The 144,179-nt window shown below is 37.9% G+C and overlaps 1 protein-coding gene and 1 non-coding gene across 4 annotated transcripts; one reads left to right on the top strand and one right to left on the bottom strand.

Moving 5' to 3' along the window:
* Nucleotides 1-26,885: 26,885 nt before the first annotated feature.
* On the bottom strand, nucleotides 26,886-140,206 carry Pcdh19 (protocadherin 19). 3 transcript variants are annotated; one of them, XM_048336408.1, is made up of 6 exons: nucleotides 136,973-139,768; nucleotides 134,044-134,184; nucleotides 132,997-133,324; nucleotides 81,592-81,650; nucleotides 73,095-73,267; nucleotides 26,886-31,328 (listed from the first exon to the last, which is right to left on the bottom strand). In XM_048336408.1, the coding sequence occupies exons 1-6, from the start codon at nucleotides 139,117-139,119 to the stop codon at nucleotides 30,730-30,732; spliced, it is 3,447 nt and encodes a 1,148-aa protein (XP_048192365.1). In that variant the 5' UTR covers nucleotides 139,120-139,768; the 3' UTR covers nucleotides 26,886-30,729. The 3 variants fall into 3 exon arrangements, with proteins under 3 accessions (XP_048192365.1, XP_048192364.1, XP_048192363.1); XM_048336407.1 differs by lacking the exon at nucleotides 134,044-134,184 and having other exon boundaries at nucleotides 136,973-140,206; XM_048336406.1 differs by lacking the exon at nucleotides 134,044-134,184 and having other exon boundaries at nucleotides 73,095-73,264.
* On the top strand, nucleotides 57,356-57,459 carry LOC125344440. Its single transcript, XR_007209552.1, has one exon. It is a non-coding gene; the product is annotated as a small nucleolar RNA U13 (small nucleolar RNA).
* Nucleotides 140,207-144,179: the final 3,973 nt, after the last annotated feature.

The following is a 144,179-nucleotide window of genomic DNA, read 5'->3' as shown; positions in this document are numbered from 1 at the left end:
ATTCTAGTGTGAGCTATTTAACAAAGACAGTTCTCCACCAATTTGCACTTTTAATCACATATACTGTGGTAATGATATATACAAAATGTTTTGCTTCCATGTTAACTCCAGAACCACTATCTAAACTATTATTGGCCATGGCTCTTTAAACACCATGTCTCGTATTGTCATCTGTCATGTGGCACCATTGTGACACAGTGACAAAACTATATTTTCCAAATTCACCAAGCTCCTGAGAAATTTAAGTATTCCACCTTTAATTCGTGTGCTTCTTCAAAGTTTGAACACTAATCAAGTCATCTCTACTGTTCTCTGAATACACTATGTGTTTTCCTCACAGTGTATCTTTTATCTTTCACAGTGCTAGGGATCAAACCCAGGGCCTTGCACATGCTAAGCAACTGCTGTACCATGGGTCCCTTTCTCACTCATCTCTTTAAACTACATCATTTCCACCTGCAATACTCATCTTTGAACTCACACATTCTAGGCTTGTGCTCTACCACTTAAGCCATGCCTCCAGCCCTGTGTTTTGCTGGTTATTTTGGCGATGGAATCAAGTAAACTTTTCTCCCTGGGCTGACTTCAATCCATGATCTTCCAGTTCTCCACTTCCTGAGCAGATAATATTTCAGGCAAGACCATCCAGCAAATATAATACTCCAACACTGGATTTGTATTATGTCTTCAGTTGTGCTAGTCCTTTTCTGGTAATACCTTCCTACCAGCCTAGCTTTCTCCATCATTATCTATCAAAACTCTGCTTTTCATGACACAATCAAGCATTATAACCTTTATAAACTTATCTATATTGCCCAGTTCTCAAACATGATGTCTTTCTTCTATGAAGCTACAAGGTCCTCTGTTGATACTGCCATGAAGTGCATGCCACATTCTCCCCTTTATGATTGCCATTTGTCATGATAGATACTGTTGTTCACTCAAAGAAACCTTGGTTAAAAGAGTGATGTGCCCAGCCCCAAGAAATGAATTATAATATACCTAAACTAAATCTTCAACTTTCCTTTGCCCTAAAGTCTCTTGTTTCAACTTTCCTTATAACTACAGGTAACCACAAGAGAATTGTTTTGCCACTGAAACTTGAGTTCTGTCAGGTCTGAAGTTTTAGCCAAACAACAAATTAACCTGTCATTATGTTATAGATGCTGACAGAATAAAGACACATAACTCCTGGCACAGAAACAAAGAGCTTCATTGCTCATCACAGGAGCAATGATCAGAGTATCAGCATTTTCTTGAGCCTGTTCTCCAGTCCCCAGTTCCTATAGATTAGTACAAAGAAAGCCATGAGACACTTACATGTTCAGCTGAATGAAATAGAGAAGAATTCTGACTACAAGAAATCCAAATATTTCATAATGAGTAATAAGCACTGGTGATGTTAGCTTGGAAGTAGACATCATCTCTCTTCTGCAAGTATCTTTATTATATAACCATTCCTGAAAATAATTATCCAAGAACAAGGCATCATTTTCACTTACCATGAGATATGATGAAATGTGAATGATCATTGGAGAAAAATCTCCAATGAGAAAAGTCTCCTATTAGAATTATTTCTAATAGAGACAAGGAAAAATCTATTGTAGAAGTTTTAGTAGAAGATCTTTTGCTACAATAAAAAGAAATGTGCTACAAAGTTAAATTTTCTTAACTTGTAACCTTCTTAGAAAAATTGCATTTTAAAAAAACACAATGCTTATTACACTGGCAGGCATCTTGAAACCTGCAGAAAAGCTGCTGAAATTCCCAAGGTATCACCTGTCAGCTTACTTGGTACTTTCACACAGAAGTGTCTGAAATAGATTTTATAGTCCCTTTCTGAAACAAATAACTATATCAAATGAAATAATTAAGATAGAAATGGATTTGACTTCTCTTGTCTAATGTTGACTAGATATGTATTTGTGATTGTTATTTGATATCTCTAACTCGCAGTTTTCATTTCTGTAAAATGGACTTAACAACACAACCTAACTTAAGGACTTCATGTGAGATTAAATAAAATAATGAATATCAGATACATAGACTGAATCCCAATACATACTAAACACTGAAGAAAGGCTATTTTTTCTTTTCTCCCACACAGGGCTTAGAATAAAGCTGCACAGAGAATTGGAAAAGTCTGTAAAAAGTTACACAAGACCATATCACTTGAGATTCAAATACCATTACTTTACAAATGTCAGTGATAAAGAGAAATATGAATAACATAGTTAAATAAAACCTCTGTTTTTTTTTTCCAATATTTGCGATTTCTTGCCCCATCTTCTAATGATTTTTTGTTGTGCCAGTTCTAGGGCTTGAACTCAAACTCTCTCACTGTCACTCAGCTTTCTCTGTTCATGACTGTCCCTGTACCATTTGAGCCTTGCCTCCAGTTCCAAATTTTTGCAGTTATTTAGAGACAAGAGTATCTTGATTTTCCTGCCCCGGCTGGCTCTGAACCTCAGTCCTCAGATCTCAGCCTCCAGAGGAACTATGGCATGAGCCACTAACACTCAGAATTATCAATGGAAGTTTTCCCAATTACAAGCATAATTCATACTCAGTATAGAAAATTTGGTGAAAAGAAAGAAATTAAGTCAGAAAAACAGTAACCATAGTACCATCACCCAAGTGGTATCATGAAGTTGTATTTTCTTCCATCCTTTCTACTACATATTTATATACATTTTGTGTGTGCCTGTGCCAGTTCTAGGGCTTGAACACAAAGCCTGGCCTTTGTTCCTGAGCTTTTTTGCTCAAGGCTAGCACTCTACTGTTAGCGCCACAGCTTCACTTCTGGTTTTTTGGTGGTTAACTGGAGATAAGTGTTTCATGGACTTTCCTGTCTGGGCTAGCTTCAAACCATGATCTTCAGATCTCACCTTCCTACGTAACTAAGATTACAGGCATGAGCCAACAGTGCCCAGTTATATACGTATTTTAAATACTATTATTTACTCTGTATAAAGGCATACTCTCTTTTTTCCTCTCCAGTTAATATTGCAATGTATTTTCCCATGCTATTAAAAACTCCTCATAACCCAGACAGCAGTGGCTCACGTATATAATACTAGCTACTTAGGAGGCAGAGATCTGAGGATTGCAGAAGAAAGAAAGAAAGAAAGAAAGAAAGAAAGAAAGAAAGAAAGAAAGAAAGAAAGAAAGAAAGAAAGAAAGAGAGAGAGAGAGAGAGAGAGGGAGGGAGGGAGGGAGGGAGGGAGGGAGGGAGGGAGGGAGGGAGGGAGGGAGGGAGGGTAAAAGAGAGAAAGAAAGAAAAGAGAAACAGAAAGAAAGAAAGAAAGAAAGAAAGAAAGAAAGAAAGAAAGAAAGAAAGAAAGAAAGAGAGAGAGAAAGAAAGAAAGTCTTTGAGATTCTAGTCTCCAATTAATCAAGAAAAAGACAGAAATGGTGCTGTGGCTCAAGTAGGAGAATGATAAGCAAAAAGAGATCAGGGATAGCACCCAGGCCCAAAGTTCAAGCCCCAGGACTGGCAAAAAATAAACTCCTCATATGTTTAATATGTTTGGTGACTGCCAAGGAGCACAAAATGGGTAGAGGCTGCAACACAATTAAACATAGGCCCACACTTATATATTTTACTTTTGCATGATGTTTGGCTAAAATGTAAAAGTCACCATGAGAATAACTGTACTTAAAATTTAACTTGGTTATGCATTCATAGGGGCATAGCTATTGGGCTCTTGTGATCCTCTGCTGTGACTTGCCTAAACCTGTGGTAATTATTCCCTATGAGGGAAACCATAGAGTCCATGTTTCTTTGGGTCTGACTCACTTCAGTTAGTATAAATTTTTCCAAGTTCTTCCATTTCCTTACGAATGGGGCAATGTCATTCTTTCTGATAGAGCCATAAAATTCCATTGTGTATATGTACCACATTTTCGTGATCCATTCGTCTACTGAGAGGCATTTGGGTTGGTTCCATATTTTAGCTATGACAAATTGTGCTGCGATGAACATTGTTGTGCTGGTGGCTTTAGTGTGTTCTTGTTTGTGGTCTTTTGGGTAGATGCCCAAAAGTGGGGCTTCTGGGTCACATGGGAGCTCTATATTTAGCCTTGTTATGGAAACAAGTGTTATATCACTGTTGTAATTACTTTCAACATGCCATGTGAAACTGTAGCTTCTTTTGTTGGTGATCCTTTTGTATCCCCTTTCTGTGGTTGTTCCCGTGCTATCACTGTATCTCATTTGAGTACCCTGGATACTGTATATACTGGTATTAGAACTAGGGAAGTGAAAGGGAATATCAAAATCGAGAGAGAAAGGATAAAAAGACAAATGACTCCAAAAGTAATACTGGCAAAACCATTTGGTGTAAAACAACTGAACAACTCATGGGAGGAGAGGGAAAGGGGGAGGGAGAAGGGGGGAATGAGGGAGGAGGTAACAAACAGTACAAGAAATGTACCCAAGGCCTAACGTATGACACTGTAACCTTTTTGTACATCACTTGGACAATAAATAAGCATATAAAAAAAGAAAAAAATTAACTTGGTTATTATGTGTTAATAGTTATTCATCAGAGTGTTTAAATATTGCTAAATATTTTTTAAAAGACCTATCCCAACTTATAACCACTAGCACCAATTAGCCACTACTTATTCATATTTTCTTCATCTCAAAGTATTTTAATTTTCCTTCTTGACTACTCTAATGGGAGGAAAATCTTCAATATTCTAATTTTTATTTGTTTTATATCATCAAAATTAAAGTTTTCTCTGCATTTTCACACTAAACTTTTTGATCAGGGAGTGGTATGTTATAGATTTTATTGACTCACACTTCCATTACTCTTGTTATAGAAGAAATCCTCAGAAGAAGGAAGAAAAACTAGTACTCAGGTAAAGCTTCGGAGATCCAATTTGACTCCTACGTGATTTGATCTGACAACTGGTTGGCTAGAGGTTCTCATTCCCACAAAGCTCCCTGCCTCCAGATACATACCCCATGAACATTGCAGTTGCTAAGTGAGCTACATATAGGGTAAGCAGGAAGTGTGGTATTTTCCCACTGCCTCTGGGTTTTGTAAACATAACCTATAAACAGTTGACTGAAGAACGAGCCAGAAATGCTTGATTTAGAAACCTCAGCTTAGAAGATCTTGCTTAACAGGCACTTAAATCAGTCATCCTGGTTGCTTTTTACTTTCCTTACCACTCACAGGCCTCTTGATTTATAAGCAGTGCAGGACATCCTGTAAGAAAGTCTTGTGCATCAAGACCTAGCATTTCTCACACCTGCCTCTCACCTCACTTTCATCACATCCACACAGTTGTCAAGGCCATGTCCTGAAGTGTGATTTAGGCTGACCTAACTGGCTCACCACTTTAGTCACAAGATTACAGGGAGGGGAAGTTGTGTAGCTTCTCTTCGGGGAGTCTATGTCATGAGAGCCAGGAAAGGGACCTGCACAATCTCTCACCATTTCCCACTTGTGCAGTGTGAGAAATACATTGCCGTTCCCTAAGACATCCACTAGCCAGATTTGTCTCTGTGGCTATCTGTTAGGCCCAACCATAGGGTCTTCTGGAATGAAAATGACAATTTTGCTTCAGATGGCTCTGCATTTCGGGAGGTTTGACGTCTGAAAACCAGCATGAAAGAGGAAAACACCTCAAAGATGTTTGGTATATAGTGTGTAAATTCACTTTGGCTTCATCTAGATTCCTCTTGCTCGTATTCTGAAGTTTAATTAGGTCCCAGAACCAGCCAGCATAATTTCCTGAAGCAAGGCCACTGTTGTGTTAGCCAGGTAACACAATAGATCAACATGACAGGAAAAGCTACCAAAGGTGTTTTAAGATTCCAGTCCCTTTGCACTTACCCAGCTTGACATAAAGTCAGCACAAGCTTGCATCTCTTTTCAAATATAATCAGCATTCTGTTATGCACCTCGCTGAAATCAAGACAGTGAGGCTTATAGTGGAGGCAGCACTCCACTACCATTTTCAGGAATAAATCCCCCTAATAGATGCTTGCTCTGTGACTAGATATACCATTATCTTACCCTCCTAGTCTGAATATCATGTCTCAGCCCACTCCTCCTCTCAGCAGCCCTCTGATCCACTGCTGACATGTCAGAAAAGGTAAATCAAGAAATTATGGACTCACTCTCCAGGGAACATTCTGCCATTTGGCTACAAAAGATGAGTTCCACTCAAAAATCCTTTTCTCATTCTCAGTTGATAATTTTAACTGCCTTTTTTCTTTATTTATTTTTTCAAGGGAAATTAAAAATGTTTATTTTGAATGACATTTTAGTTTCAAAGTTTCATTTATTGTTGTTCACAATGGTGTATTTTCTGTAGCTCATGACAATGGATTTCCAGGTCATAAGGTAGGATTCCCCAGAGATAAGCAAAGTCAAAGAAGGTGGACCCCAAAGCTCATATTTGCAAACAAATTCTATCTCCTACAAACCTCCAACAGTTTGGAGTAGTGTTCAGATAGAAAAGGGCAGTGGTAACCTTTATACTACATTTGAAAGCTGATAGCCATTGCAGAATTCTACTCACTTTATATGCTTCCAACTACTACACAAAATAATGAAACATAATATGATGTAACATAACAATATTTTATAATATCTCAGTTTATGGCTATTATTTATAAGCCAAATAAACAAAACCTCTATATTATGTATATATTCTATATTCTATACTAATCATATATTCTCTGTCTATATATACATGCATATATAATATGTGTTCTATATTACATATATATGTAAGCATGAATTGTATATCTGTTTGGTCTATATTATATATTTTACATATATATTTGTTCTTTATTACATATTATTCTGTTATATTGTCCTATGTAATATATACTATATACATATATGTAACTTCTATTATATATGTAAGCACATACACATATGTATATTCTCATAACATGCGTAATACAATGTAACATCGGTAAAATTTTCAGATAGTCAATAATCTCTTCTAGGTTGCAGATTTCATTTTCAGTATGACACTTGCCTTACTGAAAGATGCACTTTGCTTCATCTAATAGGGTCAAATATGGAAATATTTGACTGTACCTGTCATATGATTAAAATGCAAATTTTCTGTTTTCATTGGGCAACATAAGAGCTTAAAAACCAATATAAGGGATGATAAAATGCAACTTGGTCATTTGGGGAGAAATTTGGATATAGAATACTTAAAGTACCCTGGATACTGTACATACTGGTATTAGAACTAGGAAAGGGAAAGGGAATATCAAAGTCAAGTGATAAAGGATAAAAACACAAACGACTCCAAAAGCAATACTTACAAAACCATTTGGTTTAAACCAACTAAGCAACTCATGGGGGGAGAGGGAAAGGGGGATAGGGGGGAAATGTGGGAGAAAGTAACAAATTTTACAAGAAATGTACCCACTGCCTTACATATGAAACTGTAGCCCCTCTGTACATCACTTTGACAATAAATAATTATTTTTAAAAATTAAATTTAAAAAGTTTTTTTAAAGGATTTTAGAATGGTGGCCAAGAAAATAAAAGATATAATTGTCCCTTCTTTTTCCTTTTTTCTCTCAAAAAACTTAACTGAAATAACAAAGTTTGAAACCATATATTTCCTTACTTCATATATAAGGCAATTGAAGGCACCAACATGTGGAATAAATGAGTAAATAAGCCACATATATACTTTGTCTTTATGTTTTAATATCACTTTCTAATCTGATATAGAGTGACAAGCTTATATGTTACTGTCATGTCACAGAAGTGATTCTATGTACATGTTTAGAACTTGGGCCTGGCATTTGCTTACCATGCAGTAAGTGTTGAATTGAATTGAACTGAACTGAACCACATGGAGTCAGAATTAAACACAATTAAACTGCTTTGGATTTATTAAATGGGGTCTTTCCTTTCATATGAATGGCAGCCTTCTAAGTATCTTATTTCAAACTTCATCAAGCAACCTAAGAATAACTAATCAATAAAACACAGCATGCATGAAAAACAAAGGGTTGATTTTTTTCAAATGTATAACAACCATCTTAAGTAAAAGAGGAGTGAAATTGTATAACTGACACAGAAAGCCAAGATATAAGCAAAGTTTGCTCTAGAAAGTGATAAGAAGACGATAAGCCATGCACCAGTGGCTCACATCTGTAATAATAGCTCCTCAGGAAACTGAGATTTGAGGATCATGGTTCAAAGCCAGCCCAGGCAGGAAAGTCCCCTTGGGACTCTTATCTCCAATACACTACTCAAAAAATCCAGAAGTGACACTGTGGCTCAAGTAGTAGAAAACCAGCCTTGAGCACAAAGAGGCTCAGAGACAGTGCCCAGGCCCCAAGTTCAAGCCCAACGACTGGAAAAAAAAATCTCCATTCTTGGCCTTCTTAGGCTTTCAGTACTGTGTATCTTCATATGCTCTCTTTTCTTCTTGCTCTCCAAATCCAGTTTTAATAAAGGATAAACTACACACTAACAAATGTAAATTATCAAAAGATTTTGAAATATCAGCTGTCTCAGACATTCCTGTGTTAGAAGGACAAAATCTTCTGTGAAAGGAAGAAACTGGAATAGCAGCAGTTAGTAGTTGGGGAGAAATATCAGGGAAAATATTTGCCTTACTGTGTACCTCATATCCTAGCACACCAAAGGAAGTAATTCCTCTTCGGATTTTCATTTGGCTTACTAGGAACTTAAAGGGCTTTTCATTTTCTTCTACTCTGATTTGTGTTTTTGTTGTTTTCTTTTCTTTTTTTTATCTATTGTACAGGTGATCGGTGGGGGGGATACAGTTAAAAAGTAAGGTAATGAGAACATTTCTTTTTAAACATTGTTACCCTCCCTCAGAGCAATGGTTTAACTCTGATGGGTTTTAGCTGCTTCGTAGTAGAATTTACAGAAACAGAGATAAAGATCAGACAACTTTCCTTTGAAGCTTCTGTTTATCAGAAGGCTACCTAAACTGAATATCTGTTTGGTTCCTTAAATTGCTTATGCTTCTACACTGACATGTTTGAGACTATATTGTGGAGCATTAGTAGTCAAGTGAACCAACTGCCTCATAGTATTCCCCTTGGAAAATCTAAGCTGTACACTTGACAATTTGCAATAGTAAATTTGTTCCTTTGTTTAGTCCCAAAAGGAACTTCTTCTCCTATTCAAACTATATAGAATCAACTCTTAGCCATACTCAGTTTGGAAGTGGACTAAGAAGAAAAGGTGAAAAAAGAATATTTTCTTAAAAATTGATGATGAGAAAGACCAAGTGTGGTGGTACATATTTGTAATCCCTACATTCTGGACAAAGAAGCAGGAGAATTGCAAACTGAAGATTAGCCTAGACTATATAGCACGAGTTTCAGGCCAGACTGGTCTACATAGCAAGATCCTCTTTAGCCATACCCATAATCTTAGCTACTCATGAGGCTGAGATTGTAGGATCCTGATTCGAATACAGCCTAGGCAGAAAAGTTTGCTAGACTTCATCTCTGTGCTGAAGGCAAGGCTCACCAGCCTTAATCAAACAAGCCAAATGATTGAGTGAGGCTCTGAGGAAAAGAGGTTTATAGCTTGATTTTATTTTTAAGCAATAAAAATGAAAACAAAGGCATCACCAGTCATATTATGTTCTGTACCTTAAATATATGAGACAGTTCCTGGCCATAGAGAGAGCACTTACTATTATTCAACAGTCACAAAATCATGATTGTCCACCTACTCTGCAGAAAGAACTATGTGCATGGGAAAAACAAAGAGGTAGATCAATATCTCTTTCACATATAAAATCAGAGATCTCAGAGTCCTGTCCAATGCATTTCTCTCTCCCTAGCCCCTTTATGTTGTATATTTTTAAACATTAATCAGCACATGCCAATCTACAGCTCCAAGGCAGACTATAAAGTTTTCTTAATAGCAACAAGATTTCAATCTGAGGAACTGTACACACACACAAAAAAAGACCCTGTCTCAAAAGAAATCATGGGTGGGAAAAATCACTCTTCCTGCTTGGTTATTACATCTGTAGAGTAATCAAGAAAGTGTGGCCATTCACAGTATAAACATGTGAATCTAGAGAGCCCAGAACAAATGTAACAAACATCTCTAACCGATTTTTGACAAAATGCAAAAGGAACTCACTGATAGAAGGATAATCTAGATAACAAATACTGCTGCTGTGATCAGATAGCTTGACAGACATGAGTAAAATAAAAACAAAAGAAAAAATCTTTGGTACAGAGGATTAGACACAGGTCTTGGGATGGATAACAAAATTATAATTTATTTTAAAAATGGATGAACTAATCTTTATCAAAACCTTTTCTGTGTTTTAAAAACTCCACAAAACTAAAAGCCTTGTTCTTGTGAAAAGTCAAATTACAGACATGCAAAAAATGTTTGCAAACACCTATCTGAGCAAAGTTTGCATCTAGGATAAACTCAACAGTAAGAAATCAACAATCTCATTAGAAAATGGGTAAAAAAAAAACACAGACGTTTCAAACCAACACATAAAATTTTTTTTCAGACATAATCACGAGGGAAATTAAAGCCACAATAGAAATACCACTTCACATTTATCTTAATGGAGAAAATAAATCTACTGACCCTTATGTTGACCAGAACACTGATGAGCCAAATTACTTATACATTTCTAATTAGAATGTAAATTGATACAACCAATCTGGAAAATAATTTGTCAGTTTCTTGGAAAATTATATTTTCAACTGCCATATGACCTACAATCTCCTGAACACTAATTTTTATATCAACTTTATTTGTATAGCTCCAAACTGAAAAGACTAGATTTCCTTCAGTGAGAAAGTGGTTAGAGTATGGTATATCCATATTGTAAAATACTGTTCAACAATAAAAAGGAAGGAACTATTGATATATGCAATGCCTTAGTTAGATCTCAAGGGAATTATGTTGAGTAGAAAAGTTTGTGCCTTTTATGGTTTCATGTATAGAACATTCTTGAAACAATGTAACATATAGATGGAAAAGAGAGTACAAATTGTCAGAGATTAGGGCTCTGGAGAGACAGTGGCCATAACCTGGTAGCATGAGATTGATACATGGTAAAACAACTGCTTTGATTGTGGTAATAGTTATGTGAAGCTACATATGTGATAGAATTTCACAGAACTGTAAACACATGTTAACACCACAAATGAGGGCATCTATAGTAAACCTAATGAACTGTGTGGGTTGTATTAATGCACACAAAATATAATATGGGGAGGAGGCTAGAAATGATACATGGGACCTCCATGTATATTATTTCAACTTCTTCTATTATCATTTGAGACTTTAAAAATTCTGGTGACCTATTAGTGGCTCATACCTGTAATCCTAGCTAACCAGGAAGCTGAGATCTGAGGATCTTCATTCAGACCCAGACTAGGCTGAAAACTGTGAGACTTTTATCTCCAAAACTCCAGAAATGAAGGTGTGGCTCAAGTAATAGATCACCAGCCTTGAGCAAAAAAGCCAGGGGAGAGTACAAGGCCCTGAGTTCAAGCCACAGTACCAGCCTTAAAAATATGGTGAAAACACAATAACAACAGTAGCATCCTGCTGACTAGGTTTCAAGAAGAAGAACACTGATTCTGGTGAGCATTTATGCCAAAAAAATCCTTTTGTAGAGACCTAACCTTGAGCTCTCCCTAGGATGGAACACTAACAGCACCAGCTTCCTTGGCCAATCCTGGTAGAGCCAAAAGTAGCCAGTCTCCCAGAATATCATGAAGGCTAAGAAGTGTAATAGAAATGGATCTTGGGGACAGGCATCAGGGGACCTCCATGAAGAAAACTATAGCATTTGACCATTGCCCTTCCCAGAAACCTATCAAAATTAGAAAGGCAAGAGAAGTAGCCCCTCTTACCAGCTTGCTTTTAAATGGCAAAGTGTTATGCCTAGTTGTTCTACTTGCTAGTTTCCTCTCCTGTGAAATGAAGAAGGAATGTGTTTTTGCTTCACTGAAGATTCTACTTCTAACTTGTGTCCTTAAGGTATTACATGTTAACAAAATGTTGACAGATCAGACAGCATTTTTAAATGCTGCTTCTTTTTTATTTTGACTATTTTTTTCTTAAGAAGAAGTACTGCTAGCAGCACCTTCAGTGTTCATTTCATCAAAGGACTCTCTAAACATATTGTATATTTATTGCATCTTGGGAAGTAATAATTTTCTTCCCAGATTTCAAATTACTACATATTTGTTACTGCACCACTGAGGGAGGAGATCATTTGTTATTAGTTCCTTGTCTGATGTGAAACATTTAATTTGAACTGAAACCTCGGCACAGGAAAATAAACAGTGCATTTCATACTCAATGTGTCTGCTTCCCTCACTGGGAGGCAATGGAAATCATTTTGACAATATGGTGGGTGTTTATCATCGAATGGCTCATGACCATCTTTGCCGTCTGCATCCATTTTCCCCTTAGATCTGGGAACTGGCTTTTTTTTCAAAGAAGCCAGGTCAGCCTGCATTTAAACAGAACTTAGAAACTCTAGAAGCTCATAAGAATTCCCAAAGGATTTTTTTTCAATAACAAAGAGCAGTCCACATCACTCTAGGGATGAAATTCTCTAGAGATGAAACAGTTTAGTAAAGTGGTTATTCTGTTGGACTCTGAAGACCATGAGTAAGTGGACTAGCTATTTAACATATCTGGGCCTTAGTTATCTTATGAAAAGAGAGGGTGATTATATTACGTAAAAATGTAGGGCTATCATGAAGACTAAATGACAGAATTCATTTAAACTAAGGAAAGGAAAGCCTGAGTATAATAAATACTTGATAGAGTTAGCTATTACTTTTTCCATTGAGTATACCAATTTTTACCCACTAATAAGAAAGCTAGATCGATTGGTGAGATATTGCCATTCATGGGGCCTTCAGACAACCCAGCAGTCTTCCCCTAATAGTAGGTTTTTAAAAGAAAGATAAAAGAAAGCCAGAAATTAGTCTCTTACAATCTGTTCTTACCACAATTTTTCTTCAGCCATTATTGATTAAATCCCAGGCACTTGGGAAAAATAATTCTACAGAAAAGTTGGCAAGTACTAAGCCAGTTTCAAAGTAGACCCTATTTGTTGTGCTTACAATCAGAAGTATCAAAAGCCAAAAGAAAACCTGATGTTTTCTTTCTAAAAATACTTAATGCATAGGTTACAACTGCAAAACATTTTAGCATGCCAAACTTTATGTCTAAATATTTTGGACCATCAGATTTCTAAAACATCCATGTGCGAAATGAGAGTTGGAAGCCATTACTGAAAGGATCAGAGCATTAAGATAATGTGACAACCAATACCACTGTGTTCCTTTTGATAGTAAAACCTAAATCGGAAGGCCCCACTTATTATGAATCTATAAATGCACACATTGAATTTCTGATGCCTGCTGTCCTGAGCACTATTTCATGTGTTAATTCCTATTGCTTTGAAACATGTCCTTTAGACTTCACAAACATAAGCACAGTTCGTCAGATTGAAATCTTGTTGCTATTAAGAAAATGTTTCAGTCTGCCTTGGAGATGTAGATTGGCATGTACTGATGAATGTTCAAAAATATACAACATAAAGGGTCTAGGGAGAGAGAAATGCATTGGACAGGACTCCGAGATCTCTGATTTTATATGTGAAAGAGATATTGATCTACCTCTTTGTTTTTCCCATGCACATAGTTCTTTCTGCAGAGTAGGTGGACAATCATGATTTTGTGACTGTTGAAATAATAGTAAGTGCTCTCTATCGCCAGGAAATGTCGCATATATTTAAGGTACAGAACATAATATGACTGGTGATGCCTTTGTTTTCATTTTTATTGCTTAAAAATAAAATCAAGCTAAAAACCTCTTTTCCTCAGAGACACAAAAGGAGATTGATGAAGTCTTTTACTTACAGTAATATTTGGATCTCTTCTGGTTATTGCTTACTTTTTCACCACTCATATTCATCTTGTTTTATTGATGCTCAACTAGAAATCATAGCTGTGTATTTATTAGGGCTTGTTCATAACTCTGAATGATACATCATTTGATATGTACACATGAATCACTAGACTCTGTTATCTAAATCTATTTCTGTACATATTTCTAGTGTCCATTAGCCCATCAGCCATAGGTACCAAGTCAGATATATATCAGATATATTATATTTTCCTGTTAAAGGTGAGAATGTCACTTCCGTACAAAGTTTAAGAGCCCCCAAATCACATTTTGACTGCCATTTTCTAGATATGAATACATTGTGCTACATTTGATCCTGACAGTGTACCTACCCGTCTTTAAGTTAAGCTTTTAGAGAAACTAGTTTTATTGTTAAAAAGTCTGTTTTTTTCTCCAATTCTGACCACAATAGCAAAATAGCATAGTGGAAAGTTACAAGTACAGGGAGTTCTTTTAGCCCAGCCTTATAATATGATTTTACTTCTAGGTCTGTGTGCAATTTAACATAGTATGGATTTCATTATCTTAAGAGAACTATTGGCAAAAAAAAATAGAGAGAAGGAGAAAAGGTGTGTTACAATCAGGAGGCTAATAGCCTCATGTGAAAGAGAACTTTGCAAATACTTCCACTTTAAAGGAAAATTGGACAAAATTCAGACTGCCTGTTGAGGGGCAATATTGTTTTGGGATGCTTAAGAGGAAGTGAGTTAATTAACTGATTGGGATTAAGGTTCCTTCCTAATACAATTGTCCCAACATTCTCATTCAGTTCTTCCTAATATTCTACAGACAGATGGATTGTGATATTTCTGTGCACACATTCCAGGGAACTTTCCTGGATCTGTAAAGAAAGATGAACATTGAAGTTGACACATGGGCAGGTCTTTTTTTTGCTCAGAAGACAATGTCTACTCGCTCAGAATTTGCAGGTTTAAAGCTGCTAGACAAGGAACTATGCAGGAGGCAATCTGGTGAGGTGACAAAACTTCAGTTTCCAATGCTCTGTAAATTTCTAGTCCACTCCACTTCCATCTGCTGAAAGTATAGCAGCCCCAACTCTAGCCTGCACTCCACATTGAGAGCAGATGTTCTCTCTGGAATAAGATGAACCATCGAATTCCTTTATAATCTGCCCTCCTGTCATTTGCTTTGTTACAGTTTTCATGCCAACAGATTGTAAGGCACCAAACATTTTAAGTGAAGCATTGTAAAATTGTTAACATGTAGCAGTAAATATTAATGCTCAATTGTTAACTGATAACTAGAGGTGTGTATAAAGTTGGCTAACATTTGAGAATGTATAGCAAATCATTATTTGATTTCCTCTTTACAAGATGTGGTCAAGAGTGAACTTTTATTATTAGGATATTAAATACAGTTTTATGTTTAATGCTGTTATATAGCACTTTCTAAAAAGAAAACTAAAAACAAATGGCAATGATAGTTTTTAATATTGGAGGCAATTGGTATAGCAGGTTTGGTGACAGGGAGGTTGAACATATTTTTTTTACACCCACAGGCTGGCACACAAGAAAACATACAGCCCATATACATATATATGGTCTCACATATGCATATATGTTCTCACAAGCCACTCAATGCAGCAGTGAGTGAAGAGGGCTATGCCAGTGGCTAGAAGCAGGTTGAAGAGAGTGGGAGAGTAACTTATCCCTTTCTTTAGCATCACAGGTCTATTTTCTAAGGGAAATAAAGGCAAAGCTTTAACAGCTGTCCTTGAACTGGAGCCAGCTCTGCAGTACTCAAGTTCAGAACATTGACTGCAGGATACTCAGGTCAGATGCACCTGAAGGGAGTAGGCATGACAGGTGGGGCAGATAAGAAGCTGAACTACGATGGAGAAGAAAAAAAGAAATGGAGCAGCTAACTTATGCTTTTGAAGCCCTCACAGTAAAGCACATAGCTCCTATTGCATGGAGTTAGTATAAAAGATGAGGAGACAGTATCAGTGTCTTGAAAGTAAGTGGAAGGACCAACTGAGCATAGTAAGGTTACAACTTTTTGCCTTACACATGCTACTCAATCACTCTACCACTGAGCTAAATCCTTAGCCCTCTTATTCTAAGGGCAGTAGAATATAGTGCTTAAAAATAATGCCTGGGGGCTGGGGATATAGCCTAGTGGCAAGAGTGCCTGCCTCGGATACACGAGGCCCTAGGTTCGATTCCCCAGCACCACATATACAGAAAACGGCCAGAAGCGGCGCTGTGGCTCAAGTGGCAGAGTGCTAGCCTTGAGCGGGAAGAAGCCAGGGACAGTGCTCAGGCCCTGAGTCCAAGGCCCAGGACTGGCCAAAAAAATAAATAAATAAATAAATAAAATAAATAAAAAAATAATGCCTGGAACCATACCATCTAGCCTCAAGATTGGCTCTACCACTTACTCTTAAAGAAACCTTTATTTCTCTGAGTTCCATTTCCTGATCTGCTCAATGGAACTAATGATGATATCAACCTCTTATATGTATGGTAAGGAGGTGCAGTACAATTTCTATGAAGACATGATTTTTTATCTGCTTGGAGCAATAGTAAATACTAATGCCTAGAACATACCTGACATACAATAAGTGCTCAATACAAGTACATACATAGAGATAGAAATATATGAGATGGTATCTAGCACATACTAAGTGCTCCACATTTAGTGAGTAATGTCCATAATTTGCCATTCTATCATTGTTAACATAGAAATAATACAATCTTAACTACAGAAATCAAGTAGGGCCAACTTGCATGTAAAAACTATTTCTTGGGCTGGGAATATGGCATAGCATTAGAATGCTTGCCTTGCATGCATGAAGCCCTGGGTTCGATTCCTCAGCACAACATAAACAGAAAAAGCCGGAAGTGGTGCTGTGGCTCAGGAGGTAGAGTATTAGCCTTGAGCAAAAAGAAGCCAGGAACAGTGCTCAGGCCCTGAGTCCAAGCCCCAGGACTGACGAGAAAAAAAAAACCAAACTATTTCTCTGAAATGTTTTTTGATTTTATCTCCTCTTAATTATTCCTGATTGGTCAAGCGGAAACAAATGGAAAGCCTTGGCACTTAAAAAGGTTTCTTACCTGTGGCACATCATTAGGAAATATCAGCACTCCCAACTATCACTAAGCAGCAACCGAGGAGGATATGTTTATTTTCTAGAAGATTCCAAGTATGCCGTTCTCATCTTCATGTTGATCCCAAAAGAAAGTCCTTCCTGTGATCACTGCCTTCTGCACTAGGGACCACAGTGTTGATGACATTACTCTCCACCTTGCTTTCTTATAAAGTGCCAGGAGGATTTAAAGTATCTTCAGCTGCCTGTGGAGACCTCCAGAGGGATTAAAAGAGACCAAAATTGTGACCTGACACCTGAAAATAAGTAAGTGAAAAACTACAATTTGCTCAAGTCAAGCTTCCCCAGGTGCAGGTTGTGGAGCTCAGCTTAGTCCTCCACACCACTACGCCAAAGACAAGTCTATGAGAATAACCCACATCAATATAATCTCAAATCAGCTATTTTAAGATATGAAAATTTACACAAGCATTTATCAGGTGAGTGGCTTATAGACACAATTACTCATTAAAATGATAGCAACATTTGTAGATAATCCTTTTCTTAACCATTATTTCCCAGAACCTCGTAAACACTCTTCCTTCTACACACACACACACACACACACACACACACACACACACACACAATCTACATGCATACCCTCATTTACACAAATATACACATTTGTTTTAATCCAACACAGACAAGATCTAGGAGGTTCAGTTAAGCTTGACATTTATTCTCTGGTGAAACGCCACACAAAACTTTGAAGATCTTACATCTTTTAAGCATAGAGCTTGAACTTTAAAAAGTCAATTCATTGCAAGGGGGAAAGGTCAGTGAAAAGCAACTATTGGAAAATATTACTTTTCTTGTGGATTCCAGTGATGAAATATAACACAGAATTAGTATTTTATCATATGGAAAGGAAGAAACATCCTTAGTAGAATGAATAAACTGATCTGAAAATTTTGAGGAAAAACAAGTTAGCCAGAACATGCCAACTGCATTACACCTACAAGATTGTGCTTTAGTAGCAGCTCAGTGTTTTCTAGTTTCCCTGGGTAGAATTCTCTAAATTCTAACATTTGTCTTTTCTGCTTTCTCCTCAAACCTCCAGATGTTCCTTGGTCTACAAAATCTAGAGGTTTCTCCTATTTCAAGGCCAGACTATATATTCTGAGTGTTTTGATTTCAGAAAGATCAGTTGTTCTAACTCCAAAAGACAGTCGTATGAAAGGATCCACTCCTCCTTTATTCTATATGAAGTTCAGTCCTGCATGAAATTAGTATGAAAACTATGTGATAGAGATTAGTATTAAAACTATGTGATAAAGATATCACATTCATTATATTATTCTCCCAAAAGAATTTTGAGAGAATACTGAGACTTGAACTCAGGGCCTTGTACTCTACCACTCAAGCCAGAATCTCAGTCATTTTTGCTTCATTTCTTACATATAGGATTTTGCATTGATGCCTGAACTGGCCTGGACTACAGTCCTCCTATTTACACTCCCCTAATAAATGATATGGCAGATAAATAACACCACATTCCACTTTTATTGATTGAGATGGAGTCTTGTAAACTTTTTTTTTTACCAATATTACCTTTGAACTGTCATCCTCCTGATCTCATGCCCCTGAGTAACTAAAATTACCAGCATGAGCCCCTGCTTCCTGCTTATCTTATTTGTAATTGACAACTAATATATGTGTATATTTATGAGGTATAGGGAAATTTTTCATTATAATGTCTGAAAATTCAAAGCCCAGTTACTACTTAGTGTTATGTACAGCTTTCTAACAATAGGAAGAAGGTCTAAGTTGTCTTTTGCCAACAGATCATCTTGAACCTCACAAGTGCAATCACATACTTGGTAATTGGAGAGCACATAAGAGAAGGGACTTTACCATATTCCACTCGTGCAGGGAACAATACTCCAAAAATAGATGGGGCTGTTCTAACCCATTAATCACTTTTCCCAGGACCAATTAGAATTTTCATTTGCCTCATTTAGCTTTGTATCTCCCTAATCTATACATATAAAAGTATCTCCCTAATCTATACATATAAAAGAGAACAAGTTCATTATTTCAAAATGCTGCAAATCAAGTTTTCTTACAAATACAGATAAAACAAAAAGTAAGGAAAGGATCCAGTCCATATTATCAGAAAGACTTAATTTAAAGCATTCTAATCCCCTGCCTTTACTCTTCATGTTTCTCATGATTATCTTTCCTCCCTTCCACATTTCCTATTCTGCTTTAGATACTGGAACATTGAGTTTCCTCAGCACTGCACATGTTTTCCCTTTTATTGTCTTTCCTTCTTTTTTTCCTTCTTATTTTCTTCCTTTTCCTTTCCTCCCTTCCTTGTTCTTTCCTTCCTTTCTTCTTCATTATCTCTCTCTTTCTTCTCCTCCTCCCCCTTCTCCTCTTTCTCTTCCTCCTCTTCCTCCTCCTCCCCCTCCTCCTCCTTTATTTTTGTCTGTCACTCTCTTCCAAGCTGTCATGAAACTCCTACCCTTGGGCTTAAGAGATTCTCCTACCTCAAAAGAAGATGATACTACAGGCATATGTTATCATTTCTGGCCTCCAAAATTTATTTTCTAGTGTAATTGATAGCAATGTTGGTGGCTACAAAGCAGCAGTGAAAAATTAATGCAGTTTAGGTCACTTATCAGCCCTTTTATAGCCACTCTCATTTGAGTTCCCATCTTTCCTAGCCAATATTACTGTAGTCTACCATTGGTCTTCCTGCCTCTGCTTTCAGTCAGAGTGGTACCATTACAATCTGAGTCACTTTAGTGCTCTGCTCAAAACCTGGAGATACCTCCTATATCTTGGCTGTATATTTACATAGCTACTAGTTCCGTTTCTTTAGTTTCTTACTCAGAAATTATCTTCTCAGTAAGAACATTCCTAGAAATCCTAAAATTTCAATAACCCATAGATATTTTAATATTCTTATTTTCTGTTGATTCTTCTTTTTTAGCATTTATCAAACATGTCATATTATATATTGCATTCATTTATTTTACCTACTACCTATCTTTCTTACTAAAATGTAAACTCTGTGATGGCAAAGAAGTTGATCTACTTTGTCCATTATTATATACTCCCAGCACTTCACACAGTTCCTCTTAGTAAATATCTAATGAATATTTGTTGAAAGAACCAATATATCAGAAAACACATATATGTTAGTATGAGTGTGTGTGGGTGTGTATATGTATGAGTGTCTTAATGCTGGTAGACTGGTATGTGGAAATGCTAGGACAGATATAATATTGTATTATCAGGTTCCTCACCCACTTATGTGTGCATTCTTCAAAGTCTGGTGCATACAAATGCTGCAGTACCCATGTCCTTGAAGCAAGGAGCTATCACATGTGGTGGATATATGGCTGTAGTAGGAGTGTGGAACATGAGGCTCAGAGAAAACCTTGAATTAAAAGAGGCTGAACACAGCTAGATTTCTTGTGGAGGTTAGAAATGGATTCATGCTTAAAAATAAAAGATGAACTCATACAGAAGAGGAAGATAATTGGCCCCAAATCTGAGATAGAATGCTAAACATTGGGATGAGAAGAGCCAAGAAAGAAAGTACATATAATATCAAACACTAAGATGAGAAGAGCCAGGAAAGAAAATGTAGGGGAAAAAAACTAAACAGAAAGATTTGATCTGCAACAATCTCTTGAAATTTGTAAGGTGTGGTAACACAATCTGAAAATGTCAAAGCTAATGTGCTATGTAACAACAGTATCTTTCTCCATTTGAGTTGTGTTCTGAGAAAAGTTAATTTTGAAGTGAGGGTAGAGATTGAGTTTATGTTCAATTTTCTTACTTATATATATATTCATATATACTTATATAGTGCATGCATACATATGTATTAAACATTGAAAAAGGAAAAAGAAAGACATAGAGATTGTTGGTGAGTCAATGATTTTTTTTGCCTTTGCAGTGATTGGAAAAATTGTAGCTCATGGCTTGCTAATCAATATTAAACAGTTTATTTGAACATCAAGGGAAAGAAATGTAGAAGTAATTGGTTTACTATATAAAGGGGATGTTAGTGTGGAACCACTCATTATTTGGGCTGCTGTATTATACATAAAGCATTTACCACCCAGGGTGGAGGGTAGAATATTCTCTACTTTGAAACTAGGAAATCTTTGAAAGATGCACAAGGCCTCTGGAGTTGTAAACAAAAGTATTTATATCTTCTTTCACAGTGATAAAGTTTAGTAGCTGCAACAAAGACCCTTCATGGAAAAGGCTGACACTTGTCATTCAAAGTTGAATAGGAAAATCTCTGAGTGCAGCACAGGAAACATGGATAAATATTGTTGGTGAACTGTTTATTTCAGTTACAAGTAAGTTACAAGTAAGTTACAAGTAAGTGATTCAAAATGCATTCCTTACTATGCAGAGCAGACAAAAAAAATGAAAAACATTCTTGTAGTTCATGTAAATGAAATTAGAATTTGTCTTAAGAGAAACCACTGATGAGTTTTAAGCAGAGGTGTGATATAATCTAGGTGATATAATCTGGTGATATAATCTAGGAAGATATCTCTGGCTTCACTGTGAAGAATGTGATACAGACAAGAAGAGAAGACTATTTCATTCATCAAGATGAGGGATGCTGAAGCCTGAATTATTGAGGCTACACTGGGAGTTATTTTTTAAGCAAAACACATAATTTCTGAAAAGTTCTTCAGTATTGAGTTGGAGGCATGATACTCCTGTCTAGTCTTTGACATTTTATATATTTTTCTACTAAAATTCAAAAAGACAAAGAAGGCTAGAATGGTGTTGGAAAAGAATCTCAATGCTCAGCATTATGTGTAACTCAGCTCTAACAATGCAAGAGCTGAGAACTGCATTCCAGATAAAGTATTGGGGCACTGAGGTATATTGGATACGAATATTTCAACAACAGGAATGTTAAAATAAGTTGCTCTTTAAACTCTTCATACAGAGGTCCCCTTGAGGAAGCTGGATTATTAATTGTTTTATGTGAGTAGACAGAACCATTCCTCTTTTCCCATTTTCCTTTGTCTGACTTCACTTCTTTGTTGAGCTCCATATAAGAACTGGTGTTAACATGGAAGGAACAAAAACCAGGCTCTTGGGGATCCATCAAAACTTCTTCTACTCAACCTGGGGCAGGAATGGAAACCAATGTCTACTTCTCCAGTGACTTGCTGCTCACAATTGAATTAGCCACTTTTTCCACTGTAATTTTTCCTATTTTGTGATTCTGAGACATCTTTCTTTGCAGAATCTGTGGTTTCAATTTCTCTTCTAAACATTCTTTCTCACCCCACCAACACTACAACCCTGCATTAGCCCTCAACCTCCCTCACCCTCAACCAACTTTCCACATCTAAAAATGCAACCCAGGCCTGTTGTGAACATATATTGGGATTGACTCCAGCTGTGCTGACCTGTAACACATGAATACATCTTTGACAGATTTCTTGAAACCCAGAGGGACAGATGAATATAGGGTTACCAGACCTTCATTTCAAGGGCTGTTGACTAGCTAGAGTGCACAGACTCCAAAAGGTGCCACAGTTCTGTCGTGCATGACTAATGCAACTTGAAAGGCAACCACTGAGTAAAGAAGCAATAAGAACATGCCCAGGAGGCTGATCAAAAGCACCTTGGCCTGAAAATCTCACTGTGACAATCACTTCTTTGGACCATGACATAGGGCTCCGAAAGATTCCAGTTAAATTGTTAATATGTTCTCTAAGATGAATAAATGCCTTAACTTATTAGCACCTACTATTAATACTCTCGTCAGAGAAAACTTAGAAATTTGGCTGGTAGCTTCCTTAAAAGTAGTTGAAAAGAGTAATAATTTCTAAATCACACATGAGTTTGAATCTTAACCTTATATTTAATAGTTTTGTAACTTTAGGCAAGTTCTAAGAACTCTGAATCTGTTTGTTTGTGTATAAAATTAAGGATACCTTATCTACTACACAAGGTTGCTGGAAGATTAGATGTTTTATAGATAATGATTGTAAAGTGTCTGGCATATAGTCAGTGTTCAAGAAATTTTCTGCTCCCACCAGGTGCCAGTAGCTCATGCCTATAATCCTAGGTTCTCAGGAGGATGAGATCTGAGGATCATGGTTAGAAGCCAGTCCCGGCAGGAAAATCCATGAGACTCTTATCTCCAATTAAACACAGAAAGAAATGGTACTATGGCTGAAGTAGTAGAGTGCTAGCCTTGAGCAAAAGGAGCTCAGGGACAGTGCCCAGACCCAGAGTACAAGCTCTAGGACTGGCAAAAAAAAAAGTTCTAGTCTCTTAATCCCTGGCAGAGGAAAGGCCTACAAGGGAATTAGTCCAGCTAAAATTTATGTATAGAAGGGAAAAGAAGGTAAGGAAAAGTTTTACAAGACAGGAGAGAGTCCTAGGTAAGGCTTTAGGTCCATACTAGGGAACCTGTACTACTAACTGAAAATTGAGACTTGCAGCACCTAGAAGAAGTCGAGTCAAAAACGCAAAGAGAGGGAAAGTAAGGAAACTTCTCTGTTCCTTATCTAGGGGCAGAAACACGGGCTTTCCAGCAGACGTTTTTTGCATCCCTGCAGTGTACTGATCCCTAAGACAGATGCAGGTAGAGTCACTAAGCCAGGAATTGCAGGTAACTGGGAGAATCCTGTCTCACCACTTCCCACCCATCCTCCTCATATATCAAAAGCAGTACAAGAAGTGTCAAACATGTGTATGTGAGCCATTTGTCAACTTGGAGTATTAAAACTTAAGACTGCAAGGGAATTGTTGTGCTCTCATCCTGGAGAATTTTGTTTTAATGCCCTATCTCCTTATACTTGGCAGCAATGACATCCAGGATCTCGTGAAGTCATGTCTTAATGGTTAATGAAATGGTTAGTATTATCTTTGTCTCTAGTGTTGCTGCCTCTTAGTCATCGATTCTCTCTGTTTTCTTGAGCCCACCCATAGTTTATCAGTGTTGCGTAGAAGGTGTATCTCAAACACTTTCTTACCAAAATGGATAACTTACATAAGTTGCTTTGTTTTGTTTTCTAAGTTTGACTCTGTTTGAATTTATGCATATAATCTTACCAATCTCTCACATTTAGGCAATTAATGGTCATTGTCATGATCCTGGAAATACCCATGATGCATATGTGAATGCCATTTATTGTATGAGAATTCACTTTCTCTTGTTCAGTGTTTGGAGGGTCTTATTTTAAGGAAGTATTGCTTTTCATTTTACCTAACCCCAGCAATAAAAGGTAGGTAGAAGAGAGTCAAATAAACTTACCTTCATTGTGCTTTCAGTATAGGCTAACCCAAAAAAGCACTCACTTGACTTAATTTATAGCTTCCACACCCATGACTGACTTTCTCCCAATATTCTGTGAGATTGTGTGATCATATGCATAACTCAATGTATGTGATTCCACATGTCGCAGCATGTCTGTAATTACATTTTAATGCAACACCTGTTAAACCATCATACCAAGTCCACTGACTATTGCCATAGATTTAAGGGCTAATTCTAGGGAATGAAATGCAATCTCAATTTAATACATGTGATTAGAGATAACAAGAAGGTAGAGAACCACGAAGACAGTGGATTTTTTTGAGATCATTTTTAATTGTCCAGAGAGAATAGAATGCTGAAGCAATTTAGCTTTTGACCACTGAAAGCACTACTTGCAATGTTCTATCATGGTCCCTTTTCCCTCTATTCTGACTCATCCACCCCATCACAGCCAGAAAAAATACAGCCCAAGTGCTGAGTCCCAGAGAATATGGTTTGGAAAAAGAAAGCTTGTCAGGGTTTCTCTGCAGCCTTGTTATGAGCAAAGTCAGAGTCTCTCCTGTTGCTTTGCTTTCAAACCTGAAGGCATCCAAGGGGCAGCCAGGTCATCTTTGTTTTAAACTCAATTTTCCCCTGCTGTCAGCTTCTACTATTTCTTGCCTTTTTAAAATTAATTCTTCAGAGAAATCCCATCGTGAATTTTCCCTGAAATGATTTATTATAAAGAATGGTTTTAGCACTCTTTTTTAAAGTACCACCCAGGAAACACCCAGGAAATTCTTTATCATTCTGGATATGAATGGGTCCCCCTCCTCAGGCAAACTTATTGGCAGGAACAGCAAGAAGGAGAAGTGCTCAGGAAATGACTAGAGCCTGGCAGAAGGAAGATAGACTCCTCAGATAGAATGTTTGGAGTTGTGTGAAATAGAAAAAACAAAAGGAACCCTTTAAGCCTAAACATCAGTAACCCACCACAGCTGGTTGGTAACTTCCAGGTTGTAAAGTTATCCCAAACCCAGTCAACAAACACTCTCTGAGACACATTTCACTGAACACTCAATAATTTTTCCATAATAGCCTTTAATACTAAAATGCATTAAATTTTGAAGCAGAGAAAACACATATAAGGGGGAAACAGAGAACCACCAGATAAAAGGAAACAATATGGCAAGTAACACCATTTAAAACATAACTGTAATAATTTAATAAAGCTGCTTTATCATCTTCATAAAATAGACAGAGTGGTGATTTTTTTGTCTTTTTACAATGATTCAATCACTGTGAAAATGTACATAACATACAGATCAGCATATACAACAATTTCATCTTCATATAATCAGCAACAGAGACTGCTTAATGAGACATACTGTATTTGCATCCCTCTAAATTTCCACCCTGGTTTGACAGGTAAACAGTAATAGTGTCATCAGGCTCATTCCCCTCACTAGAGGAGCGAAGGCATAAGCCTTTTGCAACTAATACCTTAGCATTCAAATAGCACAAGGAGGTATTTGTTGCTGAATTTCTAGCTTGAGATAGTCTGGCTCTTGGTCATTAAAGTCCATATCCTAGCCTTCCTCAGCTGAATGCCAGCCAATACCAGTAAAAGCCTACTTACCCAGTGCTGTAATGGTGTTAGCTGGTTTGTTTACTAAGGTTGACAGCAACTTTGTTAGTAGCAAGGTCACCTTTAATTGCCAACACAGCTGGAGCAACAGTCAGCATCATCAGTTTTCCCTAATGACCTACAATGCTTTCCAATCAAGATCAGGTCTTTGTGTGTTGTTCCGTACCAAGAGCACATTACAATATATATACTTCAGACACGCAATATGATTCCTATTTGAAATTAATTCACTTTTGCACAACAAGTGACCCACAGGCCAATTCCAGCCTCACAAGGAAGGAAGAGAGAGAGAGACAGAGAGAGAGACAGAGACAGAGAGAGAGACAGAGAGAGAGAGCTGCAACTTCATTAGGACAATGCGTTTTGCTCTGGAATATTTCATTATCAATATAAAGCCACCCAGTCCCAGCCCCACCCCCAAACATCCCCTTTGAATATTACTTTGTTACATACTTAAACTAAAGAACATCTCAATACACTGCAGTGTCAGCAGATACAATTTGACTCATGAAATGATATCCTTAAATGTAATTTTACCAAGAAGGCAAACACTAGGACTGTATACAATGGACTTCTTAAGCTCATGTATGCCAGGTTTTTCTAAGTCAGGAAGGGTCTTATTACCCTGGGTAAAAGGCCAAATGGACCAGACATGTCAAAATGCCTTGGGGAAACATTCAACATCAAAATTATCCCCATAAAGTGAAAATCCATCCAGAACTGCTAATATGTACAAGAATAATCCTTTTCCCACCTCGGGTGCTCAATGGAGCTATCCCCTTCACCCCTGCCTCTCTACGAATTGCCCCTTGTTTTTGCTGCTTCAAGTGGACCACTTTTTTTTTTTTTCTCAAATTTTTATTTTCAAACTGACGTACAGAGAGGTTATAGTATCATACGTTGGGCGTTGGATACATTTCTTGAAGTGGACCACTTTTATTTTGCTTTTTAATAATATGCTAGGTAGATAAGAAAAGTTCAACTGAATTCTCATACAATCACTCAGTCATATGTTGAAGTGAAACTATTGGGAAGATACTCTGAGAGGTTGTGATTTTTTTCTGAGTTCTTAAGTGATCATTCTTTTAACACATTTTACTAGTGATCAGTGAGTTACCACATCAACAAATTTGTGTAAATGGCCACCTTAGATGCAGTTAGTCCTATTAGGCAAGTTTCCTCTGGAGCAGCCACACTCATAAGCAATTGTCAATTGCTATATATGAAGAGTCAGATCCTACCACAGACCAACTGAATCAGAAACTCCATGGGTAGGGCCCAATCAATCTGTCCTTTAACAAACTCTTAACCTTCAGTGAGCATCTGATTCTTAATGACTGGTAGAGCAAATCATAAGAGTTTCAGATTCAGTTGTCTTAAGTAGTTCAGAAAATTAGCATTTCTAAGAAGTTCCTATAAATTGTGGTTGTTCTTGCTCAAAGGATTATATTTGGAGAACAACAGCTATGTGGAAACTGCAGGATCCCTTAGCGTCCTACTTATTTCAGTAAAAGATGGACCATAATTTAATATAGTGGCTTTAGAGAATCAAAGGGATGCTAAGGTTCATTCTGCACAGGTTCATAGATTAGTCCACATAAAGAAATGGAAAAAAGAGATTCCACATAGCATCTAGGCTCTTGATTCCCTAATCCTTGTTGTAGAATATATTCCCATATTGTGAAGAAAGTAATCAATCAAAGCTAACAAGACTCTTTACATTGTATGACGTTTACCTGCCCAGGGAATTGCTGAAAACAGTTGGTAGTAAAAGCATGTCACACTTCAAAACCAAGGGATATCAGAATAAATGGAATAGAACTCCCTAGGACTTAGGAATCAACTTGTTCCCTCATTTCTAAGAGTGTAGCATGTTTTCAGAAAGAAAGAGAAGAATATTTGGCCCTCTGGCCCTTGTAGCTTTTCATCAGATATGTTTGAAAGGAGGAGAAAAATGATTAGTCAAAGGGAAATGTAGGACCTTTGCACAAAATTCCTAGTTGAAGGCACACTCTGCCTGTAAAGCCAGCTTACAAAGCCCTCCTAGGATGCACTTACACTTCTCAGAGGACGCATACATCAGACAATTGTAGGGGGGAAAAGGGTATTTTCTTAATGAGAGGAATTCTATGAACATGCTCAATAAAGGGTTTGGAAACCAAATAAAATAATTCTCTGTCTACCCACTGAGAGAAGAGAACAAAGTCATTGGATATGGGAAAAGAATGTGTCTATAGCTTGCAAATGAATTCTGAGGATCCAAAAAATGAAGAATAAAAAGAGAAAAAACTCAATGCTACTTCCACTGTAACCATTTTAAACCTACATGGAAAAGAGGCATGGAAGCCAGCAGTTCTCTCTCAACAGCCACATGACATTTGCTGTTCTCACTTTCCTCAATCTCTTCAGCTCCCTCACTTCTACTCCCTTTGAGCAGAGTAAGAAATATACCTGAATAAAACTCAAATCTGACTTCCAAGTGACCTTTCAGTAGTAGCCAATAACCTAATCTCAGGATGGATTAGGATGATAAGCAGTTTAAATTCTATAGGCAGCCATCATAACTAAAAAGGACTTTTTTTTTTACATTTTAGTGTGTTAATCAAATAGTCACTTACAAAAAGAAATAAATACCTCATTCATAATCTACAACCAAAACAAAATAAACCAGAAGAGGAGAAGGGTAGGAGAGAATGAAATGAGGCACAGTGAAGATATTATGATAACAGAACTCTAATTGTGTCAGTTTCAGAGGGAAATTTGCAGCCACACCAATATTTTGCATGAGGTAGTATTCAGCACTGAATAAGAAATAAGGATGGATTTGCAGGTTCTTTTTCAGAAATGTTCTCCCCTAACTAGCCCTAATTCAACTCCCCCACCTACACCCTTCTTTGAGACCCTTCCCCTCCCCCAAAAGAAAACAGTGCTAGTAATATATAAAGCTAGAACTCAGGGCAAAATACCTCGAAACATTTAAAAGAACTGACCTTATCTACCTAAATTTAAGAAAATAAATTCTCTTTTGCATTCAAGTGCTCTAACCTGTAGGCCTTCTTTCTGTGCATTATTAAATTTTAAAGAGAGAGAACAAAACCATAAAACTTGTTTCCCTAGAAACAACTCATTTAAGACCAAGGCAGAGCAAAGGTGACATATTTTCTTTAGTTTTAAATAATGAACTCTTAGGCTGCAAGAATACTATGTTGGCTAGTGAATATTAATAGACAATAAATGTGGGGAATTAGAACAATGTTAAAACAACAAAAAGAATGTGCAGGTTTTTAATTTAAAAAGTTGTATTCCTAGCCTACACAGCAAAGTTAGCTAAACCTAAAGGAGTTCTGTTTTAATAGTCTCTTGTTCATATTTTTAATAAAAAATAAGTATTAGTCATAAATAGACGAGTTCAAGTGTCCAAGTGTCTCCATTTAGAAGGCACTGTTATTGGATCAGTGATGCTGTTACCTGTTACCTGTCTTTTCCTAAGTGCATACTTTGTACTGCTTACTCTATTCCTATATTTAAGCCTAAGATACAGAGCAACATGGAGTTCTCCATCCCAGCCTATGACGTGCTTTACAATCTAATTCCAATCATGATTGGGAAACACTGAATCAGGAAGTGTGTGTTTAAAGAGATGCTAATTTAGACCTCAAAATAGTTTCAGTCATTTTTGAGTTTTAGATAGAGGGATTTTCTAAGCCTGGAAACTGATAACTCCAAGAACAAGTTTCCTGTTCAGGGACTGAAAATTAGGAAAATGGATCTCATAAAACTTTTAGCACAGGATTTCTGACAACTGCAAATTAGATAGCAGCATATCCAAAAATGACTTTCTGCAATGATCTATCATGGGCCTGGGCAGAAGAATGAAAGGCAGGAAAAACACTTTGCAAATGCTGAGCAATCACTACATGGGTTAAAAAAATGTGAGTATCCTCGAAGTACTCAATCTATATGTGTGGTGTTGCTCATTCATTTACTGTCTCAGTTGTTTCTGCTTTGTTTTTATCTGTATTTTTATTATTTTTTTAAGAAAAAAAAAACCCAACCTTTAAAAGCCTTTTGCCATCACCACACACAGAGCAATTTGCAATATCAAATACAACAATAGCACAGCTAGCAAAAGGGTTTTTAAAACAGGGGTGTCCACAGCAAAGTAGCGGCATTGGAAAGTACTCAAGCTTCAGAAACAACCTTTTGGGGGCTCAATTTCACATCACTGAATCAATGAATAGTACACAATAAATGACTATTAACTTGTCTACACTACAAAAAAACAGTGGCGAGCTTATTAAAGGTGTCCAGAGCTTTTTTTTTTTTTTAATTTTTTTGCTTTTTTTAAATGTAATCTTCCACAAACAATGGTAATTTATATTATAATTTTGACATAGAAAAATATATAAATTCAAACACTTAATACATAATACTTTTCACAACTAAATTTGTCTCTGTTTCCCCAACATCAAGGCCCCGTGAACAACTCAATCCAAAGCTAATTTGCTCCAACTGAACACCCCTGCTGCCTGTTGAAACAAGAGGGATTGTCACAGAATGATAGTCATTTATAAACAATACATTTACGGAAAGCTCTGAAACACAGCCACCCAAGCACCAACCATTGATGAGCAATTAAAATAAGCAGCTCTTGCATCTCCTCTAGCTAGTGTGTTTTCTTTCTCTTCTTCCCAGAGACTGATTTACAAGACAATATCCTTCAGATGCTTCACGTTATTTCTTTCTCTTCTTCCCAGAGACTGGTTTACAGAACGATATCCTTCAGACGTTTTATGCCAGGGGATTCTTTCTCGCGACCCTCCTTCAGAACAGGATTGACCTCATGCATTGGTTTCTCGCTGTCAGCTCCACGGGGCTCAGCTTCAGAAGGACGGGAAGGACCACTGTTGACATTGTTGACATACTGCTCCAGATCACGCGCCGGGGGAGCCAGAGCAACGGTGTAAGACACGGAAGGCTTGGTAGGCAGAGGGCTCTTGAGGTGGAGGGGGGAGGTGACTGGGCTAATAGCCTCACAGCCATTGCCCGCCTCCCGGATAGCGCCGTTGACCTTTGGGCTGCAGATGGTCACATCAACAGTCCTCTTGCCTTTCAGGGTGGGCCTCTCTTCAACCGGGTGGTCGCTGACATCTTTCCCAAAGGTTGCAAAAGTCCGCTTGGTAGGGCCACAGTCGTCATAAGCCTCAGCATCAGCAGCAGTAGCTTCAATGGAGAGAGCGATGATATTCCTCACATGCTCAGGGGACTTAGAGCGAGTGGGCATGGGATTCCGGGGCATCCAACATCTGTCAGAGTGGCCAAGAATCCGGCATTCTTCTCTGCAATGAAAGCCTTCATTCTGATCTGTTAGGAGAAAAGAAAATGTCAATTTCATCAGCTTTTCCCAGCAACCATTGCTACTCCCAAAGGCTCTCGTGGGAAATGGCACTTTTAGATAGCCCTTTATTGCCTTTTGGGACAGGTGTAAAGAATTGGATTTTTTAAGGCTATACATCGCCCCATATGCTCTTTTTTATTGTTGTTACTGTTCCCACTGCTGACAAAACAAAAAACCTAAAGGAAACACTTTATGATGAAAAATATATTTTAAAATAGTTTATCCTGACTGTTAAGATGCTGAGAGTCAGCATTTTCATCAACACCTCCTGTGAAAAATCACCTGCGTTTGAATGGGATTCAACAGGAGTGGAGGCAGGGAAGGGAATCCAATGGTCAGTATGTCTAAGACCAGGGCATATTTTGACCAACAGCACTACCAACTCCCCTGCTACCCTTTCTTTCACTGATACACGATGCTTAATTTCAGTTTAGATTGCTTCTTACACTCTTTGAAAATTCTATCACACCATTTCTTTTTGACCCCCTTGCCCCGGCAAGTTCCTCATTCTGCTGTTTCAATGACTGAATTTCCCATCAGAAAGAACATACTGTGATCCCTTTCTTCCAGCGAATTCACTTGGCCCTATGCAAACATCACTCATATGTTAGGCATCAGCTAATAAGATCCAACAAGCCTTATATTTTTTTGCAGTTTTATAAGGGACATATTTCTCAAAGAAATATACACTGCTGATAAGAATATGTTAACCTCCAAAAATCATACAAGTTCCTCAAAATACTAAAGCACAGATCAAGTGCACAAGCCAGCAATCTCATTTCTGGGCAGATATTCAGATGAAATGGAACCAGCATTCCAAAGGGATACCTATATGATCATGTGTATTGTATTGTAGCACTACTCACATTAACCAAGATATGAAATCAATCAAGGTGGCCATCAACAAGTGAATGGATAAAAAAATATGACACATATGCACAATGGGCTGTTAATAAACAAGAATGAAATTTGAGGGAAGATGGGTGAAATTGGAGAAAATGTGTTAGGTAAAATAATCCAAGCATCACCATACACAGTCTTTCCTATGGAAAGACACATAAATTGATCTCAAAGTAGAATACAATGGAATAGTGGTCACTAGAGGTTAGTTAGGGTAGAAGTAAAGGTTAGAAGAAGTTGTGTTATAAGGTACCAAAACACAGACATATGGAAGGAATGAGGTTTAGTATTGTACGGCATAATAGTAACTGTTATGTAATTGACAAAAGCTAAAATAAAGGGAAGAGAGAAGATTGAAGAAAACAGGAAATGAAATGTAAGTGAAACTTTTATTTATCCTGATTTTATCAGCATATTCTGTATGAAAGTATATAAACATACTTGTAAAACTAGGCGCCCATAGTTCATACCTGTAAATCTAGCAACTTAGGAGTTTGATATTTGAGGATCACGGTTCCAAGCCAGCCCAGGCAGGAAAGCCCGTGAGACTCTTATTTCCAATTAACCACCAGGAAACTGGATATGGTCCTGTGGCTCAGAGTGGTAGGGCAATAGCCATGATCAAAAAAGCTCAGGGACAGCACCTAAGCCCTGAGTTCAAGCCCCACATCTGACAAAAGGAAAAAAAAGTATACTTATAAATACCCTACAAACAAGTAAAATTCATAGCATGCTCATTGAAAACTTTTTAAATGTTTCATTGATTATTAAAACCCTATTTTTTTTCAGATACTTTCTTGAAAACAATGTATATATAAAACATTCTTGGCGTTAGTAGATATATTTCTAGTTTTTGTGTTTTCTACTTTTTTATTGATTGTTTTGAAGGGCTAAATGGAATAGGATAACAAGGTCCTGTTTGCCCCATTCACCAAAGGCTCTTTAGTGAAGGGGCACAAGGGAGAGCACTTGAAGAATAATGACTGAATTGATTACGTATTACAACATGTGAAGAAAAGAGATTAGAAACTGAAATTTCAGGGCTTTAATCCAAACCGAGGCTGGATTTGAAAATAACTTGTGGTATGGCTCTTGACCTCATTTAGGCTCCTTGAAAAGCTATTAAAGTACCCTCTGTGTACCTAAACACAATTTCTCAATTTACATTCAAAACAGGTATTTCTGCCCCACCCCATTTCATGCTGGGGAATAAAACACTCAGAATTTGCAGAGTTGGAACCAAATAAGAAATGAACATTATCACCCAAAAGAAAAGTATCTTCCACATTGATAGTAAAATGCTTCTGCAAATAACCCACAACAAGACTATGAAAATCTCTGCAAAATTAAGCATTTGCCCTCTTTCTGCAAATTCTCAGTGCTGCCTGCTAAAAACCTATGCTCATTAGATACATGTATATTCCTGGGAGGCATAAAATATGAAAGAAAGATAACACATTTACTTTTTATAGAAATGAATATCTGAGTGAAAGTGTGAATTAACCTTCAATCAGTTTCAACCAAATTGAGCTCTATCCCTCATGCCACCATTTTCAAAACAGTTTAAAAGGAGAATCCAACACATATGTCCTCCTAGTGCAAGTACACTGAGCCTTTTCTTACAGCTGCCTCTAATAAACAGAATGAGAAAAACTGGATCTCCACCAAATATGGACAGAAAACACATACCCGATACAGCCATTTCCAAGATTTTATGAATCTAAGATAGTCAGCCGAAGGAACTCATGCTACTCAGAAGATTCTCTGAGAACAGGGATTGCCTTCAGCTTACACATATAGCATCTCAGGAGTGAAGTCAGTAGAAGTCTACCAATCAATCTTGTTAATCCTACCCCAGACTTAAATAAATTAGAAATGATATGCAATTATCTGAGATTGTGTGAACTTATTATATAGATGCACTGTTCTTACCTCATGCAAGTAAAGACCTGAATCTAAGAAATTTATTTACAAAGTCTTGCCCTTATTTTGAGTCAGATACTTTAAGTCCTTTCCAAGGCAAATGAGGTTCTGTTTATCACTTCTGGTTTCAAATAATACTTCTTGGCATCTGTCTCAATATAATTAAAATAACCTAGTTTTTAATTATTCATACCCATTTTATATGAAAGAAAACATCATTAATGTGCTACAAATAAATTACCATTCAAAAATTCTAAAGTAGCTTTGTAAAGAAATTATGTACTGTGTTTAAAGCAAAAAAAAATTCACAAAATTGTGTTAGGAACAGAATTGAAAACAAAACATATGTAAAATCAGAAGCAAAGAGTACTATTACACTTATTTAGTCATAGTAACAATGATGTGCCTTCCATACTGGAGCATAGCAGCTGGGGACAGAGATATGAAATTAGAGAAAAGCCATTTTGCATCACCATAAATAATCAAGATGTTGGCTCTTGCTTAAACAGAGGTAGTCCAAAAATTCTCTAATCCCCTGCTAAGATTCTTCTGATACACATATTTGTGAGTTGATATTCTATTACAGCTTTATCTGAAAGTATCTAAACAAACCAAAATATAGGATTGTAAAATCCATACATGATGTGAAAATTCACATGCATTACCATGTACCATGCAGTCATTTTTAATTTGAACATGCACATGATTAGGGTTGACTGATGAATTTTCCAACATATCATCCCTACTTCTGAAACTGTTCCAATGAATTGTAAAGAGAAAGAGAGAAAAACATAGACATAAAGAATACATACAGAGGAGACTTCCAGGAAGACAGCGGAGGAGCTGCAGAGCACTAGCTGAGCTCCTTCCAACATCTCAGTTTTCTCACCCCATAGAAACTTTTACTCCTAGAAAGACAGCCAGAGTAAGTTCTAACAGTACAGGGATTCTGGCCAGGAAGGAAAAATCGACTTTGCTCATCTGAAAACGCAGATTTGAGCTCCAGGTGGCGTCCCACCGCCACACCAGTGCCAGCGACAGCACAGCGCCTGGCACAGCAATCCACACTCCGTGCAGCTAAAGCACACAGCTTAGACCAGGGAGAAATAATCCAGACGGTGGCTGAGCATGGACGACCTGAAATCGCAGAGAAAGTGTGAGTACCCCATGAAAGATATTCTCACTCGCGCCCACAGAGCAGCTTCTGGAAGGCAGCCCTTCCCGCACTGCCAGAGCAAAGCGCCATCTTTGCCACTGGCATAGGGTCGACCAGATTAGAACTAAATCGGGCCTGGGGAAAGCGAGGTCAAAGTAGCCATCTTTGAAAAGGACAAGAGGGACCAAACAGTGAGAGCCAGCTCCGCCCAGGAGAACACCCCCTGCCCAGGCGGGAGGCGTGTACTGGGCCTTGGCTTAGCCAGAGGTGCCTCGCCCTGCCCACTGGAATTGCTAAATTTAAAGCTAAAGCAGCTAGCAGCTCCCGGCAGCGCGGAAACACCAGACGGGGGAACAAACAGTTCCTGAGAAAGTTAAACAGTCCCGTCACAGAGGAAGCCCAATTCCCAGCCTGAACCGGAGCTGCATTCCATAGCCACCTCCACCAAGGAGGCCGCCCCGCCCAGGAGGGAGGAGCCTCCCCCAGGCAAGCAACTCTCAGCTGGGTGAAACAGGCCAGAGGCGCCCCACCCTGCTAAGTCCACAGCCTATTCAAAGCCAGGCATTAAAGGCAGCAGCCCCACAGCAGACAGAGGAGCCACGGTTCCTGAGACTGCTCAAGTCACCATCTACAGAGGATGCCCAAGGCCTGCCTGCAAGCTGTGCAAACCACAGAGACCCAGGATTGCACCAACAGGGGTGAAGGATCAGAACAGAACCACCCCCTGCAAACTGAAATCAGGTCAAACCCAGATAATCAGGAAAATAGACTGCAGACCACCACAAAGAAACCAGAGTCTGGGGAAAGACCACCCAAACAAGGAAGACTCAATTTTTTTTCTTCTTTTCAAACATTTTTTAAACTTAAAAAAATTTTTTTTTACTTCTGAAATGGCGTCGGTTTTTTTTGTTTGTTTGTTTTGTTTTCCATTTTTACCTGTTTGTTTTATCAAGTTTTTTCTTTTCTGTTTGTTTGGGCAGTTCCTTTTCTGGTTTTTATCTTTATTTTTTTTCTTTTTTAAATAATTTTTCTCTGTTTTGTACATCTGTCCTCCACTATTTTTACTTTATTTCTCTTCTCTTTCTTTAAAAATTACTTTCCTATGAATAACACCTCCACTCTTTTCTGATAACTCTCCATTGTCTATCATTTTAACCTTGTTCTTTTTACTGATTCTACTCTTCTCCACATTTCCACGTCACTGAAACTAAACCAAAATCACGCCCCCCTCCCCAATACATTTTACTCTAATCTCTTTACTACCTCCAACTTACTCTCCAGACTTACTGCCTGGACCTGAAGTTTCCATTGACTCCTGGTCATTGGATAGAGGGTATCCCAGCTTAATCTGAGTGAATCAAAGGGATTCATAGAGAAAGCCTGTCCTAAAAGAATTTAATATAAAAACAAGAATTGCTTATAGGGTTGTAACAGTAAATAAGTAACTACTGAATACAGGGCCCAGGATCGGTTGTTATATTGAAACAGGTATACAGGGTATCTGTATATAATTGTGAACTTGTAAGATTTACACAACAGTGCTTGGTAAGGGCTGCTTTGGGTCTTAAACGGTGCTCACAGGTGCTGGTAGACTGGAATTCCCAATCCAAATGGGCAGAAGGAACACAAGAAAGATGGCAAAAAATGAAGTCTTATCCCCCACTCAAAACAAGCAGGAAGCAGAGCAGTCAATCAAAGACATAGAAGAGAACCCCGAAAATGCTCTACAAAGTCTACTGATAAAGATGATAAATGAAAAGTTTGAATCTCTTCAGTCAATTATTCTAGAGCATGAGGAGGCAAAGGAAAAATTAATGGAGAATTTCATGGCATCCACAAATAGAAAGATAAATGAACTTCAAGAGTCAAATTAAAAGATAGCTAACCAGCTTAAAGATTTGAGAGACAACACTCAAAACCAGAGTAATGAAGTTAATGAAGTAAAGAAGTCCATACAAGACCTAAGAGATGACATGGAAATCATCAGGAAAGACCAGTCAGAAGGAAAAGAGATTCGAAATCAAGTAGCTAGCCTACAGTCCCGACTAACTGAAGCAGAGGATCGAATTTCAGGAGCTGAAGATTCCTTAGAGTCTATGGAGAAAGATCAAAAATCAATAAAAATCCAGTCCAATCAACAAAAGAGATCATTACAGGAGATTCAAGACACGATAAGGAAGCCCAATTTAAGGATGATAGGTATTGAGGAAAACTTGGAGAAAGAGGTTAATGGGATAGGCAACCTATTTAACAAAATATCAGCTGAGAACTTCCCAAATCCAGAAGGAAAGGCCTATACAGATACAAGAAGCATTTAGAACCCGAAACCGACAAGACCAGAATAGGACAACCCAACGACCCATTGTGATCAAAACAGGATCAGTAGAGTACAAGGAAAGAATCCTTAAAGATGCTAGGGAGAAGAAAACAATCACATATAAAGGAAAAGCAATCAGAATTACCCCAGACTTCTCAGCAAAGACCATGAAAGCAAGGCGAGCCTGGAATGAAGTATACCAAACACTAAATAAAAATAACTGCCAACCAAGAATTCTGTACCCAGCCAAACTCTCATTCATAGCCGAAGGTCAAATAAAAGGCTTCCACACGAAGGAAAAACTGAAACAATATATCTCCACCAAACCAGCTTTACAGAAAATGCTCAAAGATGTACTATACAGGGAAAATAATCAAGATCACAAGAAAGACAGAGAAATGAACCCTAAATAGTAAACATCAGATCAAGAAATGGGAAGACACAGCTTTAAACAAGATAGTGATAATGAAAGGAACAAACGATTATCTCTCAATCCTAACTGTCAACATTAATGGACTTAATTCTCCAATCAAACGACATAGGCTCATAAGTTGGATCAAAAATCAAGATCTATCTTTCTGCTGCCTCCAAGAGACACATCTATCCAGCAAAAGTAAACATCTTCTAAAAGTGAAAGGCTGGAATCAAATCTATCAAGCAAATGGCCCCCATAAGCAGGTGGGAGTTGCAATCCTAGTATGAGACAAAATTGACTTCAAATTAAAAAAGGTAAGAAGAGACAAAGAAGGTAACTACATACTAGTAAAGGGATCTCTCCTACAGGAAGATAGAACCATTCTAAATATCCACACACCAAATGCAGGAGCACCCAACTTCATCAAACAAACACTACTGACTATAGAAACACTCATAGACCCAAACACATTGATAGTTGGGGACTTTAACACTCCACTATCACCGCTGGACAGATCAACACGCCAAAAATTGAACAAAGAAACCACAGAACTAAATAATTGCATAGACCAACTAGACTTAACCGACATGTACAGAATATTCCACCCAGCAAGGGCAAAATACATATTCTTTTCGGCAGCACATGGAACATTCTCCAAAATAGATCACATCTTAGGGCACAAAGAAAATCTGTACAAATTCAGAAGTATCAAAACCATTCCCTGCATTCTCTCAGACCACAATGGAATAAAATTAGAGCTCAACTCAAACAGCCACCACAGAAATTGCAACAATTCATGGAGACTAAACAACACACTGCTGAACCATCAGACGGTCATTAAAGAAATAAAAACAGAAATTCAAATGTTTATGGAATTCAACCAAGTTGAAGACACAAAGTACCAGCTCCTTTGGGACACAGCAAAGGCAGTACTCAGAGGAAAATTTACATCTCTGAGTGCATACATCAACAAACTGGAGAAACAGCAACTCAATAATTTAAGGAAACACCTTAATTTCCTTGAGAGAGAACAACAAGCCAAACCCCAAGTCAATAGACGGCAGCAAATAATTAAAATCAAATCAGAATTAAATAAATTAGAGACAAAAAAAATCGAAAGAATCAACAAAACAAAGAGTTGGTTCTTTGAAAAAATCAACTAGACAGACCCCTGGCAAACCTGACCAAAAAACGAAGGCAGCACATTTAAATAAACAAGATAAGACATGAAACAGGTAACATCACCACAGAAATAGCCGAAATTCAGAAAATAATATGGGACTATTTTGCAAACCTTTATGCCGACAAACTCGAGAACTTGGAAGAAATGGATTATTTCCTAGAAAAAATTCATATCCCCAAACTTAACCATGAAGACTTAAGCCTCCTAAACAGACCCATATCCACTATTGAAATAGAAACAGCAATTAATGATCTCCCATCCAAGAAAAGCCCAGGTCCAGACGGATTCACTGCAGAATTCTACAAGGCTTTCAAAACAGAACTCACAACAATATTTCTCGAACTCTTCAATGAAATTGAAAGAGAACGTTCACTTCCAGACTCATTCTATGAAGCCAGTATAACCCTCATCCCAAAACCAGGCAGGGACTCATCACGGAAAGAGGACTATAGACCAATTTCCCTGATGAACATAGACGCAAAAATTCTCAACAAAATTCTGGCCAATCGACTTCAACAGGTCATCAAAAAAATCATACACCACAATCAAACTGGATTCATCCCAGGGATGCAAAGTTGGTTTAATATATGCAAGTCAATTAATGTAATCCACCACATCAACTGGAGCAAGCTAAAGAACCACATGGTTTTATCTCTGGATGTGGAAAAAGCGTTCAATAAAATCCAGCACCCATTTATGCTAAAAGCCCTGGAATAACTGGGATTCCAGGGAACATTCCTGAATATAATCAAGGCAGTTTATGACAAACCAACAGCAAGCATAACTCTAAATGGTGAAAAACTAAAGCCATTCCCTTTAAAACCAGGGAAAAGGCAGGGATGTCCACTCTCTCCCCTGCTCTTCAACATAGTACTAGAATTCCTAGCCAGAGCAATTAGGCAAGAAGAAAATAGAAAGGGGATCCAAATAGGAAAAGATGAAGTTAAACTTTCTCTCTTCGCAGATGACATGATCCTATACCTAAAGAATGCCATAGACTCTACCCCCAAGCTGCTAGAGCTTATCCAAAACTTTGGCAAAGTTGCAGGATATAAAATAAACCCTCAAAAATCAACGGCCTTTCTCTATGCTAATGATCCAAAGACCGAGGCAGAAGTAAGGAAAGCAACTCCCTTTGCAATAGCCCCCAATAACATAAAATACCTAGGAATAACTTTAACTAAAGAAGTGAAAGACCTCTTTGAGGAGAACTTTAAAAGCTTGAAAAATGAAATTATGTCAGAACTAAGGAAATAGAAAAACCTCCCATGCTCCTGGATTGGGAGGTTTAATATAATCAAAATGGCAATGTTGCCAAAGGCTAGCTACAAATTCAACACCATTTTTTAATGAAATAGAAGAAGCAATCCAGAAATTCATATGCAACAATAAAAGACCTAGAATAGCAAAAACACTCCTAAGCAGAAAGAACAGTGCTGGAGGACTTACAATACCCAACTTCAAGCTGTATTATAAAGCTATAGTAATGAAAACAGCTTGGTATTGGCACCGGAACAGGCCTGAAGACCAATGAAACAGAATTGAAGACCGAGAAATGATCCCACAGAACTACGCCTACTTAATCTTTGATAAAGGAGCTAAAACAATAGTTTGGAAGAAAGATAGTCTCTTTAACAAATGGTGCTGGCAAAACTGGCTCAACACATGCAACAAACTAAAACTAGATCCTTATATATCACCCTAAACCAAAATCAATTCCAAGTGGATTAAAGACCTCAAAATCAAAACAGACACCCTAAAAACACTAAAGGAAGGAGTAGGAGAAACACTTGGACTCCTTGGCGCAGGACAGAACTTCCTTAACAAAGACCCAGAAAGGCTACAAATGAAAGAAAGGTTGGACAAATGGGACTGCATTAAACCGCAGAGCTTCTGCACGGCAAAGGACATAGCTCGCAAGATAAACAGAAAGCCCACAGACTGGGAGAAGATCATTGCCAGCCATTAAATGGACAAAGGCCTCATCTCTAAAATATATGCAGAACTAAAAAAATTACCTTCTTCCAAAACAAAACCGCAAAGAACCAATAGCCCCATCATCAAGTGGGCTAAAGACTTTCAAAGAGACTTCTCTAATGACGAAATGAGAATGGCCAAGAGACATATGAAAAAGTGTTCTACATCACTGGCCATAAAAGAAATGCAAATCAAAACATCATTGAGATTCCATCTCACCCCAGTAAGAATGTCATATATCAAGAAAACCAACAATAACAATTGTTGGAGGGGATATGGCCAAAAGGGAACCCTACTTCATTGTTGGTGGGAATGTAAACTGGTTCAGCCACTCTGGCAAGTAGTATGGAGATTCCTCAGAAGGCAAAATATAGAACTCCCCTATGACCCAGCAGCCCCACTTTTGGGTATCTATCCAAAAGACCACAAACAAAGTCACAGTAATGCCACCAGCACAACAATGTTCATTGCAGCGCAATTTGTCCTAGGTAGAATCTGGAACCAACCCAGATGCCCCTCAGTAGACAAATGTATCAGGAAAATGTGGTACATATACACAATGGAATTTTATCCTTCTATCAGATAGAATGACATTGCCCCATTTGTAAGGAAATGAAAGGACTTGGAAAAAATTATACTAAGTGAAGTGAGCCAGACCCAAAGAAACATGGACTCTATGGTCTCCCTTATTGGGAATAATTAGTACAGGTTTAGGCAAGTCATAGCAGAGCATCACAAGAGCCCAATAGCTATACCCTTATGAACACATAAGATGATGTTATGTGAAATGAACTCCATGTTATGGAAACGATTGTTATATCACAGTTGTAACTACTTTCAACGTCCCATGTGTATCTGTAGCTTCTATTATTGATGAGGTTCTTGTATCACCTTCCAGTGGTTGTACCTACACTATCTCTGTAATCTTATCTGAGTATATCGGAAACTGTGTATACTGGTATTAGAAGTAGGAAATTGAAAGGGAATACCAAAATTTAGAGACACAGGGTAAATAAAGTCAAACAACTACAATAGCAATACTTGCAAAACTGTTTGGTGAAAATGAACTGAATACCTCAGGGGGGGAAAGGGAAAGGGGGAGGAGGGAGGGGGTTATTAGGGACAAGGTAACAAACAGTACAAGAAATGTATCCAATGCCTAACATATGAAACTGTAACCTCTCTGTACATAAGTTTGATAATAAAAATTTGAAAAAAAAGAATGCATACATTTTGGATGAGGGACATAAATCTTGGGGCCAGAATACTTCTGGTTTCAAACCAGATCTAGTTATTTCAGACCCGAAGCAAAAATTATATACAGAAACGGTAAACCTTCTTCAGTTTTAATGATAACATTTAATTAGGGATCTTTGTGAAGGACTTCCAAAACCATTTGTCAAACAAAGAAAAAAAAGAACTTAAGTTAAAGCTCAGTCTTGTGATGTATGGGAGGTGTATGAAGCAACAATGACTTAGTTAGGATTGGTAAGGAAGTAGTAATTCAGACAGAAAAAGACAAGAATATATTATTTTGAGTAGATGACAGCAGTATTTGCTACTATCTTTGGACCATCAGACTTCCGTCTCTTCCGATGCAGTTTAATTTAATTGAATGAGGACCATACAGAAAAACAATCATGATGAACTCTTCAGATACTGCACCAGTGCAGCAACTCCTTGTGCTGCAACTCCTAAAGTGGAAATATTCCCTCTAGTAGAAAGAGTAGGAAAACCTATGAAATATACTATTCCACTTTTCCAAAGGTATTAAATAAAGGTAGAACTTTAAAAATGTTTCTACACATCTATGTAGACCTTAAAAGAGATATCAAATATTGCCTCCCAATGTCAAGCAAAATTGTTGTTAATTCCAATAAAATCCCAACCAAAAAGGTTTCGTATTGTGAGCAATTTAAGCCTATTTGTCATGTTAGCTTTTTCTGGTGAAGCTAATTAAAATACTGCTGAAACTAGGAGAAGGTTTCAGTCAAAAGGATTTCATGAAAAGCTAGGGAAATACCAGAGAGGAAAGAATTATCCAGGAAAGAGATTATAAAAAGCATTGTAAAGCTTGCATTCAGAAGAAAGAACATCTATCCAGTTTCTGTAACTTAACCAAGTAATCAGAGCAGGTACAGACTCAATGGAAAAGGGACAGAAAGAGCAGGGGAATACAGAAGAAAGGAGAAGAGCAGGAAGCACTAGGCTTCAGACATTCTATGTTGGCTTTGGTCTGCCTGATATCTTAATAACTCAGCTTTTCTTGGATGTCCAAGTACCATTTGGAAAGTATCTGTTAATCATGTATCAAAAATTCAATAAGGGGGCTGGGGATATAGCCTAGTGGCAAGAGTGCCTGCCTCCGATACACGAGGCCCTAGGTTCCATTCCCCAGCACCACATATACAGAAAACGGCCAGAAGCGGCGCTGTGGCTCAAGTGGCGGAATGCTAGCCTTGAGCGGGAAGAAGCCAGGGACAGTGCTCAGGCCCTGAGTCCAAGGCCCAGGACTGGCCAAAAAAAAAAAAATTCAATAAGGGCTTAATGACAACTTCCCAGATCCCTCCTAGACTGTGGTGCTTGGCAAATTTACAATCACTTTGTAAGATAGAATTTTAGATGGGATTCCATTTGTAAAATATTCAAAGGAATCTTGGCAACGACTAAGACCGTTTTGGAGAACTATAAACCACTGACATCAAGCTATCCTGTAGCCAGTGTAGTTATGATTAAAAGAACATCACAAATTACATTTACAAATGTTTGCCTCTTTCTCACTCTCTTCTTTTTTTTCAGCATTTTTGCCATTTTATGTTCTTCCCAAAAACATTCTTTTTGTTCTCTGGTTCCTTAGCCTCCTATTTCTTAGCAACCCTTCCTGTACCACTGTACTAGGACAGCTGGATAGAAGATTACAGAGCTGTGACAAGCATCCAAAATACCTATGTGTTTTCATATGACAGATACCCCAAGTGCTATTTAAAAACTAGTCCTTGGAAAACTGAGAAAATTTTTCACATTTTCATTTTGGGGGAGGACATGCATGAAGAAATGCCTTTTGTATAATAAGGGGATCTATTACCAAACTGAGGTAGTTTCTTTTCTTTGGTCATTTGACATAGTACTGAATAAAGGGGACCCAAATAGGAAACTTTTGATGGGGTAAGAAAGATTAGATGTTTTTCATGATGCAAATACCTCAGGAAGAACAATGGTGGCAATGGAATATAAATGTGAAGTTACTAAGTTATGCTTATAGGAATGGACTCATAAAATAGAAACAAGTGGTTCTTTATCTTACTTTTTGTGTTTTTATCCTGTTATCCCCCTTTTTTCACTGTTTTGGATTTCTGTACCTATTGTATGTATGTTGTATTGTACGTAAGTTTGTCTGATTTGAGGAGGTGAAAGGGAAGCACAGAAATGGTCAGAGAAAGGGTGGATTAATTCAGCAGTGATACTTACTAGACACTATGTTGAAAATGAACTATATAACTTGTGGTGCAGCTGGGGTTGAGAGGGGGAAAAACTAGGAGAAACTGAGGGAAGAGGTGACACTGCTGTTCAAAAGAAATGTACTCCTTACCTGACTTATGTAACTGCAACCCATCTATACATCATCTTAACAATAAATATTAAAATTAAAAAAAGTGAAGTTACTGAAAATGACAAAGGAATGTTGCCAAAAGACAAGAGATGGGGCAGAAAAATGTCAACCCTAATGCCTAACTAAATAGCAGGAATTTTTTTTAAGTTTAGTTTTACCTTAAAATAAGGAGGATGACTGGAAAGATGAATGAATCCCAACCTTGTCCCAGACCATTTGACAGAGCAGCATCAGTTAGCAAGCGCCACCCAATATTCAGCCAAATGGCACATAGGCCTCTCTTCTCATTCACAGTCTATGCACCTGAAATTCACTTACTCCCAGTGCAACATGAAAGTAGATTAAAAAGATGCCCCTTTCAGAATTCAAAGCAATTGAATTATCTTCAATGGAACCTTTAGTGCTGAGCTGGTCGAGGAGACAAAGTTAAAACATATTGAAGTATAAGTGCTTGAGAATTTAATATTTATGACAGATGATAATGTGGCATGTACAGTCATACAATCTAAGTTGCAATTTGGGCAATCACAATAGTTCCTGGAGTTTTCATTTTTGTACTGGAGCTCAATTCAATTCAGTCCATAAAGAAGAGATTTCAAGATGTGTATAAGTATAAATCATTTGTGCTGATGTGTGGGGAGCAAGGAAATGAAGCAAAAGGCTGCCTGGAAAATTGAGACTGAGAAATAAGAGGTGCTGACAGTGACTGAGATAAACAAAGATTGACTAGACTAGAATCTTTGTATTTTGGATTCCGTGATGGAGAAAATTATGTGACAAAGTGCTGGATTTCATCTAGGTGCTTACAACCCATCTGAAAACTCATCTTTATAAGTAAAATATGAGATGGCACAGTAGACTATTGGCCAATTTGTTAAAAGGAGCACTGAGATACTGAAATCCTGAGCAAGATGATAATGTTTTAAAGAATTTTATCCTAAGATACTCAAAGAATTAAATCTTTGAGCCCATACCAACAATAGCTATAATACCTAGTCAGTTCTCTGAGGAAGTCACACCACTTGTTTGAATTTGGGTAGATTAAAAACAGACAGACCATTTCACAGATTCAATAGGCAGTTACGATGCCAAGAAGACAGTTTTAAGGTCAAAGTCACACTTGCAAGTAGCTCTGAATCTACACTTCTCTGCAATGTGGTTTTATTCTTACCTGACAATAAGGGGAAAACTTTTAGCCTACCATTTGCTTGTGAGAAAGTCATATAGATAATGGTGATAAGCCTCTGGGTGTCTGAGAGAACATAGAGTGATGATGGCCCAAATAATGCCAGTACTGAAGGCCAGATGAGACAGGCATGTTGATCCAGAGGCCTTTACAGGAATGGATACTTTTTTCAGCCAAGCCACTCCATCTTGTAAGACATGCAATGCTACTCACAAGTCAAACAAAAATGTAACTGCAAATTTGAAATTCCTTAAAGCTTCTTGAATCCCAAAATATTCTTGGGACTGAGTGGTGAAGCTAAGAAACTGAATTAACAGCTCTCCAATCACATCCTTCACATTTGTAAAACCAAAATTATCAGTAAACCAATCACTATCTCATGCAATAATTCAAAGGGGTGCTGTACCATGTTATTGTCTGAGTAGTAATCACTAGAAATGATTACTAGAAGCAAATTGGATGGTATGTCCACTACCCGGATGAAGTATTTGTTACTAATAGAAGTCAGGCAGAAAAGTCTAGTATTACTTGATCTTTCAGTGCAACTTCATCAACCATCTGGAATACTGTAGTGCAATGATACAGCTTCTGGGTATACTAAACAGCACAATCATTTTAAAAATTCATTTCAAATATCTTCCTGCAAGATAATAAATTTTACAGCAGTTTCAATCCTTCTTCATTGCTATGAAGAAAAGCTTAGTTCCAGACAAATTAAAAGTAAATTGATTGCCTTAGGGGAACCTATTCAAATATCACTTTTTCATGTTAGGAATCAGAGAGAGAGAGAGAGAGAGAGAGAGAGAGAGAGAGAGAGAGAGATCTTGGATGAGATTGTGGATAGGTGGTGAAGATAAAGAACGTGAAAAGTATAAAGGCCAATATATAAAAAATGACAAGCTATTGCAAGACAGAGTAAGGGACAGACAATTCAACCCATTAAATCCTTGTTTGCAAAACCAGGTGGAAATCAACTTAAAATAAAGTGCAAATGTGTCATTGGGGTGCAGGGCTAACATTTGCGTTGGAATTTATGAATAGTAACTATGAATAATGAATACTAAAATTGAAAGGATCAAAAGCCACCTTCTATGTTTACTTGTCATTATCTATCTTTTATGGAAAATCCTCAGTTTCATTCTTTTGCACTTTCTCTTGAAATGACATAGAAATATTGTTTTTCTTTTTCAGATGCTCACTTAATCATTCAAGTAAAAGAAAGTGTGTTTTTATTCCAGAGTATTGCCTCAAAACCAATTACACAAATATAGAAGAGAGACCTATTAATATATTCTTTAAAGATGTAATAATATGAAAGTGCCCTATATTTGACCAGTGTCTTTATTAGGAAGAAAAGGCCCTTTACAACTTGAGCACATGGATATGCTGTTGTGGACCTCTGGCCTGCAGCTTGCCCAATGCCTCTTTAGTACAGATAATGTCTGTTCATCTGAAGCATCAGTGGAGTTTTGGAATCTATTTGGGCCACATCTTTTGGGGCACAGCTTGTGAGGGTTTTCCTGAGTTGCCTCAGACTTTGCTTGTAGGAATAGTAGAAGGTGCTAGGGTTGAGATAATTTGAGTTTGAATACTCTAACACAGTTATGGAAAAAATCTATGTAGGAACCAATGCATGGTAAGCCTGAATCATGGCCACAAAATAATTACACACACCACACACACACATACACACACACACACTCGCGCGCACGCGCACATTCATCACCACCACTAGTACCACTAAACCTCATCAGCCTTAAAACTCATTTCTATTCACAGACTGAAGTACTGGAACAAATGAAAACATTACTAAAAGCCACAATGATAAACTGAAATGTTCTATCCATCTGTAAATCATGTATCTGTACACCCTTAGAAAAATCTATTTTTCCCAAACATTGCATCTTCAGAAATCCAGTTTTCTTGTATTTGCCTCTTGTTTGATAAAATGCCAATCTTTTATGATGGAGTCTGTGAAACATGAAGCTAATGAATGAATTCCGTGCTGTGGCAGAAGAAACCCTGAGGAATCTAGTTCTGTGCACAGAAAACAAGACAGCACTGGAAGCAGAGAATGTGATGTTTCATTCAAGTCTGCATGATTTCCATCCTCTGAGATTCCAATTTAGCCATTACAAGGAAGGTGTTGATTTGAATAGTATAAGAGGATGAATTCTAGTATAAAAATATTCAAGAAGTAAATTGAAAATATTAATTAAAGAGCTTTCTCTGGACCTAGAGCATTTTATCCTCTTAATTCCACTTCGCAATTTTTTATTTGCTCTTATCAGTTAGTGAACAGCAAATAATCCAGCTCATTATTAAAACTGCAAATACATGATCAGCTTTGGCAAAATGCAAACGGTGCCTAGCTGAGGAGCTCAAGATCATTTGCTCATATATGAAGACATGGCACAATAAGAAAATCCTTTATCCTAATGGCCTTGGGCTGGTGGGTGGAGGGTGAGGATAGAGAGTGTTGAAAATAATGGGGCAGATGTGAAACGATATTTTGAAACCTCTTGTAGTCGCTCATAAAGCTCTCTGCTGTTAATTGCACACACAGGCGCGCGTGCACACACAGACACACACACATCTATACAGAATTGTTGCTGCCTTGGCTTCCCGACTAAGACGTTTATAAGACACTAACAAACCAGGACATTGACAAATAGTTTTCCCCTCTTGGGGAATCTTTGTCCCCCTTCTTCTACAGTTTATGCAAAGTGAAAAGTTTATATTTTAACACCCCGTTGTCCATTCCAATAAAGGAGATCAGTGGTATTTCAACAAAGAAACCACTCATGAGTAATAATTTTAGAGACAAGAGTAAGGAAGTGAACTGTTTGAAATGAGTCTAATTCCTTGTGTGATGGCTAATAAAAAGAAACATCTGAACATAGTGCTTGCGAAGCATTTTTGTACTGTTCAACAGACTGAAAATAATAGCCTTTTTTCTGCTCTGCATTACCATTCAAAACAGCCTTCCCTTCTGGTCATATGTGTTTCCAGAGGGAATAAAGATTGATACAAGAGCTGACCTTTTTTCTATACCACCCAACTATACAGAGACTGACCAGATGATTTCTTTTAGCACCAACCAACTTGAATGTTAAAAAGTAAATCTAACCATGTCTCTAAATGTTTCAGTAATTACCCGCAAACCGTGAAAAAGCTAGAAAAATTTCAAGGTAGTTCCCAGAAAGGTTGTTCAGAAAGTAAAAGTGAATGCTCACATCTCACCTTTGTTTAAGGATGTTCTTTTTTAATACGTTCTACTTATTGTAAAGGTGATGTACAGAGGGGTTCAGTTATATAAGTCAGATAAAGAGTACATTTCTTTTTGAACAATATCACCCCTTCCCTCACTATCTCCAAGGTTTTCCTTCTCATCCCTGCCCAGGAGTTTTAAAGTTCATTTTTTAGCAGTGTCTAGTGAGTATCACTGCTGCATTGGTTCAAACTTTGCCCCACTATTTGTGCCTCACCCCTTTACCCTCTATTGAACTCTGTTCAAAGGATATTTTCTATCTGCTTTGTTTACTTTCTTCTGACCACACCCAACAGATTTTCCAGGGTAGGGGAATAGTGAACTGATTATTCAGTAAAGAGAACAACCCAGATAGTGCATGTTGTCATCTTCCCCAGTGTGTTTAAGATGGAATTATCTTTCTAAAAATTCAATACGTTCACAGACATTATATAAAAGAAGCTTTCTCTCTTCAATGAACCTTTTATTCCAACCTATAAATAATAAGTGCTTTCACAAATTCCCATTTTTCTTCTCATCTCTCTTGTCTCCATTCGGTCGTGTTCAGCTCATCTCTGCCATAGCCAAAATATTCTTTCGTCTTATTGTTCTATACAGACCTCATCTCTCTTCTTTCACCATCTTTCTTCACCATCGAAAACCTTTCTGTTTAGAAACTCATACTACCAAGAAAGCTACAGGGAGGCAATCAGAGACAATAGCAGTGGACAAGTCTTTGCCAGAAAAATCACCAACATAGAAAAAGCCTGCTCTCTAAGGGCATTTCCTGCTTCCCAACAAAAGAGCAAGCTTTACTGTTTCATGGGCCCCACCTATTATTAGAAACAGCTGTGTCTGGAATGTCCTTAGGAAGTAGGATATGGAACCCACAACCCTTACAAGAAAAAAACTTGAGGAAAGGAATATTAACTGTATAATTACATAGTCATTTATGCCCTATAAAAGAGCCCATATTTCCCTATAAGAAAAGTGAATGGTTAACTTTTACAATAAAACTAAAAATTTAAATCTTACAGTTCCTCCAAATTCTAAAACAACTGTCATAAATTTTGTGTCTGCCAAAAATATTCAACTGAGTATTCAGTAATCTACTCAACCAAGTATTTGCTCATTTGAAACTCACAGCCTGATATAACACTGGTTCTCTCTTGTCCTTTATGTCAAGATCATTGGGCCATGAGCCAAAGCTTAAAGAAGTAAGCTTCATTTCGGAAAATTGGAATCCCTAATGTCAGATACAGTCAGCCTGACTAATGGGAACCATAGCTTGCCAAAATCTACAGCTTCACTGTCTGCTCCACCCATCAAATATGCTTAGAAGTCCCATGGCATAGTTCCAGCAGCCTGCAGATTCCAATCAACTATCAATAACTTAAGTGTAAGTGATTGTGGATGAAGTTCAATCCAAGTGTGTTTTTTTTAGTTGCAGGAATTCCAATGCTATTATGGCACCCATAGCACTCACACCTAATTATTCAGGCAAGCATCCACAAGCAAATAGTTATAGGATGTTCTTCACATGCTATAATTACAGCTTTCAGCATAGTACTAACAGGAGTTAGTTTGAGGGTCACTATATAGGCAATATTGCCAGAAATCCAATTTGGATGAATATAATGGATCAAGGAGGAGTTCCTATATGCCATGCTCGTACTCTGGAGTCACTTTTCTGTCTCTGCAGGCTTCTGCAGCTGAACAGAAAAAGCAATGCACATGTAAATATTATAGCATGGAACTCTAGTAAGTTGTATCTCACTGAAATTGCAGTTCTGTGTCAAAGTAATTTATTGAATTTGAACATTTTTTAATACGATTGAAATTCAGTGCTCTATTATCCTAGCTTTTCTCCTAAATCCAGTTTCTCATGCAATAAAAATGTTCTGTTTTAGAGACATTGCTTTGAAGTGATCTATTCAGGAAAGTGGCTTTTCAATAGCCAGTTGTATAAGAAATAAACATCATTTACTGAGCATTCTTAGATGCCGTAGCACCTCAGTGCATACAAAGGCAATGTTTTGTTTTCTTTCTGACTATGACCTTGTCCTGACATTCACATCCAGTGGGAAGTCATCTATCTTTGAGTAACTGTCAATTACTCTCCTCCAACTGTAGCCAAGAAAATCTGAGGCATCAAATAAACCTGCTGCCTCATCACAAAGCTCAGAAATATGTATGTCCATGTATTTTTTCATAATGACAAAACAGTTACTAGAACCCTGGCCAACATTTTCCTTAATTGTGTGTGAGGGTAGGAACACACACAATATTTATATTTATTGTGAAAAATCCCCTTTACTTTCATAACAGTAGTACACATATATTACAAATCCTTAGCACTACTTAGTTCCTTATCAGACGAGATTGGGCGCATTCAGGGTGGTATGGCCGTAGACTTAGTTCCTTATCAGTTAGACAAATCTCAAGAACAAAACTTAGTTGAAGTGTCAGGTAGAACTGAAGTTTTCTCCAGTCAATATTAGTCAATCCTTACTTCCAGTGACAACACAGAGAACCAAATGTAATATAAATGCAGCTCCAATTTTAAAAGTATATGTGTTGGATTTGTTCATGTCGTATTTAATATTTTGTGTTGCTTTTTTGTCTAATTCTTCCATTTCTTTGTTTCCTACTGCCACAACTAAAGATCATGAGGATATGATTTTAGATATCCCTAAACCTTGCCTAGTTCTCATCCCCTACTGATAAGCAGTTATAAAACAGTGTAATTAACTCCAGCTGTCCCATCTTCACTTCTGATTCTAGAAGCTGATCAAGCCGACACCTCAGGGTGTGGACTGCAGTGGGTGGAAGAATGTCTGGCTTCATGCCAGCCACAGTGTGCCTCTCCCAAATTGCAATCCTCCCCCACTAGACAATACCTAAGTTCTGCAATCATGTTTACACAGCTGGAACTATGCAGTCCCTGAAAATCATGCAAAGAAGACTGTGACTTCTCCCTGCTCCATTCTTAATTTAATCCTATTTATTCAATGAAGAATAAATAAATGTATTAAATTCCTAGTGTTGGGGTAAAGGTGTGAAAGAGAATAAAATTTCTCCTTACAAACAATGTTTATTACCATGATTGCAGCATCCCACAAATGTGGAGCTTTCTAACTAATAGTAAATAAGAAGCCAATAAAAATGTAATCCAGAAGGGAAAGCAGTATTGATGGGAAATACAACCATCCCCTTCAAAATGCAGTGTAGTGCACTGTTACTTTCAAAAGTGACATGGTGAAGATACTGACACTGCTTAAGCAAGGCAGGGTTTCTAGTCAGTCTTAACCTTGAGATTATGAGTGAGCCTGCTTTCCAAAGAACCCCTGCCTTGAGTCTATCATATTCCTGCTCACCACCACCAGCAATAAGAAAAAGATCCTCCCTGAAGCCCCATGAACAAATGAAGTACAGAAAAGATAGAGTTCATGCTTGAGCTAAAGTATTTGGCAATCATCTCTACTGAGAGCCTAAAGTCATATGGACTAGTGTAGAACATTTTAGCACTGCTAACTTTTAGGGTGTAAACATTTCTGCTGTAGCACTCTGCTCAAGGCAAACTTATTTCAAGAAAGAATGAGGTATCGATCACATTTACTGGAGCAATTTAAAACTTAATCTGTGCCTCACTCCCTAGCAGCACATCTGGAGTCAGCTCCTCAGTAAAGTATACATGTGCAAGGGTACCATTTCGTTCCTAAGACCATGGACCCTGGAGAGAGAGTGGCTCTCCAGCTCCAACACATAGCAGCCTGGTCCTATGGAAGTTACTTAAAGTAACCAGGCCCTGTTTTGTTCCCCCATCCATAAGACAAGACTAGTAACAGTGAACTCATGATATTGTAGGAATGATGAAAAGAAGAAATGTATGTAAATGGATCTAAAAAATGCCTGATACAAATGAAGAATTCAACACACATTAGGGATTCTTTTTTTTTATCAACAGGATAGGACTGTTTATTGCTAGGGAGGGGCATAGACCTACCCCTTGGTTTGGAGGTTGTTCCAGAGATTCTTATCTATCCAAAGCTCTAACCCTTGCGAATAGATGGAGTCCAAGTTGGCCTTAGCCTTAGACCATGAAGTCAACTACTACTATAAAGATATGAAAGAAAAGAACATAGGAAAAACTTTGTCTTAGAAGAATGCCACCCCATCAGGCTGCTTTGGTAACCTAAATACCAACATTATTCTTTTTTGATTATTTCTACATTAAGATGCAAATGCTACATGGAAAGCAAGAAGAGTTTGTTTAACTGGTCCCTTGAAATAATTGGTACCTTGGAGAAACACAACATGGAACTCATAATTTTTATGCATAAAGTAGGAGAGAGCAAAGAGTGGGAACATAGGACCCTGAGTGGAAGGATTAAGGCTGATTGCTTGGCCTCTGAGTAAGAGAAGGTGCAGGCAGATAGACACAAAAGCACAGTTGTGCTAAGGACTAGTCCTTGTATACACCTTCTGAGAATGTGAGAAATCCCTTCTCACTCTGTGCTTTGATTTCCTCCTAGGCACAAAGCTATTTGTAACTCTGTTACAGATTTCATCACTTAATGGGAAACAAAACCACACATGCAGAATAAATTCAAATTTTTTAAAAATAGGCCTCAGACAGGAAATATTGACAAGATGCCTAATATGCTAAGTATGTGGAATTAAATTGAATGAGGCACTTGGGGTGGGGAAGCAAAAAGAGGCTACACCACACACATTTGGAAAGGCAGTGCTAGCTAAACTGACAGCACAGAATGCTTTTGATTGATAAATAGAGAGAATAATGTGAAAGGAGAGTCGGAGTGGAAAGTAAGGGGAAGATATGATAAGAATTACCAAAGGAAGTAGAATTATAAAATTAGAGACCAGACCAGAGAGGTAGATAAAATCAAAGCACCTAGAGAAAGAAAAACAACAGTTTTTTAAATACAGTTACATACAACTAAATCATAAAGATAGCCAAAAGGGCCATTTAGAAATCAAAGGGGAGAATTTATGACAAATGAGGGCCACTTAATTCAGGGAAAAATATATTTAGGACTTTTTATCCTTTATTTTTCCACCAAAACTGCATCAGGGACATCAGAGTAGATTCTCTTCATAGATAAGCTTCTTAAAAGGCTGAACAATGGAATCACTGGTGATAAGGCAAATGAGGCTCTGAAAGACTGATAAATCCCATACCTCATGTAAATTAAGGCTCCCAACGTGTGAAAGGGTCACAAAAGCAAATTGAAGCTACTCTGGCTAAGGGATTTGATAGTTTTATCACACAGGAAATAGGCTAGTAGTCCTGAACTAATGGCCAGTTTAAAAAAATCAAAGGAAAGAGCTAATTGTTCCATTTGGGGAAAGTCAAAGGCAGCTGCTAAAGCATCAGAGGGGAAACAGCTGTGTTCTTCATTTAGGGGAAAGACCTAATTAAGTTGAAATTGCAAACTATTCAGAAATAGCTGGTTCAGTGAGGGAGAAGGAAAAGGAGAACATGAATTGTGTGTACAAGGAAAAGAGGACCGCTACCACGAAAATACACACTTGAAAACATAGTTGAGGTAAATTTATGCCAGCAAAAGCCAAAAGGAAGGAAGAAGTTCAGAATGTTTAACACAAGCTAGCTTCTCCAGTTTTTCATTCTCATTTCCTTTGCCACCAAGGGAGGAGTTTTACAATTCAAAACCTGTGACTAACAATCAGATTTCCAACACCCCTTGGGCTACATTGGCACATCAGTTGTTTCAGTCCATCTCATACTAATTCTTCTGACTACCTGACCTTTCTGCCTTCACTGCTATTTTCTGCAATACTTTCCCTAAGCAACATTTCTTTCATACTTGAGTCATCCCTTCCATACCATCAGTGAAAACTTGCTGCTAGTCAACCAGCCTTTAGGTTTTATATAATGCACCAGGGAAATACTGTCTTTAGATCCATGCATCATTTCACTCTCAGTATCCATAGAATGGGGTAGATCTGTTGTTTGGTAGTGTTTAGAGACATTCTTTTATCAACACTTGGTCACTACAGATCTTATTCATGCATAGTAGCATGCGAAGAGATAAATGGGAAGAGGGATAAAGTAGTAAAGAAGGCAACTGTATGGAATTTTTTTTAAAGCTGTAAAATATTCAATAAGGGGAAGTGAGCAAGGTGGATCAAGTCTGTTACCCGAGCTGCTTGGGAAGCAGAATCACTATGACTATGAAAGTCAATCTCAATCAATTGCTAGGCAGAGTGTGTGTACCTGTCATCACAGCAAGATGGGAAGTACAAATAAGAAGACCTCAGTCCACACTGTCCCAGGCATAAAAACAAGGCCCCATCTTAAAAATTAATTCAAAAAAGGTAGGTACATTAGTTCAAATGATGAGTGCCTGCCTATCACATGCCAAACTCTGAGTTTAATCCTCAGTACCATCCCAGCAAAAAAAAAAAAAAAAAAAACTTCAACAGAGCAATTCTGAACTAATGACAACCAATCAAAACACTGATAGTGAAATTTTTCATTTTCAATTGAAAACACCTGTTTTCTGTAAAACAACAACAACAACAATAATAATAAATGGGATTTGTCCCTAGAAGGAATGAGGGTGGAATAAAGTTGAGCTGAAAAGGAAAGGTTTGGAGAAAGAAATAAATAAGAAGTATCAGAAAAAGTATGTAGACAGGCAGGAGGAAGAGGAAGGAGAGATGGCATTAAATTATCACTTCACAACTGGCTCCACTGAAGAAACGACATGAGATTTGGCTTAGAGGGTTAAAGAAGTATAACCCATTAAGCCAGGAATGAATCTCCTTGATTTTGTTTAAGGGAAGTGGAGACATATGGACTAGAAATAGCCATCACACTCGGGAAAGGAAGAATAGAGGATTAAGTTCATTCTGTCCATAAGATTTATTTGGTCCCTAATACCAGGGTTAAAAGCCCCTCCCTTGGTAGAATTTCAAGAGAACTTAGTCTAACTGTAATTTTTAGATAGACAAGTGACCTGCAGCTTCAGTTTGATTTTTACCCCAAGCTTTATGACATTGCCATTGAGCAGCTTCCATGGAAGGAAAGCCAAAGGGAGGAAATTATGATGAAAGAGCAATTACCCCTCAAAGTAAGCACACCATACCATCTGTTAATTTGAATATGTCACTCATTACAGATCCATTGGCAAATGGCTATGTGCTTAGGAATTTGAAAAGGTTGTGCCAAGAACCCAACATTAAAATAAAAGAAACTTAGAAGTCAAACTATCAACTCCTCCATGATCCATTTTAAAAATATACAAAAATCGAATTCACATAATATAAGCCATTCATAGAAGTTGTTGAAGAGAGACAAATAAGAAGAGATCAGAACAAATAAAATATTGATCACAAAAGACTATTTATAGAGCTTAAATTTGGTCTATGATTTCAAAGTGAAAAAGAAATGTGATGAGGAAGGATATCATTGTGCAAATTCCATTTTGAAGACCTACATATACACAATACTAAATATTTTATAATTTTTGTTTCATTTAATCCTTACAATGTTCCTGCAAAGAAAATATTACCAATATATCCCATTTGGGAGGAGAAAAGCCCATAGACAGAACAGTCAAGTAACCTGCTGATGGTCCCACAGCTCTTAATGTGTGTAATGCAATGAGAACCTCACTGACCTGAGCTCCAAACACTCAGATTAGTGTTCTTGCTGCCAAATGAGCTCATGCTACCATGACAGTGCTCAGGTCAACCAGCCAAGAAGGAAAAGGTCACAGAGGAAAAAAAGAACTGATTCACAATTATATTGTCCTAAGAAAAGGTGAGATCCACATAGAAATATAATAGAATGCGAATGTAAAAGAGGGATTTGAAGGAAGGGAGACAAGAAAGAGGGGAGAACTGAAGAGTGAAGACAATCGAAGGATGTTACATATACATTATCATTTATGTGTGTGTGTATGTATATCAAAATAAAACCCACCAAATTCTGTTTGACAAGGGGAGCAATTGGAATATCACAATAAAACCCTCCATGTTACAGATATGTATGTTATCTTAAAAATGTTTTTAAACTAAAAAATACAGATTATTTTCCAGTTCATAAGCATGATGATTGAGTCTTTATCCTCTTGCATGACATGTGCCTCCCTCAAGCCTTGTTATCACATGGGCACATTACCTGTCTGATGTGAAAAAAAATTAAAAATACAGAAAGAAGGTAACAAGTTTGACAAGAAATGTACTCATTACCTTATTATATAACTGTAATCCCTCTGTACATCACCTTGACAATAATTTTTTAATGCAGAAAGATTAAAAATGGTGTGTCAGAGTAGGGATAAGAAAGTAATACAGGAGGTAAGTATAGTCAAAGTAATATATATGTATGGAAATGATACAATGAAACCCTTCACACTGACAATGAATACACACTAATAAAAATATGAATAGGGAGGAAGAAATTTCAATCACCCCACCTACAAACATAAGAACAGAGATTTTCAGAGGTTAGTGACTTATCAAGGATGTATGATACTTATATAGAAAATATTACAGTTCTCATATCCCTCTGGGCCACATAGATTAAAATGTTTTAAGGGGGGCTGGGGATATAGCCTAGTGGCAAGAGTGCCTGCCTCGGATACACGAGGCCCTAGGTTCGATTCCCCAGCACCACATATACAGAAAAAAAAAACGGCCAGAAGCGGCGCTGTGACTCAAGTGGCGGAGAGCTAGCCTTGAGCGGGAAGAAGCCAGGGACAGTGCTCAGGCCCTGGGTCCAAGGCCCAGGACTGGCCAAAAAAAAAAAATGTTTTAAGGACTATATTTTCACTATTTTTCATCGGATTTGGATTCTTAGAAGGCAAAAGTTACATACTTCTAATTACATTGATTGTGGAATGCTATCTTCAAACAATGAAAGAAATTGTAATTTCACAATGAATCTGACTTTTTTCTAAAACATTGTGCTTATCTTTGTGCTCTGAATTCCTTTTCATATCTCTAATTGCACATTTTTTATTGGCCTCTGTCTTTCCCTCTCTTCTTTCCATTTGGATGTTTACAAACACAAAGATGTCACAGTTCTTTCCCAAGACCAAATATTTTATGCCACAAAAACATAGCATGTCAGTTCAATTAACTATCCTATAACCAGTGAAGGTGAGCCACCTAATGTGTATTTATACAAGGCACAAAGTTCTAAAGCAAGGCAGGGGTAAAAAAAATCCATTTATCCAATGTGTATTCGAGTGTCTCTCTCCTGGGATTTATATAGAGAACATTTTGCAAGGGGCTGTGGCTGAGATTTTCTTTTTGAGTCATTAATACATTCAGTTTTTTCACCACAAAAGAGACAAAAATCCAAAGGCACACAAATTCCCATCATTTTTTCAGATGGCAGTGTCCCCATGGACCTTCCTTGATCTCATTCATATGGCAAAGAGATGAAACCTTTCAGGTAGGAGCTGGGCATTTTTCAGTCTGTTGTTAGGGAAAAAAAGGAATAGAGGATATCCCTCACAGGGTGACTTTTAACAGAAAAACTAGAACCGAACAGTACCATTTTCTTATTTGTTTTTCATGAAAGCCTAAGCATGAGGTGGGAACAACAACATCAAAAGAATCAAGTGATGTCTTCCACCCATTATCCATTTAAGAGCAATGAGACAAGGCAGGGAGAACAGCCAAGAGCTATACACGCTCTGCGACTTGGGGTGTGCATTTCATGATATGGGGAAAGCAAAATAGAGTCAACATTATCAGAAAAGAACCAGAACTTTTCTGGCCTCGTAAGTGCTTAAGAATATGTGCATTTTACTAGTTAGAGGACTATAATCCACTCATCAAACTCTTGCAGACATCCTATGACTTCTCAAACCAGAATCTCGGCTGATTCAAATAATTGTATTTCATAGTGAAGGCAACTTTCTAAGAAACATCTCACAATGAATAAATCAAATGAAAATTATTCCTATGTTCCTCTAGATATTGATAGCACTGGGAAAACTTACACTGTTGCTTGGCATGCCCTTTCTGTAAATTACTTCCAAATCTCCACCAAATTTCAAACTTGGAAACAATCCGATAGTAACCATCTGCAACTTAGAACTTAGTATTAATCTGCATAAATCCATTGCTTTTCCTCATGAGATGCTGGGAGTATGAACTATGAAATTTCTCATTCACTGTTAATGGGATCAGATGACCACAGCAGATGAGTGGAGTTTGAGTGGTGGGGACACTGAAACCATTCAAATTATATGCATCACTAACTCCATCTACTTTCTGTTTTGAACACTTACTATGTACCAGGAAATTTGCCTGGGTCATCTCACAACCACCTTGACATTTGTAAATGAGAAAATAGAGTTAAAAAAAATAAGCAATTTTACTGAAGTCAATAGTCATGCAATGATAAAAGTGAAGATGGAACTTAAATTTGTCAATTTCCAAGTTTCTATTCTTGGCCACTATGGTGTTCTGCTTGCCTTTGGGTTTACAGGAACACTATCAATGCCAAGTCCTGAATATAATATTTTAATGTAAAAATATTTGTACTGACTCATTAGGATTGGTTCATATTAGTTGGAGCCCACTCCAATGAAAAGCAAAACTCTTTGGTATTACTATGAAGATTAGCAACAAAGTATATATTAAAGCAAGTTTGAATTATACCCCTGGGTTCCTGCCAATCTTAGCTTTAACCATAAATATTTTTATTTTACATCATTCATCTAATTACTTTTTCCTAATTTTGTGAACACTTCTCAATCTGCTAAGATTCTGAAATGAGTCCTCAGTTTAAATAGCGGCCATTCATTTTTGTTCATATTTTTCCAAATTATATACTTGTTTCCAAATTTGTGTTGCTGGAAGGGATAAACACTATATAACATATATTCCCTATCACAATGATTTCAGGTACTTTTCAAGACTTTAAATATTCTATATAGATAAAAGTATAAAGCTAAGATACTGAAGGATTTTTAGTAATGTTACAAGTAGAAAAATAGGTTCTGTGCCTGAATTTCTCACAGTTATTTTAAGCTCTAAAGGATCCTATATGATTAATAATACATCTCTGGAAGATACATCCCTTTCTAAATCAAACACTGTCTAACTTTACAAATCTCATTTAATAGACAGCCAATACTTCATCTAGAGATTCTATCCTCTATGACCATGGAAATAATTTGTTTTAGGTGATTTTTATTTCAAATAAATAAAAAAGAAGTAAGGAACAAGAAGTGCTATAGACAGATTAACAAAAAGGACAGACTGAACACATGGATCCAAGATGCTTCAAACATGTATCATCCTCTTTGTTTAATGACACACCTCGACGTGCTTGAAAGATCAAAGAGGGAGTGGGATGAGAATGAGAAGCAGTCAAGAATGCTGCTCCTCTATCTTCATCATGCAAATGATAGTAGTTTGAATGTTGGGTGGGCCTATTTGATAAGCTATCATTTTTAGCTAAACAGCTCTAGACTTAGGAAACATTTCCTCCTCCCAAGTGTACCATACTCATTCCTCAGCTCATCATCCCATGGAAAGGAAGCAAAACACACCTCTACCCGTCTGAAGCAATCAAGAGGAATTTAGTCCTGAAGGCAAATAAGCAGTTGGCAGGCAGGGCTGCAACTCTAGCTGAGAAATGGATACCATCAAAACATCAATACACAAAGTTGCACCCACTCCAGTACCACCAGAATCTGGAGAACATTCTACATCTTACCAAAAGTGGCTTTAAAGTAACTTTTCTGGCACTTTAATTGCCAGAACATTTCAGATTAATCACCTAAACTTTACTTAAATAACAAGTCAGTTATTTTTCATCAAGAAGGAAAACACTATATTAACAAAAGCCTTAAAATGAACTGTGTTTCTTTGCAAATTATATTTTAAACCAGAGGTACAGAGCAAATATTTTATGGATTTCTAATGAGCATCACAAAGGCAATACCAAAAGGCTTTAATAAGAGATTGATAGTTTGGAATAGTGGTGTCCTGGTGTCAGTTCCAACAGCTCAGTCTGTTTGCACTAATTAGCTACATAGATTATCAGCTGAATTCAGGAGGTGCTAAGGTAGCAGAAGGATGGTATGAGTCCATATATCCTCCCTTCAGCTAACTAGGGACGAACAGTAAGGTAATGTTTTCTACAACGAAAAATGAAGGTTTGGGTTAGTTCCAGGTTTTTCTTTGCAGTTCTTGCTTTTAATGTACTATGTGAAGTTTTTTCTTTCGCTTTTTTCCCCCTATGTTTTATCCCCTGATGTCATTATATTTGCTGCTGGTGCCCTGGATTTTGGTATGTTTCTCTGAATTAGGGGTGGGAAGGGGAACAACAAAATGGTGAGACAAAGGACAAAGGGCAAACCAATGCAACATCGATACTCACAAGACAATATGTCAGAAATGAACTTTACAACTTCAGGGAGAAAGTGGGAGAAAAACGAAGGAGGGAGTAACAAATTTGACAAGAAATTCCTTACTGCCTTACTTATGTAACTGTAACCCCTCTGTACATCACCTTGATAATAAAATTTAAAAAAATGAAAGTTTGTACTAATGTGATGGGAAAATACAAATAGGGTGAGTGAGGGTGAATACACTCAAAATACTTTGTGTATATGTCTGAAAATGGAACTATGAAGCCTGTTAAGAGTGGTTCAGGAACAAAAAGGGAAGAATGATAAAGGGCGATAGAGGGAGTGAGTGTGATCAAGGTATACTGTATGCATATATGAATGCTTCAAAATGAACCCTCCCCACTGTGTAGCTAACTGATGCTAATAAAACATACGTGGAAGGTTTTCTTTGCCTTCCATTTCAGCTGACATCAATCAAGTCTGAAAGTGGTGAAGCTCAGAAAGGCATAACAAACCCTTCTAGACTGACAGTTGGCACAGGAAAAAAAGCCTGCTTTAAATCTTTAAAACTCCCTTTGTGAGCTGGGTGCCACTGGCTCATGTCTGCAATCATAGAAGCCAGCCCAGAAGGAAACTCTGTGAGACTCTTATCTCCACTTGCAAGATAATATGTTGTAAACTAAGTGTACAACTTCTGGGTAGGGGGATTGGGGAAGGTGGGAGAAAAACGAGGGAGGAGGTATCAAGTTTGATAAGAAATGTACTCACTACCTTATGCATGTAAATGTAACCCCTCTGTACATCATCTTGAAAATAAAATTAAAAATTTTTTAAAATCATAAGTGGTGTGGTGGGTCTAGTGGTAGAGCTCATGCCTTGAGCAAAAGAAGCTTAGGGACAGCTCCCAGGCCCAGAGTTCAAGATCGAGGAACAGCACAAAAAAAGAAAACAAAGAAAGCCTCCCTTTGTGCACAGACAGTATATTTCTAAATTTTCATTTCACCACTAAGAAAATTCGCCCAATATGCAAAAACTCATACTTAATAAAGAACTCAACATTTCTAAAATGTACAGTTTGATAGGCATTGAATTGAGCAATAGAATTTGCACTTTGGGCTTTACTCTGGACTTTGCCCTTAATTCATGTCTTGACATTAATAAAATTTTTAAGCTTTATTTGCATCAGTTTCTCTTCCAGAAAAAAAAGAGATAGATGTGTATATGCAGCATTGTCTATTGTATATTGTAAAAGGACTTAATTTCTAGCTAGTGATGGTAATAAAAACCTCCCAACTTTAATAAAATGGTCTATTTTTGCATATGAATAGTTCAGCTTCTGCATCTTTGCTTTAGTTTATCAACAGTTCAACCTGACTTACAAGCTGGAGGCATTTTTGTTTCAATAAGCTGATTTTTAAATTAAATTAAAATCAAAACCATTCTTTTGGTTCATCTCCCAGATTAGAGCAACTGACAGCCTCGTTAATGATTAAAAACAGCAGGTGGCTGTGCCTTGGAACAGTTTGACCAGTCTAAATATCTTGGAACCTACATCATTCCTTGTTTCCCTCTTGTCTATGTGCTAACAGGAAAAGATCCTGTTGTTCCCACAGGTTGGAAAGCCTATATAAAATGAAAGAAGAAAGAAGAATGCAAGTTAACCAACATGTATTAAAAGAAGAGAGTATATGCACTTTAGTATATGGAGTGGTCCCTGAGAAGTTGGAAAATACGTGTATGGAACTGAACTTGAGTTTGCAAAACCATTCCTGCTGCCTTAAATATAATCAATTAGGGCTACCAAATTTTCCCAGGTGATTAGAGAAGTGCATACTTGAAGATTTCTACTTAAAAAGAAACACTAGAAATTATGATTTTGGTCAAACCAGATTAGTTACACTCAAAATCTGGACACAAGACAACAGACCAAAATTTGAAATGAATCTAGATGTTAGCCAACTGTGGTAGGATGATTTTGACTTCTAACTTCATCCAGGTTAAAATTTTTCCTGTTAAATTACAAGATTATTTTTTTTGTTTTTTTTTCTTCTTTCAAATGTTTATTATCAAACTGATGTACAGATAGGTTACATTTTCATACGTTAGGCATTGGATACATTTCTTGTACTGTTTGTTACCTTGTCCCTCATCCCCCCCTCCCTCCTCCCCCTTTCCCTTCCCCCCTCCCGGAGGTGTTCAGTTCACTTACACCAAACAGTTTTGCAAGTATTGCTTTTGTAGTTGTTTCTCTTTTTTACCCTGTGTCTCTCAAATTTGGTATTCCCTTTGAATTTCCTACTTCCAATACCAGTAAACACGGTTTCCAATATACTCAGATAAGATTACAGAGATAGTGTAGGTACAACCACAGGAAGGTGATACAAGAACATCACCAAAAATAGAAGCTACAGATACACATGGGACATTGAAAGTAGTTACAACTGTGATATAACAATTGTTTCCATAACATGGAGTTCATTTCACTTAGCATCATCTTATGTGTTCATAAGTATATAGCTATTGGGCCTTGTGATGCTTTGCTATTACCTGCCTAAACCTAGGTGTACTAATTATTCCCAATAAGGGAGACCATAGAGTCCATGTTTCTTTGGGTCTGGCTCACTTCACTTAGTATAACTTTTTCCAAGTCCTTCCATTTCCTTACAAATGGGACAATGTCATTCTTTCTGATAGAGGCATAAAATTCCATTGTGTATATGTACCACATTTTCTTGATCCATTCGTCTACTGAGGGGCATCTGGGTTGGTTCCAGATTCTCGCTATGACAAATTGTGCTGCGATGAACATTGTTGTGCTGGTGGCATTACTGTGATTTTGTTTGTGGTCTTTTGGATAGATACCCAAAAGTGGGGCTTCTGGCTCATAGGGGAGTTCTATATTTAGCCTTCTGAGGAATCTCCATACTGCTTGCCAGAGTGGCTGAACCAGTTTACATTCCCACCAACAATGAAGTAGGGTTCCCTTTTGGCCACATCCCCTCCAACAATTGTTATTATTAGTTTTCTTGATATATGACATTCTTGCTGGGGTGAGATGGAATCTCAATGTTGTTTTGATTTGCATTTCCTTTATGGCCAGTGATGTAGAGCATTTTTTCATATGTCTCTTGGCCATTCTCATTTCCTCATCAGAGAAGTTTCTTTGTAAGTCTTTAGCCCACTTGATGAGGGGGCTATTGGTTCTTTGCGGTTTTGTTTCGGAAGAAGGTAATTTTTTAGTTCTGCATATATTTTAGAGATGAGGCCTTTGTCTGTTGAATGTCCGGTAAAGATCTTCTCCCAGTCTGTGGGCGAGCTATGTCCTTTGCGGTGCAGAATCTCTGCAGATTGATGCAGTCCCATTTGTCCAATCTTTCTTTGATTTGTAGCCTTTCTGGGTCTTAAAGAAGCTCATTAGCCAAGAATGCGGACATTAAGTTAAAAGAAACCAACCTTACAGTAAAACAATATTGTTTATTATTTCCTCTTAGCAGCTGTGCATGTTTTTGTTGTGTACACCATTGTAAAGGATAACAAAATAGAAACATTATTACCAGGACTCCTAAAAGACTGTTTGCTGAGAGGCCTCCGTAGTATAATAGTCTCAAAGTCACAAACAGTTCATTCTCTGACAAACTTCATTCCTTTCACATCACCTCTGCCACACACCATCTTGCAAATATCTTCAGCCACACCATAGATTTTGTCCTATATAGTTCTAAATAAAGCCCACTGTTCACCACAAAACTTAAAATCCTAGAATGCCCTTTTAGCTTTGTCAACTATTCACACGTGTCTATCACCAAAGAATTTTCTCCAAACAACTCTAGAAACTACCTCATTGATAATCTCTTTACCACTTACTCTGAGGAACTATTCTGCATCTTCTTTACCTGGCAGAATATTTGGTTTATGGGATTCCATTCTGTTTTGCTCAGCTACCTTGACATTTTTTTGTTTTATATTGTATTATTTACTTGTTAGTTTGTGACTTATTTTCTGTGTGTGTGTTTTTTTCTGGTACCAGAGTTTGAACTCAAAATGTCACACTGACTTATTTGCTTGCTCCACTGGTGCTCTACCACTTGATCCATGCCTCAATTACTGCTTTTTTCTTAGTTGTTTTAGAAATAAGGTCTTGAAGACACTTTTGGTTTGGGCTGACCTTGAAACATAACCTTCCATATCTCAGCCTCTTGAGTGCTAGGATTACAATCATGAGCCACCAGCAATGGACCCCTCCTAAGTTTCAAAGGGCTATCTAATATCACTGAGACCTTTTAAAACATTTGCAGAAGAACCTGTGTGTAAGGCCATATAAAACATCTTTCTTAATGACCAAAAATGCCATATCAAACTTCTTTCATCTAGGGTTTGATGGGGTTTTTCCAAGCTGGAATTTTATTGGGGAAAAGTCTTATAGCAAGAGAAAGTGAAAAGATTCCCTGTGAAAAAGCCACATTTCCAAAATAGATGTATCAATTAAGTTTTTCCTGGCCCAAAATGTACTGGCAATGAGCAATCTGATGAAGACAAAGATTAAAAATACCTGAGGCAAAGCCTGACCCTACATGACAGAAAGAATCTATGCTAAAAGAGAAACATCATCTCACAAATATTTTGGCCACACAATTTCAAATGACATATACTTTTAATATTCTTCAAATTGCTTCTTAAAACTGTGACTGGACTTAGTGTCCCATATTTCATAATAAAAAAGAAGGAAAATAATCAGAAAAATACTCTAAATATTTAAATACCATTTTTAAATTAAACTCCATGCTGATGAAGTTTATTTATAGTTCTTAACCATCTAATTGTAGGACAGAAATAATATTTCATAGAAAGAAAACCCCACTGAAGATAATGATTTTGCTTTTTCAATGAAGTTTTTGAATTTGTGAAGCAATCCCTATAAATTGATCCCATGAAACAACTTGATTCCTTGTTTCTTCTATGTTTTATGACATATAAAACAACTGGAAGCTGGGCACTGAGGGCTCATGCCTGTAATCCTAGCTACTCAGGAGGCTGAGATCTGAGGATTGCGGTTCAAATCCAGCCTGGGCAGGAAAGTTCTTGGGACTCATGTCCAATTAACCACCAGAAAACTGGAAGTTGTACTTTGGCTCAAAGTAATAGAGCACTAGCTTTGAGCAAGAGTGTAGAAACAGCAGCTAGTCCCTGAATCCAAGCCCCAGGACTGGAAAAAAAAAACCTGGAAAATACTCACCTAGAAAATCCCAAAAGGAGCATAATTTTATCTATCCATACCATGTTAGGTGCTGGCTTCCACTACTCTTTCAATAGGATGCTATTATACCAAAGTGCCCTTTTAAGAACATTTTTCTGTTCAGCTCAAATAGTCTTAATTAATTTCTTTACTGATTCTATGTAGTCTATTCCATGCTGAACTGTTTTGCTATTGGATAGCAAACTGCTACAGAATGAACTTCTTAATTGTGCAGTGTGTGCTCCCTTTATATAGCCTCCATCCTCCAATGATTTCTAAATGCTTAGTAACATAGAAATTCTTAGTGTAAACTAGTCAAGAAAGCCTGTGGAATTTATTCTCTTAGTGAATAATCAATCTCTTATCACAGTAATGATTAGGAACAGTAAGTTTTGAAATGACCTTAAGAATGACAAAACTTAAAAGTTCTAAGTGGATCAGAAAAATGGGGAGGGGGGTGTGGGTGGAATTTCTATCTGAAAGAAGATAGACAGAAGCTATTATTCCTAATGTCCTGTATAGAGAAAAGGCCCATACCAACATAATGCTAGTGAATAAGTGATAAGAGCATGAACGTTTCCATTAGTTAAGAGCAACTTTTTATTTAAGCAACTATCTTGTCAATAAAATGTGAATAATGCTTTGGGATGAATCTAATTATCTGGTGCAGTAATGTGTATGAAATAAACAAAAGAAAAGCTCCACCTATCACCTCTCTTGCTACCTACTAAGCTATTGTTGGAACAGAAGAAATGATAAAAGTTTCTCAGCATCAGAGAAAAGGAGATTAGGCATTGAGTGCCTCTAAACCAGCCTGCTTACTAGGCACCTCAGAGCACATACATTAGGAAAACACAGTTTATAAATATGCTGTACCAATTAGAACATCATGGAAGAATTTTATGCTATTTTCATTGAAAATAAGATTGTGATAAGAATACTTTCTTTTTTTTCTTTAATGGAATAATATTAACTAGAATTTTATGTGATTTTTTAAAATTAGAAACAATTAGTCATTTTATCACTTAAGTGACCTTATTCATCTCAACAAAACTAGGTTAAACCGAAGTAAAAAGACTGACAACTTTCACAGCCAATAAATAGCCAACACAATAGCCAACACATTCAATTTCTAGAGTAAGACAGATAGTAGGCTCTCAAGAAATATTTTTGCCTGATATTAGAATGATGGAATACCTGAGGCACAATGAAAGATGCTCAAGTCACATAATAGAAGCATTTCATATTGTTTCCTAGGCTCATCTAATTAAACACTTCACTAGATACATTTTCAATAGGATGAAGACATTATAAAAGATTCTATATGAGAAAAACTAAGGAAGAAATAACCATATGAATTACAAAACAGTATATCCAGACTCAAAGATGCTAATTCAGGTCCAAGGGGATCTAATCAACCTCTTTGTTGAAGTAAAGATAAAAGTTTTTGACAGAAAATGTTATTCTGATAAAATGGAATTTTCGATTACTCTATGAACATCTGGCCCATGCTACCATTTCTGGAGCCCAGAAGCACATTGCTTTGTAATGTCACAAAATATTCTCCATCGAGAACTCTCTGTTTTGCCAAGAGATTAATTGAAATGAGTGTTTGAAAATTTAGTGAGGTGAGAGGTGAGTTAGGGGGATAAGTATGAAGATAAAGAAAAGATGTTCAGTCCCTGAATCAGAATTTCATTAAAAGCCAAGAGAAAAATGAAATTACACATTGTGGGTAAAGTGTTGAAAGTGTAAACATCTTAATACACTGTGGGTGACACTCCACTATGTGTAGAGTGCAGACTGTAAAACATTTTCATGGCTAATTTATAAAACAGTTACACTAGTTACAGATAGAGGTCTTCAAATCCCAGGTTTTACACAGAAAATGTATTGAATGAGACTTAGGTAATGAATCTAGTAAGTAAACAAATCTGGTAAAATGCAGAAGCACCTACACTTCCAGAAATAAAGCAGTGATTATATCGTATTTGGATGCATTTGGATTACTGCAGATTTCTGTACATTGCTTCCATTTGGTATCAATTAGCATGGGAGGAAAACCAATTCAGTGTTGTTGTGAACTCCAAATTGGGTGCATATTAGAGTAATCAGAATCATTTTTACAGCATATGAATTTACAATCAATAATTAAAATCACAAGGGAAGAGAGACATGTATCTGAAAAGAGAGAAAGGGATCTGAAAAAACATAGTTGGGCTTGGTAAAGTATATGAGTTCTAGGATAAGATCTTCATAAATAAATCCCAAATTCATGTTAAGATTATATACTTCAGTGAGCATAATGGGATAATTATGTTACCACAAATGGTTATAGAAAGAATTGAGGAAAAGCCATAAGCCTATTAACTCAACCAAGATATCCCACATAGAAAGAACTCCAAACCTAGTAACAACCCCAATTCTGCAACAAACCTATGAGCTTCTGGCAGCTCTCAACAATGTCAATGCCTCTTTTTGGAGATTGTCAGACAAAGCAATAGTCTCAGTCCCAACCAGGAGTGGTAAAATTAGCAAATAGATTCATGAATGGAAGGCATTGGTTAAGAGATTTGATTGTGGATCCAAGCACTTAATCACTAAAGGAACCAAATCAGATGATAAACAGGCCAAAAAATGGCAAAACTCAACTTGTTCCCATGACTCTTTAAGAGCTATTGAGAGATAGCATCATAAACAGTACATGTGTCGGGAAAAAGCACAGGTTCAAGAATTCTCCATTATCTTCTTTTCTGAGATCTCAAGGCAAAAGTCGCAATGCAGGGAACAAACTGAGACTTAATAATTCATGGGCATGACGGATGACAACTAATTTGTAAATCAGTCAGGAGGAAACCAGGAAATTTGGCTCAGCCAGTTCATCTACCTACTGACCTGGTTTTAGCCTCATTAGCAGAGATAGTAAGATTGATAATAATCCAGAAAGTGGAGATTCCTGTAATTCCCTCTCCACCTTGACCCAGCTGAAGGGTAAACAAAACTCAAATTTGCCAGGAATTGAACACATGACTTTTGCCACTTGAGTTCAAAGATTTTTTTAACATATTCTCTGTCCCCTAAATAAGAAAAGGATTCTGGATTTGCATATATAGGGAAGTTCATAGACAAGCAAGCTTGAAAATTAAGATATTTGGGCTCCTACTCAAGTAAGGAAGCATCCTTGTCATGCAAACTAAGAATTATTGTGTTATAGTAAAGTTTAAATACAAACCCTGAAGAAACTGGCAGTGTGTAGAAGCAAACAGGCCCAGGTGTCTATCATAAAGGAAGGAACAAAGACAGTTTGTACCCTTTTCTCAAACATTGGAACATCTGTTTAATCAGATCATTTTTAACAGATAATTAAACAAACTCTTTCCAAGAAAAAAAAGAATGAATATATCTTTATTTTGAAAATCCTATCATTCATTAACAATTGTGTATTCAAACATGTGCAAAGAAAGATACACTACTAAATTCAAACTAGAACATTATAGCGAGAGCCCCAGACAAAAAATCCAGGATGAACTAAACCTCCAGTACAATAGTGTAAGGTACATTCTTTTGCATGTATTTGCCTTCCATTGAAGTTATTCTTACAGAAACAAAAGAAATATCAGAATCAAAGATTAACCTGAGACGTTCAAGATCAGACATCCACGGTGAATTCACCCACTGAAAGCTTTTTAACCACTGTACCTTATGATAAATTGAGATACACTTATTGTGGGAATGCAGGTTTCAGATAGTAAGTGCTATAATATGCTAATTGTCGGAATAGTTGCTATGTTTTTGAGGTAGTGATCATCAACCCAAGTTAACTGATGATACAATCTCTGTGGAAATCTTGGAATTGATTTGGACACATAATTAAGTCTCATTATATAAAGCTTCTGAAGTAATGGGACATTACAACGTAGAGACTAAGATGTAAACAAGACCTGAATTTCCTTTGTACATAAAATTTAGTCACTCACTCAAGTTGAAAAAGACCAACCCAAGGGATGACTCAAGGTATAGCCACTGCTAAAATGGAAAATTAAACACTGCATTCGCCCACCCTTTCTGTCTCCACTTGTCTGACCTATCTTAATCTCTCCCCTCCCCAAAACACATATGAGCTTCTTTATATTCATTTTGTTAAACTAAGAGTTAGTTGTTCAAAGGAGTTACTTATCTCAAACCTCCTCTTTGTATATTATACTTTAGACAATATGTTTATATATTATATGCATATGACCCTATGTATATTTTGTATATTTTCTGTACACATGGGAAAAATAGAACTAGGTAATTTGAGCAGATGAGTGGGATTGGGAGATATGAGGGAGAACAATGGAAGGGGTTAACATTGACATAGATTCATTGTGCTCATAAACTGATAGGTTGAACTGAAATCCCTTTGTACAACTACGCTCCTGGTGTGTGTGTGTGTGTGTGTGTGTGTGTGTGTGTGTGTGTGTGTGTGTGTGTGAGACAGAGAGAGAGAGCGAGGTGAGACATGAGAGAAATATTGTCTTATATGCAAGAGAGTTATGGGATACTGTCACACATTCATTTTAGAATACTCATTATTATCCAATCTACACAGTGAATAATACATCCCATTTGTAAGAAACACTTAGAAAAATCTAGTTTCAGTCCACTGATATTGTTTCCCTAGAGAAATGTGACCAAAAAATGAAAACAGATGTTGTTTTAGCCACATATAAAGTGAGAATCAATTATGACTATTACATTTCCCGAAATCATTTCACTTTAGAAAACATCTAACTAAAACCTCTTCTGATATAAGTAAAAAACTGTTTCTCCGGGACATACTCCACTATTAAATGATACATACCAATCTGCATCCTGTGACACACTGCTAATCCTCTTAGAACTAAATTGCCTCTGTTTCAATTACATAAATGTTTTATTCTTTCATCCTGAGTAAGGTTTTCTAGAAAGTATATTATCTCTGCAGATGTCACCATTCGTCAATTAAGGAAGGCAGCAATACCCAATTGCTAGTGACTTCTCTATATTATAGTCTTTGACACTTTGGTCTGCTGGTAAGGGAATGGATTAGGTGGTTTAATAGAATCTACAGTGACTAATTTCTCTCCATGGAAAACATCTTGTTTTGTAAATCTGCATTTTTGATTCATTTACCAACCCCAAACAAAAGCATTTAATGATGTTTACAGTGACATGAAACAGCTGAAGACCAGCGCATAATCAACAGATTTTGTTTTCTCATCTTTAAGACATTTAGCAGTAGGGTTTCCAGCTGAGCGTGAGGCTAGCTTCTCTCAAGACATAGCCAAGCATTCTGAAGCTTCACTGAGTTTAAACACCAAATTGGATTCATACTTCATAATTGAAAAAGACAGGATGTTTGCATAGCATGTTTGCATCAGTAAAATATTGAAAATGACATTTATGCTCAAGACCATCTGAACATTCTGCTTTCACTGAACTCCACTAACGCTTTTGCCTACCATTTTTAAATCTAGTACTAAAGCATGTATGGCTGCGTTCACAAAGAATAGACTTTTCTTCATACCTGAGAACATCACTAATTTCTCAACATATGTTTTGAGTTGCCTTTCACATTAGAGGAGTGCTTTAAGTAACCCACATTTGCTTACTCTGGTCTCTCCTGTGACCAATGACACAGATTTATATGGTAGTTAGATGATTTTGGAATAGTACTCCTGTAGACAAAAACAGATGCTTACTTTTTGTCCTCAATAAAGCGTAAACAATCTGTGGTCAGAGGACACAGACTCTCTCTAGGTAAAGTTAACCATTTTGATAGGGAAATAAAACCATGCCACTGATCTCATTAGAACTGTGTTCTGTACAACTCAACTGATCATAAGAATTCATGCACTAAAGCAAAAAGAGGTATTTATTCCTGGTGAGGAGGCATCTGCTCATTACCTATGTGCTTGGTGCAGTTATTGTTGAAGAAAATAAATATAATTTGTATATGTAGTCTGCTTGTAAAATGCTCCAACAGTACACCATCCTAGAGGACCTAATCAAGGAAGGAGAGAGGAAGAATTTGGCTAGATGTAATAACATATCAATAACTGTAGCTGCTACTGAAGTGTGAGTTCAGTGGATATCTTGAGAACAGATTCATTCCAGTAAAGTGTGGTGTGCCTACAAACATTCATGGTGCTTTGGAGGCTATTGTTGCAACTTAATGTTAGCTATCCCTTACCATGGTCTGGCATCTGAGATCCCATGGAGGTCACACTGGTGTTCAGCACATCATTGACAGCAGTATCACAGTACAAGCTCCTCTGGACATCATGCTCACTGTCCGTCTGGTCACTCTCCTCATGTCCACTATCCTTCAGGCTGTTGCCTTCTAGGTCCTTGAAGGTAGAGCTGCTGGGTTGAAGAAAGATTGTTAATTTACAATTATGGTAGAACAGATTTTTTTAAACTTTCCTGAGCCAGGATGATGTCAGCTCTGTAATGCAGCCAAGAGTCTAGCTGAACTGTCCAACAGAGTGAAATAGGAAGAGAAATTCCTGTATGAATATAATGAAACTTAACATTGCAAAGAGGGCCCACTATCAGATGCTAATGTGGCTAATATATTCGTTGACTTATTTTCAATGCATTACTATAGATAGGTGGAATAAAATACAAATCTAAAACAGCCACCTATAAAGAATGTCAAAATTTTAGGCAGCATCTGTTTTATACAATCAAAGTAAAATAGTAATAGCTGATGTTTACTAAATACTATTCGTGAGTCACTGTTCTATGTTTATTAAGTCATCACAACTGTATAAGAGAGAAGTGCTACTAGTATTCCTATTATAGATGCAGTAACAGATACATAGAAGATAAACAACTTGCCAAGGGCATACTATATTACTAAGTCAGTGAAGTTATAGCAAAGCCACACTCTAGCAAATGTGCTGTTGTCCAAACAAGGTAGAGTGACATGTCTTGAACTGAGACAAGCCCCAGCTGACCTTCTGTGCCTCTACAAAGGGGAAGTTGGAGAGATGACACTAGTAGTTCTCTTGATCTGTTCAACCTTGAACATTCACTTGTGTGCCTCTCTAAGATTTTAATAAAAATACATTCAGAACATATAATGATGAGTTATGCTGTGGACACAAAGGAGACATTGTCACTCTTCACACCAAGCCAAGAGAAATCACAGCATTTTTTTGTTTGTTTGTTTTTTTGTTTCTTTGTTTTTGTCAGTCACAGGGCTTGATCTCTGGCCTTGGTGCTGTCCCTGAGCTCTTCAGCTCAAGGTTAGCACTCTACTACTTGAGCCACAGTACTATTTCCGCACAGCATATTTTGAACATATGACCTACCTAGATGTTGAAAGCTTGTTGACTTGAATACAAAAAGGAAAAACATCAAAAGGGCAGTAACTGAAAAGTCATAATTACAAGAAAAGAAGAGTAGGATGGAGTGAAGCATTGACCCATTTGCTAATTATTTTCAGAAAGGATAACTGAACATCAGCTCCACTAAAACTAAGGTCGCTCAATAAGCCATCTCTTTGCCTTTTCCAAATTATGTCACAGTGCTAACTAAGCCCTATGAACCTACAAAGATATAGTTCTATTAAAAGTCATCTTATAATTCAATTAGAAACACATGATTTAAAGTATAATAAATACTGCTCTCACAGTTTAAATAGATTCAGAGTTTTATTTTTAGAAAAAAAAAAGTGACCCTGCCTATACTCTGTATCTGTGTGTGTGTGTGTCGCACGTGCGCGTGTGGACGCACATGCATGCGCCAGTCCTGAAGATTTGAACTCAGAGTCTCAGTGCTTTCCTTAAGCCTTTTCACACAAGGCTAGCATTCTACTAGTTGAGACACAGCTCCACTTCTGGCTTTTTTAGTTGTTAATTGGAGATAAGAGTCTCATGAACTTTCCTACCTAAACTGGATTCAATTCGCAATCCTCAGAACTCAGGCTCTGAGTAGCTGGGATTACAGGAATGAGCCTGGAAAGCACTCTTATAACTTAAGAGAAAAGAAATAATTTACCTGGATAATATCATAGCCTGCTCCATTTTTAACAGTTTAATTTTCAACCTGTATTATCGAGTATTTGAGACATAATGAAATATTCATTAATGGCCAACACAAAACTGTCTGTCACTTTAAATCCAAAAATTCAATGCTGAATTAACTGCATTACAGCAGTTCCCAAATCTTATTTGAGATATATGATGGCTAAAAGCAAGGTGATTAACCATCCCTTAGAGTAACTCTTGGTTATATCTGTTCTGTGCATCGAGATATGCTTATAACTTGCCTGTGCTTCCTAAATGCCTGTAATGGCCCTCACCCAAGGGTAACAACCACAAATATCTTCAGCAAAAGATTGCCAGCTCACATCTCTAGTTGAGAAAAACTGTGCTAGAATCTATAAACTCGTTTCTATAACATACTATAGTAAGAAAATAAGTACTAAACTTGAAGTCATTAGAATAAATAATAACTTGTAAGTTGGGGCTTAAAGTCTAATGTTTTTGTACCTCAATTTTCTTGTGTTGTTTGGGGCTGGGAATATGGCCTAGTGGCAAGAGAGCTTGCCTCGTATACATGAAGCCCTGGGTTTGATTCCCAAGAACCATATATATAGAAAACAGCCAGAAGTGGCACTGTGGCTCAAGTGGCAGAGTACTAGCCTTGAGCAAAAAGAAGCCAGGGACAGTGCTCAGGCCCTGAGTCCAAGGCCCAGGACTGGCCAAAAAAATCAAGAAGAAGGAAAGAAAAACAAAAAACAAATAAAATGCATTTGTTAAAGTCTTCAAAAGACACTTTGAGAACTCAATATGACATTGTGCATGAATTATCTGATAAAATTGCATGCTCAATAAATGCTTATTGTTTAATATATTATTATTTCATATGCTAATACCTTCATTGATTTACAATTAAAATAAGATGGCCAAAGAATATTCTACTACACTGTTGGTGGGAATGTAAACTGGTTCAACCACTGTGGAAAGCAGTATGGAGGTTCCTCAAAAGACTAAACATAGAGCTCCCCTATGATCTATCAACTCCATTCCTGGGCATTTTCCCAAATGATCACACACAAGGGCTGGGAATGTAGTTTAGTGGTAGAGTGCTTGCCTAGCATGCATGAAGCCCAAAGTTAGATTCCTCAGTACCACATAAACAGAAAAAAACCAAATGATCAAAAACAAGACCACACTAAAGCTACCAATACAACTATGTTCATTGCAGAATTATTTACCATAACTAAGATATAGAACCAACACAGATGCTGCTCAGTAGATGAATGGTTCAGGAAAATGTGGTACATATACACCATGGAATTCTGTGCTTCATTCAGAAAGAATGCCATTGCCCAATCCACAAGGAAATACAAAGACTTGAAAAAAAAATCATATCAAGTGAAGTGAGCCAGACTCAAAGAAACACAGGCTTCATGGTTTCCCTCATTTGTAATAATTAATATATGTCTAGGATAGTCCTAACAGAGGATCCCAATAGCTCAATAGCTATGTGCACATGACCATATAAACTGATGCTAATTGAAATCAACTCCAAGATATGGAAACAACATGTTCTTGTGGTTTTTAATGTACTGTATGAAGTTATTTGTTTTTTCTTTTGTTTTTATTCCTTTGGTTTATCCCTCGTTGTCACTGTTCTTGGTTTTGGTGCCCTGTGTCTTGTATATACATTTATCTGATTTGGGGAAGGGAAGGGTGAGACAAAGGACAAATAGTGAACCAATACAACAGCAATATTCACAAGACACTATGTTGGAAATGAACTTTACAACTTGGGGGACAGGAGTTGAGGGGAGGGAAAGTAGGAGAAAGTAAGGAAGGGGGTAACAATGTTTGACAAGGAATATACTCATTACCCTACTTATGTAACTGTATACCCTCTGTACATCAGCTTTACAATAAAATAAAATAAAACTTGTAAAGTATTTTGAGAAAATAAATAAATAAAATAAAATGGCCATAGTCTTTTGCAGGATTGGTTTATATAAGAATTTTATACTTAAAAACGTTTCTGTATTTTCTGTACATAAGTCAGACATTGTCTATTATGTTATTTCTCCTAAAATTCAGGAACAGAAAAAATTATATTCCTATCTACTATGTGTTCTTCTATTATTGAGTAATGAAAACTATATGACCTGATGTGCTTCTCACTTGTCTTGGCTTCTCAGAAGCTTTGAGGCAAACATAATATTTCATTGCACAGAATTTCCTCCATGGATGGCTTTAGACCTGCCTTTTAAAAATTTGATCATCTATTTTATATGCATCTGAATGTTATAAACTACCTCAGAGCCTTTTGTGTGGTGACAGAAAGGACAGAAACAAATCATTTAGGATTAGAATCTAACAAAATAACACACTGTTAGTGTGGACACAAGAAGTTAGTATTCTCAGACAAAAAGAAAAGCAAAAGATATAACCACTATCACTGCAAACCTTGGGATAGTTAACTCATTTAGAGATCAGTTTTCCCGTATGACAAACCAAGTACCACTTACTCTGATCTTGAAAGGACATTTAGTAGTTTACTGAATTAATTTGTATAAGACAATTTAAGAAACAGTGAGCAAGATGCCACAAATTGTAAAACAGCCTGGCAAATGGCTACTCACCTCAAACAAATAACAATTTATGCCTGACATAAAAATGCTGATTTCACTTGCTTTATTACCTGTGTACCTCTTGGGATATGAAAAACTTGTAAAACAACTTTTGTGGGGCAATAAATTAAGGGTACCTGTTTGCAATGCTATTGTAACTGCAAATGTTTCTATTACTGCTCTGGTGGCCAACTGTGGAATAGGTTCATTTGAAAGTACCCAGAGGAGGGTACACAAAAGGTATTCAAAAATGTTTCATGAAGAAATATTATACAAAGTTTGACCTGTATTTATTCTTTAAAATATTAGAATTCTTTTACAGAAGACAGAAGAACATAAAAAGAAACAGGGCATTTCTTCCTAATCAGCGAAACCACACACTCAGGAAATGCCATTTGACAGTAAGAGGGTAGTAAAAGTCAAAAGAATATTGAAACTGTGTTTCAGGAACCTAAGAAAGATACTAGAGTATTTTTTGAACTACTTGTACTACAATTTATTTTGAAATCAAGTAAAAACTGGAGGCTCTCTAGTAGTAGAGCTAGAGACTTAAAGTCTCTCAGATTATCCCAGTGCATATTAAACTCAGAAATCTCTCTCTTAAGGGCTAATTTAGTGTTCATTTTATTCCATTCATTCAATAAACAAGTTCCAGGCACTGACTATATACAAGGTACCATACCAGGTGCTACAAGACTCGTAGATAATTTTGGTAGTAAAGGAAAGCACTGTCCGTGGTAAGGAGCTAGTGCTCATTTTTCTTTCCACAATCCTTTAGCACCTTGCTCATTTCCTTTTTCTTTTGAGCTACAGCTCCATGCCTTGCTTGAAACTTAAGGAAAGAATGTTTCAGTGGGAGCAAAGTTCTGCTGGCTTTTTGAGAGCAAGGAAGCAAAGCAGGAAAGAAATATACCCAGAGAAAATTTCATACTGTCTTGGCTTGTCAGTCTGAGACTCCTCTCCTTGAGTGTACCTCCAGATTACAAGTTATGTTCTGGGAAAAAAATAAAACTACAGAGATATAATGCTAGATTCCTCACTGCAGAAAATTATGGATAATGAGCCATTTGTTTTCTTTTTTTCCTTCCAGATATACTATTCACCTATGTCACAATTGATTTATGCCTATGAAAATCCCCTTTCCCTTCAGCCTTCCATTGAGATTAGCCCACAGAGGGCAATAGCAGGAAATCAGACAGTGAGAGAAGACTGATGTTAGACTATTGATTGTCTCCTCTCCTCTCATGCAAGACTCACTTAATAATGATGGCATACTTTGTCTCGCAAGAAGTTCCTAGCACTGCGAAGCCAGTGTTCCCTCCATACCTTCTTCCTTATGTACTTATTTATCATTTCACAACTATTTCCAACACCTCTATTGTTCTAGAACCTGAATAAGCAGTATCCATGCCCAAATCTTTGTAAACAATTCCATTGTAAACAAGCATTCTTTGTGTCATGCTAGCTTGAGTGTCAGATACTTTCCCTGATTAAAACATGGAAGAACTAAAGGCACTAGCAGTTGTTCAACAGAAAAAGTTAGTGAAAGGTAACTGCATAGTATTTTAAAGATCATGGATTTGGTAATAAAATTAAAACTGACAATCAGATTCAGAATGTTCTGTCCGGGAGTTTTTTCCATATATAGAAATGGATCTTTAAGAAACCACATAGAATGAGGGACAAGGCAACAAACAGTACAAGAAATGTATCCAATGCCCAACGTATGATACTGTAACCTCTCTGTACGTCAGTTTGATAATAAAAATTTGAGAAAAAAAATAAAATAAATTAAGTAAAAAAAAAAAAAAAAGAAACCACATAGAGTGAATCCCTCTTTAACAAGGCTGTGAACTGTTTAATCAAAAGTTGCAGTTTTTATCACTCTGGTTTTATTCACCACTTTCTTGTAACATTTTCTTCACATTTTACATGTATAATGATTATTCCTCAGAAAAATATGGCTTACAAGGTACCGCATATCTCTTCAGGTATCATCCTTTGTCTAAACTCAACTTCTTGAACAAATTCCAAGGTCTTCCTGGTTTGTCAAAGCCCTTGAAATTCTATAAATAGAAACTGGCAAAAATGGAGGTGTCTAACTTTCAGATGTTTCCCTTAATCAAGATTGTCCCTGGTTAAAGAAAGACCTGTAATCTTTGATTTCAGGTAACATCAGGAAATATATCCATCAAGGGCCCACTAAACTCAGGCTGTGCCATGAATGTGTGTGTGTGTGTGTGTGTGTGTGTGTGTGTGTGTGTGTGTGTGCGCGCGTGCGTAAACCTGAGTTTCCCAAATACATGCATCCCCAAAATGTTTTAATGTAAGTTTATATCTTATCAGTCTGCCGTATAAATTGACTATTTGGGGTTGACCTAAGAGTGACAGCTTAAAGAGCCTGAAATGATAAGAAAATTCACTGCTTTTAGTATAAGTTTAAAAAGAAGCTTTGAAAATTATAATCCTGAAGTAAAAACCAAAGCCAATTTCGGCTCCAAAGCCACTCTAATCAATGCATGTAAAGACAGTTTTTCTTTCCTCCTAAAACAAGCTGGTCATATAACTTTGAATTATGTGCCCTTTGATTTATTCTTCAGGCCAAGAAAATATTCTAAATAGATTGTCCCCATGGCCTCAGAAAAATTCCAAAGTATTCTATGACTGGTAATACAGGATAGTCATTTTCAGATGACTAATGATCATCACTTAAGGTCATAAGCTTTCCCAGATAAATACAGATAAATCTAAAGTGTTTTTAAGAGTTACTGCCACATCATAGATTAAATTAGATATGAATTCAAGTTTCTTGTACAACAAACTACTTTATCCCTAGAATTCTACTGTTCTAGTGATGTAAACTTATGGGTTTTGAGCCAGAATAATAATTAAATTTTCAGGTCTTCTCCACCACAGCTCTAATGTATTTTATTTCTATTGTTTTAACAAACATATTCAGTGCTCAATTTTAGCTGCAGAATAAATACTGAACCATTCAAGAGGTTATTTACATGAAACAGTAATAAGTGAATCATCTGAATTGTAAAATACTGTTTTGTTTTGTTTGTGGGGGTACACAAAAATTCTCTCCTTGTCTCAATTCTCCCTCTTTAGAGGACTTCCTAAACCATTTGTCTTTTTCCCATTGGATGACTTCAATGCCTGGGGAACTAGGGAGAAGCTTCTTTATTAGTATGTAGCTCAGCTCTATACTTGTATGGATTGTGACTCAATGAATAACTAAATTAAGAGCAACTGATGATACAAATTTCAACTTTAAATGCCTCTTCTGAACATTACAAAATATCTTAAGTATTCAGTTAGGCAAATTCATTTTACTCTCTCATCTAAAAGGACAGTTTATCATTAAAATTATCCTTAAAGTGTTAAAGTAGGAAAAACTAACAGAAATCTCTGAATTCCCTGGAAGTTCCACATGAGAGAGACCTTTTACTTAAATTACGTGAGTACCAACAAAAAACTTTTCTGTAAATATGATTTTGAAAATTTTATGATATATTGCTATTTATATATTGAATTTTTAAATCTTCAACAAAGTCACTCCTTGGTGTATCCTAAGCTAATATTCTTTTGAGAATACTTAAAAAGATATTGTGTTTATGCTGTTACTGGGACTTGTACTAAAAGCTTGGAGCTCTCATTTGGGTTTTTGTTCATGGCTAGTTCTCTACCACTTGAAACACAGCTCCAATAATCTGACCATTTTGATGAAAAGAAATATGCCATAATGATACCTTTCAGTGACATTTACTTTATCTTTGTACTTATGATTTTCTAATATTCTACAATAAGCATATGAGCATATTCTCCTTTAAAATCCAAAAAGACAGTATTAAAAATTGGATTTGTTTTGCTTTATCTATTAGACCAACCTCAGCCATAGAAATACGCAAACAAAATGGCAATATGATAGATAAGGTGCATTTGTTCAAAGTACATAGTATGCATGTATGGAAATATCACAATTAAAGCCTCTCACATAACAAATGTATGTTAACTCAAAAATAAAGTTTTAAAATTAAATAAAAAGAAACAGGCAAGTAAAACAACATACCTTTTGATTAAATGGGCCCGGCTGTTCACATAGTTGGAATCAAAAGAATAGTTTTCAGTCTGTAATAAGGAATAAAAAGATGAAAGAGGTTACACAGATGATTGAAAAGAACTGCAAATATCTTACTTAAAAGAAATATTTAACTGGGTAAAAAGGAACAAATGGATTGGAAATCAGTGGCATAAGAAATATCTTCTTTGGGGCCCTTAGGGGTTCTCTGGAGTCACCACCTCCCTGCTGCAGACAAGGGAGGACTGGATACAAACATTCTCTAGAATATGGCTGGCTCCTGTCCATGCAGCCATTTGTGGAGAAAAGACAATATGACTCAGAGCCCTTAGAGAAACTAATTGCTTTACCATTCCCCAGTGAAGACAATTCTATGCCCATCAAATTGATTTGAGTTCAAAGGTATTTTTATTAGTAATAGATAATTAACATGTTAAAATATTTATTCCAGAGATATGGAAATGCAAGCAGGGAAATCCCCTACTGTGGATTTAGCCTCTGCACTTCCCTTTGTTTTAAGACATTTTCTTAGCACTAGTTATGCAGGAAAGCTTTCGTTTTATCACAGATATAAAGGCAAACAAGTATTATGCCTAAAACAAGGTGAAGGGCAGTCCACAGGGGGTGCCAAAGCCTTTCAAGTGAAACATGAAGTTTGCAAGCAAACCCCTGTCTCAGCTCCTATCATTAAAATGCCACTGTCTAATCTGGTTACAGTAGACTACTGGAGCAATGGCATTACAAAAGCAAATGCAGAATACCTGCCACATAAAAGAGATGGGAAAACCGTTTATGAGCACTAAGAGGCTGGGTGGATTAAAGGATGGAGTGTATGCTAGTCTTAGAAGAAGTGGAAGCCTGGGACGAGTCTACACTGAAGTAAGTTAAAGTCCTAATAATGAGGACCTTACACCCAAGGACAACTCTTCTTACACCATTGTATGAACTGAAAAATTCCCAAACACATCCTTTCCACTCTCCTGCCATTCCACCAACAAGCCTCCACTATACTCATCATTCCTTAGGGGCCTTCTGCAATCATTTCAACTGAAAATTCCTGGAGAAGGAAGTACAATAGCTGTCTTTCGAACAAAAAAGCAGATTCCTTTCAGATGATGACCTGTCAGACAACTGCACTAGGCTCTTAGATGCAATTCCTTATTTTCAAGGAGTTCACAGTTTGATAGAGGAGAAAATGAGACAGGTAACAGCAAATCCAGCTAGTACACAGACACTAAACAGGCAATAGTCAGGTTAAGGACCCTAAATAACTAGGGTAGGTAGAAAGCAGTGGGTGGATAGTTAAAGAAAGGAGAGTGTTAAAAAGAAAACAAAACCCCATCAGTAATTATGCAGGCATGTGTAAATCCCCTATACCCATTCCCCTCATTTGAAGACATTGCTTTTATCTAAAGTTTAGGACTATTTTTGGTATAAACCACAAATAATTTTAATTTGGGCTGTTAGAAGATATGGCTTAAGAGAGTAAAAATCAAAAGGGGACGTTCATTTATAATTTTTCACATAAATAAATGAATACTACCACTGTGGTATAATTGCAGTGGTGACAGGAAATTTGAAGCTGTGGTGGGATTTTTTTAAGCCTGAGAAAGAAGTTTGTTGGGCACTGCCTAACTTACTTTGATGTAAATTCCTTCTTCGGTTTCCTTTCTTTCTTGATCCACATGTGAGCCAGGGAAGAGTATGTCTATCTATACCCTCATGATCAAACTCGAGTTAACTTTATTATTTTTTTCTTCTTCTTTATTGTCAAAGTGAAGTACAGAGTAGTTACAGTTTCATATGTACAGCAAGTACATTTCTTATCCAACTTGTTACCTCCTCCCTCATTTTCCCTTGTCTTCCCCCTCTCCAGTTCCCCCCCCCCATGAGTTGTACGGTTGATTTACACCAATTGGTTTTGTAGGTATCGCTATTGCAATGATTTGTATTTTTATCCTTTGTCTCTAGAGTTTGGTATTTCCTTTCCTTTCCCTAGTTCCAATATACGTATATACAGTATCCAGGGTACTAAGATCAGTTACAGTAATAGCATGAGTAAAACCACAGGAAAGGAATATGAGAGAAAAGAAAAAGGTAAGGTTTCACATGGCATGCTAAAATTAACTGCAACAATGATATACCACTTATTTCCATAACATGGAGTTCATTTCATTTAGAATTATCTTAGGTGTTCATACAGGCATAGCTATTGAGCTATTGTGATCTTCTGCTATGTCTATACTAGAAATGTACTAATTATTCCCTATGAGGGAAACCGTAGAGTTCATGTTTCTTTGGATCTGGCTCACTTGTCTTAGTATGATTTTGTCAAAGTCCTTCCATTTCCTTATGAATGGGGCAGTATAATTATTTCTGATAGAGGCATAGAATTCCATTTTGTATATGTACCACATTTTCTTGATCCACTCATCTACTGAGGGGCATCTGGGTTTGTTCCATATTTTAGGAATGACAAATTTTGCTGTGATGAACATAGTTGTGCTGATTACCTTAGTGTGGTCTTGCTTGTAATCTATTGGGTAGATGCCCAAGAGTGGGACTGCTGGTTTGTAGGGGAGCTCTATGTTTAGCCTTCTGAGGAACCTCCACACTGCTTTCCAAAGTGGTTGAACAAGTTTACATTCCCACCAACAATGTAGTAGGGTTCTGTGGTGAGATTATAACCTAAATATTTGCTGGAATAGGTTATCTACCAGTTAGTCAACAAACACTTGAGCTAATTCATTTTGCCAACCTAATTTAAAAACAGTGTTGGCTAAGTATGGTTTTCTGTAATATTCAGTATCCCCATACTACCCTGTTAAAATAGAAAAAAATTAAGCACTTAGTATTTACTTGTTCATTTTACTGTGTAGTCTTGGGTACATTTCTTAATCTTTATGTGCCTCACTTTTCTCCCATATGGAATACAAACAAGAGAAACAGGAATCTAAAGAACTTCAACTCTGTTCACAGGATGGGAATGCTTATTCATTTTTTATAGAACTTGAAATCCTAAGTAGGACAGGAATCTGACCTTGTTCTAGTAACAAAACAATAACGTATTCATGCCTATCACAGACTCAAAACTTACAAAATAATTTTTGAAAGAAGATGGTAGATAGATGTAAAACGGAGAAGAAAGTAAATTAGAGGATATTGGCTTTGTAGAAAATGCACAAGCAATTTCCCAAGCTACTTTCATGTTAAGAAAAGCTAATTTTCAAGTATAAAATTTGATACAGGTTTGCATATGAAGACAACCAACCTGTGGGCACTGCGACTCACATAGGGAGCTTTGTGGAGACCTGACCTCCACAGACTAGGCACATTGCCAGAAACACATTTCGACAAAGGAAAAAAAAAAAAAACATGCAAATTTGATCTCTGATGACTACCACTTTTTGATCCTAATGGAATAATATATCTCTCCATGAGGTTTTCCACTTCCAGGTAATGAGTTAAGAAAAGAGACAGGCCTAGAGAGCTTGATTATAGTGACCTTAAAAATTCTCCCCACTCCCAATGCTTTACACATTGGATAACCTTAGCACATGCTTTAAGATGTAACATTGAACTCTATCACCTTCCTGTGTCCTTTTTATTTTACTTCAAATGCTTGCTCTTGTGCTGGACTTCAAATGAAAATAGTCCACTCCCTAAATCAGCACGAACTATTACAGACTGATGTTCCATTCTGTGTCGTAATGGAATTAGTACCAGTTTTCAATGAGTCAGGTCCCTAGAACCAACTTTCTCAGAGTGAATATGGCTGTGCTACTCCACACATTGTCTTTTGCCTTTATAATTAATCTAAAGTCCCTTTATGAAACAGCTTGGTTGCAATGATCATACAACCTACACAACAATACTACATTCCAAACCACTGAGCTAGCTAGGCAATCATGGCTTATTATATTCTGAGTCTTTATTTTCTGGCATTAAGTATTTCACCTCATACTGGGCCCAAGTGTATACTCAAACCCCACTCTTGTATGCTGAAAGAATAAATTTTTCTTACTTTTGGTGGAGCAAAGAGAGATATTCAAACCACCATAAAGATGGAAACAAACTTTTCTTAATGAATAGTTAACGTGTCTTAGGCCACATTACAATCATCTCAGGGACATTATTTAAATGTACTGGTGCCAAGGATCTACTTGAAGAAGTTCTGAGAAAACTCAACATGGAGTTCGGTCCAGGCATTAATTTTTTTTAAGTTTCTCAGGTAATTGTTATATGTCTCCAGAGAAAAAAATAACTGTCATTAACAAAGACCTAACCACAGATTTTAACTTTGCTGTTCTCTGTTTTCCAAGACAAGTCCAGATTTGTAGAAGATGGCACTTTCTCTACTAGATTATCTGTGAAAATCATCTCAATAAGATAAAGAACCCGGGGAAAAATGCATTTTTCCACAAATAATAAAAAGCTCTTTTTTCATAAATACATTGGCTCCTGGTTAGCCTTATTTAATCAAAATTTGCTTGACATTATTCCAATTCCATCTCTAAGTATTCTAAATGGCAAATAACATGAAACATTCTAGAGAAGAATTTTTTTCTAAATGTCACAATAATTTCACTAGGAAATGTCTTTGTCTTTAATAAGACAACCAGGTTAACACAGAAACACAGCAAAGAGACATGAACAACATTGGTTTCTGAAAAACTTAATTTTGACATTGAAAATGAATCTAGAACAAACTTTTATTTCTATGCTTGATGGCAAATAAAAATTGCACTTCTATAATAGTATAATTCTTGTAAATCCTTTCTCTAATTAGAAATTTTATTTGGTATTGTTTTTCCTGCAAATTAACTGGAAGGATTCTCACTTGGCCTAGGTTTACTAAAATCTTTGACTTTTCTAAAACCCTCAACGAAGAAATATTTCTGGATAGTCCGGTTTTCCAGATAACATAGGGTTTTCCCCTTTAAGAATCAAAACTTTAATTTAAAATCCTAAGAATTCTGACTTATTTCTTAAATGAATCACAAAGATACCCTTCCTAAATAGAATAAAGAAGGATAAATGCTTGTGGACATGTCATTGTACCACATAGACTTTGCTTATGCCCTCAGTGATCCCCATACTTCGTTCTTTTCAGTGTTTGTCTTTAATTTTCAACATATGCATCTCAACCAACTTGCCACTCAGTGCTGTTATTTCTCAGTGCCGTTAGCATAAGTAAAAGCATTCCCTCTTCTGTTTCTCTACTCTTTTGGAAATTACATAACTACATTTGTAAGAATAGTCTAGAAAATGAGTTTGCAGTCAGAAGCTGAAATATTGTTCTAAGACAGAAATTATATGGTCTTCATGGTAACTTTAGTGCAATGTTTGGGGATTTTGTTCTTTGCATGTTTTTTTTTAATCTGCTTAGGAGTCTTTTTTCATTGCTTTCTGTTCTCAGCTCCCTTACAATAGGTGAGGTTTTCAGTGAGACTTTGGAGTGGGTGATATGTTATTATGTTTCTATATTAAGTGTGGCACATCAGAAATCAAATACTTCCACTTTGTCAGGCCCCCAAGGTACCAGAGAATGCCCTAGTTTAATTGTCATTTTGCATTACTTTTACAGTTCACTGAATTGTGCCCTAGTCTCTGGAAGAGTGAATGCATCTCTCTCTGTACCACATTTATCACCAGAAGAGACTTCAACCCTGAGGAGAAATAAGCCCTATAAATGCATATATCCAGGACTTGATTCTTTGCCCAGTGGCACAAATCCTCACATCACTAGACCAAGCTAAAACAAAAGTGGGAGTGGGGGTGCTGCAGACTGTAGGACTGAAGCAGAGCCTTCTCAAACCTTACAGTTTTCATTTGAAGATGAATTGTGAAGTTATACTTTAAAACTCTCACCAATCTGAAATACATTAACTGCAATTTTCCGTTATTTTAGCAATACTTAAACAACAAAAGTAGAATCCCAAATCAGATACATAGCCAAGTTATTTTAAAGTGGCTGTTTTTTTTTTTTTTACTGATAACTTCCAATTACTAATGTGCATATTGATCAATGATGTCATTTTTCCAAAAGTGTTGTTTTAGATGTTCAAATGTCCCTCTTCTCAAAATAGTGGGTTTTTTGGAAGCGAACTGACAAATTACTTTTTCCTACTTCCTATGCCTAATACTTTAAATGAAAATGTAAATTCTATAGCTAAAATGTATATTCAAAGACCCATCCATCCAGACAGCAGCACCTGAAGTTGGAATTAGTGAAGGTAGAATAAAAGGGACTGTTCCCAGAGTTAACATCACAAGAAAGCTCATATTTGCCCTGAATTGGAAAAGTGGCTATGATGCTACTAACCACATTTTGCCAATCATGTGTTCTCCACATATCCCATCCCTAATTCTAATACACAAACACTTGCATTTACATGTGTTTACACACACACAAACACACACACACACACACACACAGTTTTACTACAGAGAACAGTGTATTTGTAGTAGAGAAACCTAAAATCCCTCCCTCTAGTTATAACTAACTCAGATCATTTTGGATAAATCATTTTCTCCCTCATTTATTGTTTCTGAGGTAGTATCTTGCTATACAGTTCAGGCTGGCTTTGAACTTGAGATAGGTTGTCTCAACCTACTCAATGCTGGGATTAGAGATGTTCACCACCACAGCTAATTCACCTTTATCTATCTTGAAACATAACTCATGCCTTGTTAAAATGAGACTAAATAAATGTTCTCAACATTTCTCTTCAAGCTCTAAAAATACTAGGCTTCAGAAACAAAGCAATTCACTCTAATTTATTAATTTATCCATCTATCAATAAACATGCATCAAATCCTAAGAATTAAAAAAAAATACAGAGCCTATGCCCTCAAGGAGCTAACTAATAGATCTCTTGCCAGGGATAGTCAGCCATTTAGATGAATACACATACACAACCCAGCACACAACTACTTGCAGATACATGTACATACAAGATCCAGTAATTCAACCTATATAATATTGTTGATATTTTATAGAACTAAATAACAGCCTAATGACTTGAGGAGGGTAGGCGACTCACATAGGAAAACTTTGCCTTCCTACCTGTCACATGTATATAACCCACATGATAAGTGCAAGAAACCTCCCTCTCCTATTGAACATATCTAAAAGATTTACAGCTCTTAGAAATAGCTCAGGAACTTGTCCCTTTGCTTCATTTTGTTAGCCTCCATAATCTTCTGCCACTGTTTTTCATCTCCATTTGCCTATTGCTCCAGCCTATTCTGTAAAATGCTACTTGAATAGTCTTTCTTGCCCATTATTTTCATCACACTACTTTTCAAAACTTGCAATGGCACCAGGTTGTCTTATATTAAATCTAAATGATACCCTTAGATAAGCAATCATCCAATACAAGCCCTCTTCTTGATCATATCTAATTTCTCTCATGTTTAATCATTGATCATCTTATATTGTTTAACATATTGTCAGCTCTTTGTATACAGATTGTGCATGTAAGTATGCATTTCCTTAGGTTCTATGATTATTCATATGTAATATGTCAGTTCATATTCCAACTGGACTGAAAGTTATTTTTGAGATCTCTATGCCATCTGCCACATTCCTGGATTAACAAGCATTCACTTCATGCATTGATGAAAGACCAGAGAAAATAACAGAAGAATTAAGAATGAAGGAATTTATCTCAGTTAAGATAGACAACAATTTTTTCAGACCAAGATGGTCCTATTTATTCAGAAACCATTCATTGTGCAAACTGTTTTCTGTAGTTACAATTCATTATTTGTTATCACACTCAACTACAATCTAATGAATACCCAACACACTGGATATTATTGTCTGTACAAGATAGCATACTTAAGTGCCTTCTGCCCATCTAACTCCATCATCCTTTCCACATTTCTAGAAATGGAACAGGTAACACTTGATAGTATTTCCAAATGAGGCTAGATATAATTCTCTGAGAAGGTAAGTATTCATCCGATTGTAGACCTCTGAGACACTGCTAATGTAGCAGCTACTTTTCAACATGAAGTAAAGAACACTAGGATTCCAGTAGGTTTCAAGACAGGGCTATCCAACAGAAGCCATGTACTTAACTTCCAAAAAGTTAAATTCAAAGAGCTCCACTCTTGGTGGCCTTTCATCACCAGTCCTAAAGTATCACTGGCACCATTAATGTGATCAGTAGCTACAAGTGGCAGAGATGGCCTAGGGAAAATACTTTTCATAGTTCTCACCTTTGGGCGCAAGCTGTGCCTTTAGAAGAGCAACTCAAGTACAAATATCAGTACAAAGACCTCCTTGAGAAACCTAGCAGCTTTTCTGCAGGAACCCATGTAATTCAGAGGTAAAGAGTGTGCTGAAAGATTAAGCATCATACCATTAAAGAAAAACAAGCATAAATTTCAGAATAATAAAGCCTTCAGATCATTTTTCTTTTGTGTGGCACAATATCTACTGAAATAGTGTCTACTAATAAAAAGCTCTCTAAAATAAGTTAATGACTACTGAGTACACAAATACAAAATGAACAAGGTTTAGTTGTGGGTAAAATTAACTTAAGAATAAATAAAATAATGAATCTAGTTATGGAAGTCAAACTATATTATAAACTCAACCCAGGGACTAAACACTTATAAACCACATTTACCAATGGAAGAAATCCTAGGGTACAATCACCACCCCAAATATGAAGCTAAAACACATTAAAGGTATTTTGCAGGCACAAAGTGCCTTTCATCTCCAAATATCAAAGCCTTTTACAAGCAAGGGCCAACTGTCATTCTCCACCCCATACAGCCAAAAAAACATACAGGTTAAATGCTACAGCCACATTAAATACTGACTCATTTAGAATATGCCACAACAAGAAGGATGGCAAGAAAACCCTTAGGAGCACTAGTTCTTGGCATTACCTACTACTGAGATGGAAAGAAACTATAAAACAGCCACATCAAAAAAGTGACCAGGCTGCTTGAAATTTATTTTTTAGACTTATTTTCTTGGCTACTTACAGTGAATGGGTCAGGAAAACACAATCCAACAATTAGATAAAGAAAAAGAAAACAAACTAGTACATACCAACTGAAGACTGTTCTCTAGACATAGCTGTATGACCTATCACAATGCCCAAAAGATCATAGCCATTATTTTTCTTGGACTATTTGTAACCATTTCAGTTGTCCTGTAGAGGCATTGCCAACTACCTTGAGAATATAATCTAATAAGTGGTTATTTATGAGGAGGCTTCATTTTCAGAAGCAAGGTGTGATATAATTGTACCAACTGATAATAAGAAAATTATTTGACCCCTGATACGAGAAAAAGAAGGAGAAATTCATAATCTGTTTAACACTCCCTACAATCAATGGGATCCAAGGCTCATAAAGTGAGCTCTTTTGCATCCAAACAATCTTGAAGTAGCTCAGAGAAGACAACTCTCTTACAACTTGAGCTTATCCATACTTTTCTGCTGAATTCTCTTTCATCAGTGCCTCAATTCTCTGCCACTTAGCAGCTACCAAACCCTGACAGCCTGCAGAGTGTAATTTCTATTGAGTGAGTCTTGCCAGCTGAAAAGACTTTCAAAATATTTGAAGGGTAATCAGTAGGTGACCCCATGCCTGTGGGCAAAACAACACACCCAAATTCAGTTCCAACCCAAACCTATTATTTATATTAGACATCACTTAAAACCCAGTTGCCTTCACAAGCTTATTTAAGAGTGAAAGAGTAACAGCCGTTGGCCTACCGGTCTAAATTTGTTTTCATTGTACCAGCTTGTTGCTCAAGCCTGTAATAAGGGATCATGCTGGCAAGAAACAATGGTGTAGTATCTCACCATAGAAAGAGTGGATACATTAGCTTCTGGTATTGATGTTTCTAATTAGATACAATATAATAGATAATTTTCTTGTTTGTGGTCAACGAAATCCTCCACAGTTCTCTTTTGCCGGTGATATTTTGAATATAGCCATTACAAACAGAGGGATATCTCAATCTGCTGGCATGGGTAGAGCCAAGGATGAACACACATGGCATCCACTTGAATTTCCTGTCTCATCTATCTATCTATCTAGCTACCTGTCTATCTATCTAAACTCTGTGTGTGTGTGTGTGTGTGTGTGTGTGTGTGTGTGTGTGTGTGTGTGTGGAGAGAGAGAGAGAGAGAGAGGAGGGGAAGAGAGAGAGACAGACAGACAGATGGACAGACAGACAGAAAGACAAAAAAAAGACTATTTGACCTTTTAAGTGCTAATTTCATATTTAATTGGGAATAATAGAGGTTCCATACTTGCTTAACATTGGTAACTCTAATTATGACTGTAATTTAAATAAAGGGTAGTTCTGTATATATGCACAATGGCTTCCAGTTTCTCAGGAAGAAAAACAAGCATTGCAAAACAAAGTTTAAACTTTAGCATCAAAGAAGAAATGGGGAAGACTTTTATTCACTACAGCCCCCTACCTGAACTCTAAAATCCTGTTAGACTTTCTATTTTATATAAAGTGGGAAGATTGAGTAGGGAAGATGGAATATTAGAATTTGATCCTTTTTGAAGATTAGAGATTAACCAAAAGGCCGTTGTCTGACATAGAGTTCTGGCAGCCAGGAATAAGAAAGCTATAATTGCCCCTTCACAATATGGCTAATATTATCAGCAGCTTAAATTGTCAAAGTATTAGCAGTCTGCAATGCAGTTATCCAATATATCAACAATATATCAACTCAACAACAATTACTAACTCACCTGGTATTTACAGAGAACATTTTTTATCATAATGATTTCCAGAATGTTCAACAGTCTGCTTTAAAATGAGGCCATTTCCCCCAACATCTGAAACACAATAATTATTCTGCACCAGTAACTGTAATTATAAAGGTACAGAGAGAGAGAGAGAGAGAGAGAGAGAGAGAGAGAGAGAGAGAGAGATTACTAAACCCTAGTGAAACCATAAGTAAAAGCTTTATTTTAGATGGGCAGAAAACAGATAGCAAAGCAGAAAACTAGGGCTGACAGGATCTACATTTTCTATAGGGCTCATGATACAGAATTGAAGAATTTTGTTTCTAATCCAGCTAATCAGACTTTGTAAGGTTCTTAGTGACTGTAATAGATCAGATGCCTCCTAATAATAAAAATTAACATTTGAAAATGGACACAATGCACAGAATCTTGCCTTTTCTTTTTCTCAAAGCCTTTTAGCCAACATGGACTACTACCATTATAGGCTAAATAAATATTATTAACTATATTAATGGCACTACAAAAGAGGTTAAAAAATTGCCATCTACTGGGCTGGGAATATGGCCTAATGGAAGAATGTTCGTCTCCTCTACATGAAGCCCTGGGTTCGATTCCTCAGTACCACATATATAGAAAAAAGCCAGAAGTGGCGCTGTGGCTCAAGTGGCAGAGTGCTAGCCTTGAGCAAAAAGAAGCCAGAGACAGTGCTCAGGCCCTGAGTTCAAGCACCAGGACTGGCAAAAAAAAAAACTGCCATCTACTAGAAAGACATCAGGCATCCACAACTAGAATCTGAGACTTCACATGCCAGATCCTGTGCTCATACCACCAGGCCACACCTCATTAAGATTATGGAAAATGCAATGAAATGGAAGTAATTAGGACTGGCTGACTGAGTATACTATTTGGGAGAAAGAAAAAATCCCCAGTCTCCTTAAACATGACAGGTCCAAAGGCAGTGAACACAGCTATAGAAATTTCCTTCTGCAGGAAGATTAAGAAATAATGAGGGGGAACTCCTCACTCTCCCTCTACCATCAGATTCCCGGCAGCAAAAAACAGGAACAATTTCAAACTTAATTGTCAAAAAAAAGATGAACACTGTCAAAAGCATAACAGCACACTGTGTCAGACAGAATACCCCTCCAATCTATATGGTTGATGTCTCTCCCTTCTCCATACAGACTTCTACCACTTCCCTCCCAACCACTTTCCTGGCCAATCTTTCAAATAACATCAAAGACATTTTTCGCTTCATTCATTCTTGTATGAACACACCCTTTACAGTTAACTGGTATACTCACTCTTTATACTGGTCAGCTAAGTACTGCATCTCCTTGAAAACAAACATTTTGTTTGTGTCTAAACCACTACAAACAGACGTAGGCAATCATTTCTTAATTCACACAAATAGACATACACACTCACACAGTTACTTTGTGGGAAAGAACAATGCATCTATCTTTGTGTTTAGAAATATGCCCAGCTATTGCTAGAATCAAAAGTTATCCTTACTCCTGATTTCTGTTACTTTTAGAAACCATTAAAAGCTTAGATATGATCACAGAATATTAAAATAAAAATCTCAAAAAGCCACCAAAACAGAGCTTTCAAGTTCTAAACAAAGAAAATGTGCCGAGTTCTTACTAGCCATGCAACCTTACAGATATCATAGAATTTCTCAAGCCCTCATTTTTTGGTCTTTTTTATTATCTTTAATCAGCTATCCAAGGGAGTTTCAACTCAATGTGTCATTTTATAAGTACCATGCATCTTGATCAATTTCACCCCTTTCATTATTCTCCCAAATCTCTCCCAACCTCACCCAGCCCCTCAATTTTCCTGCTTTCATTTTCACATATATACATTGAATATTGTGACTTCATTCTTGCACCTTCCTCTCTCAATTTCTTAATCTAGGAATTGTAAACAATACCTGCCCTAAGTACTTTACAGGGTTGTATAATAATATAATATATAATATATAATAATATATAATAATGTATGTGACAAGTCTTCTTAATATCAGGTTGATTTCATTGAATATTCATTTTTATTTCCAACTAAATTTCTACGGAAGGTTGTGAATAATTTGCTTTCTAAATTTCCTTGCTGAGATATTTTATCTTATTCTGGCCTTATCTCCTATCAGAAAGAAAGAATATATATGGAGAGAGAGAGAGAACTAGCTTAGAAAGAGCTGAAATGACCCCACACCATCTGAAATTATGTGAAAGGCAAGATTTGAGACATTTCAAAAGCCTTTATGAACTAGTTTTCTTTCGCCCCATTTTCTTCCTTTGTTATGATTGAACTGTCACAGAATATCTTTTCTTTAAAAAAAAAAAAAACTCATCCCAGGGTTAAGTAAAGCACATTAGCATGCATAATTCAGAGCGGTCAGCTGGAAATGAGCCATTCCCGGCTAGTGTAGTCTGTGGGCAGGAAAATAGGATTGAAGGACTAGGGCAGCTGTAGCAGAGTCCACTTGGGCCTGCCTTAGAGCCTGGTTGTGGGTTCAGTCTATCATTCTTTCAAAGAAAATGAATAAAAACAAAATTCAATTTAAAATTTCAAATCCTCAGTCATACTAGCCACATTTCAAAATCTGAGCAGCCATATGTAGCCAGCAGAACAATGCAGATAATAGACCATTTCCATTATCACAGAAAGTTCTACTGGCAAAAGTGCCTAAAGGAAGACTATGGGCCTGAGACTCAGCATTCTCCAGTTCTGAAATGTGACACACATAATGGCCCAAGGACATGTAATGAGTATACTTACCTGTCTCCCATCATGTACCACATAGTATTGCTTATTCATCAACCCCACTGAGCCAGGCACTTCTTATGGCAAAGAATACAACTTTACTGTCAATATCTTCAGTGCTTGTCACTATTACTGGCACAGAGCAGGTTCTTACCTCACTTGTATCGACTGATTAACAACTGATGCTACACACTGGAGACAGGACTATCTCTCACTTGTCTTTCATAGACTGAATCAGAAATGTAAAATTTGATAAGCTCTTTTAAGATAGATTGTCGTGCTTCTAACATGTGTATATGTTTCCGCATTTCTCTAGAATTTAAACAGTAAAGAGGACTGGCATAACTCAAAAAATTAATTTTCTGTCATGACATCCTCTATTCCCATTTCTTTCTTCGTGCAGGTACTAGGACTTGAACTCAGGGCCAAGGCACTGTCCCTTAGCAATTTTATTTTTGCTCAAGTCTACTGCTCTGTCACTTGAGCCGCAGTTCCATTTATAGCTTTATGCTAGTTAATTGGACATAAAAGTCTCATTGATTTTTCCTGCATGAGCTGGCTTCTAACCATGATCTTTGTCTCAGCCTTCTGAGTAGCTAGGATTATGAGTGTGAGCCAACACCAGTGGCCCCTGATCCCATTTCTTCATTCATCTGAAGTATTTATAAACTTAAAAATAACATCATGTACCATTTAATACATGTTGATAAAAAATAAATACTTAAATTTTGCAAACTTCTGTTTATTCAAATTAAAATGCTAGTGTGTAATTTGCATAATATTGAACATGGTATTATCCTTTTAATGTTTTAGTTTGTTATTTAACACAAAGAAAAACATCTGTTGGTCCATGTAGCTCAGTGGCCCAATTATTAATATAGCATTTTGAATGGATATAACAACTCTACTTAAAAGAGCCTTGACCTGGGGCTGGGAATATGGCCTACTGGTAGAGTGTTTGCCACGCATCCATGAAGCCCTGAGTTCGATTCCTCAGCCCCACATATATAGAAAAACCAGAAGTAACACTGTGGCTCAAGTGGTAGAGTGCTAGCCTTGAGCAAAAAGAAGCCAGGGACAGTGCTGAGTTCAAGGCCCAGGACTGGGGAAAAAATCCTTGACCTGTGTTCCCTTCTGATAAGTCTTAAGAAGTACACAGTCATAGTATTATTTTCCATTTTAAATAAACAGAAAAGACTAAGGCCCAAGCCAATTATTGAATCAGGATAAGAACCTAAGACTTCTTATTTCCCAAACAAGGAACTTCCACTCCATCTTTAAAATAGAAAATGGAAGCTCAGTTGGCTGAATTATTGTTTCTGTTTTCACTCTGTAGTCTCTTCTGAAATTCATCCTACATAAAGTTAAAAATACAATCTTTTATGCAATATTAATTATTTCTTCATATCATGATAGAGCCTTCAGTTGCTTTGCTTCCAAATATAGTTATATGCAGAGGTTTTGAAAATTATTACTACAACCTGACAATGCTCTGCTGTCCAGTGCAGGCTTTGAAAAGTTCCCTTTTGAGCTGTTGAACACCAGGAAACCATGTATTAATAGAAAATTTAAATTCAATATAACCTTAGTGAATATCTAATCTCTAATCTATCTCTCTCTCTCACACACACACACACACATACACACACACACACACACACACACATTTTTTATCACAATAAAACCTAGAGAATCTTTAAAGTATCCCAAAGCAGCACAGCTAATTATCAGAAACTCAAGCCTGGGTTTAGAACACATATCTTTTGATATCCAGGTCCTAGTTGATCCATCTCCATTTATCCAACTCCTTCCTATTCTTTCTTTGAAAACATAAAACCTAATACCCAAAGTCTCATTAGCTAAATTCCTAATCGAAATTAAAAAGTGAAATTTAGTACAAATGGTGCTTATAAATCACTGTTTGTCAATATCCTATTATTAAGAGAAAATAATTGTTGCTAGAGATACTAGAGAAGGAGGATGTATCATCTGCCGAAGGAAAAAGACTGACATTAGCTGTGTGAACAGGAGAATGTCAAATGATAAAGCTTTGTGAAATACAGCCTCATTCTAGCAAATGACTTGCTTTGTTGACACTCATCTACAATTGCTAGAGATAAACTGCAATCAAAATACAGTATCTTCTATTATTTTTGCCCACTGGGGATTGCTTGATCATAGTGAAATTATCCAAAAGGTAAATTTTTTCGTTTTATTGCTTCACTGGAAACTCTCTGACATTAGACCACTGAGGGGAGTTGGGATGATGACAATTCTTCTTTGCTTCTCTGAATAGTACTGAGCAACTATCTGTAAGCCTCTGCCTCTGCAACTAACAATAACTAAGAAAGGAAAAATCTGTTCTGCTCATTTCCAAAAGATATCCATCTCAAGCTTGCTTGCATCACTATGTTGAAGATATACCTTTACCATTCAGACTTCACACATTCATATGTGGTAATCACTTAGATAGTACTTGACTGCTGTATCTATTTTTTAAAGCTTTACTAGGCAAATTATGTTGTAAACAGAATTGCAAAGCAAGTGTATAAATTACTTAAGAGAATAAATTGTTGTTAAGCACTTTAGGAGCAACTTACAAACAATAAATATGTTCAATGCATGTCATTCTTATTTATTCATTAAAACAGGTCCAAGGACCTCTACTTGGCAAATCTTCCTGGCAAGAGCTTTCTTAGTCTACTTTTTATTACTCTTTGAACTTGAAAGTAATAAAATTTTATTTCTTTTATATCTATAATTCTAACTGGCCTGTTTCCAAGTTAGTCTCAAATAATCAAGATTTGACTATATTACATAAAAGCTGAGTAAAATGACAAAGGCATCAACTCTGGATCAAAAGACATAAAAGTCACAGAGATCCTATACCAACTGTAAAATCTTCCTTTGCACAAACTGCAAGCAACCATTAATGAAAAATTAGGATCAATGAAAGGAGGTGGTGGAAAAATAAAACATTTTCACAAGCCTCTTCACAATTGACCAGATTTGCCTGTGTTCCCTGGATGTCCTGGACTGGCTTTCACAAAACATATAGTAGCAAGCAGAACTCAGGGCTAAAATCTTCCCAAGGAATTCCAAAGGCACAGTTAAGATGCGATAGAGATCCTATGGTAGGTGATAAGGATATGGGTATGAACCCGTTTCTGCTCTTGTTCTCAATGAGCTCACATTTATCAGTGTGGGAGATAAATAACCAGACAATTATATTGTAATGGTTAAGTGCTACTACATTGATATCTCAGTCTGTGTGTGCTGCTAAACAAAATATCTATGGTTGAGCAATAGTTCTAATTATCAAGAAATTTAAGATCAAGGTACCAGCAAATTGGTATCTGGTAAAAGCTGCTCTCTACTTCCAAAATGGCACCTTACTGTTGCATCTTTCTAAGGGGATACATGTTGTATCCTCATGTAGCAGAAAGTAGAAGGACAAAAAAGAAGTGGATAGCCCACTGAGCCGTATTTTAAAAGCAAAGCTCTCACAGCTGAATTACCTCCTAAATACCTCACCTCTTAATATTCTCACATTAGATCTTGTGTTTGAATACATAAATTGTATTAGAATCATAGATATGGTATGTCAGTGTACTACAGAAGCAGAAAAGAGAAGAAAAATAAGCCCATCCCCTGAGCCAACACATTTGGTCAGAACTGCCTTGAGCAGACATGGGATCTACTGGAAGATTAAGCTGGGGAAAAATACTTTGGTTTAGAGGAAGAGTATGCTCTCAAGCAATATATGTCAGGGAGGCAAAAGAAAGAAAATAAGACATGCTTAACAAAATCAAGCAACTCCTCTATAGCCACAAATCCAGCTGGATTTGGGTAGGATCTTCTATAAGGTTTGGAATATTCGTTATATTCTATACTACTGCCAGGGGAAAAAAAAGAATCAGTGTCCGAAGGGGTAGTTAATTAAACCACAGAGACTTATTCTTGAACTAGTAAAGGTTTTCTCCAGTGGTCAGGTGTTCATGACTTTCAAATTCTTTTTGTAGCCTTTGCATAAAGATGATTCCAGAGAAGAGTTGATCCTAGATTAGATAGTTTCTAAAAACTTGCTCTAGTCCCTTTTTCAGAGGTAGGAAAAGAAGCTGAGCTCTTTCTGGCAGCTGACTGTAGATGGAAACCTTCACTTCCTCATCAGGTCAAACTTACTCTGGGCCCTACAAATAAACATTGTCACAATATTTGCACACTTGGTAGGGAGCAAACTGAGCAGTTCTGTCTTTCTGTCTCCCTCTAGCTCTCTGTCTCTCTGTCTCTGTCTCTGTCTCTCTCTCTTGCTCTGTGTGTGTGTGTGTGTGTGTGTGTGTGTAGTTTAAGGATGTATAATTTGTTTGTTTTCTTCCTCCTTTGATTGTCTGTTCAGTTCCTTTTCTCCAAAAGAAGCTGAAAAGCTATGGGACCACCCTTCCACACTTTAGATTCTGCTTGAGCTCTAGTCACCCCTGTCTCTCACTACCTAACTGCATGGCATCCTAAAGGACTGGTCACTCACATACAGTGTTCCCAAAACAAAAGAAAGTCACAAGAAGAATCAAGGGGAAGAAACACAGTATCCACTTTGAGCATGATGTTTTTGTGTCTTCACTTCCTGAATAGCAAGGTCCAGAATGTCTGAAGCCAGATTATTTCTGTCCATGCAGACCTTAAGCCAAGATTGCATATACTGTGTTGCTCTGAAAGCAAGTATTACTTTTATCCCCTTCTCTCCAGGGTCACCTCTCCTGTGCTTGAAAAAGACATAAGAAGAGAGTGAATAACTACACGTATAAATGATCACACTCTGTGTGTTTCTAAAATAATTAAGGACCCTGTAACTGTCGACCATTTTGTGAAATATGTCTTTTGAAATTTTATTTTTAAATAGTTTTTAAATTTTATTTATTCTGTTGTTTGGGCTTAGTATCATTATTACTAGAAATGACTCTTGTAAAACAGACTATAACAACCTAGAAATCTTAAATTTTCCCATATGTAGAAAATGGCATTCTTACTATTCCTGAGGAGAGAGGGAGAGCCAAACCTAAGGTTTTTTCCAAGACATTAACTCCTTCTTAACCACATTAAACTTACACCACGACAGACCTACAGTGGGCATTGTCTTGTGGTATGATACTATTACAAAATACCTGAAACAAGGTAATATTAAAGAACTCTCCAGATGTATTCTAAGCAGCAAAAACAGAGAGGCTAATAATTCCTATAATCACAAAACTAAGCCTTTATTAATGTGATGTAAGGTACAATTTATTTTAGCAGGGGCTCTTTAATCTCCATTTCATTCCCTTATAACATATTTATCCCTCTCAAAAATTTTATATTATTTGCCATCAACATCTCCACCCCAGACTAGGAGCAGGTTAGAAATTCTAAGACCACCAGACAGGTAAGCAGAGTCACTGAAGGGAGAGTGGACCAAAAGAAATGCTACTGAAAAGGAATGATATCAGGCCAGTGAAAGGTGTTGCCAACATGGCCAGATATATAGTAGGCAATCTGAGACTGCCATTTTCATGGTATAGAGATTATAACAGTTGTGCCTACTACATTCTTTGGTTATAAACATCATATTACTCCTGCTCAATAAAGTAATGCCACATCAAGCTAAAGGCAGACACAAGCAAAAATAACCAAACTTTTTCTTCCTAAAAATAAACTTAAAGGATAAAAGCCAGATGAAGTGGATTCATCAGCTGTTCATTGGGCTGGCTTTATTGAAAGTCTGACTCCCCTGGCCACATTGTCCCCTGGTCTTCTAGCCTTTTGTTCTTATGTCTCTCCCTCAAGCACAGACCTGCACCATTAAGAATGTGGTAAATACAGTCAATTATTCTTACGGTGCCAACACTCTCATTTCAACTGGCTTCTCAGTTAATGTACCATAGCAGAGAATGAATTGCTATTATAACGAACTAAAAATAAAAATGTTTCAGAGTCCATAATTGGCTTGTCTTGTTGGACTTTTTAGGAAGCCAAAGTACCAGTTCCAGACTATTAGACTTTGGTTTGGAGCAGAATAATATATTTCCTCATTAAAATGCTTTACTCTCCACAGTTTAAAAAAATTTTAAAGATGCATTTTTGTCTTACAATCTTTCACTTTTAGAGACTTTCGGAGCTTTGGAGGCACAATGAAATGACAAGAAAAATCAAATAGGAACTCTGGTGTGAAAAATCAACCATCACTTTCATTAATGCTTTCCCTCCTAAGTCTGTTTTCTTCCAGGTACAAAATTCACATCAAAATATCATTTATTTCTGTTAATAAAAACAAACCACTGGCAATGAATCTGTGTGTGCATGCATGGGTTAAAAATCAAATGTGAGTAATTAACTAGAATAGAGGACAAAGTTACCTACATGCAATTGCAATTATGGCAATCAGACAAGTGAAGCCACAAATTCAGGTATCCCTAGACACAATCTAATCCAAAAATCCAAATGAATCTTGCTGCTTTGTAATCATAGTCCTTCCACTAGAATTCAATAAGCCCAAATGTTTGGTTGTCTTTCTGTGATTTTTACCTACCAGAATTGGTAGCTATGTATAGACCTGGAATAGATTTTCATACCATTTGTCATGAATACAAGTCATCATTGGCATAGTAAGTTTTAATGTGTCCTCCTATACTGTATTTTGAACTCCAGAGGTAGAAAAAATAATGCAAATGAAACATGAGCCCAGCTTGCTCTACTGGGCTCTACTATTGTAGCCATGCCTTGAGCCAAGCCTTTGGGGGATATTAATTGGAGATGAAGTCTTGAGGACTTTTTTTTGCCTGGGTTGGCTTTGAACTGCCATCCTCCAGGTATCATCCACCTGAGTAACTAGGATCATAGGCATGAGCCACTGGTGCCCAGCTCTAATCGGTCTATTTAAATTTGTAAATTTTCTCCAATATTCACCATCAACAATTTCTCCTTTTTCTCCATAGTATTTATCTTCTATAATACCACATTTATCACTTGCTGGTTTTATTTTATTATCTATCTCCCCCAATAAAAAGTTAACTCCATGATATTAGGAATTTTTGTCTAGTCTATTGCTGCTGCTAAAACCATGAAAATAGGTCCTTATATAAAAAGTAGGCATTCCGGGCTGGGAATATGGCCTAGTGGCAAGAGTGCTTGCCTCGTGTACATGAAGCCCTAGGTTCGATTCCCAAGCACCACATATATAGAAAGCGGCCGGAAGTGGCGCTGTGGCTCGAGTGGCAGAGTACTAGCCTTGAGCAAAAAGAGGCCAGGAGCAGTGCTCAGGCCCTGAGTCCAAGGCCCAGAACTGGCAAAAAAAAAAAAAAAGTAGGCATTCAATAAATATTTGTCAACTGAACAAATGTCCATTATTGGTAGGATAGCTAAAATATTTAATAGTGAAGATATGATTCCTTGGCCAAATTTAAATGTATTAATGACATATCAGAGAAATAGCCAGTTTTCAGCTTCCTTAGAATGTTAGAACTTGGTTTTGTCTCTAGCTTACTAGGACAGGAAAACCACCTCTGGCTTCCTTGTACCTTTTGCAGACTTTAAGCATCACTAAGCCACTTCTGGAAACATATAGCTTCTCTTTCCTAGCAAGGCAATCACATGAAAACTAAAGAAAAGTCTTTATTTATAATCATGAAACTTTAGTAAGGCATTGAAAGTGTTTTGGACCATTTCTAAGCCCTCTGTTTAAAGCTTTTCACCAGAATGTCTTCAAAATTAGAGTTGTTGGTCCTTAATCTAGAAGATTTAATTGCCAGAGGAGCAGAGAAACAAAAGATAATGGGCATTTCTATTTAATGAGAGTTGAGGTTGTGAACAAGGTATCTGGATTCCATAAATTCCTAAAAGACTTTTAATGTGGGGAAATTCTGTTTTACACAGGACTCTGAATCAGACTTGGATTCAAATTCTGTTAGGTATGATCTCAGAAAAAAAATACATACTATTCATATATACCTCATTTCTTTATCTGTAAAACTAAGATAATATTTCCAGTCTCAGAGAGTGGTTGTGAGAATTAAATTAGTTAATATATAGAATGAACCAGGCCCAGAAAATTATATTTATGAGATTGTCAGTTAATATCCCTAGTTATGATTCCTCTCCATATCCTTTCTCTTTGTTTTGGGTTAAGAAACAGGGAACATAATTTGGTATTAAAACAATCAATAAAAGATGTCTCAACTTATTTTTTGTGAATAATAGTACTGCCTGAAACTATGATCTCATAAGGGAAAACTATCCACTTTTAGCATTTCCTTTTCTCTCTTCTTCACATTACAATAAGAAAAATAAGCCCGGTGATGGTGTCTCATGACTATAATCCTAGCTACTCTGGAGGCTGAGATCTGATATCGGGTTCAAAGTCAGCCTTAGCGAGAAAAAGCATAAGACTCTTATCTCAATTAAGCACTAAAACAGCCAGAAGTAGTTCTCAAGTGGTAGAGCACTAGCCTTGAGCAAAAAAAAAATCTCAAGAGCAGTGCCCACGCCCTGAGTCCAAGCCCCAGGACTGGCGTGCGGGCGCACATGTGTACGTGTACACATACACACATACACACACACACACACACACACACACACACACACACACGGAAAACAACTTAATATGCTGAGATGTTGAGCTGTTTGGAGCAATGTGAACTTTATGCTATCTTTTAGACAGAAAAAGGAAAATATCTTCAGAGATACTCCTTTTCCTTTTTTTGAAAAAAGAACAAAACTACCATCCAGCAATGTTAGATGGTCCCTAAGGCATTGAATTAAAAAAAAAGACCTCCAACAAAATTAAAACTTAGAAAACCTCAGAAGGGCAGAAACTCAAATGAGAAAAACTCTTCACTTCCTTGAAAAATAGAAAAAGAAACTGACAAATGAATAGGCTTTAGAGTAAGGCAAGAAAGTTCTAGATGAGGAAAAATAGCAAGGCTCTGATAAAAGTAGAAGCCTGAGGGACAGTCCCTTGGGAGCTCTCACAGGTGACTAAAAGGAAAGGCACAGCCTCAGGGAACTGACTATTTAGTTTCTCTTCTTAACTTCCTTTTTTCAGTATAGCTTGTGCTTCCTGACTCTGAAACATGCAAAAGTAGGAGAATATCCAATAAAAATAAGGATTTCTCCAGGGAAGCCACCTTTGGAGGGTCGGTAGCTTTCATTGATTTCAAAAGTATCTTTCTTAGAAAAAGGACTCAAACTTTGGTTTAAACTTTACCTCTTTCCTTTTGATAATGTTCAGGAAATACCTTGGGAAAAAGGAACCAAAAAACAGCTATTAATTACCCTAATTAACCCAATTCATAAGACATATTTGTATGACTGTCATGACAACTGCTTTGACTAACTTGCCAAGAATAGCTTAGCTGTCCATTCAAATAAATCCCTGATAATTACCAGTGTAGTTTACTGGGCTTCTGTGATAATAATAATTAGTGGTACTGTGCAAAAGGTCGCACTAAACAATTTATGAATGATGCATTTTGCATGGTGATTATATGAGTCACAGGCAATGTACATAATGTTCACCATTATGCTATTACTGTGAAAGAGTGAGGTAGTGACTAATTCTAAGTTCTTCATAGCCAAAAAGAGAAAGTAGAAAATAATACTGTTAAAACACATCCAAGGAGCAGTAGGGTATAATGTAACACATTGCTTTTTGCATTCCTAAGTTATAATCATAAGTCTTGCACTCAAAAGGAAGAAATATGAAATATTAGAGTGATGGATGTACTGGCCTTGGAAGGAGGATTTGTGAGGGCAGGAACACACAGTATTACAAAGAAAGAGCTTATTGAAGGCTAGGAGACAGTGTTTAGGGATGAATAAAGTCTATATACACAGATGCATGTTAAGCCTTTTGCAAAAAATATGACAAGCCTCAGGGGAAAAAATCTTGCCATTTAATGAAGTGGTGATTTAGGGCAAATGCCCCAAATAGTTACACACCTTCGGAAAAAGAGATCTGAATGTTGCTGTAACTTTCCCATATGACCAAAATCTCTTTACAATGTGTAATTATGTTAAGAAATGTGAAAATCATGCTCTGTATCTTGAGCATATGGTACACTAGAATAGTTAGAAAAACGAGTAGATTGTGGTCATGCCCCTTCTTTCTACTTTGCCTTACTTTTGGTTTCCTTTTTTCCAGGGATTTCTTTTAAGTGGAAAAAGATTTTGGCTTCAGTGAAAAAGCATTATTAACCAAAGCTTTCATTGAATTCCTTTATCCAATAATTTTACTTATTAGGGTGTTGCTAGACTACTTTTTTTTTCAGTTGGTCATGGGGCTTGAACTCTGGGCCTGGGCACTGTCCCTGAGCTCTTCAGCTCAAAGCTAGTGCTCTACCACTTTGACCCACAGTGTCACTTCTGTTTTTCTTTTTTTTTTTTTTTTTTTTTTTTTTTTTTTGGCCAGTCCTGGGCCTTGGACTCCGGGCCTGAGCACTGTCCCTGGCTTCTTTCTGCTCAAGGCTAGCACTCCGCCACTTGAGCCACAGCGCCGCTTCTGGCCGTTTTCTGTATATGTGGTGCTGGGGAATCGAACCTAGGGCCTCGTGTATCCGAGGCAGGCACTCTTGCCACTAGGCTATATCCCCAGCCCACTTCTGTTTTTCTGGTGGTTAATTGGAGATAAGGGTCTCATGAACTTTCCTGCCTTAAATGGCTTTGAACCGTGATCCTCAGATCTCAGCCTCCTGAGTAGCTAGGATTACACGTGTGAGCCACCAGTGCCTTGCATAGACTGTTTTTTTTAAATCAGAATTTATAATTTCAAGCTTCACAGTACACTATCAGTACTGTTCACATCAAATTAGAAATTTGGCATTAATGAAGCACTCTGGTTGAGTTGGCAGAAAGAGATACAAAACATATCTCTTTGTTGCCAGTTAACTCTGATTTTTTAAATCTACAGCAAATGCAGAGAAGGAAGGTTCATTTATGGTGAGTAATTGCACCTGGAACAGTGCCTGGCAAATGGTAAGTGTTAAGGAATGTGAAACTGTATGAAGAAAGAATTAGGCAATATTTATACTATCATGAGACACAAGATTGTGAATTAACCCACAGGTTGAGAGTCTTGAAATCACAACTGGTAATGCCCCCCTCCTAATTTCGATGCCTGTGGGAAACTATGACTCACTCCACCTTGTATTACTGTTGGCCCCTCCCTTCCAAAGACAAATAGAATTATACAATATTCTGATGTCAAAAATGAAGATAAAATTCTATATGCAATGTTAATGGCAGAGAGTAGTATACATATGCACCTAGTAACTATCTTTTAGAATAATGACTTCTCATACCATATTTGGTCCACAGGAAAGCAATACTCTTAAGAGAGTATGTTACAAGACCCACCATTACTAATAACTGCAGTGGAACTCAGTAAATATTATTTCAATTGTGCTTCTACTTTTTTCCTTCTGGAACAGAGAGGCACTATTTTATCAGATTGCCTTCTAAGGTGCTTTATGCCAAACTCCAAACTGGTTTTAGACCAGGAATAAAACCAGCACTAACCCTTCACATATATAGGCTTTCTTGTTATATACTACTCAGATCTGGCCCCATCCCAGGAGATAGTAAAGTACTTGAAGACATTAGTCAGCATTCATTTTTGTAAACTCTAGTGGACCTAGACAAAACCCTAGTGTACATTCCACATAGCTGAAATAAACTGGATCTGTAAGGAGGTCTGCCTGCCTGAGGATCTGAAATGTGAGATCAAAGTTTGTGGAGGCCTGTGCATCAGAGAATGTGCAAGTGAACTGAAGCTGCAAGTATGTAATTAACAACTTAGTGGCTGCTGATGAGAAAGAGAATTCGATACTATGCAGCACCAAACACAACTTAACAAGCAGCAATCCATGTAAGAGAACCTAATACTCTACACATTGTGGAGAAGAAAATCCTGCTGGCAGTGGGGTGTAAGAGAATCTAATCTACTATGAATGGAAGGCAGCCTAATAAGGTTTGATGTGATTGGAAATTCAATGTACTGAAGTAGAAGGAAACCCAATATAGACTAGTAGAGAAGAGGGAATGAGCTTTGGTGATTAACCAGACTGGTCACTGGAAGTTTTCCTTTGTTCCAAAAAACACAAAATCACGCCAGATAAATATTCAGTCCAGGACTGCAAGTCTTTTGAGAAAGGGCAGAAATGACCCTAACTGTACACTTTTCTGAAGTTCTTCATTTATGCCACACAAACCAAGGAGTAGCCTGGGCCCAGCTCCCACTCCTGGGCCCAGCTCCCAATCCTGATCTCACTGTATAGAAGCCATCTAAGAGCAAGCAAGCTGGCAGCATATCTTGCTCCATCAGAAACAGTCACTGTGTTAAATGTCCTTTGTGTTTAGCGTATCAGTGCTTTGTTGGCACAGAAAGCAAGAATGCTCTATTGGGTTTTTAAGCTAACATGCAAGGTGCCCACGTGGATCTTTGAGACAGGGGTGACACCCCAGAGCTCTAAGGGGAAAAGTTGAAAAATAGTTTTAGTAGAAAATCATTCTGCAGTTCTAAATAACCTGTTCTTATGAGCATCTCTTTTCCAAGCTTGTGAACAGTAAGGAAATTTACATGAAAAATAGCCTTTAGGAGCCATTGCTATTATTTTTGAGGAGGTACAACTATGCCTGATGTTTTACAATTGGCAGAATATGATAAACTAAAAGTTTTCATTCTTCATATGTAGTTCTGCTTATAAGACTAGTTGGTTATAAAGCACCCTATATTTGTGTTAATGTGATAGCCAGTAAAACCACTAGCAGCCAGGAAATTCTTTATGGCACCAGAATCCTTTGAGTACACTGGAACAAAAGTTATGTTAAGACATCAGAAGGAGATAGGCACTAGGAGCAGATGAATGTGACGTGTGTGGGATTTTGTAAGAAAACTGTACTAAGCTGCACACTTCCTTACTCCCTGCAGCTGGGCCCTGGCTGTCTTCTCTGATTATGTCATTGACACAAACAAGCCTCCACTTTCGTCAGCAATGCCATGCCAAGACATCTTTGGAGAAGCTTAAACTAGCTCTCCTCTGCCTCTCACACATCATCCACAGAACTGTCAAAGACATATGTGGATTGTTCCCTGCGGCCAGTGATATCAGAGGCAGACAAGGCACAGCTGGATCCTCTGACCTTGGGCAGAGTGAAGAGGGCACACAGTTAAGAGAAGACAATCCTCTTTGGACTTCAGCAAGGGGCAGATTCAGTGAAACAGTCAGATTGGGAAAAAGCTGTATCTCCCCCCTGGCCACATCATCATCATTATTAGGACATGTCAGGAAGCCAGGCAGCTGCTAGCAGGACACCGGCCCAGGGAAAGCAATGAAGAGGAGCCCAGAGAGACTGCTTTGCTATTGGCAAAACAAGTCCTTTCCAAACGAGTCATATAGGGTATAAGCAACTCTGAGATCACACACACACACACACACACACACACACACACACACACACACACACACACACATTGCCTCCCAGATCTCTGGAACACAATCCTTTTCTCTCTTTGCACACTTCTACAAAATAGGTGTAGAATGGCTTTCCTTGATGTGAATATTACAAAGAGAAAAGGCCAGAATGCATCTTTGTCGCTGAAGAATGTAAAGATGAGATAAAGACAATGAAATTACTGTGGCCAGAGGAAAAAGGCTGAATTTTGGTGCATCTCTGCGCCCTCTGCTGACTATGGAGCAGAACTTCACAGGAAAAAAAAAAAAGCACAGCAAGTGAAGAGAAGAAACTGAAAAAAAAAAAAAAAAAAAGCAGAAAGGAAAGTGGCCTTTCTTTTCTGGGGCAAATTTGCTGTCTTTGAATTTAGACAGAAAATGAAGGAAAACCATTTCTTGTGTTACTATCAAGAACAGCCATGAAAAAAGATGGAATCATACATAGTGCCTTGATCCTACTCTCATTCTAAGCTGAAAATGTGAAGGGCATGCCCTTCAAACATCACCTTATTGTGCTGTATCTGCACACTGCCCACAAACACAAGCAGAAAGATGTCTATACCAAAGGCCACTGAGCAGACAGACCAGGACAATGTATTTCAACTACAAACCATCCAACTGAAAGCTGGCTGCAGGCTGCTTCAATCTTCACATTGAGAGAGATTCTTTCCACAGCTGCTTTTCTGAAATGAATTTGCTTTCTGAAGAATTTATAGTAGACTCTTGCATTACTTTCACTACCATTCTGCTAAACCCCCTTTCCACTTTTTTGGCCAATAGTGGTGTGTTGGATTCAAAACTGCAGTACTTAACTTCAGACTATCTTTTGTTGGGGAAATGAGGATAGCTTCTGGGATTAGGCAAAGAATGTAATTCCAGACCCCTACTTCAATAGCCACATTGCTACTCTCTCTTAGCTCTCAACTGCCTTCTCATCACTGTAAAATTTGGTGATATAATCCTGCTTGCCCTTGAAGGGTGAGCTCAAATATTACCTCCCGAGTCTCCCAAAATTGGTGGGATTCCCCCATTTTTCTTTCAAAAAAAACACTGCTCTTTACTTTCATTGCACCGTAGTTTCATATCAGAATGTATTGTCTCCCCACTCCATGAAGATAGGTCCTGTGATCACTGTTCAACCTAGAATAGGGCTAGTATTAAGGTGAATACATATATATTACACTATATATACATTCATTCCACACCAAAGCAAGCTAATCTCTTAAACAAAGGGATTTGTTAGTATTGAATAGCCCTTAGAAAGCATTTTGAAATACTATCCCTAAAATTTCTGTTCTCTGGTTGTTATTCTTCCCAAATATCCAAATACACTTAGGCACTTTGAGAAATGCTGACAGAAGTCTTATATCATAGCTTGCTTTTTCCTTCAGTCACTTTTAATATTGTTTTCAAATTCCAAATCAAAACAGTTTTCCCTGCTACATCTTATCACAAGTGCTTATGCTATGTTTATTTAATTTTACAAACCAAGGAATCAATAAAACATTACATTGATAACATAATTCCATTGTTTCCTATAAATAGGCCATCAGTTGTTACTGAACCAATTAATATTGAGCTCTATGTAGTCTCATTTGGTCTAACAGTCACATAAAGTATTTACAAAGTCCATTTTTAAGAAATAAAACACTCAGAATTATCAGATCTGTTTCATGTTCTAAAAAGCTTTTGTCTTGCTTTACTTTAAGATAAGGTGCTTGCTTAAACTGTACTATCTATACAATATATAAAGGCTGAAACCAAAAATAAATGTCTATCTTTTTTTTTCAAATTTTTATTATCAAACTGATGTACAGAGAGGTTACAGTTTCATACGTTAGGCATTGGATACATTTTTAAATCCCCTTCTTAGTAGTAGATGAGCAAATATGTAATGTTACCTGAATTGCAAATGTTTAACATTAGGAAGAAAAAGTCAGAAGGTCTTAGCTTATTGGAATCTCATATTCTTTAGTGTAAAATGGGTTAATGTAATCAATGCACCAACAAAGAGAGCTAAAGTCCTCCTTAAAGCATATATCTACTATCATAAAACACAACATCACTGGACAAATTGAAACTCCCATAAGAACAAGCCTCTCCTGGTCATTGAAAATAGATATTTTTCTCTGCTTCTCAAGACAGTGAAATTAAATTTTATTTGGGGTTAATGTTTACTTGATTTGTTGGGGAGAGAGTTTTCTCCTCTTGGCTATTTACTTGCACCAAGAGAAAGCATATTCCATAGAACATTTCAGGTGAACTGGCAAAGTTATGGAGCCTAATGCATATGATCCACTTTTCTCTGCTACATCATTATCAATCACTGAATTACCTTTTACTTGAAAAAGAAAACAAGGACAAAGTAGGGGAAAATATGTTTCCCTGCATGAAACAGAACTGCTTCTAAATTACTTTAAAAGGAACTATCCACCTGACATGAATCATTAGATCAGCTTTGTATTTTGCGCATTTCACAATACTTAGGCTGATGTAATATGGGCAATTACACACGGGCAACTAGAAAGTTGTCGTCCAAAATAGCTACAGCACAGCTGAGGTTTACTCTAGGTCTGTGGTTTCAAGCAAAGCAACAACCTTCTCTACACACAAAGCCACTACAAATTCAAGGAAACTTGGCTCTGCATTTGGATATCATTTTAATTATATGTGCATGGGTTACAACTCTATAAACTTGAGAGAAGGAAAAAAAATCAGCCTATATTTAAATGAAAAGAAAGAAGTTGGTACTCAAGTACTAACTCTATAGCTAACAATATCTAGTCATTTAAAAGAGCAAACAGGTATACCAGGGCTGCATACAATCTGGGAAGTAGCCAAAACCAGTTACCTATTATTTTGTTGGCAATTCACTTACAGTAAGGAGGAATTTGCCAACATTCACACATGCCAGGTTAAATACTATAGTGAGAATTATGTTTTTGTTCTCCTTCCTTCTCCAAGCCTCCTAACCCTTCCCTAAAGCCCTCCAAAAATATAAATTGGTCCCCAAGAGGTCAAAGTGGAAGGCAAAGCCCTTCTCAAAGCCACTGTATTTCATCTCCAAATTGAGAAAGGAGTATAAAATAACCCTAAGCAATAGATAGCAAAAGCTACTTTCTTGGGTGGAAGGAAGGTTTATGTGTGACAGAGCACAGTCCTGGGAACACAAGCTCAAATGTTCTTCACCATAAACTAGGTATTTAAAATTCATTTGTAAGCCACTTGCATGAAAGCAAAAGAAAAAGCTATGGCTCTGAAACAGAGTCCAGGTCTGTGGAAGCAGCAGGTCACAGGAGAAGAAAGGGTCAGGTAGGATTTATTAAAGTGCAGGTCACAACCTCAAGCCAGTGGCCCATGAAATTACCATCTCCCAAGTTTCCTAGCTAATGGAGATGCCCAGCACAGAGTCACTCAGGAAAAAGGTTGAAAAATTCCAGATTAAGGCCTAAATTGATATCCACTGGAATGAAAATACTAAAGATAACATCAGAAAAGGAAGATGAGCTCTCTTGCCAGCACATCCAGCAAACTGGTTCAAGGAGGACTATATCCAACTTCACATTTCAACTGAAGACGGGTGTTACAGTAAAGAATAGTTTTAAAAAATCTTGAAGAAGCCATTACTGAGCAGAATAAATATTATCATGTAAAAATAATTTTGTGTAACTAAGAGGAAGAAAAGTATGCTGAAGTGGAATTTATTTACAACATTGAAAGGCGGCAAGTGGAAATTCTCTTAATTTCATGATTGGATTGTGTTGTCCTCTGTAGTATACTGGTAGAAGGGATAAGTATTTGATTGTCTCTTTCCAGACTGAAAGATATGAATTAAATATCTTCCTAGGTAAAAAGAGACAATGAAGAACTACTCGATATTTACTGAAGGTTTCCCAGGTGTCTGATGCTAAAACACTCATGAATGCTCACTAAAGAAACTGTGAGGTAGGTACTATTCCTCTTATTTTGCAAATGGGGTATCTGAAGGACAAAGGGAAAGTAGCTAAAGTAGCTAAAGATAATAAGCTACGGAACTTTCTGAAAACAAAGATGCAACAAATCAAAATAACTATTATATAAACACTCAAGTGACAAGCCATGTCTTCAAACAAGAAGGGTTTGAGATAAAGCATAGTTGAATAAGTAGAGTTCTTTTACATACCACTTTATCTGATTAGAAAATGGAAGGCAGAAAAAGCACACTAAAAATAAAAGACAAAACTATAAGAAAGTAATAAATAATCTGAACAAGAAATACAAAGAAAATAATATAAACATACTGATTATATTAGAATGAGATATACTAAAGATGCCATATGTCTAGCTAAAAATTATATTCTTTCACGTATTTCCAATCAAAATTTCAATAAGTCATCTTTGTAATTTAACATGATTCTAAAATTCATTTGAAAGAATAAAAAAAACTAAAATATATTTCTAAAAGCAAAGAATGAGGACAAGGTAACCCCATGATCTATTAAAATTTATTAAAAAGCATCAATAATTAAGTCAGTTGTAGTAACAGAGTAGACAGATCAGTGAAAAAAGCACCAATAGATTAGAAAAGTCCCTAGCCAACATTAAAACTTAGCATATCATGTTTTTAAAAATACTGAAAACAGTGGGGAAGGAGGAGATAAAAACAATAATTAGTATGAAGTCAACCAATTAACTAGTTAGAAAATATTTTTAAATTACTACCTCCAAACTATATGCTAAAATAAATTCCAAATGAATTAAAATTTTAACAAAAACTCATAAAAATACTGGAAGAAATTTAATATGCATAAAATCTTTGGGTTCTGAGAGTTTCACAATTTCAAAACAGCCAAATAAATCACAGATTATCATTCTAAAACAAATATATACAATTAAAAGTCATATAACAGAAATTTGGGGTATAGCTCAGTAGTAGTGTGCTTGCCTAGTGTGCTCAATACTATGGGTTTAATCTCTAGCACCACACAAAAAGTATACAATGAACTGAAGAAAATAAATACATATATATATATATATGGTTATTCATTGTTGTATCTGAAACAGCAAATAATGAAAGCAAATATCTCAGTAAAGAAATAGAAATTAAAACTAAATACAAATTTGCATCTACAAAATTAATTATTCTCCCTCCCACCATTTCTCCTGTTCTCTCATTTGTCATTCTCCCAACAAGTACCTATTCTAATTAATTTCCTATTTATCCTTCCATGCAATTTGATTCATATGTAAGCAAATAAAATATGTGATTTTTATTTCCATTCTTTTTTCACAGAAATGATGAACACATTTTGAGTCTTTCTTCTACTTCATTATAAATATACTTAGAGATCTTTCCATGTAATATATAAAACTATTTTTTAACTTTTCAGTTTCAAGTGGTGATAACACCTGTAATCCCAGACAGCAAAGAAACAGGTATCAGGGGAGTCATGTGTTCAAAATCAGCCCAGGAAAAACGTTAGTGATTTCTGTGAAGTTATTTCTTTTGTCTTTCTTTTTTCCCTTTGATTTATCCCCTGTTGTCACTGTTATTTATTTTTTAATTTTGGTACCCTGTGTTTATATATACATTTTTCAGACTTGGGGAAAGGAAGGGGGGTAAAAAAATTGTGAGACAAAGGATAAAGGGTGAACCAATGCAACAGTGATACTCAGGAGAGACTGTATTGGAAATGAATTTTACAACTAGGGAGGGAGGAGAGGAATCGGGAAGGGGAGAGAAGGGAAAGTGGCAGAAAAATGAGGGAGGGAATAGCACTGTTGACAAGAAATGTATTCATTACCTTATTTATGTTACTGTAATCCCTGTGTATATCATCTTTACAATAAAATAAAATAATTTTTGAAAACAAAGAAAGAATAAACCAGACATGTTTTGCATACTTGTAGTTCCTCCATAACACAGAAAGGACACAAGACCCTATGTAAAAAGCAACTACAGCAAAAAGCACAGTTGGCCTGGAGGTATGGCTCAAGTGCCATAATGCTTCGCAAACATGAGACTCTGAGTGCAACTCACTACACATTAAGTACCACTAACTTTTCTAAATTTAGACACATATTCTCTTCGTTTTTACTATTCTGAATAATATTTAAATGAAGAATATGTGTGTGCACACGCACATGCACATGTGCATATGCATATGTGTACGTGTGTATATCTGTGTGTGTGTGTGTGTCTGTGTCTGTGTCTGTGTGTCTGTGTGTCTGTGTGGTCTGTATTTTCTCATATGGTCAAGTATATCCAAATGATGAATTTCCTAAAAGAAAAATTGCTGGGTTAAAGGAAGATAAGTGTTTGCAATTCTGAGAGAGATTGAATAATTGCCTTCCACCAGGACTTGTACCAATTTATACTGCCACCAAGAATGTATGAGACTGCTTGTTTCTCCACAGATTTACCTACTGGCAGTGATATTTAAAATTATAATAATGGAGCTGGAGATGTAGCTCAGTGATAAAGAGCTTCCCTTGTATGATTAATGCCTTATGTCCAACCCTAAGTAATTCAAAATGTCCAATCCTAAGTAATTCAAAAAAGACATGATAATATGCTTTATGAGTATACTAAAATAGGTTTGGACATATTGTTAGCAAACAGGTACAACAGTATAACTTTTCTGGGCAAAACACTACAAATCTTTTAAGCACATAAATCTTCAGAAGAAATAATTTCATTTCTAGAGTGTTTGTTCTAAGGAAACAATTATCACACACAAAATTAATGTAAAAAGATATCGGTTGTAGCTTTATTTATATCATATAAAAACTTAAATAGCATCAAAATTTAGTGTTAGGGACTGAGTTAAAGTAGTCTCTGGCAGTGGAAGAGAAACTAAAAATATCTTGCTTATAAATATTTTCTAATGACAAAAAAGTTACAATATAAAAATTGAAACAATAGAATAATTGCAACCAAAATTTTAAGACATCATAAATGTGACAATTTTTTCCTTGTTAATGCATCAAATATTCATGGAGAATTTGTTTTGTGCCAGGCACTAACAGGAAGCTAATTGTGGTTAACCTAGAATGGTAGAAATATGGATGATTTTCCAACTTACTTACATATTTCTGTACTTTATATTTTATGCCTCAATGGATACAAATTGATTTTGTAATTAACCAATAAAACAATGATAGAAGATATTGAAACCCAGATTTTTTTTCTCCTATAGGTGGACAGATTGTTTTTAAATAAAATTCAAGCGAGAGCCAAATACTATACTACACTTACTAGCTCATAACATTAACAGATATGTCTTTAAAGGTATCAACCAATTGAGACTACCATTTGTTACAAAAGACAATATGTGTCTGTATTTCCCTTCATAGTTCAATCTCCCTTATACCAGCACTGCTAAACAAAAATGGCTTGGCCACAATATCCAATCAATTCTCTTCTTAGGTTCTAGGCAACTAACACCATGGAGTGTGATGGATGGCAGGTACTCCCATGGCCTTTAGGACTAGCCAGGATCCATGAACAAAATTCAGTCAGAAGTTCACACACATCCTATATGGTAATATGTGACTGGAAAGTGTAAACAGAATCAGAATTCAGTATCAAATTTCCTTACTTTTGATCTATCAACTCCTGGAATTTTATATTCACTTCAGTGGTGATATGAATTTATATGGTATTATTTTTTTCAGCTGTAACATTAATTTACACATTTAGTTCTTCCAAATCTCAGTTTTAAAGTAATTATTTATTTTTTCTTTATTGTCAAAATGATATACAGAGGAGTTATCGTTTTATATGTTAGGCAGTGAGTACATTTCTTATCCAATTTGTTACCTCCTCCCTCATTTCCGCCCCCCGCCTCCTCCCTCCCCCTATGAGTTATACAGTTGTTTACACCAAATGGTTTTGTAAGTATTGCTTTTTTAATATCCTGGATTTTCCCCCAATCCAGACAATCTCATCTTTAAGCCATACAAAGGAAAATGGGGACTATTCTTAAGTTGCTTCATAATCAAATTTCAAATATTCTCAATATTTCTTTCAATGAAGACTTATTAAATTAAAGGACTTAATACCTTTCACATTAAGGAATTAAGAGACAGAGAAAGATTCTCTTCAGTTTTTAGTCCCTTCAGAAGCCCCCCACTCACACACAAAAAAATGCAACGGATTATTATTCCTATCAAATGCTTCCTTTTATAATATGAGCAAACCTCATTTGAATCTAAAATGACCTACATAAATGATGAAAAGCAAATGCAGTCCTACTGAAGGCCATGGTGTCCACTTATCCAAGGGAGTGACTGCAATTAGGCCACAGAGAGTTTCCTCTAGCAGGCAATCACTCCACCCACAGCTAAGGTGATGTTACACAGGGTTCTTTTCTACTAGCTATGGGAGGAGAGGGTGTTACATCTCTGTGTGGGTTTTTTTGTTTTATGAAAACTTTATAATATTTAAATAGTTCTCATGTCTATTTACACAGTCATATCATTAACATTTTACATGTAAATGTAGTGCTTAGTATGGGAGAGATTTTAAACAAATGTTCAAAAGAATACTAGTCTGTTTAAAAGTAGAAGAGGAAACAATAGAATGAATTTGCCTTTCTTCAAAGGACTGAATCCATTCCATTAGGTAAAGGGTAGACTTAATCAAGATTGATTTGAAATTTTTAGCATCTTAATGACTACCAACTCATGAACTTCCCCTTTTATTGAAAATTGTTGAGAATATCATGTCCATAAATGATATATGCAACAGAACCATGGATCAGAAATGTGAATTCAATATTGGAGGATAATAAAATGATCATGCAACAAATTGTCTCATTTGGTACTAAAAAAGGTACTGAAAAATATTTTTCCAAAAGTGGCCCTTAGATAAATTCTATATAACTTTGTAGTACTCAAAGTATGTACAGGTTGCAGTTGACTGTCACTATTTTCAAATTTTCTCATCCTAAAAATAAAAGTTGTAAACCAGATGTCTAATGCTGATAAGATAAATCTACTTTTGGTATACATATGGACAAGAACAATGGAAGAAAAATATTTTTCTTAACATTATTTCTCACAATTTAACAGTGAACTACAAGAGTTATTTTTAAAATATAAACTTTCATACCTGTTATCATTTGAGAGAAAACTCTAAAAAAAGAAAACTGGTGGAGCTCTATGTTTAGCCTTCTTAGGAACCTACACACTGCTTTCCAGAGGGGTTGAACAAGTTTGCATTCCCACCAACAATGTAGTATGTAGTAGGGTTCCCTGTTGGCCAAATCCCCTCCAGCATTTGTTATTATTAGATTTCCTGATAATGGACATTCTTACTGGGGTGAGGTGGGATCTCAATGTTGTTTTGATTTGCATTTATTTTATGATATAGAGCACTTTTTCATGTTTCTCTTGGCCATTCTCGTTTCCTCTTCAGAGAATTCTCTTTTTAGGTCTATAGCCCATTTGTTGAGGGGGCTGTTGGTTCTTTGTTTTGGAGGAATTTAACTTTTTGAGTTCTGCATATGTTTTAGATATCAAGCCTTACAACCCAGCAGCCTCACTTTTGGGCATCTACCCAAAAGAATACAAGCAAGGCCACACTAAAGCCACCAGCACAACTATGTTCATCACAGCAAAATATGCCATTCCTAAAACATGGAACCAACCCAGATCTTCAGTAGATAAGTGGCTCAAGAAAATGTGGTACATATACTCAATGGAATTCTATGCCTCTATCAGAAAGAATGATACTGGCCCATTCATAAGGAAATGGAAGGACTTGGAAAAAATCATACTAAGTCAAGTGAGCCAGACCCAAAATAACATGAACTCTATAGTATCCCTCAAAGGGAATAATTAGTACATGTCTAGGATAGACATAGCACAAGATCACAGTAGCTATGCCCATATGAACACACAAGATAATGTTAAACAAAATGAACTCCATGTTATGGAAGTAAGTGGTATATCATTGTTGTAGTTCATTTCAACATGCCTTGTGAAACCGTACCTTTTGGGGTTTTTTCCTTGTTTGTTTCATTTTGTTTTGTTTCTTTTGTATTCCCTTCCTGTGTTTGTACCCCTGCTATCACTGTATCTCATCTGAGTACCCTGGATACTGTACATATGGGTACTGGAACTGCGGAAGGGAAAGGGAATATCAAAATCGAGAGACAAAAGATAAAAAGACAAACCATTCCAAAAGCAATACTTACAAAACTATTTGGTGTAAACCAACTGTACAACTCATGGAGGGAGGGGCTGGGAATATGGCCTGGTGGCAGAAGTCCTTGCCTGGTATACATGAAGCCCTGGGTTCAATTCCTCAGCACCATATATACAGAAAATGGCCAGAAGTGGCGCTGTGGCTTAAGTGGCAGAGTGCTAGCCTTGAGCAAGAAGAAGCCAAGGACAGTGCTTGGGCCCTGAGCCCAAGGCCTAGGACTGGCAAAAACAAAACAAAACAACTCATGGAGGGAGAGGGAAAAGGAAGGGGGGAGCTGGACGGGGGAGGGGGAGGGGGGAAATGAGGAAGGAGGTAACATGTTGAGCAAGAAATGTACTCACTTCCTTAGATATGAAATTGTAACCCCTTTGTACTTCATTTTGACAATAAAGAAAAAAAATTAAAAAGAAAACTGGTATGATCCAATTAAAAAGCGAAAATAAGGAACATATCTATTCCATTTCCCTTTAAAATAATTTATACATCCTGTCTACACCATCTCTTTATTCCTTAATATTTATCATGTAGTACTCAAGTTAATGTATTAAACAATTGTTTTATGACTCTAAAACTTCTATGTTAAGTATAAAATAACTGGAAATTAGAATGGCGACTGTATATGTTTTTGGTACACTGGATATTGTATATATGCCTACCTGATCTAGGGAAGGGAAAGAAAAACGAGAGTGTAAGATATCACAAGAAATGTATTCACCGCCCTATTATGTAACTGTACCCCTTTTGCACAACACCTTGTAAACAAAATTTAATTAATAAAATAAATGAATAAATAAAAATTTTAAAAAAGAGTATATATAAAAAGTGTAAAATTTTCCTGATTTCTAAAACTTGAAATTATTTAATGCCTGGTAATTCCCTTTCAAGTCTTTGGGGAAGGGAGTATGAGTAGGGGTGAGTATCTATTTTTAAACAATTGGAGTGAATTTATACAAGTGATTTGTTCTTTTGCAATTGATGCATATTCTGAGCATTTTCATTAGTTATTTACTATGCTTCAACATAATATTATTATTGTTGTGTTTGCCAGTCATGGGGCTTGAACTCAGGGTCTGAGCACTGTTTCTGAGCTTTTTGGTTCAAAGCTTTCCCTCACTTCAGCCACAGCTCAATTGGCAGTAAGAGTCTCATAAATTTCTCTGCCATGATCTTCGTATCTCAGCCTCTTGAGTAGCTAGAATTATAAGCATGAACTACTGGCATTTAGCTCAAGATCATGTTTCAACAGCTTTGTAACATATTTGTATATGACATATTTAACTATTCATATAATGATGACATTTACACATTCCTGATGTCATATTTTTATAAATCATACTGATAATAAGCACTTTTCATAAGTTCCTATGCAGATCTAAAATAATTTCCTCATGATACATTTCAAAAGTGGAAAAGGTAAATATTTTAGGGCTTTTAATGTGTTGTTAAATTTCTATCAAGAAACATTTCATCAATTTTTTCAACTACATGCCATGTAGTGGTATATCACAATCATGTCCTCACCACCACTATGTACTTTTCAATCTTTGCTAATTTGATAAATAAAAAGATAATGTCTGTGACTCCCTTAATGTGAGGCGATGGGTTGTTTAGGACACAACCATAAAGACTTTAGCTTTTATTTTATACCCTCCTGTGTTGCTTCACATTTTAGCAATAAGTACACATAGTTTGAAGATAGGGATTGTTGTTTAAGTAGTAGTATGTCTGTCTATCAAGTACAAATCCCTGAGTTTAAACCCGAGTGATGAAAAAAAAATCATGATTTTGGAAATTAAAACTTAATGATGATATTTCATTTAATTACTAAAATTGAAATTTCATGTCCTTGACCATTGTATGGCTCTTTTGTGAATTACATGTTTGTGGCGTCCATTTATATTTTTATATCATGGTGTTTTCTTTTTGTTGATTTGAAATGATTCTTTATATTTAAAGATATAACTTAAATGTCCCTAAAATACTTTCCTGATCTTCCTGAAACAATCTTAATTCCTGACAGAGTAAGTGTACCTTATACTTCCTTTTTTCCTAATTATTTTACATGTTACTAACATCTTATACATTTATTTGTCTCTACCCATAATAATGTAAACTCATTGGGAACAGAAGCTTTGTTTTTTTCACTGTTATCACTATGGCTTCAAATAGTGACTAGCATATTATAAGCACTCTACAAATATTTGTAGAGTTAATTGATGAATTCAAAAACATAGACTGTTCTTTAGAACACAATGAAATGGTAGTTGCCAGGACTTGTAAGTAGGAAATCTAATATTCAGCACAGTGACCATACCAGAGAAAAATGATTTATTATTTTTAAACTTGCTAAGAGATCTACCAATCTTCAATGTTAAATCACTTACTTAAAATGGCAATTATATGAGATGAAGTATATTAATAAGTTTGACTGTGATGATTAATTCAAAATGAATATGGATATCAAACTCTGGTTTAATTTTAATTTCACCTATAAATTTGGGAGACATGCAGACATTACTAAGTTTTATTTATTCAGAGCTTCTGGTGTTTTCCTTTGTGTTCATTTTCACTGCTTTGGGGCTCCTGAATTCCTTTTCAAAATCAGGTATTTGCTTTCTTCAAGTCATATTATCAAGTTTTCCTCTTGAACTTGTTAAACTATAAAGAATCTATTTTGTCATATAATGGAAAATAAAATACTTTTCTAGTTGTTAACTAATTATCATACACCATTTAATCAATATACTTTGCTGTCTTCCATTAATTTAAAGAAAATAAACTTGCTCTCTTGTCTCTTTAGTGACAATCTAAGCAATAGGGGTAGGCACTGCTTAAATTTTTTCCTTATTTCTCACAATTGAGTACAAGGTTGATCAGTAAAAGATAATCTATACAAATTTGGGGGCTGGATGAATAGATAAATGTTTTCAAGCCAAACTATTTTTCTTGAAATCGGCCTTATTCCATAGTAAGTCCAATCACTAAATTTTGGAAGTAAATTATCATATCAGACCAGATGTACTATCATAGAGCTAAACTCATCAGTAACAAAAAGTATATATACACCCTGAGTTTAAGCACAAAATAAAATTTTAATATATATACACTTGGCCCTGCCCTCAAGTAACTCCTGCAAATGATTCTTTAGGGTGTTTCTTTTAGACAGGGCTTCTCACAGTTGTGCTCACCGACTTCTCCTTACCCCCAACAAATCACAGGATTCCTTGAAATAAATGGATTGCTTTGACATAGACAATGCCTTGCTGAATGCAACCCACCAGCCTCCAAAATGCCTTGGATTTAATAATTCTGGAATCCAATCAGTTTAAAAGAAAATCTACCTCATTTTTGGCTCTCAAATAAACCCCAAGTGCTCCATATTGATTCTCTTCCTATAGAGTTAAATTAAAAATAACAACCAAAAATACATTTTTATTGAATTCTGGCTCTTTGCTGATAATCTATAGGAAATAGCAAAATGAGCACAATCACGTTAAAACTTCCAGTATGCCAACAAATCCCACAAAGAGAATGAAAATCAGTGAAATATATTGTTAAGCATGAATTGCAGCTAAAATATTTATCTCTGTTGCAAGGTATTAAAATGAGGAAACTTTCAAAGTGGAAGTTTCAAGCAATTGCATTAGAAGTTGCATAATTTAGTTAGACTGACCTTAGAATGGAATAAAAAGCTGCTTATTTCCATAATGTTGGCCTTCTTTGCCATAAAAGGTTAGATAATTTATCAGGATACACAAAAAGGTTCTCAAGAATAGCTAGCTTAAAAACAGAGATCTCAGTGACTTCCAGCTCTGTGCATTTGTAGGCAGTATGATAATCAATATAATTTACATTTAAGTGAATTTGTGTTCACTGGAAAGGTCTAGTTTGCTAGACAAGAGCATCATATCCCCTTTTTATCCCTAGAACAAGTACTGACCAATTGAAACAAGGTTAGTATACTCACTGCTGCCTTGTGGCAAACCTCACATTGGACAAGACTTTTTTTGCCATTAACTGAGTTTGAACTCATGACTTTGAACTTGCGCAAGCAGGCTTTTTTTGTCAGCTTCTGGCTTTACCTCTTGAGCTATGCCTCCAGCCAGCTCTCTGCTGATTATAGAGATGGACTCTTTAAAGACTTTTCTGCCTGGGCTAGCTTATAACTACAATCCTCCATATCTCAGCCTCTTGAGTAGCTGGATTAAGAATATGAATCACTGCATTCAGCTCAGAAGACATATTTCATTGTAATTTCTTCTCTTTTTTTTTTTTTGGCTGTACCTGGGGCTTGAACTCAGGTCCTGGACTCTGTCCCTGAGCTTATCTATATTCAAGATTAGTGCTCTACCATTTGAGCCACAGTGCCACTTCCCTAAGAAGACATATTTGAATGAAGAGGTCATTGAGTTTTCTCACATACACACACACACACACACACACACACACACACACACACAGAGGAATGAAATTACACACGTAATAATATGTTGACCTCATTCAAAAGCTAAAGAGCTAATGTATCACCCCTCAAGCCAATCCCTTTGCCCTAAATACCACATACAGGGTATCCATTATCACCAATGGACTCAAAAGCAGCAGTAAGGCTTTCAAACCAATGCTGCAAAACTTCACAGAATTATTCTAAAAGCTAGAAGAGAAACTGGAGATATGCTAATCTGATCTTTTCACATATTGTTGAACATTTAGTGCAGCTTGGCATTTGTTTGGATTTTTTTCAGAGTTCTCAATGTCTTAGATTATTAGTAATATGGGTTTCCATAAGGTAAAGCTCCTTTTTACAAGGTTTTCAATTTTATTTCATAGGTCTCTTTTATTGTTATCAACCTTCTCCTCTACTTCAGACTTTCTACATTGTCTTCACTGGGGATAAAATGACTCCAAGTCAGCAGCACATGAAAAAGAACAGCCCTTCTGGAGTTTGGTGGGCTCAAAGTGTTACAAGCACCATGTACATTTTTTCTAACCACATGTCTCCAAATATGACACCATGTACAACCACAATCCTTTTCAGTTTCAGATTTTCCTCCAGTTTTAGTGTTCTTTCTTAGGATGGATCAGATGTGAAAAGACCAAGCTCTTCCATGTGATTCCCAAACTGCCCAGTGCCGTGACATTGTTAACTTATCAGTTTTATACAACCTTGTTTCATCAATCACTATCTAGAGTGTGTGTAAAGGCAGCTTGGGATTCTTACTATTTCATGCATTTCCTTACTGTATTTTTTGCTGCAACAAAGTACACCCTTCTTTTATTTCTAAAGAATGATCAGTAGAGGCAAGATTAGAAAGAGTGACCTTAGAAGTATAAAGACATACATCCCAATAGCAAGGCCACAAACCACATCAAAAACCAGTATTTCATCTGTAGATTTGTTTCTAAAGAGTCATAACTACTATAAATTGTTCTGTGATTAAAAAATTAAGCAAAGTCCCAGTATGGAAAAAAACATTACTTAATACCCATATCTTCATGTTCTCTCTGCTAGCTCTTAAGATTAAACACTACCATTAGCATACTCTATCACTTGAAAGTCTATACTTGAGAAAATACAAATGTACCATTTAAAAAAACAAGATCACAGTCAGTGCCAGTTGTATGAATGAGATGTGTCTATGTCATACCATGACCTCTGTGCCAGGCAACATAGAATTGGAATTTAGTCTCCCAGGTAATCATTACCTGATACTCATCCCTAAATGTATCTAATTGTCCCTGCATTTTCAGAGTCCTGCTTCCTTCATGCATGTCAGGTTTCAAATACTAATGTTCTATTTAAGGTTTTTTAGTTATTAAAAAAAATGCTCAAAGGGTAAACCAATACCTCCTACTACAGTCAGACTTAGTCTTCCTACTTACAAGACTCACTTAGAAATGGCTGAAAGGAAACTACCTATTCATACTGAGAATCCAAGCAATTTTCCTTAAGCCAAGTGAGCTAAAGAGGAAGTGGACTTAGGCCTGAAAGAGACAAAAAGAAAATCTAAACCTCAGAAAACAATTTTTAAGAAATTGAAAATATTCACTATAAAATATTCTTAAACTTGAGTTTAAGCCCAGCAATAATTATCTGACTGCTTTATACTCTGAGATGTCAATTAAAAATTTTCCCAATGAAATCTATCCTTGTGTTATACCATATTGGGGTTTCCCTGGCCTCATATTTGGGAGACATCCTTTAGCTATGATTAGGTTTATGAACATTTGCTCAGGGAACCAACCAGCTGAGGGTCAAAAGCAGAGGATGCTCTGAGAATCTAAAATCATGGACATGTGTGTGATTGGTCCAGTCTGCAAGACATAATCATCACAAAGGTAAATAAGTGACTGAACGAAACTGATAATGTATGTTTATATCCTCTCTCATCTCTCTTGGTCTCCGTCTCTGTCTCTCCTTCTGTGTCTGTCTGTCTGCCTTCCTCTGCCTCTCTCTCTGTATCTCTCTCTGTCTCTCCGTCTCTCTCTCTCACACACATACACACATAAACACACACATACACACACACACACACACATCCCTAGGGAACTAACCTTTGAATTAAACTTTTCTCGCTGTCAGCTTACACAGGGAATACATTTTGTTCAAAAGAGCAAACTACACAATCTGAGAAGAGGTGCCCTTCATGCTCTGGAAATCAGATTTAAGAGCAAACATAATCCAGAAAGCAGAGCCCGCCAAGGCCAGTACTGGTGGCAATGAGGGAGAGCAGCTTGCCACAGAACAGAGACCAGATGGGGCCCAGTGGGAGAAACTGAAAACTGGCCACCCTGGCACTAAGATACTTAATGGAGCATCAGAAGACTATGCACATGAAGCCAGTGCTTAAGCATCTAACATTAAGATGGCCTGGTGCTAGTCCATGAATGGGAAGCTCAAGTAAATCATGGGTTTCACATGTAACTTCTTGCCTCCGTCTACTAAATGCTTAAAACTCTAGGTCACTGCTTCAAACACCTCCCTGTAAATCTTTCTGTCTTACTTTCATTTTTTTCCAAAATTAGTGTTCTCCCTTCTCAACGACAGAATTTAGAAAGGGAAATTTTAAGAAAGCCCATTCATTTTCAAAAGTATTTCTCAGCTTCTGCTCAATACAGAAAACCTTCATTGACTTGGGGAACTTTTAGAATGAAGGGCATCAAAGCCATGTCTTTTCAGGAAGGAGCTCAAGAAGAGAAGATAAAAAGTACTAAAAGCATTCATGGTGAGCTTCTGTTCTTTCAGCCACAAGCTCACAAAGAGTGGAAGAGGAGGAATGTGATTTCTAAAATCTGAAGCAAATAAAAAATGCTAACAATTGTTAAATCTGAAGCCTGATGATGCATGCCTATAATTGCTGTACACAGGAAGCTGAGACAAAACGAGTTCAAACCCCAAATGGGCTACAGACCCAGGCAAGTTCCAGACCAATGTAAGCTACTCAATGAGACCCTTTAAAAAGAACCTAGATGACATGTATTTTGTTTTATTCTCTGTACCCTGTATAATTTAGCTATTATATAATTGTATTTTTAATTAACAGAAATTCAACCAGGAATTAACTAGTGAGAATTCAAAGGCCAATTATCTGCCAATGGAATAACAAATTAGCCCACCTTTCAAAGGTTTTGTTAATAAAACCTCACTTTAAGCAAACAAAAATTGTGAAAATCTAGACTTACAAAAAAGGATGAGTTGATTATTCACATTGATTGAATCCTAAAAGAAATAATCCACCCCAAGGTTTCTTTAACTATAAAATGGCCAACATTATGGTTAAGTTGGGGTCTAATTTACAAAATAAACATTGCCTATGTGCACAACTTCTCAGGAAAACAACTGACTCTAAAGGTCAGAAGGTATATCCCCAGTTGATGTTATTGTTTTGTTTGGTTGTTTGTTTACTTACATAAAGGGAAACAGCTTGGAAACTACATCAGAGAGGAACAACTACCAAGCAACATGGAGTATACGTCTAAGGCAATGTGTGCCTTGGCAAGTCATTTGCCTCTTCTGTAACTTCCGTTTTCATGACCATTGAGTAGAAACATAGGTCCCTTCTGGCAACTCCTCCAGGAATGCTATTCAAGGTATATGGTCCTAGCCAGTATTTTAAGCAAAATGCTGGTTGATAGCAAAAATGGTTTCTGCAGGGGAGGCCAGGCTCTAGGAGAGCTCCTCTTCCAGCAACTGTAGGCCTTTCCTCAGCCTCCTGGGGGTGGGGGACCCAGGTTGTGACTAGCAGACATTGCACACCCACTGGAAGCAGTGTCCCCACTATGCCACCCACACAAAAACTACACAACAGCCAAAGAGGAAATGTAACTTGAAGAGTGTTTCCCTCTGCAAACAACTGATCCTCTGGGACTTTCACTTCAAACCTCTCAATTGTTCAAAGTAAATGAGGCTCACATTAAAGGCCAGTCACTCACACATCAAGAAATCAAGCCTGGAGGGGGGTAGACACTCCAGAACTAGCCTCTCACTGCTCAGTATAGGATTTGCCCACATTTGAGACACTTGATCCAGCAAAGCCTGGCCTCCTCTAAACCCTGAAATCTGAGACACATCTGCAGAGGGTTCAGCATCTGAAGCTCCATACAGACACCTCAATATCCACTGCAGCACCATAAATGAGACTCCATCTTTGCCAGATGGTGACTTCATCCTTTTTGATTTCTCTCATTCCTAACCACCAATCCTCTGGAACCCCTCGCTTCAGCCTCTGGACACAAGATAAGCTGTTGGAGACGGGCAAAATTAGGAAGGGGTCTTCTTTTCATCCTACCAGATAACCAGGTGGGGCCACTAGGACCCAAACCTAGTGGTGGTCTGATAAGAGGAATTCCAGTGCCCCAGAGGCCTCACTGGAAAATGTCCTGCATCCAGCCCCCTAGGGAGAGATATCTCAGGATCATTAGCAAGCACTCTGGCTGAGCTCAACTTTAGTGAAGGTGTTCTGGGAGAGAAATGATCTCTAAGGTAACCAGTTAATTGCCAATAAGGAATGATAATAATAAATTAGCAAATGCTAATGTAAACTAACTCAGTTCTGCAGCAGTTGCATGGAGACAACAGATGAACAGTTTATTCTGAAACACATCTTGCAAGCTGATGTCCACTGGGATATGTACTGCCTTAGCTAGATATGAAACAGGCCAATAAACACATAATAAAGGCAATGCATAGCCCTAGAATGGGCACAGGTAGAAGAAGAGACCTTGATCTTTTGATAAAAAGTGAAGTGAGCACACTTGGGAAGGTGTGGGCCTCATTGTCTTCCATCACTTCTTACTGCAGTTTGAAGATTGCTTTTAACTTTTAGGAATAAGACTTAAATGATTCTAACCCCATCATAATAAGGAAATAATTTTTAAGCCATGCTTATTGAAAGAATTGTTGGCTTATTCTAATTGCAAGTGATGCTTTGTGTTTCCATACTATCCAAACCAGTTTTGTTAATTGTCCAGTGCTTTCTGAACCTGCCATCTTATAGGTTTGTGGCTGTTCTTAACCTGGAGTTTCACACTCATATCCTTAACTTTACAATTCTGTTTTAAGGAATATATCTGAATGAGCTATTTCTCTTCTTGCTTGTCTTCATTTTTATTGTCTTTATTTTTATTGTTTGCACTAAAATTACCGTGCACTCAGCTTTTTTTGTAGGATAATGGGAAGCACTAAATTCTGTCTGCCACATATGCCCTTGTCCTAGAAACTCTGACACTGCTACTACACTACTACTTATGAAGTTGTTGCATGAGTGACTGCATAGCAAAGCACAGACATGCCCTTTAGAATGCCTCATTTCAAAGATGTTACAATTAGTGAAAGATGGAAAATACAGAGAAAACTCAAGCTAAATCCTTAGGAACTTATTACTAAAATTCTGGAAGCTCTTAGCTAAAATTGCTCACTCCCTTAGAGTTATCATTGCAAAATCATTCAGCATTGGAAACTAATTTTAAATGCCTCTCAAAGAAAACAATTTCACCCCTCCTAATGCAGGATGATAGCTATTTCACCCAAATCTTTGTTCCCAGAAGAAATGCTGGCGCACAGAGGAATAACACTTCCTATCATCCAGAGGCACTAGGTAGGCATACTTACATTCCTTAAGATCAGAAGAAAAACATATGCATACTAATGAGCTCTCAAAACAAATCTAATATTTTCAAAAATAAATCTAAGAAAACTAACATACTGTCTTCATTCTCCCTTTTCATCCTTCTTTCCTTTTGACACTTTTCCCCCTATACATGTACCTGTATGCACACATGTGCATGCACACACATACACACAGAGTCTGTGAACTAAATAAAGAATGCCAAGAATGTAAATTTCACCCTCCAGTATAAAATACTTTAAATACTCAGCATCACTAATTCTACAAAAGTCTTCTGTAAACAACAAAAGAATCTTCCACTATTTGCCTCCTCAAATTTATGTGCAAAACCACAAATTCCACATAGCTGACTTCCCAAACAACAACAGAGGACAGGTAAATAACAATATACAATTCTATGCAAGATTACCTTGGCAATATGAGAAGCTTTCACTCTCTTTACTTACATACCTGTGTTCAAAGCCATGTTACTTTTAGTTTCTAGAGCTGACAATATTCAGGTGTGATTAAGTTTAGGCATGCACACACTGACACAAAAGTTACCCTATTAACTGAGACTGTAGCTCAGTGGTATAGCACTTTTCTAGAATGCCTAGCATGCAAAAGGCCCTAGGTTCATCCCCAACACCAGGAAAAATTATTCTCAACCAAACCCTGACAGGTCAACACTTAATTCACATAGAAATAGTAGCAGAGTTCTCTTAGAGGAAGGGAGTACTAAGGAGCCTCCAAACTAACAAGTGACTAGAAAATACCCTTGCACTTGTTGCCAGTGAATCATATTGATGATCTTAAATCCTCAACTAGACTGTGAACTCTCTGAGGGCAGAAGTTACACCATATACTTACAACTCTCTGCGGTGCCTGCTGTGCAGCTGAGCACAGTGGATGTTCTGACATACTTACTGATCTGATATATTGCCATGATGATACATTTCACAGTATGGTGGAGTGGAAGCAGCACTAGATGAGCACTGCAGTCCTGACTATTGATCTACAATGACATTTCAAGTAAGCCCTATCCCTGACTGTACAGCTCTAATGAAGGATGTAGATTTATCATAAAAAGTGTCTGGGCAGAGGATCTGAATGCTAGCGACATGGGGTCCTAGTCTGAACAATAATAATGTGCTCAGGAATGAGATATTACCCTGAATTGAAATTTTCTGTTTATTTGTCCAATTCCCTTAAGCTACCAGGGTCAAAGATCAAGTGTTTTATTTTTGTATCCTATGAAAATGGTAAGAACTGTGTCTGGCACGTGCTAAATGTGTAATAAATGCTAGTGGGTTGAATTAATTAATAAATGAAAGGGTAGATTCATGAAATAGTCTAAAGGACAAGGAAAGTAACATATACAAATTAATAGAGAAATTTCCATAGAATCTTATGCTTAACACATCATAGGAGTCATTGTTCAATGCCATAATTGCTTAATAAATGTTTTCTTAGATGGATTAATTAATGTGAAAAATATAAAGAGAAAGTAGGAAATATATCAGAATATTATTATCCTAGGAATTTCATTGCACCTGTCAGTAGTGTTTAGCATTCAATATTGCAAATCACCTACAAAATAATAGGAGATTAGAAACTATTTTCCTTGCCTGTCTCCCCACTAGAATATGCATCTATTGCTTAGAACAACATTTTATAAAGAGCAGGTACTCAATAAATACCAGTTGAGTGAATGGATTATTCAGGCATTCCTGTTCTACTTTATCCAGCCTATGTTCAGGAAATTCTAGTAAAGAAGGAAAGGAGAAGTGTCATTTTTCCTCTAGAAAGACTAGGTGACAGATGCAAGTTAAATGACCTATTCTGTGCTCAGCGATGAATTCTACAGAACTGCATTGCAGAAATAACTCTTACCCTCATGGTACATGCTAGCTTGGACCCACCTATCCTTGTACAACTAGATCTGTGTGATTTTTATTCAATAAAGGTGCATGTCTGACTTTGGAGACAAGTACAACATCAAAACTGAGATATTACGTTTTCTAAATAATGGAAGCAACACAGTTTCATTCTTTCGATAGGAGAATCTCAGAAAGTATACAGAGATCTTGGGTAAAACATGTAATCACTGTCCTGTGTCTCTTGTCTCTTCCATATATTTCACAGACATCAAGGCTCACATTTCCATGAAATATTGAATTGATTGCAAAGTGATCACCATGTCCTCAGTATTCAATGCTTTATTTCACCTCCCCAAGCAATAGCACTATCAGCAACTGAACCCACAACCTTGATATCCTTTACCTCCATTGTTTACTGATCAATATAAATCACCTGGGCACACAACTTTGTAGAATATATATATATATATATATATATATATATATATATATATCCAGTCTAAATTCCTCTCAGGAAACAGGCCACAGCCTACAGTGATTCTCCACAAATATCTAACATAGCATTTTGTGGGCACCTACAAAGAGTTGTGTCACAATACATAATGTCATATTTAGCCTTGGAAAAAACTTTCATGGTAGATGTACGCATTTTGTAGATGAGGAAATAAAGATTCAGAGAGGTTTCATAGCAAGAGATGACCTCTGGATAAAAATTCTGATGTTTTCATTGCCAGTAGCAGCAGAAGATCAGTTGCTCATTTAAAGGACTGCTTTTTCATATCAATAATCGGGGTAGAAATTATTTTTTCAGAAACTAGAAACAACCAATGTGAGTTGTCTTAGGACTCCTTTTCCCTAAAAAGTTTATATAAACCCCATAAGGCCATTATGTCTATGCCTGATACTCTTGGTATAAGAGGGGGTTGTTTCTGAGGCAGGAAGGTACCAACAAAACAGCATTTTTCTTTTTTTGCCAGTCAGGGCCTTGGACTCAGGGCCTAAGCACTGTCCCTGGCTTCTCTTTGCTCAAGGCTAGCACTCTGCCACTTGAGCCACAGTGCCACTTCTGGCCATTTTCTATATATGTGGTGCTGGGGAATCGAACCCAGGGCTTCATGTATAGGAGGCAAGCATTCTTGCCACTAGGCCATATTTCCAGGCCCCAAACAGCACTTTTCAGGTACTGTAGAGTTTTGTGACTTATTCCTCCCTCCTATGATGACCTGCTCTAGAGTCTGTGAGTCCCTTCACAGATCCAGGCCTTTGTTTCATCATCTACTGAATGGGAATATACTAAATTACCTGATTTCACGTTCCAAATGAAACAATGCTTGTGAAAGTACTCTCCAAATATACAGTATTCCCTTAATTAGTGGCCTGGGCTAGGGCATTGCCTCCCAGTGCATCAAATTTCCAACCAAAAAGGAACTTAAGCAATTTTTAGAAAAATAAAATCAATTTAGTACTTATGTATAGCCTTCTATCCAGCCACTCTCTCACCATCATCCATGTTATCACTTTAATACGCTGAAATATTTCAATAGTCAACAAACACCTGACCAGATTGTGTTTTTAATGCATTCATTTAAAAACATTCACAGTAAAATAAAACAGTTAATGCAAATGCATAGAAAATTCTTAAAATGTTCCTATCAGTGACAGCTTCAACCTCCTCATCTGTCAAACATTATTACCAGAACTGCGAAGATATAGCAAAGCTGCATTTTAATTTTTTTTTGCTTGTCTCCCACTAACCAGACCATCCATATTCTTGGCAAGATGCTAGAGAACAGTACTGTAAGGAAGAGAAGGCAAGAATGGGATTTAGGAAACTGAATCACTCACAAGAGGAAAGACTAGCCCTCACTCATTAGAGGGCTTCATTCATTTTCATCACTATTTGGTGACTCCTTCTAAGCTACTTCAACTGGCGTATTGGTAACACTGGATGCCAAATGTGGCACATTTTCAACAGGTGGAATAAACACTGCAGAGAGATTTTAAGAGCTCAGATTCCTTGGGCTTGGGCTTCTAATTCCCACCACCTACATGAAAGTCCTATACAGTGGGAAACATGTTGCCCTAAGAAGCACTGGTAGCAAATTCAGTGCACAGAAATTGGCTCAGGCAGAGTTCTCCCTATCCCTGCCAGGGGATCTGCCAAGAGAGTGGTGGTGATATATGAAGCACCTTTAGATGGTCTAGGAAGACCTTAAAGAGCATGTAGCTGCACTTACCTCAGGCAGGGGCACACCGTTGATGATCAGATCTGGCTGCTGGGGGCCCTGGCTATTGAAAGAGTGATGGTATATGTGGTTGGCACTGGTATTGCGAGTATTCTGGTTCTCCACATTCAGAAAAGTGCTCTCAGAGCGGCGGCAGCCTAGGGGCAGGGTCTGCTGGTGGTAGTCGAAATAGTTGAGGGAGGAGGTCAGGGAGGAGCAACTGACAACGTTCATCTTGTCTGTCTCCTCCACGTCCCTGGGTACCAGACGGATGTCATTCTTACTGATTTTTTTCTTCTTGCTTGATTTCTTTTGATGCCCATAGGAGTACTCAGCAATTCTATGTGACAGAAAAGGCAGCATGAATCGATAACACCCTCCCAAACCATGCACTGATTAATAAACACTAAGCACCCCAGAGGGTTGCACCCCATCTCAGCTCCAGCTCCTTATTCTGATGAGTTACATCATCGGGCTTCTCCGTGTGCTTTTTACATGCGAAAACAAGCTGAGGGCCATGGAAGTTTTCGAATTAAACATAGTAACCTCCCACCACCACCCCTTGAAAAAAACTTCCTATTCTTTGAATCTGGGTTTTTTCATTAGGAGTGGCCAGAGAGGTGGGGAAGGGGATGGAAAAAGTTTAGCCTATGGGGGAGAAAGCACAAAAACACTCAAATCTGGAGCGTCCCTGGAACCCGAAGGAACTCCTGGGTGAAGTAAAAAGCAAGTCCCAATTTAACAGAAGAAAATAAAAGTTTAATCCCCTTGCCATTTTCTCCAGGCATTTGCCAAGTTGCAAAGAGAGAGAGAGAGAGAGAGAGAGAGAGAGAGAGAGAGAGAAATCCCTCTGTGAGCTTCCTCTTTAAAGTGACCTGATCATTTTTTTGGACTGGGGTAGATCTTCCCCAATCCTTAGGATGTCTCCTCAGCTCATTTCTTCCACATCCTCCTCCCTACCCTAACCCAGTTCTCCTCCAGTCTCCACCCTTCCCCCTCCTCTCCTAGAGAAATGTGATAACACCAAACCCATTTGAATGAGGGGAAATGCCTTTTTACCTCTTTCCCCTAAGGCTCACTTTCTCCTCTGCCTTTTTGTCTTGCTGCTCGCTAATGGGAGAAACTGAGATGCAATGCAGACACTTGCTGTTTTGTCCTTTTATAAAACAGCCGAGGAGACAAGTGATGGTTAAACAATTACTGCAAAGGAATTTAAAGGTTAGTGCATTCAGCATCCTTCTCCATTCAGGTGTACCTACAAGCAGCTGTGCTGCAACTGGAACATAAAGAGCTCAATTTAATTAACACTGACTGACACAGACTCAGCAATGTGCACCAAAGACACCAAGCATTAAGAGACTTGTCAAAAGAAATACATTAAAATGTAGCCAGATTCTCAATGCCATTTATTCCTTTGCACACAATGATTTCACTTTATTCTTTGAAAATTCAATTTCTGGGCAATAATCATCAAAAATAGGATTAATAAATAATACAGGTTGGTCTTTACAAGGCAAAGACTGTGCCTGTATTCTCACTTGACAAAACTAATTGAGTACAAAAAGGAAGCCCAATTCAAGCAGCAATTGCAGATCATCTCACAAGTGTCATAAATGAATGTATTTCAGGAAGAGACTCTGTAGAAGCTGAGAACAAGAAACCTCTGCCTAATTACATGGAAGGAAACACACTTGAGCACTTGTGAGCAGATGGGGAAAGTGCATATCTCCAGTGGAGAATTCTTACTGTCCTCAGGATCTACCTAGAACTAAGTGACTGAGGTCCCCTAACCCTTTCATTCTGTGCCCAGGCTCACTTGTAATGATGGCAATCTGATGCCACTGAGACTTGGAAGCAGATAATATCTCTAAAAACCCAAGGAGTAGGGTTGATTTTATTTTCTAATCTGTTTAGGAAATCAATGGAAAGTTTTATTTATTTATTTTTTTAACCAGCGATGGGTAAGTTTGGCAATGCCCCACTCAATTATTCAGCTGGGGCGTTATTTGCACAGCCCTTTCGGTATTGACCAATTATTTAATTAAACTGTACTTCATTAATCCCAAACCATCACAGGGAAGAAAGTGCTTTACAAAATACACATTTGGGTAAAGTTGCACTCTTTTCTCAATTCAAATGCTTTCCTCCCTGTTTAATGATCTCCCTGGCAAGCTCTCAGAAAGAGCTCTTACTTATAGTCATACATCACCAGGAGGTGGCAAAGCCTTCAATATCTTTATTTCTAGCCGATTTCTTTTTCATCAAGGAAAAGATCTTATGCATTTACTCTATGCTGAGAAAATAGCTTAAAAGGTGTTCCCTCTATTATTATCTCCATATAAATAAAATTTTATTGACCCTGTATTTTTCTCCTATAAAAAGCTCCACTGGCAGTCACAAGTTTCAAAGGTAGGAGCAATATTAATTTCCATTTCTCCAATTTGAAATGACTGGATGCTAAAGGAAAGAAAAGTCATGGCCATTTCACTAGTAACAGGATTAAAGCATTTATGAGACATTGCAGCTGCTCTTTTATGGCACCTGATTGATATTCATGTGTGGTTAGCATTTGTCTACTAACTTGTGTAATGCAGAGAATAGTAAAAGGGAAACAATAATTGCATGGCTGTTACATATTCGGGGGGGCTGTGATTCACAGAAGTGTGTATTTCAGGTAGTGTCAAATACAAATCAGACCTACAGGAACATATTTTGATTGATTAACATGCAAGCGCAGATGGCAGAAAAGACACACTAGATGTGTAGGTGTACTGAAAGCACACACACACACACACACACACACACACACACACACACACTCCCCCGCTTGGATGGAAATAGCAACATCATTCATTTTCAGCAAAGTAAAGAAACAACTTTCAACCATTTCGATGAGACACTGCTGGAAAAATTGTAATTGTATTATCTGAACTTAGATTCCAGGAATTCTGAGACTATTGTAATAAAGGATTTCAGCAAAAGCCTCTGATGCTCTAATGAGGATTAAAAAAATACTAAACATCATTTGTGTTTCCACATTCCTCTCCTCTCTTGCCCTGTCGTCTCCTCTTCTCTAATTCCCTCCTATGCATACATTCTGTACACACTTCAAGGGAAAATGTAACATAATAGCCCATAGTGACATCCACTGGTAGCAACCAGATCTTAATGCCACAGCACAGTCCCACATTAGAGGAAAGCCCCACCATCTCAAGAAGATTACTATTTTTACTGAAACATCTGGATGCAAAGTCTTGTCCCTCATTGGGATGTTTGGTCTCTACACAACAACCAACCGAACAGATATTTGAAAACATACAGATGCATGACAAAATCTCAATTTATATAGCCAGATGTTTGGGGACTGGTTACAAAACAAGCCAAGAATAGACTACAAAACACAAATCACCTGCTTTCCAACATACTCCTGCTCTCTCTCCTCCCCTACTCTCTCTATTTCTCATCTTAGACAGCAGGACAGGGTAGCTTTCTGTACTCTCTGTGTTGTCAATACCAGTTACCAAAACATCATTGTGCCCCTAGAAACTGAATTATGGTGCTTGTTGGTTTTGCTGAAAATATGATATTCTCTCTCTCTCTCTCTCTCTCCCTCCTTTCCTCTCTCCCTCCCTCCCTCCCTCCCTCTTCTTTTTCTCTTTCTCCCTCCCCTCCCTAGTTTATTCCATCCTAACTTCAGTGGAGACAGCTGTGTAAATTTTAAAATGATAATTGCTTTTCTGCTCATCATCATTATGTAACAGAATCCATTCAAACAGTAAATGATTGTCTTCCAGCAAATTGTCAGATCAAAAGAATTGATCAACTTAGACTGTCACAAACTTTTCACCCTCCACAGAGAAGCATTGTGAATATGCTGCAGCATGCATTTGCATAGAAAACAAAAGCAGTGGGGGTTTCACACCAACATAAATACACACACCTAACTCATCCAAGACATGGAAGGAAAGACAGAAAAAGTTAGCTCTACCTGCAGTTGTAGGTCCGTATCTCTTTGTTATCTCGCTTGCACTTGATTGCAACAAAGATCATGGTGACGAAGAGGATGCCCGCAATGGAGCCCAGAGCAATAATGAAAATCAGGGACAGGTTCACCGAGCCCATTGACTCTTGGGCATCAAGAGCTGGGGACAGGTATATTAGGACAAGCGCAGAGGCAGAGAGAGACGTCTTGCCATGGTCATGTGCCACCACAATAAGCTCATAGGAAGCCTTGGAGCTCTCGCTGAAGGTACGGGTGGTTCTGACTTCACCGTTGACCTGGTCTATTTCAAAGTAGCTGCGATCACCCTCGGTCATGTCGTAGGTGACTCGGCCATTTTCACCCTCATCATAGTCATCTGCCTTAACTACAGTCACCAAGTAGCCGATGCCGGAATTTCGGGGAATATAGACCTCTGCAGTACCGTTGATTAGGGGCGGGGCCGTGATAACTGGGGTATTGTCGTTGACGTCCAGGATGATGACCCGCACTGTGGCATTGCTCTGTAGAGAGGGCAGGCCACCATCCTTTGCCAGCACCTTAAATTCGAATGCCTTGGTCTGTTCATGGTTGAAAGACCGCAGCGCATAGATATCTCCAGAGTTGGGGTTAATGGAGACATAGGTGAACACGGGCATGTCGCGTACCTGAGACGGCACGATCTGATAGGAGACGCTACCATTGAGCCCCAGGTCCGGGTCTCGGGCTGACACAGAGAGAAGATAGGCACCAGGTGTGTTGTTCTCCTGCACAATGACCTGATAATAGGGTTTAGAAAAGTGTGGGTGGTTGTCATTCTCGTCAGTGATGCGCACAGTAAAGGATTTGGCACTTTGCAGCATGGGGACACCGCCGTCTCGCGCTTGAATTGTAAGGTTGTATTGGTCGTGTTGCTCGCGGTCTAGCCTTCCATCCACCAGGATAGTGGAGAAACTCTCATACTCCTGCAGACGAAAAGGAACGTTGCCCAGCAAACGGCACTGCACACGTCCATTGAGACCGGAGTCGCGATCAGACACCCGAACCAGGGCAATTACATAGCCCGGCGGGGCGCTCTCGCTCACCTCCACAAGCTCGCTGTTGACCGACAACAAGTTGATAACCGGTGGGTTGTCATTGGTGTCCAGGACGCTGACGGTGACCTTGCAGTGTGCTGGGATAGAATTGGGTCCCAGGTCCTTGGCTTGAACGTCCAGTTCGTACACGTGGCCCTCTTCGTAGTCTAGGGCACCCGTGACTGTTACCAAGCCGCTGTGTGGGTCGATTTGGAATAGTTCTCTCGTGCGGTCATTGACGTAGCCATAGAAGGAGTAGACCACTTGGCCGTTAGTGCCCTCGTCTGGGTCGCTGGCATTGAGGCGAATGACGGGTGTGTTGGGAGGTGAGTTCTCAGGCACACTCACCGCATAGGTGGACTCGCCAAACACCGGGTTATTGTCATTGGAGTCGGTCACCTTGATGCTGAGGCCAACTGTGCCCAGGTGTGGTGGGTCGCCGCCGTCCAGCGCAGTGATTCGAAAGCTGTAGTGCGACTGTGTCTCACGATCCAGGCTCTTCTCCACCACGAGTTCAGCAAAGCGTGAACCGTCGCCACGCGTCTTGATCTCCAGGCCGAACAGCTCGTTGGGTGTGAGCTCGTAAGTCTGCACGCCAAAGCTGCCGGAGTCTGGATCGTAGGCGCTGTCCAGAGGAATGCGTGTGCCAGGACTGGCGGCTTCTGAGATCTCTAGCTCTATCTGTGCAGCCGGGAAACTGGGTGCATTATCGTTCAGGTCCTTGATCTCCACCTTAATGACACAGATCTCCATTGAGCTAGACATGACCTCCAGCGAGATGATGCACTTGGGGCTCTGACGGCACAGTAGGTCACGGTCGATCTTCTGCTTCGTGACCAACAGGCCGGAGCTGGGGTTGATATCCACCAGGTGCGGAGCGGAGTTGGACACTACACGAAAGGCAGAAGCCTGGTGGGGGTCTAGCGCGAAGCCTGCTTCTCTCGCGTCCTTGGCCACGTTAGCGATCACTGTCCCGGCGCGCTGCTCCTCTTCAACTGAGTACTTGAGGTTAATGAGGGCAGCCGCCTGGGTCCACAGTACTGCCAACAGCAGCAGCACCGGCAGCAGGAGTGATTCCATAGCTGCGCGGGGCTCTGCCTGGCCTCGCCGCTCCACACCCCTCCGAGGCCTACGCCGCCGGCGCTCCAGCTTCCCGCTGGCTCGGGCCGCCTGTTGCTTGCACCCCGTGGCCCCGGAGGCCGCGGGAGGAGTCCTGCCCAGGGCAGCCCGGCGGCGCGGGGGATATACCCGCGCCGGCTCCAATGCTGAGGTTGCAGTGGACTCGGCGGAGGCTTGGTGGGGGCCCGGGGGCTCCGAGGGCCCGAGGGAGCACTGCGCGGCCCCGAGCCCCCTCCCTCCAGCCCGGCTACTCAGTTTTCCCCTTCCAAAGTTAGCGGGGCGCGACTGACCACAGCGCCGCAGGGCTGCGGGTGGGGTGGCGTCTACACCGCCCAGATAGCCAGCGGCTGAGTCCAAGGAGCTTTGGGGGCAAAGCTGCAGAAGGCGGTGGGGATGCAGCCTTTCAGACACAGCCCGACCCGCTGCGGCGCACAAGCACTGGGGCTGCCGGGCGCCTAGCCGGTGCACCTGGCTTGCGCAAGGACCTCCCCCAAGCGCTCCCGGCTCACTGCGGAGAGAGGACCCGCCTGGTATGCTCCCTCCGGGGTCCGGGGGAGCCACACTGTTCTTCGAGGCCTGCTGGGGAAAGAAGGGGTTTGCAGGCGGGAGCTTGAGTTGCTAGCAAGTGCCTTGAACGTCCGGGGATCTGGCCAAGCTGGATGGTGGCGGTCCGAGGGGCTGACAGAGGAAGGGGGAGGGGAGAGAGGCTGCCAAATCAAGAGCGCACTCCCTCCCGGAGAGGTGGGCGTCGGAGGGCTGGCGTGGGGGAGGGCGTCGGTACAGGATTTGAGGTGGGCGCGGAGTCCCCTCCCCCAGAAAAACTGAGAGACAAGCGGACGTTTTCGTCTTGAAAACCAAAGTTACCAACGACAAACCCGAGCCTCCACGTCGTTTGTGGAAATGGGGGAGATGACAATTTGTCCGTGAAAATCAAAGTCTCAGTCTTTCCAATGACCCGTGGATGGGTGGGGCAATGGGGAGGGAAATTGGGGAACCGACAACAGTACCGGCCAGGAGAGGCGGGGCTGCCGCTGCGGGTTCCGAGGACTTCTCCTCCTCCGGGGGTTAGAGCTGGAGTGTCACTCCAAGAGGAGCCGCCGCCGCCGCCGCCGCCGCCGCCGCCGCCGCCGCCGCCGCCGCCGCCGCCGCCGCCGCCGCCGCCGCCGCCGCCGCCGCCGCCGCCGCCGCCGCCGCCGCCGCCGCCGCCGCCGCCGCCGCCGCCGCCCCTCCTAGCTCAGTCGCATATCGCTGGGGTCCGCCTCAGCAGCTGCCACGGTCGACGGTTATTTCCCTGCCAAAGTTACTTGCTGGAGCGTCTTGATTCCATTCTTCCGTAGAGGGCGGCCGGAGCTCGCGCGCGCGGAACGTCTGTCTGGCTCTCAGTGTCCGGTTGTGTGTGAATGCGTGCGCGAGAGGAAGAGTGAGTGTGTGCTATATGAGAATTGTGCGTGTGTAGTACGAGAGAGCAAAGAGAGACAGGGTGGGAGGGTAGGAGGTTACGGATCTCGGTTGAATCCGCTCAGCTGGAAAGCCGCGAAGGACAGCACACCAAAGGCCGGCGCCGACCTGGGGATGCAGATGCTAATACTCCCCGCGTGAAAGCTAAGCATGGTGTGCGGGAGCTGGACTGCCCTCTGCGCCCGCTCATCCGCCTCCCCCCTGCACCAGCCGCTGCTACCGCTGCTGCTGCTTCCTCCGGTTGCCGCAAACTACTGGTGGTGGAGTCTAGAGAGAGCAGAAGAGAGCTGGAGCTGCCGAGCCCGGCTACGCCAGGCGCTGGCCAATCAGCGCGCCGCCCAGCGGGCTCCAGTCTGGAGGCGGGACCAAGGGGAGGAGGGCGGGGAGGGGCGGGGCCAGGCGGAAACTTACACACGGTCGGGACCGAGTAGAACCCAGGTCCTTGAACCCCGTTGGGGAGTTGGGGGCGGCCAGGCCGGCGGGACAGGAATGGAAAAGAGGGAAGGGTGGAAGGAATATGCTCGCATTGCGGCTGAGCCTTCCTGAGAACTGCTCTCGTCTTGCCTCTGGTTTGTCAAGATTGCAGGAAAAATTGAGGAGGATTAGATTCTCTTGTCATGTTTATCCCCCTCACATATCTTCATATCTTGAATGTTATACTCTCTCTCTCTTTCTCTCTCTCTCTCTCTCTCTCTCTCTCTCTCTCTCTCTCTCTCTCTCTCTCTCTCTCTCTCTCTCTCTCTCTCTGTCTCTGTCTCATCGCTCTGGATTCCTCTGTTTCTCTGTTTTCTTCGAATTCTCGGGGTAGTGGAAAGAAGAAAGGGAAGGATAAATGTCCCTCGGGTGGTCATTCAAGTTGCTCTTGACAGAGAGTATTCACTTTAGACAAGAGCTACAGCCGCCATCCACCCAGACCATTACCTTCCCATCCCTCTTCTCTGGGCAGAAGCAGCACTTCCCCACCCCATGCCCCCACAGGCCTCTTGTGGGTTGATTCATTCTTGCTTGTTAATCAAACGAGATATATGCCACAAGGACTGAGGCTTGAAGGGATCTGAACACATTTTGTTGCCCTTCACCCAACGCTGTCGGAGAACTGGGCTCCCTATAAATAAACTCTGCATTTGAGCAAAGCTAGTGGAGAAGAAGCCACTGTGCCGCGGCGCACAATACATAGCCAGAAAAGCCCAGGTCCGGGAAGAGGGCAGAAGCTGTGGAGTGGGAGTGCCTTCCCCACCGCGTAGGTCCTAGGTAGCTGCACTGGGTGCTCCAGCCTTCCCAAGGGGCCTGGGACCCCAGGTATTGTCAGCTCCGTTCCCACAGCAGTCGTGGGTGCAGAGTGCACTAATCCTAAGAAGAAGGAGACCTGAATGGCCAAGACTGAAAACAGGGACACTCCCCCTCTCTTCGCCCCAATCTAAGACTCTTAATTAAGGTCGAGGGCTGAAATAATCAAATCACCTCCGCTGAATAAGTCTTTTCTTTCTTTTTAAATAATAGATTGGGGGTGGGGAAGCAGTGTCTGAATTCACAATTCTTGGAGGAAAGAGGAAACCTCTCTTCTGAGTTAAGTCGTCTCCGCTATTTTCAAAGTCTTGGGTGAGAAAACACTTATTAGCCCAGCAACATTGGCCCGAGCCTGTGAGCTTAAAATGAGACTCACTTTTGCCCTTGAAACGAAAACATTAAACACAAAAAGGAGAGAGAAATTTGGACACATCATGGATTTTTCTCAAAACTGCAATCTTCTTGCAAAGAGCGACCTAGTTGCTTTAAAATAAAAATTCTCCTTCCGAAAGGATCTAGTTTAGCAGCCTTTACCTTGGCAGTGGGAGAGGAGAAAGACAGCTTCCTCCTACGAAAAGGAATTATTTCGAGAGTGAGGTTGCAACCCCTCTAAACGTGCAGCAGAGGCCAAGGGAAGAGCGCTGGGAGCTTGATTTGCTTTCCGCATGGGGGTCGTTTCCCTCTCTCATATTAGAATGCATTTCAACCCAGAACATGAGGAAGAAAATCCAGGCGTCTGCAACGAGAATCATTTCATTTTGATCATTTAGAGCTGCGGGTGGACTACTGAGACCGTGGCTGAGGAAGTTCCGTGGCCGGCCGGGTTTTCTGCAGACAGCATTGAAGAAATGGGCAAGTAAGTGAAGGAGAATGACAACATGGCAGGCAGCGCGGGCGCACCTCGCAGGCTCCGCTAAAGGAAGGGTTCCATTTGATTTATCACAGTTATTTACCTTTGATGTCAGCGAATGGGAATGAAATGCATCTTGGTCTAATTAATTAAAAAGGCCTAAAAAGGCATTTGAAATAGGTTTGCTATCTGATCACGGGATGTGAGTACGGCATTTGGCAGCTTTCTAAAATATTGCTTGGACTATTTAAACAGAACAATTAGCAGCATGCTAAAATGTTTGTATGCTATGCTTAGATGCTTTTATCTGTAAACTTTAAGGCGATCTGTTCCCCTTTAAGTTAAAAAAGGATGATGCTGCTTCCTTGTGGCAAAGGCTGTCAGGAACTCACTAATCAATAAAAGTAAACTGGCGCCTCCATGGCTTGATTGAGCGGGAGCAAAGAGTCTGAGTAGTCTCGGCCATTAACAATCCCCCAGGTAACAAGAAATGGAAGAATTACTCAGGTAAAATGATTAACATTGCCGTGGCATCTGAAAAAATGCACACAACAAGATAAGAAGTCGGCAGACCTCTTACCTTAGGGAGTGCTAATAGAATGTCTATATTCTGCTGTCTTTTACAGATAAATAGAAGAACTCAATTCATGTAGAATGGCATTATCTTTGTAATTGCAATCACATTGTAAAGACATGTTCTGCATTTGCAGAGACAAACATTCTTCACTAAGGTGATGGCACCGTTTTCCCAGCTTCCTGCTCACTAATCACACTCCAAGCACCCCTATTTTCCAAGCAGAAAACCTTTACTTCCAGCCACCCAACAGCTTTTACAGACGCCGAAGTACCTAGGAAGGCAGAGAGTATATGAATCTCTCTCCCTTAATCTCTCTCCCTTTATCTCTCCCACCTCCAAGCTCAAAGTGACAGTTACACCCCTCTCCCATGATAGTTCTTCCATCCCCCAGTTAGATAATCCTAACACCCTTCCTCTCATAATCTTTTTCCTAATAAACATACTTCATTATTACATTCCAACAATGCTATCGACTAAACAAGTGGCTAAAACCACCTTCGTGATCACGAATTTATTAGCTAACCAAGTAAAAGCTTTCTGCATGTAGATAATAAAAACAAAAAGAAAGTTCTCTTCATTTTAGCTTCCATTTATTTCAATCATGAAGAGGGCCCCGCCTCACTAGCCTCTTTAGAGACACAAGAGGGACATCTAGTGACCAACCTTAGTATTTTTAAACCTACTATAGAGAAACACTGGACTCTATATACCAACTATAGTGTTATACTGCCCTTTGTGGCTTTCTAGGCCAAGGCAGTTCTTGGATTACAGTAGCCAGGAATAAAATCGACAAAGACTATTTTTTGTTGTTTCTAGAATTTTATCTATGTCACTTCAATAGTGCTGAAA

This window comes from Perognathus longimembris, chromosome 28 (genome assembly GCF_023159225.1).
Source record: "Perognathus longimembris pacificus isolate PPM17 chromosome 28, ASM2315922v1, whole genome shotgun sequence".
NCBI lineage: Eukaryota > Metazoa > Chordata > Mammalia > Rodentia > Heteromyidae > Perognathus > Perognathus longimembris.
Note: the sequence above shows the minus strand (reverse complement) of the source record. Positions and strands in the feature narration are given on the sequence as shown.

Bases quoted from the DNA above. Each gene is read 5' to 3' on its own strand.
- Pcdh19 (XM_048336408.1), bottom strand. From the start codon at position 139,119: ATGGAATCACTCCTGCTGCCGGTGCTGCTGCTGTTGGCAGTACTGTGG. The intron at 133,325-134,043 runs GTAAAAAGGCAT...TCTGTCACATAG, and splicing joins GTGAGCCTTAGGGGAAAGAG to AATTGCTGAGTACTCCTATG. The intron at 31,329-73,094 runs GTAAGGGATAGC...TTCTCCTAACAG, and splicing joins ATCTCAGATGCCAGACCATG to ATCAGAATGAAGGCTTTCAT.